At 41.1% G+C, this 144,179-nt stretch overlaps 1 protein-coding gene across 2 annotated transcripts; it reads left to right on the plus strand.

Annotated features, from left to right (window-relative positions):
• Window positions 1-35,689: 35,689 nt before the first annotated feature.
• On the plus strand, window positions 35,690-112,525 carry LOC148015852 (holliday junction resolvase). 2 transcript variants are annotated; one of them, XM_087663755.1, is made up of 7 exons: window positions 35,690-35,960; window positions 36,117-36,209; window positions 50,962-51,102; window positions 51,239-51,325; window positions 67,722-67,871; window positions 109,929-111,523; window positions 111,607-112,525. In XM_087663755.1, exons 1-7 carry the CDS (start codon window positions 35,898-35,900, stop codon window positions 112,523-112,525), a joined length of 3,048 nt encoding a protein of 1,015 aa, XP_087519881.1. In that variant the 5' UTR covers window positions 35,690-35,897. The 2 variants fall into 2 exon arrangements, with proteins under 2 accessions (XP_087519881.1, XP_087519882.1); XM_087663756.1 differs by lacking the exons at window positions 36,117-36,209; window positions 50,962-51,102.
• The last annotated feature ends 31,654 nt before the right edge of the window (window positions 112,526-144,179 follow it).

Raw genomic sequence — 144,179 nt, forward strand, 5'->3', positions numbered from 1 at the left:
GAAGATCTCGAAGGAAGATGCATGATAGAAGAAAGAAATATGAGAAAGTAAGGTTCAACTTGCTAGAATCCAAGATAACCCAAGATATTAGCCCAAATTCCAAAGAGTTTGATCCTAATTTTGATCCAAGGAGGCTCCCTTTTCAAAGTTATAGAGAAAGATATTCAAGTGGTGGATAGAGATCAAAAGAAGTGAAATGTTACATATGCAGAGAGAAGGATTGCATCTCCCAAATAATCAAAACCCTAGAAGATCCATGGATTATGAGCCCCTCTATAGTAGTCAATGTAAAGAAGAAGACCGCACTGTTAAATACTATCCCAATTCAAGGCCAATGCCACTAATAGCCAGCAGAAGGCTCAAGAGCTTGCCTCCAATCTAGTAGAATTGAAAGTGGCTACAAGTACACATGCTAAGAGAAGAGAACCAACATTTCCCAAAGAAAGTATTCCATCTATAAAAGCTGTAAAATTTAAGCTCCCAATAGAGTCATAGAGCAGTATAGTACAAGACAGTACAATCAATAGTAGTAAATCTGTTGGCCATGAGCTCCGCTCTCCTCAATGATCATTCTAAGTGTTAGTATGTGATCCAATGTAGAGAAGCCTCTCCTAAAGTTAGCTTGTCCTTGTACTATTACCTCACATCTCTGCCCACTTGTTCAAATCCTACTCAATAATGAAGGCATAGAACTTGGCCAATGTATGTGCAACCATAATAATGGTTGGACATAAAACTTAGCCAATGTATGTCCAACCATAATAATGGAGGCATAGAACTTAACCAATGTATGTCCAAACATAATAGTTTGAGAGTCATTGGGTAGAGCGGTATAACAAACGAATACTAAGATAGTCCAAGACACATGATCAGATGTCCAAGAGATGGAAGAGGTGGATGTACCTCCAGTGATAGAAGTAGTAGCAACCACTACTTAAAGAAAGAGGAAAAATTAAAGTGGATATTGCCCCATTCCCTAACTGTTTGGAGAAGCGAGTGGATCCCATAAAAGAGTATGATTTGGTGAAAGATATAAATACCTTCCATCCTAATTTAACATTTTTACAACCATTGATGCTATCTCCTAGTTGTAAAAATGGGTTGAAAAGCATTCTCATGTGAGTAGGAAAGCCGAAAGCCAAATTTCACAAATTAAAATCTAGCTGTGGAATTATCAAATCATATCCAAAAGACTAAAAATTATAGAAAAGTCTTCAAAAAAGAACACGAACCAATAATTCATATACGTCATATTTCAGAATCAAGAAAGACCAAAAAGATAATGCTTCCTAGCAAAGGACACAAAATAAGACCACTAAGATGGAATTTTGCTAGTAATGTCATTTCAGTTATCCATTCAATCCTTCCCCCATCTCTCTATCTTCCATATACATGAAGACATGGCCTAAGGATTCCCAACCCTCCAACTACTACCAAGACTAATAAAGGCTTAGAGCCTATGAAAGAAGTAGATGTGGCCAACATCTTTCTAGACCGTGCTACCTAGAGATTGGTGTCTAGATAGAAGGTTGCTTCATTGCAAGTGCATTGATAGATAAAGGCTCTTTAATAAATATAATGACTGATGTAAAGATAAAAGATTTGGACTTGCAAGGCATGCAGCCAACTCAATGGCTTATCAAACAAGCAAACCAAAGGAGAATCAAGCTCTTAGGCATCCTCTCACATGTCAAGACGATAGTTTCAAGATGAGATTACTGATGGTTGACATATCTGGTACTGAAGCTAAACTCTTATGAAACCTCTTACCCATTGTTACTGGGAAGACCATGGTTGTTTGAAGCACGAGTAAAGACTAATTGGTTCAAAGGAACCTAAACCCTAGGTAGGGGACTCAACAAAGTGGTATTGAAGCTTAATGGTTTGCAAAGAGGACATGTGCCTAACAAAGCACTAGATGGAACATGAGTTGAAGAAGATATGATCAAGAAAATTTTCCTAAAGAAATCTGAGGCATAGTCCCTAATCCCAAAAGAAACAAAGTCATTGTCAATGGGTGAATATCTCTTGCCTGAACCAAGAACAACTTCTAAAATTAGTTTTTATTGTGAGATCAAGGCATGGATGTATTGTTCTCCCTATTAAATGGCCATAGTAGAGCTAGAGACAAAAGCAAAAGAGGTAACCAAGAGCATGTTCTTCTCATACATAGCTCCTATAGAAGTTGAAATAGATCCTAAAGAGGAAATTATGAAATTGAAGATCAAGAAGTGACTAGGAAGAATCAATCTTATCAAAAGTGAATACAAAATAAAGATCAAGTTCCAAAGGCCTCAGAAGTTGAAGATCCCATGCCATTGGATGGAATGACAATGGTACCCTCTGGGTTGATTAATGGTCTATGAAGCATACAAAAGATATATAGAAAAGGGATTATGCAAAAGAAGATTTCCTTTACTAGTGGCTATTGTTGCCCTAATCCACCATTTCCACGAAAGGATGATGATGATACACCTTGCCAATAAGTGCTAGTGCTACAACAATAGAATAGCAAACCAGAGGAGTCCTTATTATGTGACATTCTTGGATGCATCCTTAGAAGATGAGTCCTCAAGTCAAGAAGTGAGTATCTTATGAACCAAATCAAAAACATTCCTCATACCATTTCAGTATCCGGAAGGATCCAAAGAGTTACACTTAAAGAAAGAAAAAGCTAGTTCTAGTGGATCATCAACCAAGGAAGCTACTCTAGTAAAGAAGTCACACCTATATCCAAAAACTATCCATGGGACTTTTATCCAAGAAGTGAAAGTGAAAAGCAATTGATCTTTGTCTATGTAGAAGGCACTAAACATCATTTGAAGGTGGATAGGAGTCTACCTAACATAGAGTTGTCGATCTTTGTGACCTACTAAAGAAGAACTTGGATGTGTTTGCATAGTCTTATAAAGATTTGAAGGGTATTGATCCCAATGTGTGTTAACAACCACTGAGTGATGTGAGCTATCATCCTAACCAAATAGGGATGTGAATATGGGCTACCCTCTATATTTATCAATTGTGTGTAAGACAAATGATGGGATGAGTGACCAATCTTTTTCAATGATAGGTGAGGTGTGTAAATGGAGTGTTATTGGGCTTCTATTATTACACGGGTTGGGCCTCTCAATGGCCTTCCTTCTTGTACCATATATCGATACATGGTGGGATGCACTACTGTACCGTAAATTCACAAGGCATACAACATTTGCACAAGTGACATGAGGATTCCATCAATGAGTTTCAGGAATTGGGTTGCCCTCCTATATCTCTATCAATAGAGCATGAGACTATGGGGGTCAGGGGAAGGGGAGATGTTGAGCATGAGTGATTTTTCCTTCCATCAATTGAGAGATGTGGATTGAGTTATGTTATGACAAGTATGACATGTATGTTCTCATTTCTCTATCCATACATGGGTTGGGCCTTTGTGACCACAATATGATAGGTCACTCTATTCTATACACTACATTATAAAGCTCCCCAGCCTTTTTTCTTGCATCTATGCCAAATGATTGGGATACACATTTGCACCATCAATTGTGCACGTTAGCATACTCCCCCTAAGCCTGCCTCTTTGTTTTCTTCTAAATTGGGTGTAAGCTATGGGTTCTCTTCCATTCTTTGAACAACATGAGTAAACAAGGTAAGTGACTAATCTATCTTCCACAAATTGAGTGACTGGAGAGCTTGAATGTTGTGTGATTTGTCAATGATAACTTGTCGGTCCTCAACAACAATGGTACCTCCCTAGGAGCTATTGCACATTCCTTGCTATATTGATGCATGTTGTGGTGAGATTAGGAACCTCTTGCTTTTAACTCTGACATATAGCATGTCAATGCCCATCCACAACCAACTATTGAATGGGCCAAGTATATCTAACCCTTATCTTTGCGATTTGATCATTGTGTGTCATGTTATAAGTGTGGGGATGCAAGGCTTGGGTCATTTTTAGTGTCTAGGCTGCTATTGATCTAACATAACTAGTCCTTTCAAGGTCTTAAGTTTGGGTATGCATCTCTATGCATCCGTTCTGTACACAACCATGCGAATGCTCTACCCAATCTTTACTCGATGCACTTCCTTTTTTACCACCCTTCATTCTAATGCATAGATTGGTTGTTATTAATTTTTTCATCTTTTTTAGTCTTTATATTATGTCTTTTTGCTCCTTTTCTATGCGAACCTACTCATGTGACATTGGAACTTTGTTCTAAATGCACAACTTTGTTTAGGATCTTTCCACAAACTTCTTTTCTTTTCCCACAATCCATTTCAAAGAACCAATTTCTTATTATTAATTTTTTATTACATTTGTAGACACCTTTTTTTCCCATTTTTCATGTGAATGTACCTTTTCGGTTTCAAAGCTGATATTTGCAATTTCCCTCTTGTTTCCCCCATCAGATTGCCCATTTTTCCTTTTTTCCACACTCGCATCGACCTTTTGGATTTTTAGTCATGAATTTTTAAATATGATTTATGTGACCATCTGCATTTTTGTCCCAAGTTATTATTCGGTGCTTTTCACGCCCCTTGTTATTACTGAGGCATCCTCCACTCTATTTTTGCCTCTATCGTTGCAATTTTTTTTACACCCAAGTTTTTGGGACATGAAAAAATGAGGGAGGGGACAGACACAACTTTCTTTTTTTTCATTTATTAAATTTTAAAAACACACTTTCAAAAAATAATAAAAGTAAATCAATATTTTTTTAATAAATTTAAAAATCCCTCCTCTTCCCTCCCCCATGTAACCACCCACCACCCCCTCTCTCATCTCTCTTCTTCTTCTTCTCTTTGTTCTTATTTTTCTTCTTTCTCTCACGTCCCCCTCTCTCTCTCCCTGACGCCCCTCTCTCCCTCCAACTCCCTCTTTCTCTCCCTTCCTCCCCTCTCCCTACGTGCTCCTGCCACCCCCCTCTCTTCAATCCTCCCCCTTCTCCTTCTCCCTATAGTCCTTCCTTCTACCCTCCTCCTCCTCCTTCCTTCCCTCCCTCCTCCCCATTGAGAAGCCCATGCCATCCACACGAGGACCCACCATTGCTAACAAAGTCTCCTATTGTGCTGATGTCTTGAGTCATATCATCGCCACTGGCTCATGCCGATGTTGGACTTGCCTGCTTCACCCTATAAGTTGTCGCCACCCTTTGAACTACTTCCCTTCCTAGTCACCCAGGTGCCTCCCACCCACGGTGCGCTCTTCTCCATCCCCTTCTTCTACCACCTCCCTCCTCTTCTCCTCCCCTCCTCCCCACACTGCCACCACCAAATCACCTCCTTCCCCTAACAAATCACCTTCCCTAAAAGCCCTCCCCCAAAACCACCCCCTCTATCCAAGCCCCCCTTCCCACACTCCCCACAAGAAAAAACCAAGACAAAGAAGCATGCAAAACCTGAATCCCTACCGATGCACCATCCCACAAGTCCCTAGGTCCCACTTCCTAATATCAACACACTAAAACCCACACCTACCTTAAGACTCCCTAGGCCCCTATTCACACACAGGCTACCTCAATTGCATATTTTTTTAATGTTCGTGTGCTGATCTTCCTTGTCCGCATACGCATGATTGACAAGATGATATTCACGTGTAGGGAAACACGTGTAATTTTTTCCATGCGAGAAAACTCGTGTTCATGCACTACATCTAGAGAATAGCCACCATTTACCCTTTTTTAAATTTAAAAATTGAAAAGAAAATGCAAAAAAATGTTGTAAAAAATCTAAAAATTTCCAAAAAAAGAAAGACAATATAAAAAAAATCTCAAAAATAACTACACACTTTAAATTTTTTTAACCAAAAAATTTAAAAACCTTTAAAATGTTAGAAATTTAGTAAAATATGTTTAAAACATTATGAAAATTGAATTACATATTTTAAAAAAATTATAAAAAATCCTAACATTTCCTTTTTGGCCCTCTTTACAAATTTCAGCATTTAATTGTTAAAAAAAGAAATTAAAAAAAAAACTAACAAACATAAGATAATTCACATACAAAATAAATGAATAAAAACCAAACAAAACTCCTACAAATTTTCTTTGTTTGTCTTAAACAACAAATCATAAAAATTAAAAGAAAAGAATAAAACATTTTTTAAAAAAAACACACAAACACACCCAAAACAACAACTATACATCCCATTATGGTTTCTTTTGGTATTTGTATTAGCCGTTGTTTTGTTTTGGATTACCATCTAGGAGAATGACTAGTCGCTAGTCACCCAATATATCCTTTCTATGGACTTTTGGACGATGTGTGTTTGTGGGATTTGTGTCTCCTTTACCGCCATGCTGTCAAACCACCTTGTGGGTGTCCCACGCACTGCCAAGTTCCTTTTATTTCCTTCCTCCACATGCATTGTAACATATTTTTTAATTTTGATTAAAAATATCCCAATCATTACACCACTAAATTGACAGAATGCACTCTCTAATTTTTAATTAAAATAAATGAATTTTTAATCTATAAAAGGAACCCCTTTGGTTGCATGAGCACAATACATCATAATCCACCTTATTTCTATTAAATTAAAACGGGCCCATGTTGTTCACATATGCACGTGAACACATGCTACAAACACACTAGTTTGTCAATAAAATTCAGCCCTACTATCATGCATGCATGCACTTTGCATTATATATCGTCTAAATTGTGATAATGAATTGCATTTAGAGACCCTTTGTCGAGTTCGAGTATGGGCTATGATAATAATGGGTTAATTTAAAATAAATTGATGGATACTTTTTACTTTATTATATGAATTCGGTTAGCTTCACCAATCCACTCCACCACACTATAGGCTTATGAACTATGCATATGAGGATGGGATTATCAATCAATTTGGTCTTATAAGTCATTGTCCACCCCTATCTTTCAATTAGTGGTCTTGGTACGAGTCCATTTTGATCTCTATGGTCTATTTGGGGTGTGATCTGCCTGCTAGTTTATTTTATTTTGAGTGTTTAAATATAGGGTTCAAGGTGCTTTTTTATTTGCACAACACAAAGCGTCGGTCGCATATGTGCATAGATCATGTCAAAATTTTTGCATAGGCTATGGATTGCTTGGGAATTTGTGGTCTAATCCTATTTTTTTTTATCATTTCCACATTTTTGTTTCAGTGTGGTGGTCTATGCTTTTGTAAGATTTCTCCTATTCTTCCTTATTTTTGTGTGTGTATGCGGCTTACCTATGTAGTCTGAATGGCACCCCCACCACCAATAGTGGTTCAGCATGTCCCACTAACTATCCACAATTATTCTCTCCTTCTAAAGGCCTAATTGTATCCATCACGTGGAGTTGCATGATTTTGTTGCTCTTAAGTTTACGCTAGTAGATGCGAGACTTTGCTATTCTATTCTAATTTCTTACAAGTGCCATTGAGGATTAGTGTATGGCTGCAATTTTCATATCTCCTCTGCTAATCTCAATGAGGCATTGTCTCTGCCCCACTCTACTCCACTTGTTCCTAGTAGTGCTAGTCAATTGTCAAATGAGCAAATTGTGGAGGTCTTACAAAAGGAAACCCCTACACTATTGATGCCAAGCAAGGTCATTAACTATTCAAGTATATCAGTGGCTATTATTTCTTCCCCTTTATGAAATCATCTCTACCAATTCTTGCAAGACCATTTTGTGTCTAACCAACACCCAAATTCCTATCAAAAGAGTTGTTCACTACTTCTATCAAAATTCTCATTGGAGCCAAGTTTAATTGGGCAATGTTTCCTTTTAGTAAGATAGACCAACATTTTTAGAAGGCCTAGAAAGGCCAACTAATTAATATATATTATGAAAAACTCACCTTAACAATAAGAAATGGTTTAGTTACTATGGGCACATCACTTGACATAATACATGACAAACACAATATAAAAGGATGTGTTGCATACCTCTTCCTCATTCTCATACATATTTCCACACTCCACTAGTAAGATCAAGGTTTTGTAATGAGCAAAATTTGCCTTTTTTGCATGCTTTGCAACAATGGAAAAATGGCATGCGATGATGCATATCAGAAACCATCCCTCATCTACAACATATAAACTTCCAAATGAGGAAATAGCCACCAAGATACCTACAACTCTTCTATAAGACCCTCAATGTCTATAATAGATACTCCCAATACAATTCCTTATGAATATATGTGAGCATCCTCTTGTTGCCACCAAAATTAGCTTGAATTTTTCTAGTAATCAACATGTGTTAAATCTCATTTTTCCTATAGCCATCAAAGAATTAGTTTTATTCCTAAGGCTACTACTATGGAAATAATAATCATGAATCACTAAACAACGTATCTTTCATGATTGAGCCTACACATTGCCATTGGATTTAGGATTGTAAGAATGCAAGTATGTAGCTTGGAGAAGAAGTAGTTTGAGAGAGCACAACTCAAAGTGTATTGAGAGGTAGCAATTGAGAAGAGTTACAAGGCTAAGTATGCCTTAAAATTGAATAGGCATATATAAAAGGTCAAGGGAAGAAAATCTCTTCAAGAGGGAGAAAAGCACCCTAGTAGTCCTAGGTGTGCTCACACACATCACTACCAAAAGTGATGCAGTGAACAAGAGGAAGCACTCATGTATAGGGAATTGCTATGCCCAATGGACTAGATGAATCCACAAAGGGGAGTAAGCCCAAAGCTTTGCAAAATCTTTGAACTTCTCACAAGGCAAAGCCTTTGTGAAAAGATTTGCAAGGTTGTTCTATGTTGAGAATCTCAAAGATGAGTAGGTTTACACATAGCACATGTACTAAGCATTGGCAAGCAGTGAAGTGGTTATTTCAATACTTAAATCATGTACTCAGTTGGGTTGTTTTATCCCAAGGCCAACTTTACATGCTTTTTCAGATTTTGATTGGGTCGGGTTGTTATGACACTTGTGTATCCACCGGTGATTTTTTTTTCATGCTTGCTAGCTCTTGGCCCACTCATGCATATTGTGGTTGAGCAAGAACCAATATATTGTAGCCACTTTTAGTTGTGAAGCTCAATGTAGGGTAGCTTTCACAACTACAATTCAATGTGTTTTGCTTAGACAATGCTTATGTAAGATATTTGATATCAATTAATGGAATACTTTGTGCATGTGGCTATTGTCTACTTTTATTGAGGAGAGAAACATAATAATTGACATATTTGTTGGATGTGGTGAGGTTGGTTTACAATGTAAGGAGCTTGGTGAACATCACTTAGTAGGTATATAAAATAACAATCATGTTGCTTTTCATGCCTTACAGGATATTTTAGAGTCACATAGTTTTCTAAACTCTATTCATGGTAGGTATTGAATATGACTTATTGCCCTCATTTATAATCATATTTGTCACAGTTTATAGTTATATACTATTATAGTGTCTTGGAAATTATGGATAAAAGAAAAGTGTGTCAAATTTGCATGAAAGCATGTAACATAAATTTATAAACAAATATGTTATCTTATTGTAGTGGATCTAACTACTTTATGTTTATAGCCTTGGATGGCTCACAATGGATTCAAAAGGCTCACATTTTGTATTTCATGGCTCAAAATCTCAAATGCACTCAATGGCCTATAGCCGATCGAGCACCCCTTGTATATGCACACAATGTACAATCATATATAAGTGAAGGTAATAAAGAATAAGATACCATTCATTTTTGTACCCAACCCTCTTGTACTCATCTTCTATCTCACATCCTATCATTGCTTTCCTCTCACTCTAATATTTCTCTCATTCCAACTTATATACTCTTTCTCTATCTTCCCTTCGCATGCACGTGCGTGCACACGCACACACACACACACACACACACACACTCTCTCTCTCTCTCTCTCTCTCTCTCTCTCTCTCTCTCTCTCTCTCTCTCTCTCTCTCTCTCTCTCTCTCTCTCTCTCTCTCTCATATCATTCACACACACTCTCTTTCTCCTCTCTATCTTCTCACTCCACTCTCTCTTTCCCTCTCTCTTCTCTCCACTCTTTCTCTCTTCTTCATACTCTACTTTTTTCTAATACCTCTCTCTACATACATACATACATACATACATACATACATATATATATAATTTGCTTCAACTGGTGAAGAAGAGCTTGCTTCAAGCCTTCATGGCAGCCCACCCTTTATTCTTCCAAGGTATACACTAGGTCTGAACTTGTCAAAACTTGCTTCAAGCTCTCATATGGCAACCCACCCTTCATCCTTCCAAGATATGCACTATGTCTCAGCTTACTCTACACTTGTTAGAGCTTATTCTAGGGCTTCATGGAGGTTGGTTGAGCATTGGTTAAGGCCCTATTGTGTTCTATAGTTGTTGCATAAGCCCAGAAGGTTGTTGGCACAATTTACACTACCAAGATAGCACCATGTCTTGGCTAGAAACAACCTCTAGTGGCTCGTCTTGCTTATGACACTTGGCAAACCTCTTGGCACTACTCCCCGGTATCCAAGACTTGGTCTCGATCATCAGTTGGAGTGGCATTGCTCAGCCATTAACCTACTATTTGAAATAGTTTGTTATATACTATGGTGGACAATACCTAGTGGACTCCATATTGCTTATGATGATGTCTTTGGGATGTTATTTTGATGTTAAAATGTTATATTAATGCTTTGAGGTGCCATTTGGATTAGATAGAGCTTATTTAGCTTAGTTTTAGTAAGGTTTATCGCTGTAATACAGTTTATATAGCAAGCATACAATAGCAAAGCTTTATGCTTTGAAGGCCTATATGCTATTTTGGGGATATTGCAATAGTGGAGCAAGCATACAATAGTGGAGCTTCATGCTTTGAATGCCTACAAGCTACTTTGGGAATACTACATTATACATGGATGCTTGTCTTTAATGTATGTACTCAGATATGCCTATGATGTGCTTTGAGCCCTGTTGGATGTATTTGGGTGTTAGCGATTTCCTTATGTGATTCTTCACTTGTGGATTGAAGATTTATTGAATGTATATGCTCCCAGATGTATCATTGATGCACTTGGGCTTCCTTATGTGCTTGATGCATTGAATCTTATTGTGCTCTTGAACATTTTTGATTGGCTTCTAGTGGGAGACATTTGTACTTATATTGGCTCTTTGTGTTAGTAGGAGACTCTTTATGCTCTTTCAATTTATGCTACATTGTTCATTACAGAGATTCATGACTATGGGCTGATTTGCTTTCAGCTTTGGATACCTTATGCGTATCATTGTTAGTGGGTTGTCAATGGGTGGATACATGCTTGATATGCATTATTGTATGCATCTATTTATATGCACCCTGTATATTTGTAATGCTTCCTCAGAAAAGGAAATATGCAACAGAAGTTATACAACTAGAAAAACACGAGCAAGCAAGATATCTTTCAATTGATTTAGTATTAAGTTTTTTATAACATTCATAGTCATACAATGTACCGTGACCAATGCCTTTCTTTGCTTGTAGCATGGTCTCATATGGAAACCCACCATGTGAGAGTACAATGTCAATTCCTTAAGGTTACAAAGAAGAGGAAAGGAAAAGTTATTAATAGCACTACAGGCTCAAAATGAGTAAGTCTAAGTCCACCTTTGTAGAGTGCTATCCTTCATGTAGTTTTATATTTTCTCAAGTCTTTTCTTATGTGCAGTCATGTGTTCTAAGTTCCATTGTTATAAGATAGCATGGACCAATTTTACCCCAACACTTTCATAGGAGATATTCTATTCTCAAAAGTTTGGGCTAGCTAACAAGACTTCAATGATGAGAAACTTGGGTGATGATATGTCTAAATGGGTAGAATGTGATATAGCTATAGAAAGTCAAATATGTGCTTCATAATACAATACCTCAACCATGTTGTTGGGATAGCTTGTATGAAAGAGAAATGAGGCTCATGTTGCTTACTTGCATAAGTAGTTAGAAAGTGAACATATGGATGAAGATGACCCATGGAGAGTTTTTTGACAAAGATCAAAGATCTTAAGAAGCAATCGATTGCTGCAAATGAGAATATGCAAGACAATTCACTCATGCAAATTATTCTCAATGGCCTTTCTAATTTTCATCAAATTTTTGTATCTACTCTTTGCTTGATAATGAAAGGCAATATGAATGTGTTTTCATTTGATGAGTTGGCATGTTTTGTTACAAAAAGAACTGTATAGACAAAATAGGTCCATCATGTGTGTTGTAGACCAAGCTTTTGTGGCTAGTCAAAAAGGTTAAGGAAAAGCTTCCTTTTCCACTAGTAAGTAGAAATATGCAAATGATATTCAAACAAAGAAGGTTGATAAGGATGAGAAGAAAAATGATATTCTGATGTTTTGCAAGCACTGCAAGATAAAAGATAATGTCATTAAGGACTATCCTAAATTGGCTACAAAAGAGATTAAGAAGGAAGAGGCTTGTATGGATGTTGCTGACATCTCTCCTTCTAAGTCAAAATATATAAATGTTGTGTAAGATATAGAGCGGGCATTTAGGGCACAATGCAATTATGACCCTTCTTAACATGATTCATGCATGTTTATTATGGATTTCAATGTATGATACTTTGACACTAGTGCCACGAAGCATATTGCTTCTTTATGCAATGTGATCACTTCTCTTTAGTATGCTACTAAGGGTGGTATTGTGTCATGTGCCAATAAATCCTCTTATCCTATAAAGAAGTTGGAAAAAATGTATTGAATGCTGTAAATGGTAATACTTTCACACTTATGGATGCTTTGTATATGCTAGAGATAAAAAAGAATTTGATGCCAATTTTTGCACATACCAAGTTTGGCTTGATCATGAAGTTTGTTTTGATAACTAATGTATTGTTGACGATCTCTCTTATGGTAATATAATTATTGCATTTAGTTCACTACATTGTTAGCTCTACAAGCTCAATCATTATGATAAATGTATGGAAGATGTGGCATACACAATTGCAAATTCGCAAGTTATTTCAAATGTAAAACTTTGGCATATATGTTTTGGTCATCTAAACTTTGCTAGTTTGCTACATCTACATAAATTTGATATGGTACCTTCATTTTCTATTCATATTCTTGAGTCACTTGGAAAATACATTTATGAAGGTTGCATATTGGGTAAAATGCAATGTTTTTCATTTCTAAAAGATGGTTTAGTGAGAGTTGTTTGCAAACTACAACTTGTATATATTGATGTTTGTGGTCCAATGTGTACTTTGTGACATTTATTGATGACTATTATAAGCATTTATGGGTGTTTGGTTTGAAATCTAAGTCGAAAGTATTTTTTTCCTTTAAATAGTTTGTCAACATGGGTGAAAATTTATCGAGATATCAAGTAGATATTACTCTCCATTCAGATCAAGGGGAGAATATATTTCTAAGGATTTTAATACATATCTTGCTAAACGTGGGACAAAACACTAGTGTCTAGTGTCATATACACCACAACAAACTGATGTAGTTGAGAGGAAAAATAGATCACTCGTAGAGATGGCATGATGCATAATTAAGAGTCAAGCTTTCGCACATAGTTTGGCCTAATGTTGTTTTATGCGCAGCATATGTACTTAACAAGTGTCGCACCAAGACTTTGTAGTATATTACTCCGTATGAGGCTTGGCATGGTAAAAACCATATGTGGTTCACTTGCATGTTTTTGGTTGCTTGCATTATGCTTTTGTTTCTGGTGTAACAATGCAAGAAGTTAGATGACAACATTGTAAAATGTATTTTTGTTGGGTATAGTAATGAAAGTAATGGTTATAAGTCATACTATCCAAAAAATAAGCATATATTGCTCAATTGTGATATTTTATTTGTGAAAGATGTTGTTCATTCTTTATTATCATATACGAAAGAGAAAAATCTACAGTCACAAGATATCTTGACACTTCCTTGCCCCTTTTTGGTGGTACACAATCACATACAAAGCTAAATTAGGTAAATATTTAGCCTATGTAGGTTTCTCATAATAAATGTAGATCAATATATTTCTGATGTAGACATGAATGATGCACTTATTAATGAGAAAGTAAAGATTGAACCATCTAGGACTATGCCAAAATGGTTGGTGCAAACATTATGTGACAGTAAGGTGGATACACCATTGGCTAGTCATACTCATTCGGGCTCTCATAATGGCTCTTATGCATCAATTTGTTTTGGATTTGATATTTCTAATTTGTGTGATGAGGATGAGCCTATGACTTTTGAAGAGGTACAATGTTCAGAAAATTGGATGGTTGCTATGCAATTGAAGTATGATGCTATTATCAAAAATAGTACTTGATTCTTATGTGACTTGTCTCCTAGCAAAAAGGCCATTGGTATCAAGTGAATTTACAAGTTAAAGCATAAGATAGATAGCAATGTTGATTGCTATAAAGCTATACTTCTAGCAAAGTGTTATGCTCAATATAAGGGAACTAATTTTGATGAGAGCTTTGCTTCCACTTAATGTATGACAACTATTTGTAGCATTTATGTATTAGTAGCTCATAATGGTTGGAACATCGCTTGAACATCAAAACTCCATTTCTAAATGGTGATTTATACAAGGAAGTGTATGTTTTTCAACCTCTTAGTTCTCAAAATAGTCCAACTGAGAGCACTTTATATATCAGACATGAGTGTGATATGCATCTAATCATCATCATTTATGTTGATGACATGCTACTTACTAGTCTTAATGAGACACATACTACTGAATTTAAGGCTAAGTTGAATTTTGCTTTTGACATGTTAGATTTGGGCCTATTATATCATTATTTGGGAATTTAGTTGAAGTTGCATCATGGATCTATTCCTTTGTATCAAACAATGTATACTAAGACATTATCTACAAATATTTGGTCTTAAAGACTACAAGCCTATCACTACACCTATGGAGATAGATTTTAAGTTGAGCCTTTATGATGACAAATATAGTTTTGATATCTTCCTATCAACAAGCTCTTGGATGTTTGATTTGTGTATATATTACAAGGCTTAACATTCAATTTTCCATAGTGGTCAAATGCACTAAGGTCACCTCAACCTTAACATCACTGTCATGAACTAACAAAAGCTCCCTGTCGTGTAGGATTGACTTCTACATTGACTATTGAAAGGTAGGGCCCGAGTGGACCCGAGTGGACTCGAGTGGAAGCACACAAGTAGAAGCAACATCAAAGCAAGGGCTATGACTAATGGAGCAAGAGACCAAGAGAAAGAGACACTATATGTGGGAATTCAAACAGTCATAATGTATGACTAGCCTTCCCTTATTCAAATATTATTAAAAGAATAAAGAATGAAGTGATAGTGATGGACACCCACCACCTGTGCAGTGTATATGAGTGTGGATACTATCAGTGTAATGAATACATGAGGGATTAGGCACATACTCATTTACCCCCAACAACCTCCCACTTAAAGGTGAATGTGTGTCTAGTGAGGAGAGAATGAGAAAAAAATAGCAAAGTACAAATGTGCATAAAGTATAATAGGATAAGGAATAGATGTCATTTGATCCTATGCTCATCATCTTCCTAAGAAATGCAAAATATTCTATTGAGAGACTTTTAGTGACCAGCTTTGTAAGATTCTCATCAATCAAGATCTTTACAAGCTTAACAAACTTGTCCTCTGATACCAAGGTTTATGACCAGACAGCCTAACCAAAGAGCCTCCTTGCAAGTCTCAGTGGGTGGCTACAACATAATCTGCCTCTATAGTAGAAAGGGATGTGCATATCTACACCCTGGACATCCAAGAAACAATATCTCTAGCAAAGGTGAAGACATAGCTAGAGATGGACTTCCTATTGTCTACATGTTCTACATAATCAAAGTCAATGTACCCCATAACTCCTGTATCCTGTTCACTATAACATATGTATATATCTACAATGCCCTTATGGTATCTCATGATGCACTTCATAACATCCCAATGCCACTTACCACGTGTAGCCATATAGTGCGCTACAACTCCCACTGTAAATGCTATGTTAAGACGAGTGTCTATCATAGCACACATCAAACTTCCCACTAAAAATACATAAGGGATCTTAGCTATCTCAGTCTTCTACTCATGAGATTGCAAACAATCGACCTGACTAACCTTCACATGAGAATATAAAGGACAACCAATAGGCTTAACATTCTGTATATGAAGCCGCGAAAGGACCTTTTGGATATACTTCTTCTGTGATAAATAAAGAAGCCCCTTAGAGCAATTACACATGATACACATCCCAAGAATATATCAGGCTTATCCCATGTTCTTCATCTCAAAGATCTTTTTGAGATGACCTTTTAAGGTATCCAACTCACCATGAGCACTCCAAGCAATCAATATATCATCCACATAGAGTACCAAAATCATAAGACTGCCATCATCAACCTACTTTTGTATAAACATGGATCCATATCACTACTGTATATATCCTTGTGAATGCATGAAGGTATCAAACTTATGGTACCATTCCCTAGCCTACTTAAGGCCATAAAGGCTTTTTCTCAACTTACACACTAGGTGTTCCATACCTTTTTTGTCAAAATCCTTAGCTTGCTGCATATAAATATCATAATACAAGTCCCCATGTAAGAAAGCTATCTTAATATCCATTTTGATAGAGGTCCAGATCAAGCTTTGCAACCAAAGCCAAAACCAAGTGTAGGGTAGTCATCTTGAGGATAGGAGAGAAGACTTAATCGAAGTCAATAGCACGCTCCTACTTAAAACCCTTAGCAACCAATTTGGCCTTATAGGCTGGCTTGGGGCATCCAAGGGTACTCTTCAACTTGTACACCGACTTGCATGGCAATGCACATTTTCCACTAGATAAAGGAACCAAATCCTACGATGATTTTTCTACAGTGAGGTATACTCTAGCTGCATGGATATCTCCCAAGAGTGACTATCACCTTTGTGCATGAACTCATCATAGGTAAGAGACTCACAAGCATCTATCACCATAACATAATCCATATAAGGTGCAAACCAATTAGGCTGATGTCTATCTCTAGTAGACTGCCGTAAAATAGATTGTGGGACCTATACATGCTATCTAACATCAGGGTCTTCGTCCATTAGAGTATCAACTACTATAGGTTGTCTAGTCAGATATACAATAACAGGAGGTTCCTCTTGAAATATTACCCTCCATACCTCAATAACTTGCTTAGGCTACTTATACATTTTCTCTTCATAGAAAAGAACATCATGGCAATGGATGATGTTCCGAGCAGCTTGCCAATCTCATAGGTGATAGCCCATCTCACCTACATCCCCATAATCAAGAAAGATGCATTTCATAGACTTAGGATCCAGCTTATTGCGCTAATCCTTGGGAACATAGCAAAAAGCCTCACAATGAAAGACACATAAATGAGCATAAGACGGTAGACCATACCTCCTCTGTAACTTGATAGTCAAGAGTAGTATATGGGCATTGATTAATCAAATGTACAATATTAATTTTAATTGCCTTAGCCCGAAAGTGCTATGGTAAGGCTACCTAGCTAAGCATATTATGAATTCACTCCTGAATTGTCCTATTTATGCACTCAACCATACCTTTCTAGGATGGGGTGTATAGGGTGATTAATTGATGCTCAATACCCCTCTCATCACAAAATTACTCAAAGGATTTAGATACGTACTCTCCCCAATTATTAAATCATAGGTATTTCAACCTATTATACTTAGACCGGTTCTCAACAAAAGCAGGCCAATGCTGACTTTCAATTTTTGCTTTATGGGGTATACCTAAACCTTGTGTGAGTAATCATCAATGAAAGTAATGAAATATTTCATGTCATCTAATGACTTACAGGGCATAGGTCCACAAACATCAGAATGAACAAGAGCCAAAGGCTCACCCATGTGCATGATGTCAAACTTCTTACGAGAGTTATGAGTCTTTCTGCCTACCAAGAAGACAATGATCACAAGAATGAAATGAAGCCCTTGAATGAGGGGTAACATGAAACGAGGGGTAACATGAAATGAAGCCCCTGAATAAATTAGCCAATACTAAGCATAGGTGGACGAGGCATCAACCAACTACGAAACATCAAGAGAAGAAGCTACAAGTATGTAATCATCATCAAAATCAATTTGCACGACATTAATCTCCTCAATCTTCACACTAGACTTATTAGGGACTTCTTGTACTTTATCCTTTCCCTTTCCTTTACACTTGTCATCATGAATTTTATGGCACTATAGCCAAATATGACCTTGCTTCCCACATTAGTAACAATTCAATCTGGAGTGATAGCCACAAGACTTACTGTGAGATTATCCACATGACTAAGAATGGGACTATTAAGAGTGTCTTCCATGGTGGTGATTACCGCTCCTACCATTATTGCCTCTCATTGTCAAAGCATGAGTGGTGCAAGAAGCATCTATATTCTTTTTGTTAACCTCTTCATTCAAGAACGCACCCTTTATATCCTGCAATTTCATCCCATCAGCAATAGGTATGTTTGCACATATAGCAATACAGAATGTATCCCTTGACTCAAGCAATGTAACCAGTAAGAATAAGAGAGGAAGATTGTCCTTAAATTCAATCCTCTACAAAGACAAGTGGCTGAAAATAGAATGAAACTCCTTTAAGTGGCCAGGCATGGAAGTCCCCTCCTTCATACAAAGATCCATGAGTTGCTTCAACCAATACATCTGAGAGGCAGGGATCTACTTTTATCATAGACATTGTGAATCTTGTCCCATAATTGCCAAGTAGTATACTCATTAGAGAAAAAATTATAGTAGACTTCCTTAGAGAGTGACAAAATGATTGTAACTAGTAAGAATAAGAGAGGAAGATTGTCCTTAAACTCAATCCTCTACAAAGACAAGTGGCTGAAAATAGAATGAAACTCCTTTAAGTCGGCAGGCATGGAAGTCCCCTCCTTCATACAAAGATCCATGAGTTGCTTCAACCAATACATCTGAGAGGCAGGGATCTACTTTTATCATAGACAATGCGAAATCTTGTCCCATAATTGCCAAGTAGTATACTCATTAGAGAAAAAAATATAGTAGACTTGCTTAGAGAGTGACAAAATGATTGTAGATTTATATAACTCATCTAGTTCAACCCAATCCTCTGTATCAAAGCCTTTGGGCTTTACACCCTCATGTCTCAATGGCTTAATCTACAATTTCTGCACTAGAACCTACTAGATTTGTACCTTCCAATAGATGCAATTTGTGTCATCCAACTTTTCAATGTTAAAGATAGCCTATCATTCAATCCACCATCCATAATATAAGAGATGAAAGCACAATCCAAGACAAACAAGCTATAGTAAATGATGGCAAAATAGCCCTAAAATCACAGCCAAATCAAGGGATAAGCAACAAGAGAAATTGCCATGAGAATAAGCTATCCATTAACTGTAATCAAGCGACTGTGAAATCCAATTGACTACCCTTAGATAGAATACATAAGACTAAAATGACAAGTTGTTGTAATAAACTGCAGTAATATGCCAACAACGATGTGTGAGCAACTAAGAAAGAAAGACTAGGAACGATTGGCACTGAATGCTATCACAACTGTAATATGTCAGTAACCATACATGTGGTAGACATAAATATCATGCCCATATGAGATCTCAAGCTAAAGAGAGAAGAGCTACGAAATGCATAACCCATTGAGCAAAGCTCAATACATAACCTTGAAGCATATAAATATCACTGACTATCAGTGTCAAGTCTAAAGTAAGTGATCAAGTCAATCCACTATAGGGTAACTGCATTCAATACATATCAAGAGAGCATGTACATGAAGTAAGTATCCCATAGTCTCAATGAAAGTAAGCTCAAGCTCAACTATATAAATCCAAAGCTCTATGTAACATCCAAAGTAGTGCATGTAACTCCCAATGAGACAAAATCAAATGCCAAATGAGCAATGCAAGCTTTTAAAAAAAAGTACATGACATCGGAGTATCCAATATATATAAAGCATAAGCCAAGACATAAAACCCAATAGACTCTTCAAGCCTATAATTCTGTAAGCCACTAAAGTAACCAAGGTATATAACTACAGCCAAGATCAATTTAACGAAGCCCAAATCTCAATTCAAAAGCATATCATAGCATATCAAGAAGTATATATAACAATTGAAGTAGAGGTGGTACATTCACTAGGTATTCTGTAAAGCATTAATGAGCATTAGACAAAGCTATTTCAAGCTCAAATCAGTCCTAGAAACATAACCATACCATCTAGGCACCAAAGAGGCATCCCCAAAGCATCAAACATGCATTATGGAATTTATTATTTGCTATCCAAACCAAAACTATTATATTCTATATGAAAAAAATAGTAGAGAACTACATAGAATCAACTCTATGAGTATCTAGATATGTAGCTCTTATTGTATTCTTTATTTCTAGCTATAGAACGCCTAAATCCAATACCATGTGCAAAAGTTATGGTCAAAATACAATAGTGCTGTCAAGTTGCCATAACTGTCCACAACTTTTACAACATACTCTGTATCCACTAAAAATAGATAAAATGGCTACTCCTTGGCTCAATAAGCATTCAATAAGGCTTAGTTAAGCCTTGGGAAGCTCCTCAACAAGCACGAAGCAAGCTAGAATGAGCTGGAAGAAGAAAGACTCAATGCATACCTTGAGAGGAAGAAACAATGGCCACCATGAAACCTTGAGTTTAATATCCCAAGTGAATGTCCCCTCTGAGATCGCTTGGTCTCTGCACCACTGTTTCCACCAAAGTCTCACTTTGCCTGTTAGCTTAAGTTTAGTGAGCATGGCTTGGTTAGCAGGTGCAGTTCATGCTGCCTCAAAATAATCCTCCATGGACAAGCTCGGCGTTGGCTTAAATAGTCCTTCCCTTGCCATCAAACTCGGGTGGCTTAATTTGTTTGAGAAGGAATTTCTTCTCTTGAGCCGCAGCTGGACTTGATGTAGGAGTTGGATTTGGAACTTGCGCTTGGGGTTGCGTTTGAACAATAAGATTCTTTAAGTTAACATCTTATCATACGTTCTCATATTACGTTAATATGACTAGCACAGCTTTTTACTAAGAGATTTAATCACTTAACACCTTAGTTAACATTTATGATCAAGATAGACAATTGTAAAAAGTCTTATTTATTAATGAAAGCATAACCCTTTGAGTACATTTATTTTGGATAAGTACGACAGACTGATTGATACATCAGTTTGGGAAAAATAGGTGGGAAAAATAGGATTGTGTTACAATCGGCTATAGGGACGGAATAATAATATGGAGTGGGGTCATGGATTTTCAAGAAACTGTGTGTGTGTGTGTGTGTGTGTGTGTGTGTGTGTGTGTGTGTGTGTGTGTGTGTGTGTGTGTGTGTGTGTGTGTGTGTGTGTGTGTGTGTGTCCATCCTTTGTTGCTTTGCATCATAATATTATAAATATTATTAGCTTAGAATTTCTATTTCTGTTATAGAATTTAAGCATCCTCAAGTGTGAATGGCGTGCAGATACATGTGATAACATCATGCAAAAGATAATGTAAACATGAAATAAACAAATAGACTAAGAATACTCCTTAATTATTGTGATTATGGTAAGTAAGAAGTTAAGGTACAATTGGATGTTGTCAAAATTTAGCATATATTTGCACAAATGGATAGTAGTCTTTATAGTGTTGCTAGTAAGTTGGTGATAATGAAGTCCAAACTTTCATCAATGAGAACATCAGTGGCCTATGTCTTAGGCAAATTAATTGAAATATTGATTGAGAGTTTTTTGTGGAGTCATGGAGAGTGTAAGAAAAATGGCATGGAATACCATATGTTTAGGTAGTAGTTTCAAAAATAACTTGTCCTCGATATTGAGGAATTGTAGGACAATGCTTCAAGACTTTCAGTAAATTAGCTACAAAGAAATTCAAGGAATCCTTGGTCAATCATTTCTCAAGAATGAATTCCTTTTATTGTATTAGATAATGTTGCACTATGAAGATGAGTTGTTTTTTCGTTCTTTCAAATTGAAGACCACGTGATCTAAAGTGACTTATAATATGGTAGACTCTTAGAGAGAGTATTGAAAAAAGGTACATTGGGCCAATAATGTAAATGGAGAGGGAATATCTCTTATGCAAGTCATTTTGGTTATGAGAAGAAGGTTTTGAAGGTGAGTTTGTTCCCTTTACTATATGAAGTGATAGATCATGCTAGATTAAAGAGGATGAAATTTAACCAAGCACATAACTTAAACTATGTATCAATATAGAATTAGTTGGACCCCTAAATTCAAGCTTGAGAGCTTTCCTTGAACCACGGTCATCTTTATATAGCTTTTGGAAAGTCATTCTCTCCCTTGGATTATTGGTGTTGTCACTTATGGCCTTTAGGTAAAAGCCGCTTTGGTGAGCAAGTGCTTTGCATGCAAGATTACCATTGCATGGCAAAATAGCAATAAACTGAGAGCTAAATAAAGCCTTCGAATTGGGGTGGCTGATCTGGGAGGGTGCCCATTAACACCCTTGTTGTTTTCCATAGCCACGGATGGTCTTGATTTTTGTTGGAGGATTAATTTCACTTAAAAAATTTACATAATCAAACTCCCAAATACTAACAGGGACATGCTTCTTAACTTGTTTGCAAATGATACAATAGTGACAATGAAGAATAAAGAGAAATACATCAAGACTTTCTAAGATTGCTACACATGTTACGCCTTGCATCAAGATCGATGGTTTATCACAAGAAGACACACATAAAAACTTTTCTCAGATAAGGACATTAGTGGCTACTTGATTGTGGATTGGCAAACAAGAGAATGGCAATGTTTCCACCTTCCTAGTATCCTAGTGGGATTTGGAGCGACTTTACAACAACAACATGGGAAATAAGTAATGGGAAAACTCAAGATCAAATTGGACAAATAGCATGGATTGCAACAAAATCTACAGAGTTGATGAATCATCTTTAAAGATATGGTAATTTCCACTATCATATCCTTCCTAGCATGTTCGAGACCCTTCCAATCTAGTCTTTGACAATTTGATACACTTTGTAGGAATTTTCTTTGGGAGGGATATCAACAAATACAAAATTCCCAAGGTTTCTTAGCACCACTATAGCCTCCCCAAAAATTAGGGTCAACTTGGAATCACAAATAATCAAGCACTAGCTAATAGGCTAGCAGCTAAAGGGATTGTACAAAGTCAACTAAAGAAAGAAGAATTCTAGGCAATATTACTCAGTTACAACATCAACAACGTGATAGTTGAAAAGTATCTAAGATAGAGAGACATTCCTCTACATCATACTTTTAAAAAATATTGAGGAAAAGTTCAAGGAAGCTAGCTCTAGCTAAGCAATGTAAAATGAAGCCATGTTTAGGTAGAATTTGATTTTTTTAATGTTTGCATGAATTGAAGAGCAATAGTATAAGAGTGTGGCTAGACTTCATAAATAGTGTTGGAAAACATGGAGCAAGATTTGTGACTTCAACAACACATATAAGTGGAATAGGATGATGATCTTGAAAGGGAAGATAATCTTAATGGACATGACATTGGTCTTATCAACTGAAGGAAGAATGCTTGACATGCTAGTAACCACTTTTCATCTAGATTAATATGCAAATGAGCGTAAAAGACTTTGGATGGTTGGCCAAGAAGGAATTCTACTAGTAATTGGAAAGGAAAAGGACATGATGGAGCTATAAAAAGTGTGACAAAAGATAAGGACGTTTAATGGATTGTCAAGAAATGGTGCTTTAGATTCAAATGCATATGATCAAAATCTATCCCCCCCTAGAATCTCATGTTTGTTATGAATTATACTGCATAAACCTCTTTGAACAAAAGAAAGAGCTAGCAAAATTATGTTAGCGAATGGCTATTGCCCAAGATGTACAAAAGAATTATAGAATATCCTAGACATGTTCATATGTTGCCTAAGCAATAGGCATATAATCAAAGCATTGTACATAATTATTTTCCCCTTCACCCATGAGAGCTTATTTGGAAATAATTTCTTCTTGGAAGGCTAATATAATACTCATTGTGCTCTCAAATAAGATAAGAAGTATCTAGTTATGTGGACAAATATAAATGGATTGGTTTTCAATGGTAAAATCACAAATCATGCCATTAGATTGGGACTTGGCTTTTTGTCTTGCATATTGGAGTAAGAAGATACTATCGTCTACAAGGAGGAAGCAAGAAATCCTCACAAATAAAAGTTTATCTATTGAAGAAGAAGAAGAAGAAGAAGAAAGCATATTTGGCAACCAAGGCGGTAGTGGTTGTGCAAATCTGGTTAGCACTCAAGGAAAAAGTGTGATTTACTATCCCCACAAGTGGTCAAAATGTCTCCATCAATACTTAAAAAACATGCCCTATGCCCTATGATGTATCTAAATACTCCCAACATGATATACCCAAGCCAAAGGACAAAGCATTGTTTGCATATATTTCATTTTCCTCATTAATGTATATTGTCAATGAAAAGAAAACAAGATTGCATACCAAAGGTTGTTGGGCATCGGAGAGAGGTTGCTACAAATAATAAATAACAATAACTTTACATGCATGAAAGTTAAGGTGTGCATTCTCCATTCGCATACCACATCATGTCCATCCATGCACCTGATTGCATGGGAGAGAGCATTGTTGGACAAAGAGAGTGAGAGTAGCAATAATGCTGCCACAAGTGACAGTGGAGAACAATGGCACTTTGACAACAAGCACATGTTCATCAACATAGGCTCATAAGAGGAAATGAATTTCATAGGCTTCCTTGCATCATTAGGCTGATGACATCACATGGATGGAGCTCGCGAGTTTATAGTATCTTGGACAAGTGCAAGAGTAGGAGTTGCTTGCTCTTTGTTTGGGCTTTGGATCTTGTCATGGTTGATATGATGTTGACAGTTGGTTACAACAATCACTTAGGATGCTAACACTAATACAGAGAAAGCAACAATGAGTTCAGGCACTGGTTAGAATTGGCTAGGGTCTCGTGGCAATTGCTAAGAGGCTGGCTCCAAGTTTCTGGATTGGGACAGGTGCGACACAACTGAGGATTGCTTTTGCTCTAGTGGGTGTGAACGTAATATGCTTTGCTCCAGCCAAGGTAGCTGGGGCACAAGTGCACAGGCGCAAGGCAAGAAGTTTCTTTTCTTTGAAGTGTAGCCATATTAAATCAGGTGGCATGGGAGGCAGCTGATAGGGAGTGATGACCTTGCACTAGGATATCATGCCAATGGCACTCAGACAGTTGGAAGGTTGGGCAGTCAATGGATTCTATAAAAGTTCAATTCACCTCTTGCGAAGGAGCACTATGGAACTCAAACCTTTGCCCTTGCAGCTTCTTCTAGGTGAGTGCTTACTTGGAGAGCTGGATTGCATGAGGGAAAAGGGTGTGTAAGAAAAAAAGGGGACACGAGGGGGGTGAAACACGGGGTTTGAAAAAAAATCGAATAGAAAATGGTTGTATTTTATTTGAGGAAAATTCAAAGATAAGGATATTTATAAACAGGCCTTGTCAATAAATCCTAGACAACCTCGTCGCTCTAACTTGGTTGTTCAACTGCTTTCTTGGCAATGTGGAAGCCCCAACATGACTGGGAGTGTGTTTTGAAACGTAGCTGAAACACACACTCTAACCTCAAACACACCCAAGAGAGGAGAAGCACCTACCTTGTGGCTTTGATCGATGCAAGCTACAAGCCTCTGGCTCTTCACAGTCGACTCACTGAAGCAGCAAGTGCTGGTGATGGTGTTAGGAAAAGGCCGAGATAGAGGCCTAGGAGGGAAAACGTAGGGTGTGAATTTGATAACATTAATTTGATAACATTACCTTCTCTGTATCATCTATCTGCTATTGTAATAGTGTCAATTTGGGTCAACAAGGTATAAACCCTAACCCAAGGAAAGAGAGTAAACAAGCAACTCAGCTTACGAAACCCTTGGGATCCTGCCAAGTCACGATTGATCTAGGATCGAATGCTGGAAGCATTCGGGGAGAAGGAATCACACCTTAGCAGTTGGCTGTACAAACAACCACCGGAATGCTCGTGATTGTACACTTAGGTGCATTGTTTTGTACTTCTTTGCTCAAGGAAATAATTCAGGAAAAACAACTAATGCTTCAGGTCAAAATCCTGGAAGGAGAGGCAGTACCAGTTACCTCCGACTGTCTGCCTGACCTATCCAAGGGGGTTGTTAGCTGCGTCGGGTACGTGGACCGAACCTGCTGCGAGAGTTCTCTCCATGGGTGCTACTTGGAGCAGAAGGACACTTGGGTACCAGGGGAGGCTCTGGCTGTAAATCCCTTACCTTCAGATCCCGAACAAGAGGCCGACGTGACTCGAGATGGGATCTCGAGGCCCGCATACTAGTCAACGAGCGGGACTTGGAATAGGGATCCTCCCTGAGGATTGCTGGAATAGCCTTCGGGCAGGTTATTTGATGTTTTCCAAAGACTGATAATAAAGATCAAATGTTGAAAAATGAACTTTCTTGACATTGTTTTTGTGTGTTAGTGCTTAAGTTACCTGAAGGAACCAGTGATTAATTGGTTAATTAAGGAAGATGTTTTTGCGTGTCAAACTAAATGTGGTAGGTAATTAGATAATTAAAGCAACCCGAGGAAAGTGCAGTGGACGTGACTCTGGGTCCGTCCTACGGAAGGGTTGTCCCGGTTGGCCGAATACTTTTCCCAAAGGAAATTGACAGCAAGGTAACAATGACCTAGAATCTATAGAGCTAGAGTCCCGATTTATGCTATTTTAGGGGAACGGAATGGGACTATGCAACATGAAGAGAACTAGATAAGGGAAGCCTATCCAGTAGAACTTGCACACTCATTGAGTCAGTCATTTGCTTTATAAGAGGGATATGCTTAACTTGGAGACTATAGACACTGCTTTGTCCACCATCTAGTATGTATCCCTTGCTACCATCTTCTAGTCTCATCAATGGCATGGTCGTGTACACACCCGGCTGGCTTGTTGCATGCTGCACTTCCACATCAATATCATCACCAATCTCAAAGTGACTCTTAAGCTCTTCCAATGCCACCTCACAGAAACATGAGTCATACCTTATTGACAAGGTACTGAAACTACCATATTTGATTTGCACAGTGTTTGGCATTGTTGCTAAATAGGTAAATAGTCCTGTCTATGTGAATGTCTTCTTAAGAAGCCAATAGACACAGTTAGAACCTCAATAGAGTTGAAGAACAATCTATGCAAAGGGAACAAGAGAAGAGTTGTTCTTCAAGTAACTGTAATAAGATGTCGATATGAAAATAGATCTCAATATGAAAATAGTAATTGTCAAGGTTAAACAGCTTGTGGAGAATACCTTTAGCTCATAGTTTTAATGGCAGCATGGCTCAACTTGGAGAGGCATTAGTGAGTATATTTATCCTTCTTGGTAATCAAAGGCTAGTTGAGGCTTGTTCCAAGCCTTCTTCTTGACACATTCAACATTGGTTTGGGACCCTATTGTGAATAGTAAGGTAGGCAATAGGACTAGCAAATCATCATGATTTGCACCAATTTGTTGGCTTGAATCCCTACTCAGCTTGGTCACTCCTCCAGCTCCCGTATGGTCATTGGGCACTTGAGCAATCATCTCCGACACTACTCGACACCTTTGACATGATTTTGGGCATTAGTTGGGGCTCTTGGTTTATGATAGTTTGTTGTATTATAGTTTTGGATAGCTCTTTACTCATTGTCTGGAGGTCACTTATACTTCCCGAGACGTCTATTTGATGTCGGATCATCTGGGGATGTTGTGCCAATGTATTGGAATGCTATGGGATTGATTTGAGCACTCTTTTGCTTAGTTTTACAGAGGTTTTTTACTATTGTAATAAGTAGGGTAGAACCTTATTTTATCAATGAAAGCATATGTTTATTGCTCTTAGGTGCTTAGCAACTACTTGGGTTAGTACCCCTTGTTATATATATAGTGAACCCCTTGAGATTAGTACCCCTTGTTTTCAGCTTGTTTTAGTACTAGCTTTAGGGGTATTTGTAGTAATTATAACATCCTACTTTGATAGTTTGTGCACTTGTTTGCCTTCATTATGGCTAGTGGCTCGAGTGATAGTGCTACCTTTAATATTAGCATATGGATAGCACCAACTATAGCTACTGGAAGGCCCAAATCTGATAAGTTTTAGTACAAAAAATGCAAATTAGGCCTTTGAAACATAAGGATATCAAGTTTGAATCTATTGATCCAGAGGATTGGGTTGAATTAGATAAGATATGTAAGTCCACCATCATATTGTCCCTCTCTATACATGTGTTCTATAATGTTGTCTCTAATGAGCAGTCCGCATGGGACTTATGTGAAAAGATTCGCAATGTTTATGACTAGCAAAGTCTCGCTTCTTAGATGAATGGCTAAAGCAACTCATGGACATTTGCACGAAGGAGGACACATCTATGTCAGCTTACTTAAATGAGTTTCGTTCCATTATCAGTCTTTTGTCTTCGCAGGGGATTGAATTCAAGGGTACTCCACTCCCTTTGTTCCTCTTAGTTACACTGCCTAAATCATGGGATACATTTCGTACTGCTATGTGTACCAACATGGATGTAGAGGGTCACTCTTGACTAAGGTTAACAAAAAGAATGTCGATGCTTCCTATACCTCTCATGATTTGATAGTTAGAGGCAATAATGGTAGGGGTAGTAATGCCCACCATGGGAGAGACTCTTAATAGTCTCACTCTCAGTCACGTGGATAGTCTCGCAGTAAGCTCATGGCCATCAGTTCTCATTGACTTGTCATTATTGTGCGAAAGCAAAACATATTCAATCGCAATGCCATAAAATGTGCAAAGATAGCACAAGGAAAGGGCAAGGGCAAAGTACATGACAACAATGATAATCACAACATTTACCCTAGCTAGTCAAGCGTTGAGATTGAAGAGATTAATGTTATACATACTGATTTTGATGATGATTTTATACTTGAAACTTCTTCTCTTTATACTTTATAGTTGGCTAATGCTTTGTCTACGCATACTCAATGTTGATTGATAAATTCAAGGGCTTCCTTTCATATGACTCCTCGCATAGAGTGGTTTCACTCATATCATAGTATGACTAGATCTATCCATTTGGGTAAGGACCTGGCATTACAAATAGTTGGTATTGGTGATGTCGAGTTGCAGTTTGGTTTAGGTTGCATGTTTACTCTTCATGATGTACGTCATGTGCTGGCTCTCACAAAGAGCCTTATCTCTATTGGCACTTTGGATGATGTAGGTTATGTGGTTTCTTTTGGTGATTCCTTGTGGAAGATTATTCGTGGAAATCTTATCATTGTGCATGGTGCTAAGTCCAATACTCTCTATCCCTTGCTTGTATATGGGTCAATTGACCATATTTTGGCCATGGGTGCAGTTCCACATGTATCTCTATGGCATCGTCACCTTGGGCACATGTCCTTGAAAGGAATGAAAATGCTTACCATTTGCAGTATCTTCCATCCCTTGACTATAAGTGCTTCGAGTCTTGTGATCATTGTTTATATGGCATGCAAACATGAAATAGACATAAAGAGTCTAGTATAACGTGCATGGGTGAGCCATTGACTCTTGTTCATTTGGATGTATGTGGTCCCATACCCTGGAAGTCATTAGGTGGTGCAAAGTATTTTGTTTCTTTCATTGATGACTATTAGTATAAGGTCTAGGCATATCCTATTAAGCAAAAATTAAAAATCTATGTGATATTTTAGGAGGAGCCTCTTGCTATTGTACAGGTAGCTAGACAGCCTACAACAGTGGGGTTGATGCTCCAATGGCCTAGGTCTCTGATAATCCATAGGATGTACAAGCCCCGCAACCAGCTTTGAGGTGGTCTACTAGAGATAGACAATAGCCCGTGTAGTTTGAGTCCTTTATGGATTATGTTATGGTGATAGATACTGGTGAGCCTCTTACCTTATGATGAGGCCATGCACATAGATGATAGTTACTCGTGAGAGAGGGCCACACAGTCAAAGTACTACTCACTATAGAAAAATCATACGTGGGATTTGGTTTCTTTGCCCAGTGGCAAGTGTGCTTTGCCATGTAAGTGGGTGTACAAGTTGAAAAGCACCCCTGGATGTCCCAAGCTGGGATCTAAGGCTAGATTGGTTACTAAGGGCATCAAGTAGGAATATGGTGTGGACTTTGATGAAGTCTTTTCTCATGTTGTGAAGATGACTACCCTACGCTTAGTACTAGTTTTGGTTGCTTAGTTTGACTTGGATCTTTATTAGATGGATGTTAAGACAACTTTTCTTCATGGGAACTTGCATGATGAGATTTACATGGAGCAACTAAGGGCTTTGCCGAATCTAGTAGGGACCACCTAGTATGCAAATTGAGAAAGAGCCTTTATGGCCTTAAGGAGGCACCTAGGGAATGGTACCGCAAGTTTGATGCTTTTATGCATTCACAGGGATATTCCTATAGTGATATGGATCCGTGTTTATATAGAAGAAGGCTTGTGATGGTAGCCTTCTGTGCTTCCACTTTAGGGCTCACTCCCTTCATTGTTTATTGCATAAATAGATGTAGACAAGCCTTGGGGCAAAGAAGGGGACCACTTCAACTCATGGTTTAGAGATTAAGAAGTGCTTGAAGAAAGTGATAAAGGGTTCAAGAAATTGGTTGGTGCAAATTCACTCAACAATAATGGGGCAAGAATAGATTAAGCTCGCCACATTCAACGCCTTTACTTTTGAAAATTGCACATGCTTTGCAATAGGGCTACCATGGGTGGAATCAAGATGTATCATAGTAGTGAAGACATGTAGAAAGCCTAAGTTGAAATTTAGTCCCCAAGATTGCAGAGTGCTGTAGGTCTCATTTGATTAGGATGGCTAAAATATTGATGTAATCAATATTTATGGTTACAATGAAGCTAAACAGAGAAGAAGAGGGCAATGACATGTTGGGGAAAATCACATAAGACAAATGTCTACTGAGAGGTGATTTTAACATGGTTTTGAAAGATGGTGATGCATCCACTATAACATCCAAGGTTTAAGGAGATGAATTGGAGCAAGCAACTAATACTACCATAAGATCCAAGATACACTCTCGACCTTCTTATATACTTAAAATATATATGGTAAATATTATGCTGGCGTAGAGAGAGAACAGATGAGAGAAAACAAGGATGAAGAGAGAGAGAGAGAGAGAGAGAGAGAGAGAGAGAGAGAGAGAGATTGACAACACACCAGGGATTGGAAGATGGGCCAATCCCCACTTGTGGAGTTATATCATTGACAAGGAGCAAGCTCCTCCATTACACATAAACCAATTCTTAACTTGTAGATCTTGGGAACAAGATCACAGTTCCTTACACGGTATACGACCGGCTAACACTTGCACAACTTGGAAGTTGGCACCTTTTGATCCTTCTTGAGTCTCTCCTTCTCTCCTATACACAATATGTGTAGGGATCTCCTCTTGGAGCTTGATTTCAGCAGAGCTTCCACAACACTTGCACCTTCTCTCCTACATAATGTGTATAGGGATCTCCTCTTGGAGCTCGATTTTAGTAGAGCTTCCGCAGCACTTTGTGATACTCGAACCGCCTTCTCTCCTCCTTTTGCATACATGCAAAGTGATGCTTCCTTCCTCTCTTCTGTACCCAATGAAAGCCTCCCTTTTATAGGCTCCAAGAGCTTCTCTTCTTGGAGAGAGAGACTTGAGTGCCAAGATTGGAAAGGTTGATCTTCATGCAAGATGTGGCTGTTCGAGGACCTGCTCTGCAACACCAGTTTTGGAAAATCTCTCTGTGCGTTGCTTGGATGGAAAAACATCCAACATAAAAGTTGTAGATCTTGCCGTTTCTAATAACCTACACTGGCTGTTTTTAGAGATCTACTTTCTATCGCGAGATATTTTAAAGATGGATTCACCATGTCTATTTTAAGAAAAGCAGCTTTTTAAACTCTATTCTTAACTTATGGTCCATGCAACCACCTTGAGCCATAGATAAGGAGAGTTCATTAGATTACCTTGGGCCTCAACCTTAAGATTGACTTCCACACAAAAGCTTGTGTCATCTTAGACCTTAGAAAGAGAAAATCACTTCTCTCCTCACTTCCAAAGGATCACATCTCTTGTCTTTTTTAGTGAGAGAATTACATCTCTCGTCTTTCTTAGTGAAAGAATTACTTCTCTCCTTAATTCATTAAGAGAGAAAATACCTTAAACCTTGACTTGTAAGGGAGAGGATGACCCCAAATGAGTGCAATGCTCATTCAGGTAAACGTTTCCAGGCGTCCCCGGATGCACACATAAATACATACACACAATGCTAATGCACTTCCTCTTCTTAGAACTCAATCCATCTTCATTTATGTGTAAGTCCTTGGTTCTTATGTACACTCTTACACTTGGCAGACACTTCCTTCCCCCTTCATAACTTGTAGTGCTGTACCAGATATCCCCATCACAATGCTTTGATCACCCCATTAAGTGATGTACTAGGAATATTGGTCTCTAAATGGTCTCATGGCCATGCTAGATCATCATCAACACAAAAGTGAGTCATTAATTTATTGACATAAATTTGCTAAATGGAGAATGCGTAATAAGTAATCAATTTAGTAACAAATACTTTGGGGCTTAATGACATTTGTGATCATTTGTTAATTACCAATCCTCCTCTTATCTACGATTCCTTGAGCCACACTAAATATTTAGCAAGGCTGCATTGCAAGTATAGCATGGATGGAGACTTCTGACTACCATTAGTAAGTCATTTAAAAATAGAATTTGATTGCCTTCTCTTAGATCATTCCCCAATGCTACTTACTTTGTGTTATTTTGAGGTCAATAGAATAGAATGCAATCATAAGCCAATGATAGATAGTCCAAGGCCTTACAACCAACTCGAGCTCAATTATTTGATAGAGGGCTCAATCATAGGACTTTAGGAGAATATAAAGAGAGGAACATGCAACCCTTAGGAGAAGTTTACCTTCCAAGCATAACAATACATTTAAACTCCAAGTTGTTTATCTCTGTAACAATTTGCACAAGAGATTGGCACTGGTGGAGCAAACCATCAACCATTTGGCAAAAGTAGCAAGGGGAAGTAGATTCAAAGTCACTAAAACAAAAATTTAATGGCAAGCATTGGAGATAAGGCAAATAGGATTACCGATAGAAGAGCAAAATATCAACTTACTATTCAATCAATGAGACATATTAGACTGAACTGCATTCCTCTTGAATTTATTAAGGGACTCAAAATGAAGAGGATGAAAGCAAGCTTGGTGGTTTTGGAAAAATGGGACAATTGGCCACAGGTATAAGGGAGATCTCTTTACTACATGGGGATTTTTATAGGAACATGTATGGAGTACATGGCACCTGTGGGCAATGTGCATCAAGTATACTTTTGTAGCAAGTTTGTGAAGTAATAAAGGAGGAGGAAAATGTGGCATTATGCAAGGAATTCAGTAAGGAGAACTTTGGGAAGGGCTTAAGGGGTTGGGGACTAAAAACTCTATAGGGTTTGATGGCATGATAGTTGAGTTTTTCAATTATATTATGGCATGTGATCGAGAAACACATAACTAGTTTAAGGATCATTGCTAGCCTCCTAGGAGAAAAACATTATTACCTTGTTGCCTAAACAAAAAACAATGCATGGATTTTAGGGCGTTGGAGACCAATATCCTTAATGGGTACCACATAAAGTCTTTACCTGCAAAGTTTTCACCCATTCTTCAAAAACACATCAATTGGCACCATTACGTCTTCATAAAAGGCAAGAGTATGATGGATAATGTGCATAATGTGATGATGGTTGTGGAATGGGCCAAGCCTTTGATTAGAAGTTTGTATTTCCCAAACTAGATGTGGAGAAGGTGTCTAATAAAGTGAGTTAGGATCATTTAAGGTTGGCACTTAGGAAGATGGGGTTTTATGACAAGGTAGCCAACGTAGCATACATGCTAGGAGCTAATGCAAAAGCATTCAAGTCCATGGACCACTATTGGACCCCATTAAAATAAAAAAGGGGTGAGTCCTATGCTCTTTGTTGCTTGTGGCCACATAATTTGTGTTTTGCTTAGTGGATAGGCTTACATTGGATGGAACTTTGAAAGGGTCATGTACCAAATATAAGCACTTGGTTGGACAAGGCTTTGCAAATGATTTACTACTCGTGTTGAAAGCCAAAAGAGAATACTTGGATATGGATCTAAAGGTTTAGAATGGCAAGAAGAGGCATTAAGCTTTAGATTCAACATATGGAAGCCATCTCTCATCAGTGTATCAAAGGACGACTTGTTAAAATTGGGCTAGAAAGGGAAGGTCATTAATAGAGGAAATGTCTTTAGGTACTTAGGCCACCATATTGGTCTAAGACTAAGTGAGGTTGCCATATCAAGATGGGTGCTTGATGATATGAGGGTAAAACTAAATAGTTGGAATTCCATAGCCTAGCCTTTGCATGCAGGGCTTTAAATTTTGTCACTCATTGTCTTTCCTACTATGAGGTATTACTTACCACATTTGATGTGGAGCAATGAATTGTAGAAAACATGGGATTTAATGATGGGATGATTTCTATTTGGCAAACCAAGGAAAGATAGATATTGGGCATCCTTTTCTTTGAGCAATATTAACAAGGATTGGCATGTAGGAGAATTGAAACTCATAGATCTCAAAGATGAAGCCTTGAAAGCTAGAGCTAAGCTCTTAAAAATATGCAAATGCAAATAGGAAGTTTTGCTCTATCTAGGAACTTGACAACAAGGGGTTGTTAACCAACAAAGACATGAAAAAATCTAAAACTACTAGATTAGGAGCCAATATTATCCAAGATCGGCTTAAAATACATGACAAAATTTGAATGGGATCTCAAAAAAATCCCTATCTAGGTAAGGAAACCATTCATTGGACATGGGCCTTCCAACTTTCAATCACACACAAGTTAGGAAGAAGAGGTATGAATCTTGCCAACATAGGGGCATTCAAGGTGGAGAATTGGATTTCAGCTAAAATATTTCTATCTTTTGAAGAGTTATAGGGAAGAAATGTGGAATCTAAGTCTCTAGAGTTATCTTTGGTATTTTGTATGATTTAGATGAAACAAGGAAAATGGGCCTCGATGCAATTTGCATCATGGCCGTGCAAGCAAATTGGGAAGCTGGAAATAAGAGGCTTTTTGAAGGAACAAGACATGATTGTCTTTTGGTATTCAATTATCCAAAGACCTAGACCTTTCTAGAAATCATATTGCATGCTTGGCAAGGTTTTTTAGAAAAGTGATGCACTTGAAATATATATTATCAACAAATATGTAGATCATGGTGAACATGCACAAGCCAAAAAGCTTTAGCTGTTGAGCAAGCTAAAGTAAGCTACCTTAAACACATGGTCTTTTTTCTTTAAAATCCAAAGTAGAACAAGCACTTCTTGTTTACAAAAAGTCCCTAAATTGTACCCAATATCCTTTTACTTTTTTTGTGCCCTTCTAGATATGTCGCCAATCCATTTCATATGGAAGTTATACGTTGTGGCCTTAGCACCTTCCATTTCATATGGAAGTTATACGTTGTTGCCTTAGCACCTTAAAGTGACTTAATGCATTGGTTTTGAGGAAAGCATAAGTTTATCTTCTAGTTCCACTGCACATGTAATATTCTATTTACTAATACAAAAGAACAAACTATAAATTTAGAAATACCTTTTGTCTTCATCATATCAGGTTACCTGATGACATCGGTAGGACATTCAAAAGCACTCACAATCGGTAGCTGGCTTGGGGCCTGAGGTGGACATCCCCTTAGAAGGATTCGAGGAGTTCGTGTGATAAGTAGGCGAATGCAACACACATTTGAACCTTTATCCGGTTCTCGGACTGAAATTTCCCGCCACGGTGCCACTGTGACACCGAGGAAACCCTGCATAAGTCCTTCGCCATCAAATTCTCCAGAATGACATCTTTGCGAGCTTGCGATACTGTCAGCACGTCCCTGCAGAAGCTGAAAGACTCGCAGGCAAGCTTCTGCATTTTTAGAACATCCGTTGCGGACTCTCCGTGGTTCATGCCATCCCTTTTGTACTGAGCTTGCATTTTAGTCGATTTTTGCACAACCGCAATGCTTAACCACGTTGGATGGAGGAGGTAATGATTACCGATTTGAAGGTTTCAGGATATCGAGGAATGTGCCGAGCTCTTAGAACAGCTTGCAGAGTGTTCCCCGCTTGATAGTTCAGAAGCTCTGCAGATCACCCAGGCTCTCGCAGTATCCTTCTTTATTCCCGACCCGTTGCAAACGGGGCGCTTTTGGGTCATTTCATGTATTCCGCATGGGATAAGCTTGCATAGTTCAAAGTTTTGTAGTCCACGGCATACTGTGATCAGGTAGGAAGTGCTCTATACAACATCGTTTTAATGCATGGCCTTAGCAAATAGCTTGATACTAGCTATTTGCTGGAATTCAACTTGCATCTGACAAGCATAATGGCATGATGCATGATAAAGTGTCATATTCCCCCCTTTATGTCATTTGGTTGCCACACATATCTACTGCTATAGTGCAGAACTTTGTAGCACAAATATGGCCAATACAATTCAATGGTGCTTATTTTGTATCAAGCCATCTCCAACTAAGTTAAGTAATTTTAACTCAAGTAGATAATGTTTTTCGTATGAGCCAGATGGTGCTACTTCTCATTCGTGAAAATGAAGTCTGTCTTGGAGGTCACCTATTGTTTTAATTTTATCATGCCAATTTTCTGGGTTCTTTCCACTTCTCTGCAATCATCTCTAGTGATCCAAACCTTTTTCACTAAAAGACTTCTTAGATGATGGCACAAGTACGAGTTTATTGGCTTGGGCAAAGTAGTTTCTAGATAACAAGATGGTCCTAGTTTTTGGCCAATCAACTGCACACTCAAGTGTCTTGGTTAGGCAATCATGTACTTGCTTATGATGGTTTCAGATATGTATTCGATAGATTTTGTAAGTTGTGCAGCTGAGAATGATTGCATTTTCATTGGAAAGAGCATCATGCATTTGTGACGAGCCAGCAAAAGGTAGGTAGTATGAGGATGATGTGCAATTTCAGCTGGGGAGAGCATAGTGCACCCATGACATGGTAATATTTTACAAGAAGATGGATAGTTTCAAGCTCCAAAATGAACAACAACGTTGCCGTAAATGCTGAAGGACCAAAAGTATTTACTGGACTAAAGTTTTGGTTTTTAGTTTTTATTCTGGAAATTATGAATTACAATGGGAAGATGCCGAAGCTGCAAGAAATTGGAGGATTAGGCTGAGAACTTGAAATCCCTTGAAGTTCTTTCAACTGAAAGTCCCCCAAATCCCAACAAATCAAGGCAGTCCTTGACAATTTTGGAACTCTTTGCTGTCTACAGCAATCAGCAGCACAAATCCTCAAATTGCCTCTTGATCTTGAATGCTTGGGTAGTGAAATTGAGTCTCCGAGAGTTGCATGCAATCAACCCTTGCTGTAGACAAATAATTGTCTTAAAATCTGCTGGAAAGTCACCGTTTTATAGCACCAAACCTTCATGCATATCTGAATTCTTCATGCACGCATCCCAAGATGGCTACACAGACCTAATCCTTTCTGTTTGCAGGCCTATACTCAGCAAGTTCAATGTGGAAATGCTTTAGATCCACGGTAGAGGCTTCAATTGACGAGAGAGAGAGAGAGAGAGAGAGAGAGAGAGAGAGAGAGAGAGAGAGAGAGAGAGAGAGAGAGAGAGAGAGAGAGAGAGAGAGAGAGAGAGAGAGAGAGAGAGAGAGAGAGAGAGATAAGTGATGGTTGATCGAGAAGCGTGCCCGCCGCCTATCTGATCCTTGTGGCCCTGGGTCGCTAGGGTCTTGTGCCCGTCGCGTGCCCTCGCCTTGACCTGCGCCGCGGGGCCCTGTGTCCGTCGCGTGCCATTGTCGCTGTCGCGTGGACATGCGCACGTCTTGTCGAAACGGAACTTCCCTTCTGCGAACACCCATTGGTTTCGACCGCCATGCTGGCTTGTTGCCCTACTGATCGTATTCGTCTTGCCCAGCTTAGGCACCGCACAGTAGACTGCTCTGATTTAACCGTTTTTTTGCCAGCAATGAGAAGTGGCCTGTCACACCCAGGTTGCCACACAACGAGCGCGAGAGCGTGAGCAAGCAAGGGAATGAGGCCTCTTGTTTCCTTCCTATGGACGTGTCCTCTCTGCCAAGCGGGCGCCTGTTCCTGCTCGCGCACTCCCTAAGCCCCTTTGTTAGTCTAGTGTAGGGTCCATTCTGCCCCCTAGAGAGGCTTGCGCCATTTTTGCCTCCCATGAGCTCTTGGCTCGGTCTCTGACCGGCATACGTAGTGATACAACATGGATGGTTTGGATATGGCTTTTATAGACCAAACGGTGGCAGGTCTTGGTTCGGATTCTGATACAGAGGAACCTTAGGATATGGTTCTGTGCACAGAGGAGATGCCCCTTGGTCTTGACTTCCAGCCTGCGGGCAAACGCACCAAGCATACTTCGGAAGAGACAATGGATCATCAGGATCGTTCCTATGCTCAGGTTGCTTTTGATTCAGTGGATTCTCAGGATGTTGACTGGGAGCATTTGTTGGAGTTTGCCAACACTCTACTTGGCGATTATGTTTAACATAATCAATAAGTTTTTTTTGACTCTGGAATTGAAGATGTTTTGGAAGCCATTTTGAACACGAAAAATGTCTTGTGCTCATTTTCAGTGTTTTATGAACGTGCTGTTATACTCTTTTTTACTGGTAGGATCCCAGTGCTTTCCCGTATTCGCCAGTGGCTGCACAGTTTGCTACAAGGAGAGTGTGTTGAAGAGATTTTTGTTGGGCCCCGAGGCTTTTTTGAGGTGCTGTTGAAATCTGAGAAGCATTGTGCTGATCTCCTCTTTAAACTACCATTGTTCTTTGATCGTTGTTTGGTCTATGTTGTGCCATGGCGCCCTATGGCAGATTTTTAGCGCTTGCTTCAACGTGAATGCCCGGTGTGGGTTGAGGTGGAAAATAGCATGGCTGTCTATTGGCCACTGTTAAAGGACGCCATGGCCGTGGTGGGCATTGTTTTAGTCCCCCCGAGCCTCAGAGCCATGAATCGTAACCGTTTGTGTATGTTATGGGACACTGCTATGAAAAGGCCTGCTTGGTTACGGCTTAATTGCTCTGGCATGCATTCTTTGCACTTTCGTTTGAAATGGGGCAACTTTGCAGGGCATTGCTTTTTGTGTGGAAAATTGGGGCATTTTATAGCCGAATGGCCAGAGAAGCAACCGACTTCAGATGTTGAGCATGTTGTGTTGCCCATGGAAGATATGGTGCTTGATGCTCTGTCGCAGGATGCAACCCAGCCACCTAAAGTTTGGGATAAAGGTAAACAATAGGTTTTGGGTTTGGATTCCCGTGGCAATGACTGGGTAGATGTACGTGTAAAAAAAGGTAACAGGTTTGATGCCGGCATGGCGGATATTGTGCCTGCTGCGTCACAAGATTCTATGCGCACTTATATGCGCAGGAAAGAAATGTTGTTTTCAGAGCACACTGCTCTTGCTATGGTTTCCTTTGCTCCCTATCATCAGCCTACTAGGAAAGTGTATACGGATGGTCCAAAGGGTCTACCTGCTAAGCTGGCTTTTGATACTAGAGGGAACGTTATTACCCCATGGGATCGTCGTTATCCTTGTTCCATCCCCAAGACAGTGGATATGCTGTATACTTCCAAATCTGGCCGTCAGAAATCTTTTGTCGTGTTAGCTGATTTTTTGGATGAGGGAGTCTTGGAGATTTTAGCAAAAAAGGTCAAATCGAGGCAAGCTGTGCCTCGTACTTGATTTTCTTTTTGAATACACATGAAGATAGCCATGTGGAATGTGCGAGGCATTTGTTCTTGCCATAAGCAATATGCCATGTGGATTGTATTGCATGAAAATCAGTGGGATGTCTTGTGTGCTGTTGAGCACAAGAGTCACGGTGAAGCAGGAAAAGTTGTGGATTGCCATGGGTTTCGTTTGTTCTATGCAGGGACACATGCCATGCATTATTCTGGTGTGCTCATGATTGTACATGAAAAATATTAGCCTGTTCTTATTAAAAATGATGTACATGGCCGCTTTGTGGTGATTGAAGTTTTATTTGAAGGAGAGATCTTATGGTTACTTGGCCTCTATGCTCCGAATGATCCTTTATCTCACCGGGATCTTTGGAATACTTTGCAGACTTCCTTGTCACTTGGCAGACGGGGTTTTTTGATGGGGGATTTTAATATGTGTGTTGATTCTTCACAGTCCACATTAGAGCATTCGGTAATGGACGCTCCGGAAAGTCGTGTGTGGCATGCGTTGGCTCTTGCTGTTCTTAAGCAAGATCTTCGGTCTTGGCTACACCCTTCTTCTACAGGGTTTACTTTCCATTCTGCGCAATATGCAACTACATGGTCGCGGTTGGATCGCATATATATCATGTAGAATGATGATTTTCTTCCTGAGATACTCGAAATGAAAGTGTTGCAGCAATATGCCTTGTCGGACCATTTCCCTCTACAGCTTGAGATGCTTGCACAATCCATTGGACCTTTTAAGCAATTTCTGGATAGACTCCCTTTGCATTTCAACTCGTCTTATTTGAAGCATTCAATCTTTCAAGGCTATATGCAGCAATTGATTGATAGATTCTTATTGGACTTCTCCTCTCAGGGCATTGCTTCGTTTGAACGATTGCTCTCTAATGTGCAGCGGGTTGTTCGATTGCCATGTGATTTGCCATGAATATTGTGGATCTAGAGTCAACCACTCTCTAAACGAAAAGGGATAAATGCTATGCAATGGTTCCACTTGGATAGTGCCCTTGCAAGGGAATTGCTCACTTGTCCAAGTACCCTTTTACAATCATAATTATATGGACAATGGTACAAAGTGCAATAATAATGTCCATGAAGCAAAAGTAATCAAAATTTTATTAACTCCAAGAGAAGAAAGCCATACTCTCTCACCATTGGATGGTGGAAGGGAAAGCTAGAGGGAACCCCGTCTCCCCATCAGGTTGAAGTAGAAGGGAAGGGAGCATCATGCCGATCCTAGGTAGTAAGTGCTGAAAAATTGAGTGATTGACTAGCTTGGTTAATATATCTGCAAAATTATTCAATGATGGTATAAACTCTAGTTGGATAGTGCTTAGCTCAACGTGCTCTTTGATGAAATGGTAGTGCACTCCTACATGCTTTGTCCTTTGACTGATGATGGGGTTACCAACTAGTGCTATGACACACTAGTTGTCATAGAAGATGATGGTCAAAATGTCACAATGGGAATTGAAGTGCTACTAGTAAGCTCCTCAAGTAGATAGCCTTTATGGTGCCGTCTTTGAGAGCCCTATACTCCACATCAGCAATGAAGTTAATCACTGTCTCCTATTTGCAAATGGACTAAACAATGAGCCGTTCTCCTATTTACAAATGGACTAAACAATGAGCTGTACACAGGGAGAAAATATAGCCACCATGGGAATGGTGGGTGTTGGGATCTCCTACTCAATTGGAATCTGTGTATCCACGGCCATATGCCAGTCCATAAGAATAGGTACACCGAAGTTAATATATCTCAATACATGCATAAAAGCAATCCAATGTGACATTTTAGGTGCATTGAAATATTGGCCAAACGAACACATTGAGTACGATAAGTTTGGTCGAGTGTAAATCAACTAGAGGAGTTTTTCTACCATAGATATATAGGTATGCTCATATGACCTTGGCGGGCTTTGTTAGTTTCACAGTAGGATCAAGATGCGTGGCATAGGCCGCGTCTGTGCAATACTACTCAATCAACCGAAGGGCTTATTTTGGTTGAGATACAAATATTTCATTTTTAGATCGAACTATCTCCATGCCCAAAAAACAGGACAACTGACTTAGGCTAGTCATCTCAAATGTGGTGCAAATTTGGGGCTTTATATTTGCAATGGTAGTAGAAACTCAGCATGTAAGAATTTAATGATCAATGTACAAAAGAATATGGTTGACACCCTTTGAAGTAGTTTAGACATACAAATTTGGGTCATATGGGATAGAATTATAGCCATGAGTTCTGAGGAACTCATCCATCCAAACCATGAATGCGTTTCTTGCTTCATGCCATAAATAGCTTTTTACAAGTGAAAGACCTTATCCTTAATGAATTGAATGAGAAAACTTGAGATATTGCTCCACATAGACTTCCTCATCCAAATATCTATTCAACAAGGCACTTTTGACATCCAGATGATAAGAGTGGCCTACCATGGTGAGCAGCTAGGGCAACTAATAAGCAAAATGATGTCAACCATGCAATTGAAGTAAAGGTCTCTTCATAGTCAACATTGTGCTTTTGTAAAAACCCTTGTACTTCTCCAAAGTCCACTCAGCTTTCAGTTTAGTCCTAAAGATTCACTTAGTCCCAATGATCTTCTTGTGGCATGGAGGATGTGTCAGAGTGCAGCGATGCGGAAGCGTGGGACCAAGACTGAGAGAGAGTGAGCACGGAGAGGAGAGAGAGAGAGGAGATAGTGAAACGCAGAAAATCTGTAGTGAAGAATGCTATATAGGAATGCAGAAATATACACAGGGGCAGAGAGAATATCTGCGTATGTCTTCGTCTTGAGGACCTCGATCTCCGTCAGCCCGTGTGCTGTCTGTCACCAACAGGCTGTCTCTGTCATATACAAGTGACTAGAGTGTGCTGGAAGATTGCTAATAGCAGAAAAAATACCACGAAAAAATAGCCAAATCAGGTCGGCTGCATTTAATGCAGCCGACTGCATAAACTATCCGACTGCTGATGTGGCAATTGTCCGCCGACTGTTGACGTGGCTGCGATTGCACTGTCCGTGCTGCTTGCTGCAACTTTGCTGTTTAGGAAATGACTCTCTAACACCCCCTCTCAGATCTTGGACAGGTTAGAAGATTGAGGGATCTAGCATGCCGCCGAAGATCTTGGGGAAGCACTTTCGTGAACAAATCTGCAAGATTATCCTCTGTCTTGCAGTACTGCACATCAATGGTCCCATCTAGAAGCTTCTCCCAAATGAAGTGATATTGGATCTCAATGTGCTTCGTCCGGGCATGGAATACAGGATTCTGTACCAAGGCAATGCAACTCTCATTGTTGCACGGCAGAAGAGTAGGACGAGTCTGGGGGTAGCCAAGCTCCTCCAACAATCTCCGAAGCCACACAACCTCACATGTGGTGGAAGATGTGGCCTGATACTCCGCCTCAGTAGAAGAAAGGGCTACCATGGGTTGCTTCTTACTACTCCATGAGATAACACTTGTACCCAAGGTAAAACAATAGCCTGTAGTAGACCGTCGAAGGTCCACATCGCCAGCCCAATCCGAGTCGCTCCAACCTACAAGAACAAGATTTGAAGCATATGTACTTGTTGCTGGATAAGAAATCCCTAAGTCAGAGTTTCCCCTCAAATATCGAAGAATCCTCAGGGCAGCTTGCCAATGCACCTGTTTGGGTTCGCTCATGAACCTCACCAAAAGATCCACAACAAAACAAAGATCAACACGAGTGTTGAGTAGCCAAATCAAGGAGCCAATTAGTTGATGGTAGCGGGAAGCATCCGTCAAGGGAGAAGTTGAGTGTGAAGTGGCCTTCCAGTTTGGATCCATAGGAGTAGAAACGGTCCGACAAGTCCATCTCAAAAGTCACCAAGAGTGTTCCATGCACGCGGAGCCTGCTTGAGGCTATACAAGGCCTTCTTCAACTTGTAAACTTTCTCGTTCGAGGATCCAAAGCCAAGGGGCTACTCTACATAGATCTCCTCTTGCAAGTCACCATTGAGAAAGGCTGACTTCATACCAATTGATAGACAGGCCATCTTCTATGGCCAGCCAAGGCAAGAACAACTCGAATAGTCGCCATACGAGCAGTGGGGGCAAAAGTATCATGGAAGTCAATGCTTAGGCGCTAAGCAAAACCTTTAGCAACAAGGCGAGCCTTGTGCTTGTCCAAAGAACCATCGCTAAGGTACTTGGTCTTGAAGATCCACTTGATGCCAATCACCTTTTTGTGAGAGGGACGAGACACAAGGTACCAAGTGCCATTCCTCTCAATAGCCTTCAACTCAGCTTCCATAGCTTTCTGCCAATGGTTAAACTGTAAAGCCTCCTTCACTGCAGTGGGCTCTCGATCATGCATAACAGAGGTCATCAAACAAGGTACCAAGTGCCATTCTTTGTGAGAGGGACGAGACACAAGGTACCAAGTGCCATTCCTCTCAATAGCCTCCAACTCAGCTTCCATAGCTTTCTGCCAATGGTCAAACTGTAAAGCCTCCTTCACGGCAGCTGGCTCTCGATCATGCATAACAGGGGTCATCAAACAATAGTTAGAGCAAACAAGCTCCGTAGAATGTGCATGATTCCTCCGTGACCTCCGCGGTCCATCTTGCGGTTCCCACTCCTCAGGGACTCCCTTGATCATTGAATCTCGGAGGGTGTCACGGGCCCAACAAGGAGGAGGCCGGATCTCTCTCTGTTGCTCTCCATTTGTTGAAGACTTGAGTATATCCATCGGCAAAAGCTCCACTGGGGTGGCCGGTGGAAGGAAAGACTCTGAATCAGAAGAAGAATCTCCATCAAGAGGCGTTGTCTCCAAAGGAATTGTCTCAGGAGCCTAACCCTTCCTTGGATCTCCAAGGACGGATGCTTCTCACCCCCTTTTGTGGCCGGAACTTCCATGAATTGCACATCTCGGCTCGTGTAGGCATCTCGCTTGATGAGATCAAACAGACGATAACCTTGAGACTAGGAGCTGTAGCCAATAAAAACCTGTCGTCAGGAAGCCGCCCCAAACTTGTCATGCTGCGTCTTTGGGATGTGCACATAGGCATCACACCCAAAGATCTTGAAATAAGAGACATCAGGCTTAGTCCCAAAGTAAGCCTCAAGGTGTCATCTTGTCAATGACTGAAGTGGGAGATCGATTGAGGATGTGGATTGTGGTAGCCACTGCCTCGGCCCACAGAAATTGAGGTGTTTGTCGGTGCTCCATCATGGTGGGCGCCATCTCGATCACACTTCGGTTCTTCCGCTCCAAAATGCCATTATCTTAAAGAGTGTTGGTATTAGCAAACTCTTGGTGAATGCCCCTATTTGCAGAAAAACGAGCAAACACATTAGACTCAAATTCACTGCCCTTGTTTGAGCACAAGGATTTCAGTCACCGGCTAGATCGGTTCTCCTCAAAGAGAAGCCAATCCTTGAAGTGGGAGAAAGCCTCCGACTTCAGCGTCAAGAAATAGGCCCATGTCATTCTCTTGTAGTCATTTATGATCAACATGAAATACAAGCTCCCCTTCAGGGACTCGGTCCTCATCGGGCCACAAAGATCCATAGATACAAGCTCCATAGGTGAAGTAGACCGCCGCGAAGCTTTGTTGGGAATCGCATCGTGATGTAGTTTCCCACGAATGCAGGAGACACATGGCTGTTGGCTCACCACTATGTCCGGCAAGCCTTGGACAAATGATCCTCGCGATGCCTTCCGAAGGTACTCATAGTTCAGGTGGCCAAATTGAGCATGCCATAGCTCGGATTATGTTTGAGAGGTAAGAGCTGTAGAGGACTTTAATTTGTAGATGCCGTTCTCCTCATACCTTGAAGAGAGAACCTTCCTTGATCCACGATCAAGAACTCGAACATCACTGCCAAACTCCACCAAGAGGCCAAGATAACAAATCTTATGGACTGAAAGCAAATGATACCCTAAACTTGGCACATGCAACACCTCGGAAGTGTGGGTACCACCACGTCCATTTGGAATTAGCTGCATCTCACCCCGCGTAGCAATAGACACAAAAGAGCTGTCTCCAATGAGAATCTTCCCATGCGAAGGTCACAAATGGGCAATACCAACGGGAGAAGGAGTCATGTGCCATGAGGCACCACTGTCCACGATCCACTCTCGAGCCTGGGGAACTGTCATCACAGCATCAAAAGTCTTCAGTGTAGGGTCCTCAATGACTACTAAATGTAGAAAAGCAGCTGATAAGGGTGCAGCTACTGCTCCAGAATCTTTGGGTCCTTCTTCTTGGTGTTCTTGTCTTTGTTGGGGCAATCCTTCTTCCAATGACCGGTCTTACCACAAATATGGCAGTTCGATTTCTTCTCCTTGTCCTTCTCGGATTTGTTGTCCTCCTTCTTCTTGTTTTGGTCCTTTCCCTTCTTTTGAGAGACTTGGCCAACCAAAGTCTCCGATTTGGAAGCATTCTGTCTCTTCAATTGTTCCTCTTGGTCCAAGACCATAGGAACTAGCTCTTCCCACCAAAGAGTCGACTCCCGCCCTGATGCAATAAGAGCGGAATAAAAGGTACCAAATCGTGGTAGCAATTGGGACAATAAAGTGATTGTCATGTCTTCAGAGGAAATAGGCTTCCCCGCATTTTGAACCTGCATCTGAAGCTACCAAGGCTTGTTGATGTGTTCCCGAAGCGAAAAAGACTTATTCACAGACAAGGTCCGCATCTGCACCTCCAAAGAAACCCTCTTCATCAAGGTCATCCGGTTATACATCCGGTCGAGTTCCAACCATATCTCTCGAGCCATCGTTAAGTGCTCGATGTGAGCTATCACGGTTGTAGTACAAGACAGAAAAAGAAAAGAACAAACCCTCACATTGGAAATGTCTTTTTTGTGGCTAACAAAGTAAGGGCCCATTTCTTGAGAGGGCCAGGCCATCATGTGCTCTTTTGTGAGAATGTTAGCCAAGAGAAGTAGTTTCTTCAGCAAAAGGCTGTTGAGCAAGATACCATTTCAGCATGGAGGAGAGCATCACAGCTGGTGGCAGTTGATCCGCACTCATTTGGCCTTGCTACTACTACTGCTATTGCTTCTAGCAGACCAGGTTCAGCTAGGGCATCATCCACTACAGCTCACACCACTAGCAACATTGGTGGTGGTACTTTTGAGATGCTTGGCTCTATAGCTCTTGCAACACCTATTGTGAGACATATTAGGCAAACCACTCTTATGCACATATGGATGCCAGAAAAAAGGAGGATGCAAATATGGCAATTGCAAGATTCTTCTATCATGATCACATTGCATTTAATGCAGCCAAGTCAGAGTACTTCAAGAACATGTGTAAAAAGGTTGGAGAAGTTGGACCCTCCTATGTTTCACCATCTTCCATGTCTTTGCACATGACTCTTTTATAGAAGGAGAGATGTGCAATGGAGATTGCAACTGAAAACACAAGAAGTTTATGGCAATCAAATGGGGTGACTTTGATTGCAGATGGGTGGTCAAACACTTGAAGATGATCTATTCATGATATGGTTGCATTTTCACTTGGTGAGATGTATTTCATAAACTCTTGTGATGCCAATGAAATTGGCAAGTCAGTGGATGTACTCGCAACTAAGTGGATGAGTAGCATTGAGATGGTTGGCCCTGATTTATTCATAGGGCTTGTTGTGGATAGAGAGCCCGCAAATAGGCTATAGGTGATATTGTGCAACAAGCATATCCACACATTACAATGTTGTTTTGCATGGCACATTGTTTGAATAATCTGCTAAAAAACATTGGCAAGTTGGGCTGGATTGAGCTTGTGATTGAGAAAGAAAATGCTATGGTGATCTTTGTGTTGAACCACGAGTTCATGTGTGCTAAGTTTCACAAGAGGTCCAAGAAGGTTCTCTTGAAGTACTTGTAAACACAGTTTGCCTATTAATTTTTTGATGCGCTTGGTCGCCTAAGCACATGTAGTGTTGCTTTGCGATAGATCTTCATTAGTGAGCAGTATTGTGCACATGCATTGTCCTCCATTGCTGCAGGGATAAGATGTGTTGAATGTGCAGAAGATGCCTTGTTTTGGGATGATGTGCATTGGATTGATGCCATGGTGCAGCCAGTGATGCATTTCTGAGACTTGTGGACAGTATGCAGCTATGCATTGGAAAAGACTACATAGCTATGGATAGAATGATTGAGAAGCTGCGTTCTTTCTTTCCTTTTGATGATGATGACGAGGATTGTGAGATGGCACAGAGATATGAGGAGTTACGCATATTATGCGTCACACGGTGGAACAATTATTATTCTCCTTTGCATGTAGCTGCATTTGTGTTGGATCCTGAGTTTTAGGAGAGTTGCCAGAATAGGGATAATGAGATTGTTGTTGGTTGGATGATAGTCTTGAGGAAGATGGTGCTTGACTCCGACGAGAGACGCAAATTAGAGACACTCTGGTAAGGTACATATCTCGTTGTGGCATAGATGGTAGCAAGGATGCATGGGATGATAGGTGAAGAGTTGGGGTTGCCTTATGGTGGGAGGATTATGGGGCCGAGGGGCTTGAGTTGCAGGCATTGGCTATTTGTATATTGAGTTCTGCTATGAGCTCCTCTTATTTGGAGCAACTATGAAGCTCCTATTCACATATTGCTTTAAAAAAGTGAAATAGTGTAGGTGTGCAGAAGGCAAATGACTTGGTGTTTGTGAGTGTCAAATTGCGCATGTTGGAAAAGAGTGCGATTGCATTTGTAGATCCATTTGTTGTATGGGAGAAGCAATAGGATGACGAGCAAGAGCAACAAGCAGAGCATGCCTAGCAGGGAGATCCCAGGAGGATGATTATGTCATACATGAGATTGAGCATTCTCCTTCCAGTTGATAATTAGGCTCTAGATTCGCAATTCTTAGTTTCTAGTCATTTGAGTCTTTATTTATCAGTTGTATTGTTTTAACTTTCTTGTAGTCTTCATTGACTACTGTGAGTAGCGAGTACTTATCTATGGAGTGTCACTTCTAGTCTTCTACTCATTATTGTTTCTTGTATTTATTTTGAGTACCAACTTCTCATGCTAAAGTCACCATTTGGCATTGTCATGTATACTCTTCAATTTGAGTATTGATTGTTCATTTAGTAACTATTAAGTTTCAACTTTGAAATTTCAGCTTTCAAGAGTTTTATGTGACATTTATGATTTTAAGGAGGTTTCTAGTTAAGGTACCATATTTGTCTAGTTTCATTATAAAGTGTCTCAATTATATCTAGAACATATATAATTATTAGGTCCCCGTCTTGGCCACGGTCCCCCGTCCCCTATTTTCCCGCGTCCGTCCTTGGTGACTATGGTTGGAGTGCAAGAGAGAAATAGGAATGATTGAATGCGTGCATTTAGTTTGTCCCAATGTGCCTCTACCTTCACTAACTCAGCTTTCTCATTAGTAGAAAGCTTGGAGACATCATGGGTTGTAGGACGGTCTTTGGCCTTGGTCACGAGCTTCGCCAGAGCTTTTGATCGAAAGGAAGGCCCAGTAACATACCTAATGGTCCTAGGGCTTCATTTGCTCGTCCCGGACCCATTTCAACCGTTGGAGGTGACGAAAACTCAAAATTTGCACCACTGAAAACATAGCCTTTTATCCCTCATGAATAGCCGAAACTTGCAAAAAGAGCAACTTTGCTCCTTTCTTGTGCTTCACCTATTCGCCTCAGCCTTGTGTCGATGCGTAGGCTTCTTGCTCACCCTTGAATGTTGAAAACACAAACTTTTGTCATGCTGAAATTTCCCTTTCAGGTCTCCCCATGATCAATCAGCCCTTCAACATTGCTCTGATACCATGTTGAGTGCAGCAAATGTGGAAAATTGAAAGAAAATGAACATAGAAAAGAGGGAGAGAGAAAGAGATAGTAGAATGTAGAAATCTGTAGTGAATGAATGCTTAAATGAAGAAGGCAAATTGTGTACAAGGGCTGTCGAGTGTATCTCCACGAGATGATCTTTCTCTCCACGTAAAAAACAAGTGAGAATGACCGGAGGCTGGCCAGCCTATAAATAGGCAATAAAAAAGATCAGATCAGCCAGCCTATAAATAGGCAATAAATATAAATAATCAAGAAAATGATCAGGTCAGCCAGTAGTTAAAACTGGCTGACTGCTGCAAACAGCAATTGCAGCAATAAAATACAAATAAAATGCTGCACAATAAATGCCTGTGCATGTGGCATCCTACACAGTATGCATGGCCTGCCTGACTGCCCGGAAGTGCTGGAAAACACTTGTGGACTGCATGAAATTGTCCGACCTTTATCCAGGAAATGCGTAACTTTCCCCAAGAGTGCTAACTATGCAACGGAATACTGCCAGTGCCCGTCGAGGGGATGACTAAATCTCTAATACATACTTCCCAAAAAAATGTCACACAGACTCTCCAAACTCTTGGTGTGATGATGTACATTGCTGCACACACTGCAACATCTGCATCAGAAAAGGCTACAGAGAAGTTCATGAGGGTTATGGGTTGTTGAGGTTACCTGATAGAAGTCTGTGTACCAGGAAAGAATCACGAAACTGCTGCAAATCCCCATCAAGGCACCAATGCTACTGATAAGCGGCTCAATTCCTCTCAAAAGAGTAGAGGTTGGAATGCAAGTGTATGCTGAAGTTTCTGACTTCAGGTGGCTTCTGACCCAACTAGATGCAAGGCAACTCATTTGCATTATGTGTCCATGTATTATTGAAGCAAATAGCAAGGATTGTTTTGGAGGTTGTGCTATGTTGATGTTTGTGTTTGGGGATCACATCAGACTTTGTTTTACTAGCTTCACTTAGATTCATCTATATGACTCCATCGGTCGGTGTAGCACGTTCACTCACTGAGGTTTTTTTGGTGCCCAGGTTTGTGTTAGCTATGACAGGATTTTAGAACTATTGTTGTGTTAACTTATGTTCTTCATATTTGGAACTCCTGCTGTGTTATTTTCTGTTCCTCATTCCTTCAAAGTATAGGTTGTGTTTTTAATACTTGCACTTGCCTGTGAACGACAGCTTTATTTTTCTGGTTTGTGTTTCATGGTGTAAAAAATGTGACAAATGTTGCCTACATTTCATTCATTTGATTATTTCACAATTGTTTCCATCACGGCAAATTTCTAGATGACTTTAATTATTTGTGATGTGAATGGAATTTCCATGTTGTTCATTCACTTTTTCCTTAAACCATTTGAAAGGATCTGTGGACAAAGTATGGATGGTTAGACACACATGCTTGTACTTGGAGATGTTTGTTGTTCAAAGTCTTAAGACGGCATATATTACAATTTCAAACCTACAACAGAGTTTTTAGGTCGCTACTTATTCTTTCCGCTGAGGTACTGTAATCAGAACATATTGCCATGATTTGTTTTTTGTACGCACTAATATACTCAGCCGATTTTTAATCAGGATGAACATGGGGTTTAATCTGAGAAGCATATTTTTATTTTTGTCATTATTCTTTGATTGCAGATATTCAGATGGTGCAAGGAGGCTGTTTCAACCATAGAGGAACAAGGGCTGAAGCCTCAATGTGAAGTCAATTCTGGAACTGATCATGTACAAGCATCTTTTCTGTGCAGATACAAAGTCCAGAGTCTTGAGCTGCAAACTTTAAGCTGAATATTGTTCTTATCTAGCTAATAATTCTCTGATAAGTCATGTGCTTTCAACGAAAACCATGATGAAAATGTTGAAGAGGTTGTTTTTGTCTACTTGACATCGAGTCTTACCTCCTCTCAAAATAATTTTACACAGGATAAAGAACTATTGGTTCTTGTTTTTAAAGAACAAGCTTCTCAACATCTCTGTGGAGTTACTGCAGTAGGTGCTCAAAATAATATGAAAGCTTGATGGCTGATGTGCTCTCTGCCCGAGTAGTTCTGTACTACTCAATCACATCTCTGCACCTCACTTTTCAGGTGCTATGCTATTATGCTGTTGAACGATCTCCCATCTGTATGTAGTCTAGTCTACCTTGCCAGTAACTCAATTGAAGTCCACTAACTCTAGTACTAACTCTAAATATGGTGAGACAACTTATTAACTTAGTTGTGCTCACATTGCAAACTAATTGGCTAGAACATTGGGCATTGCCCATAGAATTGGACATTTCTAACACTAAAAAGGTGCATTATGTATTTAAACCTTCATTAGCTCTTTAAGGCAGCCCCAAAAGTAAAAAATAACCAAAGTTCTTGTATTACATAAGAAAACACCCAAACTTTGGGAGGATCCACATCTATCAATAGGAGGTTGTCTGACCACTTGTTCCTATCCTTGTTTTGCAAGTTCTACTACTATTGGCATCCTATTCCCATGGGGCCTGCTGTCCACATGCCTGATGGAGAATATCTCAGCTCATGGTGCTGTCTACCAGCTAGACAACCTGTTCAGCCTTTTCTCTATAGTTGCATTTGCAGATTTCAACCATCTATTGCCTGTTCGGAGCTGTTCTCCACGTGGCAACTACTAATCAGCCTCTGTTTCTGCACAGCCTTGTCCGTACCTGCTGATGTCATCCTCTCAGTTGCCTAGCCTCTAGTAGCCTGCGCTTGCTGTCTGCATCTGCCACTTTGATCATTCACTACCTCCGAGAGTTGTCTATTGTGTTGCTACACACTTCACTGTAAGGAAATACCCTAACACAAAAACACAAACAAAAACCGTACGACAAAGCACAGACTGATAAAAGAACACAGTTAGGGTTAGGGTAACTCAAAGTTAATGAACACAAAAAATAAATGAAGTGATATGACTGCTGAATATACAATGCTCATGTAGCAAACAAGCAAACACACTATGCAGTGAATGAATATTGAATCTCGAACTCCTATATCTCAAGGATCAGGGTAGGGGTAATGAGTTGGAGAGTGTGTCGTACTTTGAATGGATCCCAAATCGCAGCGAGGCAGCCTCTGGATGTTGAACAACAATAAATGCAGCTTATGTATGGTTGGACTTGAAGTAGACGACAGTCTAGGGAGAGTGTACAGTAAACGCAAGTTGTAGAGAGAGAAAAACAGCAGACATATATTGTGGAGAGAGAAAATCAGCTGAACATAGGTGGAGGAGAGAATCTACAAACGCAGGCTGTGGAGAGAGAAAATCTGCTGTGATAGGCTGAGGAGAGAGAAAAATAGCAGCAACAGCAGGGAGGAGAGAGAAAATTGAATAGGCGGCAGCTAGAGAGTGATCAGTAACAGTCACTCTGCTGTAAACAGCTGCAAACTGTGGGTGGAAGGCTGGAAATAGGCGCTAGACTGTAGGTGACAGCAAGGGATAACTGAGAGTGCGATGTCCCTCACGAAAGGGGTGTGGGCAGCAAGCTGAAAACACCCAAAACTTGCAAAAACGAGATTTATAGTTGAATGGAGGGCATCATACCTATTTATAGATAGTTTGGGCCCTCCAACGTGGGTTTGTGCTTATGGGACATAGACACTCTCTAGGAATGCATTTCTTTTAAATAAACAAGGTTACTTTATTAATTAAGCATGTTTTGGGACTGTTTAAGTGAAGCTAATGCATTTTTAGCTCAACGTTCATGGGATCAGTCTCAATTAGTTTCAGCCTCGTGTTTTTGGAATAGAGTATCATGTGTGAAGAAATGCTCTAAATGCAAAAAATACAAAACTAATTGTATGACAAAACACAAATTGATAAACATAGAACACAATTAGGGTTAGGGCAACTCAAAGGCAGACAATGAATAATGAAGTGAATGACTATTGAATATACGATGCGTATGCAACAAACACATTGTAATGAATATTGAACCTCGAACTCTGGTATCTTTGGGATCAAGACAAAGATTATGAGTTGGAGAGTATGTCGTACTCCTAACAGATCCCGAAATGCAACAAGGTAGTCTTCATTTGTCGAACAATAGCAAGGGTAGTCAGAGAGATTGGATCTGATGTAGACAAGTAGTGAGGAGAGAGAAATACTAAAAACGCAGATATCTAAGGAGAAAATTTAGGTAACAGTTGTAGGAGGCAAATGTAGCAAAGAGAGGAGAGAGAAAGTGAGAGCAACAACCACAAATAGTAAACACAGCCTGGGGAGGAGAGAGAATGCCACGGTGGCAGATCCATATTGTAAACGCAGCCTCTAGAAGGGTGTATGTAATTGGGCGACATAAGAAATTAGCAAAATGCCAGTATAGGGTAGTTGCCAACAATGAAAGAGCCTCTGGATGTAGTCGCTAGCAAGCATGAAGGAGATGGAGGTTGGAATCAAGTGTTAGACGGTAGTAGACATCAATTGGAAGCTTCGCGAACGGGGTGTGGGAAGTAAAGTTATGGCTCCTGAAACCTGCAAAAATAAGATTATTGAAGTGGTGAGCTACATGTCTATTTATAGAAAATCTGAGGCACCCAAATTAAGGTTTTGCATGTGGGACACAATAACTCTCTAGGACCGTGTTTTTTTAAAAATAAGAAGTTTCTTTATTAATTAAGCGTGTTTTGGGGCTGTTTAAGTAAGACTAATTTAATTTTAGCTTAACATCCCCTCTCAGACTCAAAACTGAGCGAGGAGAAATAAGCCCTTTGGTATATTTTTCTTTTATCCCAAGGCGTCTCATCCTAAAACAGCTAAGGCATTGAGGCAAAGGGTGCACATTGACTATTAGTGACCTACCAAGACTATAGAGATGATGGTTATCTTACCAAGGGAGTTCGAGTGATCACCCTAGAGAGGTCAGGGTAGTGGACTAAGGATACTCGTTGGCTGCCCAGGGGCCTGTAAAGTCCTGCCAAGGTGGATGGAATCAACAATGGACATTTTTTTTTGGAGAGCTTTGTTTTAAATGGTCATAAGATTCAGCATTAAGAGAGGGTTTCAAATCAATGTTTGTTCCATTGAGTCACTATGCCCCGAAGTACGGTAAAGAAGGATGGATAGCTCCACTATTTTCAAAAGCCAAGCAAAACAATCCCACACACTACTAGGATAAGTGCTTAGGGATTTCTAAGGATGTGTGTGTGTGTGTGAATCATATGGAGAATATGTGGAGAGACATGCTCTACGATGGAGGAGCAAGCAAGACAAGCAAAGCTTGTATGCAAGCATACATTAAAAAAATTGCCATTGGAGATTGCCATGTGTAACGCCACGAGTATGGTGGATCCGGAGTCGACAACTCCAAGAGTTCCTTGGATAGATGGCCTTTGTAGTAGTATCAAAGAGAGCCCAACACTCTACCTAAGCCATGGAAGCCACCACTGCTTGTTGCTTATGACAAGCCCAAGAGATGGGTGATGTGCTCAAGGTGTAGAGGTAGCCGCACGCTGGGCATTAGGATCTCCTGTCCACTCAGAATCAATGTAGCCTTGCAAGCATAAACCATGACCATAAGTTAGTCCATAATTAAAGGTACATCTTAAATATCTTAGTACACGAAGACAAGTAATCGAATGAGACATTCTAGGTGCATTAAAATGCTAACTAAGCAAACTAACTGAGAATGTAAGATTTGACCTAGTTTAAGTTAACTAAAGTTCTACAACAGAATGATAGGTGTGAGCACCAAAAAATTGACCTGAGGTATCCTTATGTAGATGGACAATGGGATCAAGAGGTGTGGCCACTGGCCGTTTTGATCAATGTAATACTGTTTCTCCAATTGTAGGGCGTATTTTTATTGTGATAGAAAGATAGTTTCCTCGGTTCTAACAATCTCTTTTCCCAAGAAATAAGACAATATAAATAAGAGTCTCTTGCCAACTACTGTCCTGCTCAGAATGTGCAATGTAATCAGTTGTAAACAACGATGAATATGAAGCCTGAGAAGCAAACTGAGCAGACCTTCTAGGGCCCTTTGGAGTGGAATCTAGTGGAAGGATCCTTGAATCTCGCATAGTCTATTGGTACCAATGAGGTAACGGGTCTTGCAGAGGAGGCTTGGGGACTGAAGTATCTGCAAGAAAGTCAGGAGTAGGCAGTAGACCTGGCTTAGAAGGCACGATCTCAAATGATGTGAGCGGAGGTGAGAATGGAGAGTTTGATGTAGAAGATTTGCCCGATGTCCCTCTTATCAAAGACGACATCCCTCCTAACGATCACCTTGTTTGTTAGAGGATTGGACAAACGGTAGGCTTTTGCTTTGGAAGAATAGCCCACAAAGATCAAGAGGTCAACTTGAGGGGTGAGCTTTCTATATTGTCATAAGAAGTATGCATATAAGCACGATTATTGAAGACTTAAAAGTGAGAAACGATAGGCCGAGGGCCAAAAATGCCTCGTACGGAGTCTTTTTAGGGACTGCCATAGTTGGACATCGGTTAAGGATGTACACTAAAGTGTTAACAGCTTCAACCCAAAGGCACTCAAGGAGCTTTGTTGCAAACAACATAGAGTGTGCCATATTCATGATTGTGCGGTTCGTATGCTCTACAACTCCTTTTTGTGTAGGGGAATTGGTAGAGGTGAGCTAGCACGCAATGCCTTGCTCTTGTAGAAACTCAAAAAACTCGTGTGAGGTAAACTCACCACTAGAATAATTCCGTATAATATCCACATGACGACTAATTTAGTTATGAACCAAGAGCACCCAAGCACTAAAATAAGTGAAGGCATCTGATTTGTGCTTTAGGAAGTACACTCATATGTATGTAGAGAAATCATCCACTATTGAAAAGAAGTACAGTGAGCCATTTAAGGCGGCAGTGGATGGTAGACCACAAAGATATATATGAATGAGCCTAAAGGTTTTCTCAGCACAGGTGGTAGACCGATGAGGAAAGGGTGTATGATGTTGCTTACCTAGTTGACATGCTTTACATGTAGTGACGGGTGTGTAGTGGAGATGTGATGTTCAATGATGGCAATGGTGGAGAGAGAGAGAAAGAGTGAGTAGTAGTAGAGAGTGAGAGTAAGAGAGATGCACGATGTGTGGGTACAATGAGTTGTACCTCTTTTAGGATTTTGTGATAGTTATATGTAAAGCATGAGTGCTCACCGTTCACACCCGAGCACGTATAAAAGGCACGGTGGCCCTTTATTCCCAACAACCTCCCATCTAAAGGCAACGTGCCTTAAGGTTGAGAAAGGAATCAACTAAGTCTAAGTTGTACAAAGCTGAAATACATATACTATCCAACAAACCGCTCTGTTGGAAGATCCGTCATGAGAAGATCTGCATGATTATCATTTGTATAAACCTTTACAAGGTCAATGCTTTTATTGTCAAGTACATCCTTGATAAAGTTATACTTTACTTGTATGTGCTTCGTTTTTGCATGAAAGATGGGATTCCATGCTAGCATGATAGCACTTTGGCTATCGCAATGGAGGATAGGGGTCTCAGTAATACCAAGATCTCCCACCAGATGTGAAAGCCATAAAGTCTCTTTGCGTGCCTCAGTGGCAGCCACATACTTTGCCTCTATAGTAGACAATGCAACACACTTCCATAACTTGGAGATTAGGAAACTGCTCATCGTGTGAAGGTGAAAACATACCTTGAAGTAGCCTTCTTGCAGTGAGTATGACTAGCATAGTCTGCATTTGTAAAGCCAACGACAGATGTCTTCTGCTTTCCAAAGCAAATGCATAAATCCTTTGTGCTCTTAAGATATCTCATGATATCTTTCACTGCTTCCCAATGCTTTCTACCAGGATGTGCCATGTACTTACTAACCACTCCCACCGTAAATGCTATGTTAGGACATGTAGCAACCATAGTATACATCAAGCTACCCCTAGCTGAAGCATATAGAATCTTGGCCATTTCAGCCTTTTCATCATCAGATGTAGGTTTGTTCTTTGCGCTAAGTTTCACATATAGAGGCAATGGTACACCGATTGCTTTCCCTCCCTCCATATTAAAATGCTGCAAAATCTTGGATACATATTCTTGCTGTGATAGAGAAAGAAGACCTTTCGATTTGTCCTTGAGTATACACATGCCAAGAATGTGATTTGTCTCACCAAGATCCTTCATGTCAAAAACTACTGTGTAGATTCTGCTTCAATGTGTCCAATGTGTGAACATCCCTACCACCAATCAACATGTCATCCACATACAAAATCAATATAATAAAGCTGCCATTTGTTGCCTTCTTGGTATATAAGTAGTGATCCACTTGACTTCTTTTAAATCCTTGAGATTGCATGAATGTATCAAACTTATGATACCATTCATGCGGTGCCTCTTTCAGCCTCTACAAGCTTTTGTTGTGGTTATATACCATCTTTTTTTGCCTCTTGGCCACAAAATCTTCTGGCTATTGCATATATATGTCCTTATGCAAATCACCATGTAAGAAAGCAGTCTTGACATTCATCTGTATGAGTTCCATATCCTCACATGCAATCAAGCCCAATATGGTTTGCAAAGTAGTCATCTTGACTATAGGAGAAAAGATCTCATCAAAGTCAATCCCATGTTTTTGCTTATGTCTTTTTGCAACAAGTCGTGCTTTGTACTTTGGTGAAGAACTAGAAGCAACCTTCATCTTGTAAACCCATTTGCATGGTAGGACTTTCTGTTCCTTGGGCAAATGCACAAAATCCCAAGTACCATTCTTCTTTAGAGATTCCATCTTTGACAGGATAGCTTTATGCAATTTCTTACTGTCCTGTTTGTCCATTGCTTCCTTCAAGCATGATGGTTCACCCCAATCTGTCAACATGACATAATCAACATTATAATTGGCACCAGGAACAAACCTATTTGGTTGTTTGGTATTTCTGGTTGATCGATAGACCCAATGATTAGTGTTTATTGGTTGTTTGGCTTGCAAATCTCCATTAATAGCTTGCCATTCAAATGGTTCAGCATCTTGTCCTGTTTGTTCCGGTTGTTCTAATGGCATATTTTCTTGTTGAAATTGTGGTATATCATGGGCAACTTCTTGTCGATCAATTTAGCTTCATTCCTTACATTTATAGGGTCATTTACATCATGTATTTGCTGTTGTGCAATGGGCAGTCTTTGATGTCTTATATGTATTTCTTCTCCGAACACAACCCTTCTAACTTTCTCAATCTTTCCAGGTTGTTTGTGCATGCGGTCTTTTCGAAAGATAACATCATTGCTGCGTACAATTTTCCTTTTCTTGGGATCCCATAATTTATACCCCATTTTACCCTCGTCACCATATCCTAGAAAAATGCATTAACAAGACTTTGGCTCCAATTTGCTGTGTTGTTCTTGGCCTATGTGCACAAATGCCTTGTAGCCAAACACTCTCAAGTGTGCATACGAAGGTGGCTTGTCCGACCACGCTTCTTGACAGACTTTCCCTTCCCCTATTTAGTGACCGATTTTTCAAGTGTACGATTGCCATAACCGCCTCCACCCAAAATCCATGAGATAATGCAGCATGAGATAGTATGGTATAGACCTTCTCTTGAATAGTCCTATTCATACACTCTGCAACACCGTTTTGGGGCAGATTATAAGGGCTAGTGAGCTCCCTCTTTATCCCTTTGCTGTCGCAAAAGGCTTGAAAGGCTTCAGACACATATTCCCCACCATTGTTAGAGTGAAGATACTAATATCTTGCTAGTCATGTTTTCAGTAAGTGCTAGGAATTTTTAAAACTTATTCAATGCCTCATACTTTGTGCGTGGCATTATCAACAAATGTGATAAAATATTTATTACCCCTAGAGACAACCTTGGTATCTCATACACATTGGAATGTATCAACACTAAAGGTGAAGATTTTAATTAAAGAGACTTTTTATGTGATGTTTGAGCATGCTTGCCAAATATACAATGATCACAATGCTCAAATCAACATATCTCAAGCACGACAAATAACCCAAACAAGAAAGCACTTTCATTCTAGTTTGACTCATGTTCCCTAACTGGCTATGACACAAAGACACACTTGGTTGCTCGGTTATAGCGACAACATGATCACACACACTAGATACATATAATGGATACAACGTGTCACTCTTAGAGCCTTTAGCAACAATTCTAGATTCCTTACATATCTTCCATTTGCTATCCCCAAAAGTGGTGTGATAGCCTTCACCATCTAGTTGCCTTGCGCTTATCAAACTCTTTTTGAGCTAAGGTACATGCCTGACATTATGCAAAGTGAACACTAAACTATACTGAAATGTCAATTGCACACTATCAGTCCCTACAATGTCACATGTATAGTTGTCCCTCAAGTGGATAACACCATGTCTATCACCATTGTAGTCAGAAAACCACTCACATGGTGTGGTGTTACATGGAATGAAGCACTTGAATCAAGAATCCAAGTGTGCATGTCATCATCAGAATCTGCAATCAATGATTGTGCACGAAAAGAAGAAGCAAAGAGTATATCATTACCACTGTCACTCTTGTGATTGACTACATTGACTTTCTCTATCTTTACATTGCTTTTCTCTACATGTTGGCTGTCCTTTTTCTCGTCTTTGTTATTAATATATCAATTTTATGAGAGAGCCCCAAAATTTAGTTGCAATTTTTGCTCCAAAGGCATCCACGGGAACAAATTTGACTCACACAATCAAAAGCCCCAAAATTTCTCTGCTCAAACAGCTCAAATGACATTAAACATAACTCTCGAGAAGATTGTATAAGCTGAATTTGCCAAAATTTCACAAATTTTGCAAAAGTCCCAAATATGTTCGATGTCCAATGTGTTCAATTTGCATAGAAATTGCATTGCAAGTATATGCCGAGACCAAATTTGACCCAAATGTTGCAAATTTTGCAAAAGCCCCAAATTGTGCAGGGTCCAATGTGTCAAAATTTTAGGAAATTGTACCTGTCCCATTGCAATTTCCACAATTACATGAAAAACATAAATTTTTGAGACCCAAGAGTGTGTAAATTCCACAAATTTTACTCAGCCAAGTAAAATCTTCAAGCATACACCAAAAGCCCTAATTTTCGGAAGTAAATGCATGTCCAATGTTTTAGATTTGTTGAATTGTGCTTGTACACGTGTAACAACTCACAGAACTTTAACCGAGGATGAACCCTTGAAGAAGGAATGCGATTTCTTTTAAAAAGAAAGAAAAAGGGGATTGTCGACAGGTCGTTGGCTGCACACAACCTTTGCTGATGTGGCTCTTGTGCCAAACTACCTCGTAACTTGTGCTGAACTGTCGAGACTTGTCGCCTGATTGCCCCGTAGCTTGCATGCGACCTGTGCTGGTTGTGAGTGACTGGAAGGATTGTCGCTTGTCTGCCGAACAACTCCTTGTGACTTGTGACTTGTGCTCGACTCAAATTGACTATGTGCTGATGGCACAACTTGGATTTGCTTTGAGAAGCACGGTTGGGATAACCTTCAGCTCTAATACCAGTTTGTAGTGACGGGTGCATAGTGGAGATGCAATGCTCAGCAATGGCGATGGCAGAGAGAGAGAGAGAGAAAGAGTGAGTAACAGTAGACAGTGAGAGTAAGAGAGATGCATGATGTGTGGGTACAATGAGTTTTACATCTTTTAGGTTTTTGTGATAGTTATATGTAAAGTACAAGTGCTAAGGGTGTGTTCACACTCGAGCATGTATAAAAGGCACAGTGGCCCTTTATTCCCAACATTACAGACCTCTCAAAAAAGTTTTAGGCCTAGAAGATCCTCAACTATCCCTTTGGTGTAACAGCTCATAAAGAGTCATAGCCATGATGTCCTAAGTAAAAATGCCAAAAATGCTCAGAGTCCGTGGTCTCCTGTGTGGTGACTAAGGCTTGGGAGTGATGGAACTCTGAATCATCGGTAGTCGGCTCGGTAAGAAAATGGGTCATGTGGTAAAGGCTATTAGGCTGTGCCTTGTTGTGAGCAATCATCAAACCAATGTGAGAGTCTAGGACCTTGATTGTGGTTGCTGTGAAGAAAATTGCTCATGCCAATTGTCAAAGCTATTGAACGGACAACAAGTTGACCCCAAGTTGGGAGGCATGATAGACATTATCTAGTGAAGCGAGATCTAGACCCTGGTCAGTGGGAAAACTGATGCAACCTTGGGCCTCAATCTTGATTGAGGAGTTGTTTTCTACACGGACTCTCTTGGTTGCAAGGGCTCAGAAAATGAAAGTGTCCTTTATAGGAGTCATGTGATGGGTGGCTCCACTGTCCACAAGCCAAACAAGTGTTGATGTGCTCAGTTGTGACGAGTGGCCCTCTCCAGTCACCTCATTGGGAGGCAACTCATAGATGTGAACGAGACTTGTATCTGATGTCTCTAAGGAGACAATGTGGGCCTTTCCAAACTAGTTAGACAAATCCTTTGGAGTTGAGTAGTTTGTTGACTGTGATGGTTGACCGGTGGCAGTGTGGGTTTGGCCTCGCTACTGACCTTGCTGGGGGTTGTCGCCACCTTGCTTCCCTTGTAGGGGTTTATCGGATTAGGATGTGAGGGTTTGATTCTTTGATTTTGGTTATTTGCCTCTTGCCATAGATTGATACTCGTTGTCATAATGGCCAGCCTTTTGACAACGTTGACAATACAGATTTTTCTTAGATACATTCTGCCATCTAGGTTTAAGAGTAGATTGGGTGGTTCTGTGGGATTCACTATCCTTGTTTTGATTTTGATTTTGATTTGAGTTTTGTTTGCCCTTGCCCTGTTGCCCTTTCTGAGAAGATGCAACAAGAGCCCCTTCTATCGAGGACGTGTCATGAAATTGATCAAACAACCATGCATAACACAACAAATGATATTCGAACTCATAAAATGTGGGCATATGAGGTTGTGAAATCACCTGTTGCACAAAATGGAAATATTTTCTTGGCAGTTTGTTAAGGAATAGAGTAACTTGATTGTTAGAGGACTTGGGAGCCCCTGTGGGTCGATAACTTAGCAAGAAGACGTTGATACTTAGTCAACTTGATTTTCAAGTCATCCTTGTTAGTGATTTTAAAATTTTGGAGCTCATGATCCAAATTGATACAACGTGTTTGGGAGTCTAAAACATGTCTCATGAGATTCGACCAAGTGTTGTAGCTTGACCCGTTGAAATGAGTCTTGTCATTAAAAGCATGCTTGGTGGATTAGAAGTTGGAACCATGAAGTATCTATGAAGATATATAGGTGGGATAGGGTAGAGGATAAAATGGTGGTAGTGGTGGGGAATAGGAAGGAGGAGGGGGTAATTGTGGATAGGTAGAAATAGGTTACTAATGTCCAATGAGTGCCGATTGCTGCGGAGGTACCGAAATGAACATAGATCCATATGATACTGTAGGTGGAGTGAGAGGCATTGGGACATGATAGCCCTATCCAAATGTCAGCTTTGGCATAACATAATGACCGGGTGGTCCACTAGGTAATGCCATAGAGGTAAACTGCGGTACCAAACGATCTACACACGAGTATGTTTGGGATGCACTCCAAGAGGGATAACCCGAAAGTGTGTATGGGAGGTCGAGCCTCGGTCATAGGTACACCACTCGGAAATGGGTATGTAGAGGCCCTAAAGGTTGTGCCTAAATGTACGGAATCCCCTAGTATAGTATGTGCTGGATAATGCGGTGCATTTAATTGAAGTGGAAAGTAAGGTGCAACGGAAGATGAGGGAAGGATCAGTGTGAGCCCAAACGGATTAGTAATTGATGTTGTTGTGGGAAACATGGTTGGTTCCTTTTGTGGTGGTGGGGGATAGGAAGAAGGAGGGGGTAATTGTGGATGGGTAGAAATAGGTTCCTGATGTCCAGTGAGTGCTGATTGCTCTGGAGGTATCGAAATGGACATAGGTCCATATGATATTGTAGGTGGAGGTGGAGGCACTGGGACACAATAGCCCTGTCCAAATGTTGGCTTTGGCATAACATAATGACGAGGTGGTCCACTAGGTGATGCCATAGAGGTAAATTGCGGTACCAAATGATTGGCACTTGAGTATGTTTGGGATGCACTCCAAGAGGAATAACCTGAAAGTGTGTGTGACCCCCTAGTATAGTATATGGTGGATAATGCAGTGCATTTAATGGAAGTGGAAAGGAAGGTGCAACGGAAGATGAGGGAGGGATGGGTACGAGCCCAAATGAATTAGTAATTGATGTTGTTGTAGGAAACATGGTTGGCTCCTTTTGTCCATTAAATGCATTGGATGAAGATACACCTATTTCAAATCGACCATGAGAAATAATATCATTTGAAGAAAAAGGAAGTGACAGAATACTTACAAGTTCTTCATTCAGCTTCTTACCTAGTTTTGAGTTCATAAAGAAATACTTGTCTTTCTCATTACTTAGAAACCAACGGTTGTTTTGAAGAGTCTTAGGATCTTGGATATCCCCCTTTGAAACACTAGGAGCCAGGAAGTCCACAGTTGCATTACCAATATTGTTCCCTTTTGAAGGAACCATTAGAGGAGAGGGTGAGGGATGGGATGGAACCTGTGGGATAGATGGTGCACAAGAAGGCATAGGTGCAACAATAGAGAATTGCCTCGGAGGACCCTACATAAGAGAAGAAGAGTGGGATCTATATACTGGGCTCCCTCTCCTCCCAACTTATCTCTTAAATAGCTCTTAAAGAAGAATTCTCAATAAAGACCACCTACTCAGTAAAGTCAACCCGGGTATTGAGTCTAGTAAGGCCACAAACTAAGAGGAGTGGAAAGCTCAAGTCTAGAACATGTAGGACTTTTGAAATAGAGCTCAAGGAATGGGCGGGCAATAACGACAAAATGCCAACACCACTAATAGGCACCAAACAAATGTCACCAATAGTGACAAGACCCTTAGATGGACGAAGATCCTGTAGCAATTCGTGGAGTCATATGACTCAAAGCACGATTGTCAATAAGCTGTAGCTCTTCTTTCCCGTATTAAGCTCAAATAATTTTTGAAAATTTGCAATCTGATCATCGATCATGAAACTGTTTCTGAAAAATGGATTGAAAATCAACCCATGTCATTGTCTTGGGGTGTAACCCCATCCTCCAAGCATACGCCTTCTCTTGTAATATGATTTGTATCTTCTTGATGCACTGAGAATCACCAAATTGATACAAGTCAAAATACGCTGTCCATTTGGCCATCCATGAATTGATGTTCATCTCATCACATCCCTTCTTTTCCCCTTTAAAGGAATCAGGTTGAAATTGAAGAGACAATATCCTGATGGTTGCGGGCCCAAATGGAAAATGGGAAGTGCGCAGCTCGGCCAATTGAAAGTGTATTTCTTTGACTTGAGCTTGGAGAATTGCCACAAGAGCAAAATCTCCATTGGATTTGAAAGAAGAAAAAGCTTCGGGATGTTGCTTGTGCATGTGTTCAAATTTGGGAGAAGCCAGACGGATATTCTCCATGTTTGAGGTGTGTTTGAGGTTTAGTGGGAATGGGCAGATCAAAGGGAGACATCTTGTGAGAAGACATGGTATGGGGTAGAGAAAGGAGGAGAGAGAAGAAAATAAGTTTTGGAGAGATGATAATTTGAAGATCAAGGAGTGCAAGAGAGGAGAGAGGCAGTCTGCAAAACTAAAAAACAATCTGCATTTAATGTAGAGTTGAAACTCTTTTTTTTTTTGGTTGGGACAAGCAAGGGGGCAGCTTAAGGGACTCTGTTGCTTTAACAAAAGCACCTCAGATTGATATGAATGAGCAAAATATTGGTGACTAAGAAGTAAAATATTGTCGAGTGAACGATGATATGTAAGTCTCCATGCTAGCCTCTCAAAGGACATGTCCATCACCCGAAAGGTTTGATCAGTCAACTGAGCATTACATAGTTGGGTGAAATGCCATGTGCTTCCCACTCGAGAGGATCAACAAGCCATGGAGTCCTTCAATCTATTGAACAGTTTGTCAAACCTTCATGGATTGTTCGTTCATCTGCCCAGCTTTACTTCACACCCTCCCCAGGCAATCAACTGCCTCTTTCTCTCTCTCCAACCATCACATCACTTGCCTTGATTGTCACTTCAGTAGAGAGATGCTTCTCTCTCTCATTGTCATGACATTTCTCTCTCCTCGACTACTCCTTAATATTTCTCTCTCCTTGACTCTTGTTTTCAATACAGTCTGCCTCTTTCCCTCTCCACGACTTCACCATACATTAACAGTAAAGTTTACTTCAACAACAATCATAATGTTAACATTATAAGTAATGATAACACTAATGTAAACATTAAATGTTAAAGCAAATATTAAAAGTAATGATAACATTAACAATAAATATTAAATTGATAGAAATTACTGTTATCCAAAATTTAGATGCTTATCTGGGCCACAAGGTTTCAGCTTCGGATGTCAGTTTGCCAAAGCCTTGGGGTGGCAGTCTCCAAATTCTGATCATCATACCCATCCAAAATCCTTGCGCACAAGCATTGCCTCAATACAAAACTCGAGCACGAATACAAAACAAGAAACATACCTTGCTTTAGTACCTACCATCTGCAACAAACGTCCCTTGTGCATGCTCCTTCCGCTAGCAGTGTCTAGTACCACCCTTAACGAGATAAAGGCATACTTGTCAAGTGTGAATCGTCATGGTTCCATGAGCAAAAGTGGTTTTGTGCATGTCATTGGATCTCGTGTCCAATTGCAAGTTGACGCTCTAATACCAATGAAACGTCCCCCCAGGATCCAACTTGCACATGAGACACCATGCAATCCATACTTGCAATGAAAGGGACCAGACGCTAGACTCACCTCCTTGCCATAGGCCAAACGGGCTTAGTCACATGGAATGGCCATTTTTGGGTCCTCCATTCCCGTTCCCCATTCCCATTCCTTGTTTCATGCCTATTGCATGTGACTATATAGCTACAAGGAATGGCAATTCGTGGCCGCTCCCTTTCCCATTCCCGTTTCCATTCCCTATTCCCATTTTCCATTCCATGTGACTATACCCTCGAGCCTAGGAGCTAGCAACACTTTAGGTCACGATCACATCCCAAGGGTTGGCATCCCGTACCACTAGCCCATACCATCTCCGTATATGGATATGTTAGCCAATGGACCAAGAGTCCAAGAGTGGTGATCACATAATGAATTTGCACAATAGGGCCTTGCAATGACCAATGCTACTAGCGCCCATCCAGATGTCCAAGAACGTAACACCTTGGGTAGGGGTAGCTGGGCTTGTCTTTCCTCAATCTCCCTTGGATGAGGATTTTGAGTTGTAAGGTTGTAAGGGCAGTCGTGGAAGCTTGACCCTTGCCTCAGTTGGTGGGACATCCAAGAGTGGTGGCTATGGATTATGGAGGGCTGAGCCTTGGATAAGCTACAAAGGGAACCCAAGACTGGAGTCGGCATGCTTTTTCAGCATCCTTGGAGACGCCAAAGCACTGTTCGTGGACATGTGAGTTAGACTAGCTGGTGTGAAGAGGAGCTTACAAGATCCTCCATGATGCAATCTTCATTATCGAGATTTGTTCGTGCAGTGGTGGATTTAAAGGCATTGCCTGGCCTACATGTACTCGAGCCTTCAGCTTCACAATCGAAGTGTGGGAGGGTTGCTGCAAGCTAACATTCTTTCAGACAGAGCCTTTTTGTATATGTGACTTTGGCGGAGGTTTGGTCATCCTTTATCCACTTCCTCCAAGACCCCATCTCTGTCCACTCACTTGGTTTGGGAAGAATCATGCATATACACAATTTCCATCCAGGCACTTGGATGCAATCACTGAGCCTGCTTTGTTCCTCCTTGACTTGCTTGAGCTGCTCTATTGACCTACGAGCACCTCTTGGGTAGAAGCTTCTGTATTGTCTTGCCAGTGCTGTTTATTGTGTCCGGATAGATTTCCTCTCAAGTTCCTCTACAAGGATGCTGTCTGGCATGTCAGTGTTAGTACTGTCTGTATTGTCCTGCCAGTGCAATTTATTGTGTCCGGTTAGATTTCCTCTCAAGTTCCTCTACAAGTATGCTCTCTGGCATTGTCGTGCATGTAAGTGTTAGTATCATTATAATGTATGCACTTATCTCTTACTGTACTTAAGATAGTTTGGGAAGGGGGGTTTCAACATGTAGATTGCTGTGTAAATCAAATTGCAAACTCGGAATGCTTATTTTGATATTTCAGGTGTTTCCTGAGGCTTTACTACTGGGCATTTCGTTGTACAAAGCTCTGGAGGATTGCTTATTTGTGACAGAGAAGGGATTTATAGGTGGGGTTGAAACATACACCTGGCAGTCTCTGAATTTTCTCAAATTCTTCTGTCTGTACAAGCAGGTGCAGTGGCCTTCAAACTTTTGTTGTACTGTATGAATGTTTCATAATCCTGGTTATGCTGATCGAATTGATCTCATGCATAGCTGCAATATATACTTAACCTAGGATGTGCAGTCAACTTCATACTAACATGCATCAAAAGGTAAAATGTCTAGAAATAATAGAAATATACACTTTTACAGGCCTTGAGCTTAACCTGTAGATTTTACTAATTCCTCCTTTCTTACTTGGAAAAATGTTAACTTAACTGGCTTTTTACTTAGCCCATGTATTAGACTTTCTTCAGTGTTTGGATGTCTCTATTGAAGTCCTATACAATGCTCTTATCGTAACTTTACCTCGGGTTCATTTTCTGAGGTGTTAATCAGTATAGAATTTTCTTTTGCAAAAGAAAGCTTGAATTAGCATATTGATGTCAGTGTTATCATTATGAGGACTTATTTTGTACACTTGTTAAAACCAAGCAAGTTTCATTTCTTTTATGAAAGGAAAAAGGGTGTATGGCTTGCTATATTAGTCAGAAGAAAAATACAATAAAGTGCAAATGCTCAATCTGCTAGCTGGACCAGTCTACAAATCAAAATAATATATACAAGCCTCCCAGGGTGGTCTAGGATGAGGGGGGATAGAAGTCATGGTGGATGGATTTAGCACCATTGGGGGTGGCCATCTTGCAAAGTGAAGAACAAGCCATGATCACACCAATCATGAAGAAACTACTGATGAAGCTCCCATTGGTGTGAGTCTCCTAGTAGCTGTTCCTAGCGGTCTTGAACGGAGTGGATGATAGAGGACTAGAGCTTTGTCACGGTGGCATACATTGAGAGGTTCTCATTGCTAAAATAGAACAAAGTATTAATGCTCAATAGGCTAGTTGAAGCGGTTTGCAAATCAAAATCATGTATACAAGCCTCTCAATGTGGTCTAGGGGGGGTGGGGGATAGAAGCTTGGTGGAGGAGTATAGCACTGCCAAGAGTGGCCATCCTATGAAGTGAAAATTGCCATAGCTAACCCAAGTGTGACGAAATTGCTAACGAAGCTCCCATTGGTGTATCAAATTTTCCTGTAGCTGCTTTCAATGGCCTTAGAGAGTGGATGATGCTGCCAAAGTGGCATACACGAAAAGATTCTCATTGCTAAAAATCATTTGGCAACGTGCCTTCCAAATGCGCGGACTTGTGAGAGACTCAATGAGCTTCCATATCTTTGATTGTGATGTAGTAGGCTCCAATATTTGGCAGCTAGGCAAGGCCTCCATGCCCACTACAACTGACAAGATGGCAGCTAGGCAAGGCCTCCACGCCCACTACAATTGACAAAATAGCCTCAATGAAGATTGTGTTGTGCGGCCTTGTGAGCAAAAGGCCCCCATAAAATATACCCTAGGCTAGGCATTGCTCTATAGAGCAGATAACAAGCACCTCTCTGCATCAATTGCGCATTCTCCCATGACCGTAGGCGATGCTTCCGAGGCTCCAAGCATTGTATGGGCAATGCATGCTCCATCTTACTGCATTTGGGTCAGCCAACCACCAATTGCTAGACTCTTGTGTGCCACAAGCAATAGGAAGTAGGAGACTCTGTGGTCACCAACTATCCCAAAGGCATCTCAAGGTCTCGTGGAATGCATCCATGATGCTATGCTTTGCCCAACGTTTGTTGTGATGGAGCTCATTCCATGTCATCGTGTTTCAAGTTGTATTTGCCAATTCGAGGTGTGTAAGCAAAGAAGCTCATTGGCTTTTGGGTGGTTGCTGAAGTAGGCTAGGACCACTCTCTTGGATCCTAGTCTAGCTTCAGATCCAGTGGCCACTCCCATATGTTTGACTATACAAGTATAGGACAAGCCAAGAAAAAGATAGGGAAGAGGAAAAAGTTGGAGTCGTCTTCCAGCTCTAATACAAATTTTGTGGGGAAGCGTTGAGGATATCCCATGTGTCCTCATGGTGGGAAGACCTCATGCACTAAGGAGAAGTGCTAGAGGAAATACCCTCACCTTCGTCCAAGAGAGAAGGGTGCATCTACATTGAAGCCTTTGTCTATCTCTACTTCGTCACCCGCCATAACCACCAAATCCGTGTTTCTACACATTTATCACATGGAGGAGCCTTCTTTAGCTGGCTCGCCTTGTGAGCAAACTTGGCTCTTTGATAGTGGTGCATTGAGTCCTATGACTCCCTGAGGTGATTTGTTGCAGGATCTCCGTCCATCAAAGGGTATCATCACTGTTGGTGACATCTCTTCGGTGCCTATTAGTAGTATTGGCACCTTGCCTCTATTGTTTGTCCATCCATCAAGCTCCGTTTCTAAGGCCCTACATATTCTGGACTTGGGTTTCCTTCTCCTCTCAATTTATGACCTTCATAGACTCCAGATCCGGGTTGTATTCATCAAACCAACCATTTCTATTGAGGATTCTTTTATAGAAGCCCCTTTTGTGACAAGTTGGCAAGAGGGGGGACTATCATAGTTACCAGGAACATGGAACGGGAACGGGAACGAGAACGAGACCCCTTGGAATAGGGGGAAACACCCAAAGTGAGGGAACGGTACACACACACACACACACACACACACACACACACACACAGAGTCAACACTTGTCTTAGAATCTAGAGAGAGAGAGATCATATCAACCACAATTCATGAAATTAGACTCTAGAGACATAATAATCAAGTTTCAACAATAATAAAGATTCAAAACATTGTAACCAGCAATGGATTGTCACATTCATAATTCAACATTGTAATCAACAATGTTGCATAAGTCCAACTCGCAACAAGTGTGGATTGCAAAAACACAAAATATGCACTAAACTTTAAAGCCTAAATAGTAAAGATCCAAGTTACAAGAGCTCCAATTTCCAAGTCAATACTCTAAAGTTCCAAAAGGCTAGCTACTAAGTGCTCTGATTCATGAAAGATGGCTCCACTGTGCCTGAATGCTCATCCTGCTGAATAACATCATGCCCATCACCATCATCATCATCGTCATCTTTTTCCCAACATATAAAAGAATCAGCCTTTGCAACTGATGTACGAGCTAGCAAGCGAAGATTGGAGCTCACATAAACTAGGTCATTCGTCTTCATTGTACCAAGACGATTTCTCTTCTTTGAGTGAATATGATTGAATGAGCTCCATAGTTGCTCTAAACAAGAAGAGCTAATTGTTTGGCTAAGAATACGAATAGCCAAACTCTGTAACTCTAGAGCTTCTGCCCCGTAGTCCTCGCACCATAAAGCAGCCTCAATATTTGTCGTGTCCTCTAGTGCATCCTCTGTACCAAACATTCCTAATGTTTATTGATATATAGAGAGCGGATTTTTAATTTTGCATTGCATTTCACGGCTAGGATAAAGCCTTGCAAGCAATGTGTTCCAAGCCTTGACCACCTCAAGGTCTCTTTCTTGCATCTTTCCTTGAAACTCAGGATCAAGTACATATGCTGCAGCATGCATAGGAGAGTCGTACTCATTCCATCTGCTGACGCATAACTCCTTGATCTGCTCATACCTATCTGCATTTGGTTCCAAACTCTCCAACCTCTCAATCATGCGATCCATACCTTCATAGATCTTCCCAATGTATGGATCCATGCCATTTGCAAGCCTCAACATGTGCATAATAGGATCAACCTTTTGGTTGGTGCGATTGACCTCATCCCAAAAATCTCTATCAGAAACATATGCATTCCATAACACAGCAGTAGCAGTGGCAGCCCCAATCCAATTTTCATACTCATCACTAGCAAATAGCTCCCTAATTGCATCTTTGCAATAGTGCAATCGACCAAGCATAAGAAAGTTATATGCAAATCGTGTATCCGAGTATTTAAGAAGTTCTTTGTCACTTCTCTTGCGAAAGTCATTATGCAAGTACTGATGATTACATATAAATGTGATAATCTTGTTGCCTTTCGCAACAAGAGATGCAATCCATGGCAAGTCCCCAATATCCTTCAACAAGTTATTCAAGCAATGCGCCATGCATGGACTAAAGGTGATATGTGGATACATTGCCATTAAAATGTTTCCTGTTGCCCTATTTGTAGGTTCACCATCTGCCACAAACTGCACTACATTTTCTGCCCCAACAGCCTGCACTGCCTCGCACCACTCGGATGCCAATACATCTGTACTCTTTCCAGTCTGTGAAGCATCATGACTACCAATGAAGTATACATCTCCACGAGAATATGCAACAACACCATGTATGGACCTATGGCGTGTGTCACTCCATCCATTTGCTATCAATGTCACTCCATTTCTTGTGCATTGATTGCAAATCTTTGCTGTTGCAATCTCTATGGCTACTTTCTTATTTTGAAGCAATGTAGTCCTGATAGTTTCTGATGAAGGGGGCTTATGTGTGGGTCCATACTCTGCAATCTTTGTCACCATATTTAAAAAATAAGGTGACCTGGTTGATTTGAATACAATATGGTCATGGTAAAAAAAACGTGCCACTACTGCGTATGTTTCCTCTTTTTTCTTTGGTTCCCATGAAGTGTGCAATGAACTCTGTTTAACACCACGACATGTTGCCATTGATGGCCCACGAGAAGGCTGCATAGCCACTAATCCTGGTGGTCTTCTGCATGAAGCACCATGCCCTGTTGGCCTTGGAGTCCATGTTGTGGGATCCACTGCTATATTTGGCGTCCTCCTGGCATGTGAATTCCCCATAGAAGTGGCTATGCAGTTAAGTAACTCTTGCCTTTTCTCAATTGATACATTGGTGTAAAAACGCACCTCTTTCCCCTCCTCATGTAGAAGATGGGCTCTCACTTTATCAGCCCCACTAGTGCGAGCATAAGAGCAAAGTTTGCATTTCCAAGGGCAAGCCCCTCCACCTCTCAATGGCACCCCTGCATCTACCTCATCCTACCATGACCAAGTAGTGCTTCGACTTCGTCCAGTTGTTGACGAAGTACCTGCTGAGGATGATGAAGATCCCATAGATGTCAATGCTGCCATCTATATAGAAGTGACAAATAATCAGTAAACTTCAATGAAATTACAGAAATTTGCAGCGAACATTTCAACATCCATGTGTCAAAGTTCAAGGAAATTGCAGAAATTTCAACCAAAGTTGAAAGTCCAATGAAATTGCAAAAATTTCGGCCACAATTTCAACATGAGCATCAAGAATGAAGATTCCTCAGACCTCACCTAATCGCTGGCGGGAGTCAGGCCAAGCAAGCAATAGAGGTGGGCCGCACACGACGTAGGCGGGAGAGCCAGGTGGGCAGAAGTAGGCACGGCCTTGGCGAGGTAGGTGTGGCAGGTGGAGCAGGTGAGTGAAGCGGGAGCAGGCGGAGTAGTGAGTGACAGGCGGGAGAAGGCGGGCAACAGGTGGAGCATTGGGCGACAGGCGGGAGAAGCTCGCGGGCGATAGGTGAGAGATGCAGGCGAGTCGCGACAGCCTACAGGTGGACGGGAGCAGGCATGGGAGTAGTGGGTGACAGGCGGGAGTAGCAGGCGACACAGTTTTTTTAAATTTAAAAATTATGTTGTTGGAACTGCCATTCCAAACAGGGAACGGGCGGGAACGGGCCAAGGAACGGGAAGAAACGTTTCGCCAACGTTTCTTGGGCTCGTACCTCCCGGAACACGTTAATCTGTTATTATGCGCCGGTACAGGCGTTCCCTGTCTCTATGCATAAGAGTCACCTATATCTTGCTGAAAAGAGGAAGAAAACTCATATGAAATCACATGACACTGTGTTCCAATCTTGGGCCTTCTCATCCTCAATTGTTAAAACTTTGTGCAAAAGTGGAAAAACATTGGTCAAATATGGCGTTAGCAAGGCTTGTTGGGCTAAATTACCATTAGCTTTAATTAAACAGTCCCAAAATTGAAGTTAATCAATGAATTTCAACCATTCTTTTAAGCTGGGAGTAGTTCAAGAGAGTTTCATATAAATAGACAACTATCCCAAATAGAAAGCCTGCCCTCCCATTCATTCGATCTCGTTTTTGTAGGTTTTAGGCAGTCTTGCTTCACTGCTCACACCCTGTTCACAGAGGACATCTCAGCCAAGGCTGCTCGATATTGTCTACATCCATCCGACACTTGTTTCTGGCCTCCATCACGCAGTCTATAGCATTTTTTGCAGCATTTATTGCATCTGCTGCATCGTCTACAGTTGGCGACTTGTTCTATTGTTGTGTTTGGGATTTGCCGCTGCTGTATAGATTGCCATGTCATCATACCTGCGTTTTTGGTGTTGTCAGCTTGCCATATCATCAAACTTGCATTTTTGCTGCCTCAGTCTGCCATGTCATCACCAACTTGCTGCATTTGCAGTTTTCTCTTTCTTTTGCCTGTTTGATATTGATCCGGCATCACCCTTGCTGTGTTTGCTGTTGTTTGACATCTTAGAGGTTGCCTTGATGTGTTTCAAGATCCGTTAGGAGCACGGTGCACTCTCTAGCTTATTATCTTTGCCTCTGTGCTCAAGACATGAGAGTTCAGGTTACAATATTCATTCACTGCATAGTGTTTTTGTTGTGTGAGCATTGTATTATTAAGATTTATTCATTCATGATCTACATTGTGTTCATTGTCTTTGAGTTACGCTAACCCTAACTGTGTTTTGTTGAGTTTATGCTTTGTCGTATGCTTTTACTTGTGTTTTTGTGTTAGGGTATTTCTTTACATGGTATCAGAGCTGGATCTCTTTGAGGAAACCTTGGCCTTTGATTTGAAAGCCCCTCCAAGAAGTACGAACAACAAGAGGGCAAGATGACTTGGAATGCAATATCACTACTTCAATCTTCGGAGTCAAATCCATTGAGAAACAAGTAGGGGTGGGCCTCATAGCTTGCATCTTCAACTTCGGACGTGGTTGGAGAGACTTCACTCTACTATGGAGTCTATAGGCCATATGAGATTTAAAGAGCCGAATAAATACAATCTCATCCAGTAGGTTTGAGGTAAATTTGAGTTTTCCCCTTTAGATTCGGTGCACCGATCTAATGATTTTGCAAGGAGGACGGAAGCTCCATAAAGGACTAGCTGTCTTGATGTGGAAACTAGCATGGAGCACAAACCCTTCATCTCTCTACTACCTTTATCTTTATCTCCACCTCTTTTATCTCTTCCATTTACATCTCCACCTTCGTTCACTCCTTTGTTAAGTACACAAAACAATACTTTCTGTTTTTGCAGCTCATGTTCCATTTTGCTTCATTCAAATTTTACTATTAGTGATGATTCTTGCAACTTTGATCCTTTTGATAATTTGTGAAGTCATTATTTCCTCCTTAGGTATATTCCACTTGCTACAAAACTTCTTGTTGTGGTACAAGATGTTGATCGTCATTTGAGACCAAGAGACCTCTTGGGCCTAGTGTCTTTTCAAGAGATTTGCTATAACCATAGTACCATTGGGTGCCATAAATTTTGGAAACAAAAAAGGTAGACAATAGAGTTTCAGCGAATTTTTGAAACGGTGGGAGGGAGTTTCAGTTTTTAGCATTAAATCCATACATTTAACGTATCAATGTACTCAAGACCATTCACTCAAATTTCACTGATTTTCTTGAATTCATCATCTGTTCAATCAGCTCTTCGAGTCAATGAACTTAGATACTGTCCAATTTGCAGCCACTCATCAATATAAAGTTCTTCAATAAAGGCTTCAACAGGAGATACATGACAATCATGAACAAGGACAGAAGCAGCAAACTCTGTCTCATCATCTTCTGCAAGCATTGACTCATCCTCATATCTCGCTCTAGATAGCATGTCAGCAACTGAATTATCTTTCCCTGCTATGTGTCGAATTTCTGGATTCAATGATCACATGTTGGTATCACATCATACACGATCATTTCAAGACTGAAGAACATAAAAAATTGAGTTAGAAACATGAGCATTAGCACTACGGATACATCATGGACTTGTTTTTGAAGTCGGAAGCTTGAAGGTTTTAAGGGGGGCAAAGAAGAGGAAGAAGAAGAAGAAGGAGTAGAAGGAAAAGATAAAAGGTGTTTTAAGGAAGATAAAAAATAAGAAGAAGAATAAGAAGGGGGAAGGAGGAGAGTTGCGATGTAGAGAGAGAGAGAGAGAGAGAGAGAGAGAGAGAGAGAGAGAGAGAGAGAGAGAGAGAGAGAGAGAGATTAACCTTGTACCTTTTTTTCGTAATTAATACAATTGCCCTTTACGAAAAAAAAAAGAGAGAGATTAACGTTTACATAAGGCCAATGTGGCCTATGAGACAAAATCTAGAGTACATCCATGTCTAATGTCATCTCATTAGTAAGGTAAAGATAACATTACAAATAAGTGGGTGGTCTATGAAACAATAATGAAAATAACTATACGATGGGACTATACTAGGGTTAAACCATGTGTAGTGTTGTTCCATCGATAGAAAAGAAAAAGGAAAGGAAAGGAGAACTAGATCTGATAGAACCATGTACAAAAGTGTGGTGGAGACTATGGGTTGTAGTTGATCTCAAGATTTGCACATGATCTCAGCTATGATGCGGTCCCTAGCTGCTTCACTGATATGCATGGTGGTGAGTCTTCGGTGTCTCGTGATAATGACTCTAATTCGACTGTGGTGTGGCCTCCTCGGACGTGGTCCTCGTAGATGGGGTTGTCGTGCTCGATGAAGGGAAACGACTCTATCCAATGTGACTCCACGGTGTGGCCTATAAGGTGTCTCGGGGGGTGGCTCTGTCTCTGCTAGGCTGGTAGTGTCAGTAGGGTCGGCTCTGTAGAAGTCTGTTACTGCTCTTTGTGTGTGTTCCTTTGGGGTGGGCTGGCCTCCTATCTCGTAGTAGTGTAGTTCGGCGCCTCTTGAACTCTAGGAGGAAAAGACGTGGACATCTCTGGTCCTTGTACTCCATGACGTGATGAAGGGGTCCAAATCCATTACAGAAGAGGCAGTGGTACCGTCCTCGTATGCCATAGTATACTGTGCATCTGTATATGTAGTGCTCCTCCGTCTCAGGTTGTCGACCACAAAGCTGGTAAGTCCTATCCTCTGCTAGGGTATTTGTCCATTTTCCTGTCTCCATCTAAAGCCTATGTGAGGAGGTGCGAATCTGTGCGATAGCAACCCGTACGCTACGGGAGAGATGCGTGTCCATATATGCTGGCCGAATAGTGAAACCATCGTGAGAGAGACACAAGAAATGACTCATGTAGAACTCCATCCTCGATCCTAGAGGGAGTGGTGGATGGATCCATGTCCTTGCTGTCTTAATCCTCAAGATATCAGCTTTGATCACTTGGTTGCAACTCTTATCGGCTGAGAGAAAGTGTAGGGAAGTCAAGGCTATATATAATCCAAAGATGGAAGATGATCAATATCCAAACCATGTAGGCTCATCCAAATAGCCATATGTGAAAACCAATAGTTCTTCTTGCCTCCTGTTGCTAGTTGTCTAGATGAGGTTAGTGCCAATCTAGAGTATCTATGGCGTGGAAGTTCCCATAGTTTGTGCTACAAGGTCACTACCCCGAAGAGTGCCTCCGTAACTATAGGTGTTGCCCCTAGCTATGCTCTGACAATTGGATGTGGGGTGGAGGGCTTACTTCTAATCATGCGTGCTATCATCATGATCAATGGCCTTTCCATGCTATCCCAAGCATCATAATAATCCCTCTCTACTCCAATTTGATCATTGAGTAGGCTAAGACGCCTGTGGTACAAGCTGCAACCCCATACCTCTGCTCCATATACTAATGTAGGTGTGACTAGGGTGCCAAACAACTAGAGTTTGGTGCGGGGCTCGAGCACATTGACTCTCGAGTGCCCCTAGTGCTGTGTATCCATGTGCCCGATGTGCCTTTGATGCCCCTCTCAATGAAAACATGGGCCAGAGAAGGTGACTCCCAAATAGACATATTTCCTTACATGCTCAAGTATGTCTCCCCCAAATGTGAACTGGTACATAGATCTAGTCACCCATGCTGCTGAAGTATTGAAAACCATGGTTTTGGTCTTTCCAAGGTTCACTGTGAGGTCTTTATCTCTACAGAAGATGTTCAAAGCATCTAGATGACACTATAATCCCTCCGGTGAATCTGAAATAAGAACAATATCATTTGCATACAGTAATATCGGTATTAGCAACTCTGTCAGGCTGGCTCCAGCTCTTCCTCCTCAGTCTATTTCATCAGACACTTCATCTATGCATAGATCAAACAATGTGGATGAAAGTGGACATCCTTGTTTCACTTCTATGGTACTGTCAATCCTCTTTGATAGCCCCCCAGGTGCTCGTACATGACTTGCCACTACCTCATATAATGCATAGACACCCCATCATATACCCTCTGGTACTCCAATGTCCCGCAATCTTTGCATGATGCGTGCACGAGCCAGTGTATCAAAAGCTTTGCGAAAGTCTACAAAGCAACAATAGATCCTCTTGTCTCGGGCTTGATCCTCCTCAATAATGGCTCTAAGTGTGAGAATATGGTCCAACGTGGTATATCCTCGTCTGAAACCTGAATGTCCTTGTGCTCTCTTGCCTTGCATTTCAGCCCACTCACTGAGTTCATGCTCCAATATAGATCCATATATCTTGGCCAAAGTATAACCGATCATGATAGTCCTGTAGTTGCTAGGAATCAGGGGATCACCACTTTTAAATAGCGGAATTATAGTATTGTTTGACCAACTCATAGGGAAACCTTCACATACTGCTCTATTGGACATATGAGCTAATATGGGTGCTAATATGTCACAAGCATGTGAGTAATGTTCTGCTACTAGTCCATCCTCATCCCGTGCCCTTCTTCCATTTTGTAATCTATAAATTGCATCCCTAACCATTTTTTATGTGAAGAAAGACCACTGTGTTGGCCTACAAGCTTGTGGGGGCTTCATAGGTGACTGTCCTGACGGGTCATACAACTGTCTCCCATAGTCAAGCCAAGCATCTAGTGATGTAATCTGTATGGGGGGCTGTCTTTCATGAAACATCTTCCATGCGCTCTTGCTATTCCGCCCTAAAAATAGCTGATATATCTCTGCTTCTGCTTTTGCTAAGTACTCTCGTTTCTTCTTCCGCACAAGGCGTTTCAAGAACGCCTTTGCTTGGTGATGTGTTTGAGTGTCTAGCTCCACTTCTCTTTGTAAGCGAGCTCGGGTGACTCTACACTCATCATCATACCAGCTATTTTGGGGAGCAGTAGTTCATGTGGGTCACATTGGGGCAAGGTGTGTGGGAATGCATACATGGATGATCCATGTATGGCCTCTGCTAAATCCCTTGCACATTCTTCCAATGATCTACTCAAGTCCAATGTATGTAAACTGGTTTGCAGAGAACCACTGTAGATGTGTGAGGTGTCTTCTGTCAAGTAGTATTTGGGATGTTTAGGGAGGCATGGTGTTTCATGTTTCATATGTACACAAGAGAGCATGAATGTCAAAATAGCATGATCTGTTGCTATGCCAATTGGTCTCTTAGATACCTTAAAGTTTTGGATATCTGGTATCAATGCTGGTGAGTCTATCAAGTAGTCCACAGTACTTGCCCCTTTGTGATTCCAACATGTCAAATTGTCAGATCGTGGCTATTGTGGCAGACTATTAAAGATGTCTAGTCTATGTGCAGTTCCCAAAGTCAATAGGTGTGTCCCATAGGTACTCACTTCTTTATCCTGGGCTCTCCTGTGTAGGCCTATTTCATCTATGTCGATCTCTTTGAACATGGCATTATCATGCATATAAAAGTCACTCTATCTATCTCTAGTGCGTGCATTGAAATCTCCTACTAATAATATGTCCCCAATGCTAGCATATCTCATGATATCCTCATAAAGTACATCAAAGGGAGATCCATCTCGTGTGGCATAGGTAGAATTTGCAGGAGGAAAGTAGCATATTGCGATGAATATATCCCGTAGTCTTCGTGCATATATCCTAATCCATAAATATCGTGCATCATCATCTCTTTTCATTACTTGCACTATCCCTTTGAGGTTTTCCCGGTATAGTATGGCCACACCTCCAGAATCTCTAGTGCTTCTTGGTTTTCTAGTTGGTGGATGAAATGCACTTTTCCACCTGTATCCCTACACGTTTGGTAGTCGGCTACCTTTACATTGGTGTGTTTCTGTGTACATTGCTATATCTATGTTTTGGAAGCTATCTTCAAAGTAACTAGCATCCAAGCGTAGGGCTCCATTACAATTTCATATTGACATCCGAAGTGTCTCATAGGCCTTGTACCGTCATGAAGTCCTTTTGTTTGATATATATATATATATATATATATATATAGAGAGAGAGAGAGAGAGAGAGAGAGAGAGAGAGAGAGAGAGAGAGAGAGAGAGAGAGAGAGAGAGAGAGAGAGAGAGAGAGGGAGGGAGGGAGGGAGAGAAAACTGACACGACGGAAGGCGATGGCGATTCCTGTCCGCACATTGACGTTCATGGTGCAGTCGCCTCCTGCGTTTCAGGTGTAACGTTCTTTTCGTCGTGATTGTTCCGTGGGCCCTCGTTTCATCCTGCTCCTGAGCGCCGCCTTGCTTCGCCCAATCGCTCTATCCCGCCCTGTCTTCTGCCCAACGGCCCTGTCTTTTGCCTAGTCGCCCTGCCCCGCCTTGTATTCTGCCCAGTCGTCCTGCCCCGCCCTGTCTTCTGCCCAGTCTCCCTGCCCCGCCTTGTCTTCTGCCCAATCGTGCTGCCCAATCGCCCTGTCTTCTGCCCATTCGTCTTGCCGGTCCTTTTTTGCCGAGGCGCCCAGCTACGGTAAACCCTAAGCCAGACAATTGACAGAGAGGCAGCGTCTCAGCCGGAGTGCCCATTGATCTGTACAAAGACAGAGAGCGAGAGAGCGAGAGTGTGAGCGCCAGTGAGAGAGCAAGAGAGTGAGAAACAGCGAGAGAGGACAGAAGTATGGCTGGGTTGGATATGGCTTTTATCGACCAGACGGTGGCAGCCCTTGGTTCGCATTCTGATATAGAGGTGCCGGAAGATATGGTTCCTTGCACGAAGGAGATGCCTTCTAGTTCTGACCTGCCACCTGCGGGCAAACGCTCCAAGCATACTTCCGACGAGACTATGGGTCCTCAGGAACGTTCCTATGCGCAGGTTGCCTCTGATTCTATGGATTCGTAGGAGATTGACTGGGAGCATTTGCTGGAATTTGCAAATACTCTGCTTGGCGATTATGTCCAGCATAATCATGAAGCTTTTTCTGACTCGGGAACTGATGAAGTGCTGGAAGCCACGGTGGACCCGAAAGTTGTCTTGCGATCTTTTTCGGTGTTTTATGACCGTGCGGTTATACTTTTTTTCATTGGCAGGATCCCAGTGCTTTCCCATATTCGTCAGTGGCTGCACCATTTATTACAAGGGGAGTGTGTTGAGGAGATCTTTCTTGGATCTCGCGGCTTTTATGAGGTGTTGCTTAAATCAGAGAAGCATCAGGCTGAGCTCCTGTCTAAATTGCCATTGTTCTTTGATCGTCGCTTGGTCCATGTTGTGCCATGGTGCCCTATGGCAGACTTTCAGCGCCTGCTTCAACGTGAATGCCCGGTGTGGGTTGAAGTGGAAAATTGTCCGGCGGTCTATTGGCCATTGTTAAAGGATGCGATGGCAGTTGTGGGAACGGTGCTGGTTCCCCCAAGCCTAAGGGCCATGAATCAAAACCGTTTATGTATGTTGTGAGACACGGCCAGGAAAAGGCCTGCGTGGCTTTGCATCAACTGCTCTGGCATGCATCCTTTGCACTTTCGCTTGAAATGGGGCAACTTTGCAGGACACTGCTTCTCGTGTGGAAAATTGGGGCATTTTATGGTTGAATGCCCAGAGCGGCAACCGTCTTCAGATGATGCGCATGTTGTGCTGCCTGTGGGTGACATGGTGCTTGATGCTCAGGCACAGGAGGCCCCCTAGCCACCTAATGTTTTGGATAAAGGTAAACAATAGGTCTTGGGTTTGGATTCCCGTAGCAATGACTGGCTAGAGGCACGTCCCAAAAAAGGTAAAAAGTTGGATGCAGGCATGGCGGATTCTGGGCCTAATGTTTCATAGGATTCCGTGCGCACCTATATGCGCAGGAAAGAAATGTTCTCTTCACAGCATGCTGCGCGTACTATGGTTCCTTCTGCCCCCCGTAATCAGTCTACAAGGAAAGTATATACAGAAGGTCCAAAGGGCCCACTTGCTAAGCTGGCCTTTGATACTAGAGGTAATGTGATTACACCCTGGGATCGTCGTTATCCCCGTTCCACTTCCAAGGCAGTGGATATTCCCTCTACCTCTAAAGCAGGCCGCCAGAATTCTTTTGCAGTGTTAGCTGATTTTTTGGATGGTGTCCTGGATGTTCTCGCGGAAAAGGTGAAATCGAGGCAACAAGTGCCTCGTTCTTGATTCTCTGATTCTCTTTTTTGAAGATATATGAAGATAGCCACGTGGAATGTGCGAGGCATTTGTTCTCGGCATAAGCAACATGCCATGTGGACTGTCTTGCATAAGAACCAGTGGGATGTCTTGTGTGCAGTTGAGCACAAGAGTCACAGTGAAGCAGGAAAAGTTGTGGATTGCCATGGGTTTCGCCTGTTTTATGCAGGGACACATGCTATGCACTATTCTGGCGTGCTTATGATTGTCCATGAGAAATATCAGTCCGTTCTTATTGAAAATGATGTGTAGGGCCGCTTTGTGGTAATCGAAGTTTTATTTGAAGGAGAGATCTTATGGTTGGTGGGCCTCTATGCTTCGAATGACCCTGCATCCCGATGGGATCTTTGGAAGACTTTGCAGAGCTCCATGTCACTTGGCAGAAGGGGTTTTTTGATGGGGGATTTCAATGTGTGGTGACTCTTCTCAGTCCACTTCAGGGCATTCGGTGATGGATGCTCCGGAAAGTCGGGTGTGGAATGCCTTTGCTCTTCAGGTACTTAAGCAAGATCTCTGGTCGTGGCTCCACCCTTCTTCTTCAGGGTTTACTTTTCATTCCGCACAATATGCAACTACCTGGTCGCAGTCGGACCGAATGTATATCATGCAAGGGGATGATTTTCTTTCCGAGATGCTGGAAATGAAAGTCTTACAGCAATATGCCTTGTCGAACCATTTCCCTCTCCAGCTTGAGATGCTTGCGCAACCTATTGCACCTTTTATGCAGTTGTTGGATAGACTCCCTTTACGTTTCAACTCGTCTTATTTGAAGCATCCAATCTTTCAGGGCTATATGCAGCAATTGATTGAGAGGTTTCTATTGGACTTCGCCTCTGAGGGCTTGGCTTCCTTTGCACGGTTGCTCTCTAATGTGCAGCGGGCTGCTCGGGAGTATGGGATCCATCATGCCTCTATTTGTCGGTGGCGTCGACATGCAGCGGAGGACTTACTGGCTTTGGTTCGTTCGCTGCTGGTGGATACCCCAGATGATGAATTTCTGTTGTCACTGGCGATGCGTTTGGTTGATCTTATTCAAGTATTTCAGTTGAAATCTTATCAGTAGGCCAAACTGCACAACTTGACTGACACATTGCAAGATAGTGCTTGTCAGACTCATAAGTTCTTTCACGCCTTGCATGCTTCTCTTGCTCGAGAAAATATGACTAGACTCCAGGATTCAGAAGGTCGCATGGTCACTGATCCACAGACCATTGTCAATATGTGTAGGAATTATTTTCTGGATTTTCTTGGTTCTTCTTCGTCGCCTTCTAACCAGGTTACGCATGCACGCTCAGTCTTCTATGATCTGGTCTGCTAGCAGGTTCCACTTGATATGCAAGCTACTTTGGAGGCAGATATTTGTGAGGAGGAGGTTATGGATGTTTTGTTACACCTGCCTAAGGATAAAAGCCGTGGTTGGGATGGTCTCACCAATGAATTCTTTGAGAGCTCAGCCACCCAACTAGTGAAGCCATTGGCGGCTATGTTTCAACAGGTTGGGAAATAGGAGTCATGCCTTCCTCATGGAAAGAAGGCCTTATTAAACTGCTTCCAAAGGTTCCTTCGCCGTCAATGTTGCAACACTGGAGACCAATTTCTTTGATGGGTTTGATGTATAAAATCTTTTCCAAAGTATTGGGGAATTGGCTTCACAAGCACCTTCCAGCTATTGTGCATCCTTTTCAGTATGGTTTCATTAAGGGCCGTAACATTCTGCATAATATCTTAAATGTGCAAATGGCTATTGACTATGCGAGGCACTCCAGTCAGGAAGTGGTATTGATTCAATTGGATCTGGAAAAGGCTTTTGACTATTTAGACTGGTCTTTCATTGCAGAACTTATGTCTGCTATGGGTTTTGGTACTCGGATGTCCCGATTGATCTATACCATTAGTGCTACGGCTTCTTTGCGCGTTATGCTCAATGGTGGGGTTACAGAGCCATTTGTCCTGGCACGTTCGGTGAGACAGGGTTGCCCTTTGAGTCTTCTCTTCTTTGCCCTGGTGACCCACCCGGTTCTTTCAATGTTAGCTTCAATGGCAGCTTCTGCTCAGCTGGCCGGATTGTCTCTTCCTTTGGGACAACACTTCATTAGCCAATCTCTGGCTGATGATAGCTTTATGATTTTGCGTGCGGACAAGGACAATATTCGCAAGGCATTAGATGTTTGGACGCTCTTTGTTCATGCTTTTGGTCTTCGCATCAATGCCTTCAAATCAGCCATTCTCAATTGCACGGAGTCTGATTTACAGTCGTTGGGCTGGCAGGGTCAGGTTGTTCCCCGTGGCTCCATTGTCAGGCATCTTGGATACCCACTGGGGGTTGATGTTCGGCCAAAGGAACTACAGGAGTGGATTTCACAGAAACTGGCAGCTAAGTTTATGTATTGGAAGTCGCAAGCGTGGCCATTCCATGTCCGTCTCAAAGTGGCTCAGACAATTATGCTGCCAATGCTCACTTATTTCTTGCCATTGTTGCCGTGGACTCCTACTACTTTGAAGGCTCTCACTCGCCCCATTCGTTTCATGTTATTGAAGAAGGATTCGTTGCACGCAGGTATTTCGTGGATTTCATGGTCATATACATGTACTCCCAAACGCCTGGGTGGTGGAGCTATTTTGGATGCTGAAACTCATATGTTGGCTCTTCGTTTGTCTCTTTTTCGCGCTATGTGTGTGGATCATCACACGTAGTCCATTATAGCCCGTTATTTTCTTGAGGACAGCGGGCTTCGGCATGGTAATACACGACTTCGGTGCTCCTGGTGGCATGTCCTTAATGCAGACGCTCGGTTTTCCAGTCCCTCCTCCTCTCTGTTACTGCATTTGGTCGGCTCTTGGAAAGTGGTGCTCCAAAAGGCGCGTTGGCATCCAGTGGGGGATCGGGTGCATACTAACTCTTTTCAACTGGAATTGTTGGCAGTCTCGAGATTACTTTCATGGGAAGACAAACATGAGCTCAGACCAAGATTTAACTACATGGCCCGTTTGGGTGTGACTTCAGTTGCGGATGCCACCCTTGCCAGTCGTAATGTCTTCGCATCGTTTCGTACTGCTAGGAGACTTTTTAGAATCCCGCTCGGATACCGTGATTTATGGGAACAGCTTTTGTCAGTGCTTTAGGGCAAGCAACCCTTTCCTGCCTTGGCTATGGATCGTCCTTGGCATGACTGGGACCTTGCAGGCCGCTTGAGTTTGGAAAAGGCCTCTGCTAATTAGGTGTATCATCTTCTGATTAAAGATCATCAATGGCTGGGTGTGAAAGCTAATACTGTATGGGGATTGCGGAAATCTCAGTCATGGTGGAAGGCAACTGTGATGGAGGGCTGGTTGAATAAGACACCTTTCAAATGTAAGGTCTTTCTTTGGCGGGTGATGATTGGTGGTCTTCCTCTTGCCTCGGCCCTTTCCAAGCGTCAAATCTCGAACGGCCATTGTTTCTTTTGTACCATTGCTGTGGAATCGGCCCGACATCGATTTATTTCTTGCCCGCTCGCTAGGAATATCTGGTGGCTTTTGTCACAGGTTTGGCGCGCAGTGGTGGGGTCCTCACTGACCCCTTTTGATTGGGTTTTTGTGCGCCCAAAATACCCCACACTGCCATAGTTGCATATGAAGATCTTATTCCACTTTTTCAGATACTTGGGATGCTGGCACATTTGGACCACTCGGAATGCCTTTCTTTTTGATTCGGCCTCTAATGTACCGAGGCACATTGCCTGGTTTAAAGGTCTCTTGCATTGGTAGATAGATCTCATTCGGCACTCGGACTTGCTCCCTCGGGAGGACTTGCTTCCTTGGCATATGGCAATTTCCTCTAGGTCTTTGCCATGACTTGTGTAACCTTTTCATGGCCTAGTATTGGGATTTTACACACATTGGCTTAGGGCCCTCGTGTATCTTGTAATCATGTAAACTTGTACCTTTTTTTTGTAATTAATACAATTACCTTTTACGAAAAAGAGAGAGAGAGAGAGAGAGAGCAATATTTATCATCTCTTGCAAGATCAAAGATTGTGTATGATTGATCACTAGAGCCAATTCTCTTTGGGGATTGTGTAAATGTAAAGCCTAGTGGAAATTGACAATAATGGAGGAATAGATCAATAAGACGTCATTCAAATGCAAGGCATTCATTTGGAGAATGTTGGTGGGGTCCTGCCCCTTGCATCAACCCTTCATTGTAGAGGTATTTCTAATGGGAATTGTTTCTTCTATACCACTTTGGTTGAGTCTTCTCGTTATAGATTCATTTGCTGCCCTTTTGCTCGGAAGATTTGGGCCCTTCTCTCCGACATTTGGCTTGTGGTGGTGGGCACAAGGATGCGTCTGTTTGATTGGGTTTTTGGTAAAGCTAAATACCATGGTTTGCCACAACCTTATATGATTATCCCGTTTGACTTTTTCAGATTTTGGGGTCATTGGCATATTTGGGTCACTTGCAATGCATTATTCTTTTATGCCACCTTGGGTCAACGTCATGTTGTGAAGTTTGAGGGGCTTCTCCAGTGGCAGCTTGACCTTCTATACCATGCTATCTTAGTTAGAGATGATTTAGTTCCTTGGCATATGGCAATCTTCTCTGTTCCTTTGCTGTGACTTAGTATCTTCTATGCACAATGGACTAGAGTGATCTTGCATCTTGTACTTGTACTTTTTCATAATTACTACAATTACCCATTACAAAAAAAAAAGAGATGTAGGCAGCCTGGCTGAGAAAAAGCAACATGGGCAATAGGCATTTGTAGGTAAAAAGCTCTCTAGTAAATTGGGATGTCTTGTAGGATGAACCAGCCAAAACAGTATTTCAGAGTTTCTGTTTTTGTCTGAAACAGCAGTGCCATTTTAGGCAGGCTGAAATAGTGTTTCAAGATACTATGGCTCTAGTGTATTGCTCTCTTCTTGTACATTCATGAGCAGTAGATCCGCCATGGTCTACTTTTTTGATGCTTTTCATAGCTATAGAGGCAAGATATCTAGCTTTGTTGCACTTCCCCCATAAAAATTTCTCTATGATAGTGTCCCATTCTCTTTCTAGGCTAGGGTTTTGGTAGATCAAGGGAATGCTAAGGATTTTTAATTTGATATGAATGGGCCAACAATTTGACTCTAGCTCCTTGACATGTATGACGATTGGGAATCCGAGATACCTAGATACTTGATCTCTTCTAGTGACCTTTCCTTTCCATGCAAAATTCCTAAAATTCTCCTTTGTCACACTAATCAGAATAGGTTTTCATTGCCCTCTTTCCAATATCTATTAGCTATAATGTCTTGCCAAAAGTGCAACATCCATCCCACAATGAGCTCATCCATTCCATAGAAAGGTTGTTCAACATGAGAAGAAAAGGTGAGTATGGCATGTTGAAAGGGAGAGTAACTTGATTTGAGAGGGGGACAATTGTTGAAGTTTGTTGTCAAGGAGGGAGAGAAGAGCTGGAGGTGGTGCGTTGGGCAAGTTGTGTAGGAGGCATGGTTAGGTGTTGGGTGGTAGTTTTGGGAGCCAAGAGTAGTATGGCTTGTTGACATGACAAGATTCTTTGAGGTAGAGGTAGTGGCGTGCGACTAAGGTGACGACCTATTGGTCCAATGCCTAGGAGACTTCTAGGCGGACTCATGCAGGGTGGCTCCCACAGGTTAAGTGATCTCTACTTCATGTGGCCTTTTGCACGTTGGCCATCTTGATGTGTGGCATGACAGCCATGAAGTGTGTCATTATGGGGGGGAGGGGAGCGATCAAAAATTAGTCTTTTTTAAGGTATGAAGAAAATGCCCATTCATCATTCTAAGGTGCTCTATTTTTTAGGCCTAGACAACTCCTCACTATTGCCCAACCCCAAAAAGATATTCTCTAAGATGCTTTAATTTTTAGGACTATGTAGCATGTCACTAGTGTCCATCAACCCCTTTTCCCTCCCTCCCTGTTGGCCCATGTGTGAAGTAATTGCATGATTAATTGATAGAGAATGAAAGATAATGAATGAATTAATCTATGCACAATAACTCAATCACAAAATGAGAGGCGATATATTAATGAGTGAGAGAGAATACAACACCCAAGGCATCCACCTCCCTTTTTCTCTCCCTATCCCTATCCACAATGCCGAAGCCTCTTCATGAAGCTTTTGATCTCTACACCACAAATCTTGTGAAGGCCTTGGGCAACGCAAATTGCTACCGTTGGAATTGCAAGCTTTGTGGAAAGACGATGACTAGTAGTGTGATGAGGTTCATCATCCACTTGATTGAGGTGGGTGGTCAATGTGGCCCATGTCCTTCCATCCCTCAATCTGTAGCGGATGGGATCATAAAAAAGTACTCTCCCTCTCACGTTAAAGTGGCCATGCGTTATCGAGCATGGCAAAGTTCAAGAGGAGGTGGTTTCCTCCGACATGGAAGTGGATGCTTTTGAGACACCTTCTTCTACACCTACTCCTACACCTTCTTCTAGCCCATGCGGTTCAACGACCTTGGGCTCCACCATCAGCGTTGGAAGCAAAAGGCTGTGTAGGCAAGCCTCACTATAAGAAGCCATAGTTGGTGTTTCCGGTCCTTTGTCTTTTCTCAAAGAGAGGCAAGGAATGTGGAGATAGAGAAGGTTCGTGCGAGGGTTGGCATGATGTTAGCTACAATGACATGCAGACCAAGAAGCTCGATGAGGAGAAAGAGAGAATCAATGAATCTCTCGAGCAATTGTGTGCAGGATGGGCAAAGTATGGTTGTGCCATACTTTTCGATGGATGGAGCAATCAAAAGAAAGGAGGCATCATCAGCATCCTTGTTTCTTCACCTCTTGGCACATTCTTTTTTGCAGGCCGTGGATGCGGGGCAAAGAGGACAAAGAACTACGTGTACATTCATATACTCACATTTTCGCCAAGCTATCATTAAGGTAAATTTTTTTTGTTTATGATTTAGTGATTCGTTACTCATTTTATGTTTCTATATTCATAAATCATAGTTCATTTTATCTCTTCATAAACCTCTACCTCTTCATTCTACCTCTTCATTCTCCATCATGATTCATGAATCTCTATCTCCATGATCCATGACTCCGTCATAACTCAAACCTATCCCATCTTTCACTTGTGTCATGTAGGTTGGTGTAACCAATGTGGCGCGAGTGGTCACCGACAATGCTTCCAATTGTCGAAGGATGGGCCGCTTGCTTGAAGAGGAGTTTCCACTGTCCATTGTATGGAGCTCATGTGTCACCCATTGCATTGATCTCCTCATGGAAGACATCGAGTCATTGGAATGGGTGAGGAAGATTGTTGAGGATGCTTGTCTCATAGTAGATTTGATCACCAAGAAGGTAAAGGTCTTGGCTATCTATTGCGCCTATAGTGATCTAAAGTTAAAGAAGCCCTCCAAGACTCGTTTTGCCACCATGTGGTGCTTTTAGAGCAACTATATGATGTGTAAAACAAAATTCAGCAAGCCATGGTCTCGGAGTAGTTCAAAGTATAGCTATAGGAGGAGCCACTCTCAAGCATGAAAGAGGGGAACGCCATTCAGAGGCTTTGCTTGAGAGAGGCATTTTGGAATGATGTACGAGTGCTAGTCATTGCTATTATTCCCTTATATAGGGTTCTACACATGACTAACATGGAGGGCGCTACCTTGGGGCTTCTCATGCACTTCATGAGGGAGGCTATTGAGGAGATCAAGGCATACAAAGTACTAGATGCGAACGACCCAAGGTAACTACACTTGTTTTTGCATAAGTTAATTAAGTTTTAAGTAAAGATTTTCAATTTTCACATTCTTCGTGACTAAATTAAATGTTAAAAAAAAATCAAGGCGTGCAAAGTACTAGATATGGAGGACCCAAGGTAACTACACTTGTTTTTGCATAAGTTAATTAAGTTTTAAGTAGAGATTGTCAATTTTCACATTCTTCTTGACTAAATTAAATGTTCTTTTTAAAAAAATGTAGTGTTGACATATTGGATGCCATGCCAAGGTGTAATGATATCCTTTACTTAGTGGAGAAAAGATGGAAGTGGATGAGAAGATCCATCCACGGATTGACTGTCCTCTTACCTAAAGCTCCACCCCTTTTCATGGATCAAGAGTTGGTAGCAGCCAATAGAGATGTCTACCTCTCGAAGGTATTGGATAAAGACCAACATGCGGCATTCTTACAAGAAATCATCAATTATAGTGACCAAAGAGGAACTGCTTTTGCCATCACTCTATGTTGGAAGAGGGTCTCTTTGGTCAAGCCTCTTTTTTGGTGGGAATCTTTTGGATATTAGATACCCATTGTCCAAAAGATTGCCCTTAGAGTGCTTGCACTGGTAAGTTGTAAGTACCCACTTGTAAGTTGTCATCTAAAGCTGAATTGTTTTGTGATCATTGAATTTGAATTTTGAAATAATTTGAATTTTTTGTCTAATGTAGAATTATTTGGCCGGTGTGTGTGAGAGAAACTGGTTAAGCATATTCTCTTATTCACACCAAGATCCTAAACAAGTTGAGCACACGGCAATTAGAGCGACTAATTTATTGTTGCTCTAACTTGTTTATGCTTGGAACTATGGATGAGATGCCCATGGCTAGATAGATAAAATTAGAACTTGGAAGTAACAAGTTATGTTTCACTTATTATGTATTCTAAATAATGAGTTAGATTCTAAATATGCAATTTATTTTTTTATTTCAATTGGGTGAATGTTGATGAGATCAAGTTAAGTAGGGCTACCTTGAATAGTGTCAACAAGGAGTAAAATGAGGAGTAGGAGGCTATCTTCAAGGATCTCTATATGGAGTTGGAGGAGATCGACCGTCGAGTCTCATGTATGAGTAGGGACCGTCGAGTTATTGCTCGAGTTGGGAGCACTAGGACCGGCCCTACACTAGCCATTAGGACCTATGTGAGGCGAGGCTTTGGGAGTTTCTCTACTGCACTTGCAGTTGTTGTAGAGGATGCTTTAACTAGGGAGCCCAAGTACGATGATGATGGAAATGTTGTAAGTGATGGCGATTTTGGTTAGCCATTTGAGGCCTCTTCTAGTGAGGGCCACTCTCCACCTTTCGATGTGTTTGAGCGTGATGATGAGGAGTCCTCATGAGTCTAGACATTTTGTACTTAGTCGATTTGTCATTATACTTTCGAGTCCTTTTATGGGCATTCGCAATTGATGTATCTTTTTGGAGCACTCAATACATGAATCTAGTTTCAACTCTTTAGGCCGCAATTGTTTTCTAATCTCTAGTCTCTAATTCATGAAACTTTGTGATGATTTATCTATCTTTAAGTTGCACATTTTGTATGAATTATTATATCAAATGGAAGGCCACCAAAAGGCAAAGGAAATGAAGAGGTCTTGAACAGATTACTTGTGAAAACTCCAATTGGGTATGAGTGAGTCAAGCCTGCCCAACTATGAGATGAAAGTGAGAAACTAGTGAAGGTGCCATAAGTTGCATAGAAATAACAGGGACCAAGGCCAAGTGGTAGGGGGATGTGACTCGATGACGAAGAAAAGAGGTTGCCACAAAAAGGAAAGGCCCAAAGTAGAGTGGAAACCTTGAAGAAACACCTCATGATCTTGGGAAGCCCCCTCTAAAACACAAAGGGATAGGGAATCCACAATCGCATCATTGATATCGTCCCTCTCTGAAAGGGGTGGAAGATACGAGGGAACCACTGGAGGAGATGGTTGGGGTTGGGATGGAACCTGTGGAATAAATGACGCACAATCGAGAACAAGTCCAGCAATAGAAAGCTGCCTTGGAGGGCCCTGCACAATGGAAGGGGAATGGAGTATAGATAGTCCCCATAGAGACAGGGAACGCCCATTCCGGCGCATAGGAACGGATTAACGCGTTCCGGGAGGTACGAGCCCAGGAAACACTGGCGAAACGTTTCCTCTCGTTTCCTGACTTGTTCCCGCCGTTCCTTGGCCGTTTCCTGTTTGGAACGGCCATTCCAGCAACATAATTTTTAAATTAAAAAAAAAACGTGTCGCCCGCTACTCCCGCCTGTCGCCCGCTGTAATCGGCCTGTTCACTGGGAAGGGCGGTAGTGTACAACCAAAATATATAAATGCTTTCACCCAATTCAGTGTCTCCCACTTTACCTGAACTTAAAGACAAAGAGTCAAGAAGACATACAGGAAGCTAGAATGTTCCTGTTGTGAAATAGATACCCTGTTGGCCCCTAAGTTAGGCGCCCCTTGCTGTATTTCTTTATTTTTAAAAAGAGGGAAAATACAATGGGCTGACTTTCACCTATTCTGGGTGAAATTTGGCAGCATAACAGTACAATTACTGACCCAAAACAAGTTGGCCAGGAGGGAAAACTCTGCCCAAGTCTGAATCTTCTGGTTGGAGTGCAGAATTGACCATTTCAGCCTGCTGTAATTACTGGTTCAGACCTGTTCTGAAACCTGTTTTCAACTCATACTGTTCCATGTACTGTTTAGCCCACTGTGATTACTGGTTCAGACCTGTTCTGAAACCTGTTTTCAGTTCATACTGTTCCCTGCACTGTCCTGCATCACCTGGGCCAAGTGCCCCTTGATTTTGACATCATTTGGGCTCTGAATTAACCTCTGAACAGTCCAAAATCTGTACTGATTTAGTGCTGTTTCAGACACCTGCTTGGTGAGATTACCACCCTCACCTATTCCTGCTTGTGGGCAGCAAACAATTGCTCCTGTTCTTGGAGAAAAGAGGCTCTTGCCTCATGCAAAAACAGCATATTCCACACAATTGTACCTGAATCAGAAGAAAGGCCCTTGATTCTGCAGCATAACCATACTGTCAGGGAGAGAGAGAGAGAGTAGGAAGCAAGCCCAGCCCTCTGTGCATCATGGATAAGGTAGACCAGCTCTCAAGAGCTCTCCATTTGCAGTTGTCCTTCTCAAATGAGCCCCTTTTAGCCCAAAAACTGCACGCCAGCCCTCTTTAAAGAGGTAAGTGCACACATTTGTGCCAAGTGGCAGCACTGTAAGATATTTCCCGTTCTAGCCTTCCGGTCTAAAAATCTCCATGCTCGGTGCAGAATTTGACCTTGGCACAGACCAAAGGATTGATCCTCGAGCAAAAACGAAGATAATGATGCGAACAGATTCTGGGGTCCAAAAATAGTAACTCCCTAAATTTTAGGAGTTGCTTTCATTGCATCCCCACTAGTCTTCTGACCATCTTTGCAGACTATGGCTACATCCAAATCTGTAATGTAGCTCAACTGAAAGTGAATTTCCACTGATGACCCCACATGGACTAATCTCTTGAAGATTTGTCCATCTTCACTTTGAACTAGTCTCTTCCAGGCTAGTTCTTCAACACACTTGTCCATATACACTTTCACAAGTCTCTTCCAGGCTTGTCAATCTACAGTGCCATCAGTCTCTTCCAGGCTTGTCAATCTACAGTGCCATCAATCTCTTCCAGACTTGTACTGGACCTTAACTGTCCAGTCTTGACTCACTAGACATTCCTGTCCGATTCACATACTGGCCATGCAACTAAGGCGTTTAAATTTCAAGAGGGATCCTTCCAAAAAGAAAAACCAAATAAAATATGTAATAAAGAAATCAACAAAAAGGTAATAGCTGTCATAGTCTTGTGACACCCGCTACTCCCGTGCCTGCTCCCATCCACCTGTAGGCTATCGCGACTCGCCTGCATCTTCCGCCTGTCGCCCGCCTTCTCCCGCCTGTCGCTCGCTGCTCCATGTGCTCCCGCTTCACTCACCTGCTCCGCCTGCCACACCTATCTCGCCAAGGCCGTGCCTACTTCTGCCCACCTAGCTCTCCCGCCTACGTTGCGTGCGGCGCGCCTCTTGCTTGCTTGGCCTAACTCCCGTCCGCGATTAGGTGAGGTCGGAGGAATTTGATTCTCGATGCTCATGTTGAAAATTTGGCCGAATTTTCTGCAATTTCATTGGACTTTCAACTTTGGTTGAAATTTCTGCAATTTCATTGAACTTTGGCACACGGATGTTGAAATGTTGGCTGCAAATTTCTATAATTTCATTGAAGTTTACTGATTATTTCTCACTTCTATATAGATGGCAGCATTGACATCTATGGGATCTTCATCATCCTAAGCAGGTACTTCGTCAAGAACTGGACGAAGTCGAAGCACTACTTGGTCATGGTGGGATGAGGTAGATGCAAGGGTGCCATTGAGAGGTGGAGGGGCTCGCCCTTGGAAATGCAAACTTTGCTCTTATGCTCGTATTAGTGGGGCTGATAAAGTGAGAGCCCATCTTCTACATGAGGAGGGGAAAGAGCTGCGTTTTTGCACCAATGTATCAATTGAGAAAAGGTAGGAGTTACTTGACCGTATAGCCACTTCTATGGGGAATTCACATGTCAGGAGGACATCAAATATAGCAATGGATCCAACAACCTGGACTCCAAGGCCAACAAGGCATGGTGCTTCATGCAGAAGACCACTAGGATTAGTGGGTATGCAGCCTTCTCGTGGGCCATCAATGGCAACAGGTCGTGGTGCTAAACAGAGTTCATTGCATTCTTCATGGGAACCAAAGAAAAAAGAGGAAACAGATGCAGTAGTGGCACGCTTTTTTTGCCATGACCATATTGCATTCAAATCGGCCAGGTCACCTTATTTTTTAAATATGGTGACAAGGATTGCAAAGTATGGACCCAGATATAAGCCCCCTTCATCAGAAACTATCAGGACTACATTGCTTCAAAAGGAGAAAGTAGCCATAGAGATTGCAACAACAAATATTCGCAATCAATGGGCAAGAAATGGAGTGACATTGATAGCAGATGGAAGGAGTGACACACGCCATAGGTCCATACATGGTGTTGTTGCATATTCTCGTGGAGATGTATACTTCATTGGTACTCATGATGCTTCAAAGACTCGAAAGAGTGCAGATGTATTGGCATCCAAGTGGTGCGAGGCAGTGCAGACTGTTGGGGCAGAAAATGTAGTGCAGTTTGTGGCAGATGGTGAACCTACAAACAGGGCCGCAGGAAACATTTTAATGGCAATGTATCCACATATCACCTTTAGTCCATGCATGACGCATTGCTTGAATGACTTGTTGAAGGATATTGGGGACTTGCCATGGATTGCATCTCTTGTTGCGAAAGGCAACAAGATTATCACGTTATATGTAATCATCAATACTTGCAAGCTGAGTTTCGCAAGAGAAGTGACAAAGAACTCCTTAAATACTCGGATACACGATTTGCATATAACTTTCTTATGCTTGGTCGATTGCACTATTGCAAAGATGCAATTAGGGAGCTATTTGCTAGTGATGAGTATGAAAATTGGACTAGGGCTGCCACTGCTACTGCTGTGTTATGTAATGCATATGTTTCTGATAGAGATTTTTGGGATGAGGTTAATTGCACCAACCAAATGGTTGATCCTATTATGCACATGTTGAGGCTTGCAGATGGCATGGATCCATACATTGGGAAGATCTATGAAGGTGTGGATGGCATGATTGAGAGGTTGGAGAGTTTGGAACCAAATGCAGATTGAGCAGATCAAGGAGTTATGCATCAGTAGATGGAATGAGTACGACTCTCCTATGCATGCTGCAGCATATGTGCTTGATCTTGAGTTTCAAGGAAAGATGCAAGAAAGAGACCTTAAGGTGGTCAAGGCTTGGAACACATTGCTTGCAAGGCTTTATCCTAGCCGTGAAATGCAACGCAAAATTAAAAATCAGCTCTCTGTATATCGGCAAACATTAGGGATGGTTGGTACAGAGGATGCACTAGAGGACAGGACAAATATTGGGGCTGCTTTATGGTGCGAGGACTACCGGGCACAAGCTCCAGAGTTGCAGAGTTTGACTATTCGTATTCTTAGCCAAATAATTAGCTCTTGTTTAGAGCAACTATGGAGCTCATTCAATCATATTCACTCAAAGAAGAGAAATCGTCTTGATACAATGAAGACGAATGACGTAGTTTATGTGAGCTCCAATCTTCGCTTGCTAGCTCGTACATCAGTTGCAAAGGCTGATTCTTTTATATGTTGGGAAAAAGATGACGATGATTATGATGGTGATGGTGATGGTGATGGGCGGGATGTTGTTCAGCAGGATGAGCATTCAGGCACAGTGGAGCCATCTTCCATGCATCAGAGCACTTAGTAGCTAGCCTTTTGGAACTTTAGAGTATTGACTTGGAAATTGGAGCTCTTGTAACTTGGATCTTTACTATTTAGGCTTTAAAGTTTAGTGCATATTTTGTGTTTTTGCAATGCACACTTGTTGCCAGTTGGACTTATGCAACATTGTTGATTACAATGTTGAATTATGAATGCGACAATCCATTGCTGGTTACAATGTTTTGAATCTTTATTATTGTTGAAACTTGATTATTATGTCTCTAGAGTCTAATTTCATGAATTGTGGTTGATATGATCTCTCTCTCTAGATTCTAAGACAAGTGTTGACTCTCTCTTTCTCTCTCTCTTTATATATATATATATATATATATATATACACACACACACACACACCGTTCCCTCCGTTCCCATTCTCTCACTTTGGGTGTTTCCCCCCGTTCCAAGGGGTCTCGTCCCCGTTCCCGTTCCCTGTTCCTGGTAACTATGATAGTCCTCCCTCTTGCCAACTTGTCACAAAAGGGGCTTCTATAAAAGAATCCTCAATAGAAATGGTTGGCTTGATGAATACAACCCGGATTTGGAGTCTATGAAGGTCATAAATTGAGAGGAGAAGGAAGCCCAAGTCCAGAATATGTAGGGCCTTAGAAACGGAGCTTGATGGATGGACAAACAATAGAGGCAAGGTGCCAATACTACTAATAGGCACCGAAGAGATGTCACCAACAGTGATGATACCCTTTGATGGACGGAGATCCTGCAACAAATCACCTCATGGAGTCATAGGACTCAATGCACCACTGTCGAAGAGCCAAGGTTGTTCACAAGGCGAGCCAGCTGAAGAAGGCTCCTCCACGTGATAAATGTGTAGAAACACGGATTTGGTGGTTATGGCGGGTGACGAAGTAGAGATAGACAAAGGCTTCGATGTAGATGCACCCTTCTCTCGTGGACGAAGGTGAGGGTATTTCCTCTAGCACTTCTCCTTAGTGCATGAGGTCTTCCCACCATGAGGACACATGGGATATCCTCAACGCTTCCCCACAAAATTTGTATTAGAGTTGGAAGATGACTCCAACTTTTTCCTCTTCCCTATCTTTTTCTTGGGTTGTCCTATACTTGTAGATAAAGCCTTATAAGCATGATTATGTGCACGGGCTATGTAAGAATTTTGCTCATTGTGATGCATATCTTGTTCAAGCACTAGTGGGACTAGCTCCTATCAAGTGAGTCCCTCGGCTACAAGAAGTGAGAAGATTGGTGTACAACTCATTATATGTTAGTGACAGAAGATGTGATAGAAGTGTCACAGCTAGGTTTTTTGAAGAAATGTCTGTACCAAGGGATACAAGCTAATCTTGAAGCTCCTCTATCTTGTGGATGTGATCCCTCATCGTAGGGCAATAGCTTCAACTCAAGAGATAATCGACGCCCAAATGTTTGGATTTGGAAGAGAGATGCCAATCTCCTCCAAAGTTCAGCAATGGTGCAGATATATCTAACATGTATGAGTACAGAATCTGTACAACTCAAAAGGAGAAAATAGCGGGCTTTGGCATTCAACCGATTCCGTGAAGTTATTGAATCCACGGTCACACCATCATGAGGATCCATGGTAGGTCAGGGTATAGGGATAGTAACAAAATCCCAAAGGACATAGTCGTCGAGGAGACACTCTAGGCGGCACAACCACAGAGGGTAGTTCGTCCCATGTAGCTTGTCGAATGCAGGAAGAGAGGGTAGGAATGGCACCTACTCAGGAGATGCAATGAATGCCAATCACGGATTGGAAACCTCTGAAGAATATAGCGGGAAAGAGAGATAGGATGGTGGCTGGTTTGAATCGTCCCAAACCACACGATCTCCCAAAGCATACGTGTCAGCCATAGACATTCTTCAATAAAGTGCTTGCAAGAAAATAAAAAAGATGGTGCAATTGGGATATTCTCCAACTGTATGCGGTTTGTTGGTGTGGTGATCAGAAAGGATGGATGGATAGCACTGTAGACGAGGAGTATCCGAGGTGAGAGAGGCGACTCAACGTGGAGCAGGAGGGAGCAGTAAACACAGATGAATATAGGTCTTCAACCTGTAAATGCAGCCAATCCAGGGGCTGGTATCATACTAGGAGTGGCTGGAAGTACAATGCCTGCAATAAACGCAGATCTGCCCCACGTCAAGCCTGACAAGGAGGCTGCCCAACACCGAAAAGAAGTTGCCCTGGGCAGAAAAGACCAGCCAGTGTGAAATGCAGCTGAAAGATGAGTCTGTCCGCTTTTGTAAACAGGCCAGCCAGCCTGCAAAGGTGCCGCTTAGGAGGATTGATGACCTGCCTGCACAAAACACAGAAATACTGGGGCTGCTTGCGCGCAGATCTGAACTTGCAAAATGGTGCCACCAAGCCAGCAGAATGGCCGCCCAGGTGCAGATTGAAGCTGCCCAGTCTGCAAATGTGGCACCCAGCCTATATAAGGTCTCCCAGGTGCAAAATGCAAATCTTCCTTGATAGATGCAATGTAAAAGAGCTGGAAACAGGCCACCCTTCCCTATTTGAGTCCAAATGCATGGTTTGCAGCACGTGGATGACACATGGCAAGTTTTATTGCGGACAGCACGCTCCTCTTTAATATCTCTGGCTCCCACGCATGGCTATGATACCATGTGAGAGTGCGCAACCGAAAGAGGAAAGTGAACACAGAGGAGACAAAGAGAGAATGCAGGAGAGAGAAGGAACAATGCAATGCGATTGCAATGGCTGAAGGTACAAGGCTGCAACGGTCAGCACCAACATGCAGCTCTGTGTGTTAATGTGGGCGTGAGACGGTAGCAGGGGGATGAGAGAATGAGGAGGGTTGGCTGATCACAAAGGATCAATGTCCCATATATAGGAAAAAAGTGGCAAATTCCTAAATAGGGTCAAATCCCTAAAAATGGCAAGAAGTGCCTAAAAAGAAATGCACTAATGTGGCCTCCATCTAAAGTGTCTAAAACACATAAAACGATAGATAAATACAATGTCAGAGCTTATGTATTAAGACAATAAATTCTTGATGTGAGAGCATTGGTCAATACAATGGAAGGTTCTTGATCATCATAAACCGCACACCTAGGGCTATCAAAGGAAACACAAAAGCCCGAAGTAGCAATGGTTAAGATGGAAAGAAGGTTATTCTTAATGTGTGGCACATAAGAGGAGATTTTGTAACATCATGGAAGTGCCAGAAATAGTATTAACTTGCATAGTACCAATGTCTTCAATTACATAAGAGGCATTTTTTGCACGCATGATTATGTCCCCCTTAGGTATATGAGAAATGGATGAGAATAATTCTCGACAAGAAGTGATGTGCTTAGAAGCACCACTATCGAAATACCAAGTAGAAGTTGCATCAGTGATAAAAGAATAAGCATCATGAATAGAAGGGTTATACTAACATTGGATATACTACCAAGTAGAAGGGTTTTGCTACCACTCAATGAAATTGAATAATATGAAGAATAATAATTTTCTCTTGCTGTTTTCTTACTGAGGAGAGAGAAAAAATATGCTAAAAATAATAATTTTCAGAAATAAAATATTACCTGAACAAGGTGGCAATCAGCAATGTGCTGAAATCAGAGATTAGTACCTAAGATGCTCCAATAATATGGAGAGCAGCAGAATTTGAGAGAATTTTCTCAATAAATGCATCAAAATAAGAGAATTTATCTTCAATGTCAGGAGAAAACAAGACTACTTAATAATGTGATTCTTGAGCAGCTGGGGCCGAAGAAAATGACAAAAGGCCCAAATTTGGAGTGCCTTTGAAGTGAAATTGAGCAAAAGTTGCAAAATTTACCCAAAAATTGAAGAGAAATTGAAGAAATTGGATAAAATTATTACCCTATTGATATCAAATGCCATGCCTCATGGTGGATTGAGTCTTGATTTTGATGAAATTTGATAAATTTCAAAAAAGGCCCAAATGTTTTGAAGAGATTTGGGTGAAATTGAGCCCGAATGACAACAAACCCTAAATTTTATTAGGAAATTGAAGAGAAATTCAAAGGATTTTTGTGAAAATTTTTACCACATGTTGCGGAATGTTGTGTTTGATGAATTGAGCCTCAATGTTGATGAAGAATGCCAAATTTTTATAAAGCCCTTGATTTTTAGGTGAAATTTCGGAAAATTTTGTCAAATTGATGAAAAGGTCCAAATTTGATGAAGATCGCATCTCAAATTCTGCAATTCATTGATGAATTTGGAGTAATAAATGAAAAACCCCAAAATTTTATTGAAATTGGAGACAAATTGGATGATTTTTGTGGAAATCTCCAAATGTTCCCCAAATTGTGCTTGGGTGGGGGATTAAGCAAGAACATGAGCTTGCTATTAAAAGGATTAATAATATAGTTAATAATCAATAATCAGTTAACAAAAATAATATGTTGGCTTGATAGGTGACAGATCTACGTGGCAAGGAGTAGCTCGACAATAAATGTTGCAAATAGACGCGATGGTGAATGATGCGGCGGCTGCAAGCTTGTGCTGATGTAGTAGTGTATGTTGGTAGGATAGGCGGTGTCCATGCGCATTGGTTGGTAGAAAGAGCGGCAACATGTCATGGCAAACGAATTATCGGCAGTTGGTTGCGACAATAAGGGGGTGCTCCAAGAGCAACAAGTAGGTGGTATTGGTCCAAAGGGAGTGAGATTGAAAATGGGAGTAGCAGGTTGGCACACCCTAGGGTGGCCAAAGCTTGAGGTAGTCAGTTGGGCAAGGCAGCCCCTTTTGCAGTAGAAGAGGCAATAGAAACAACAAAGTAGTGGCTGAATATGGAAGCCTCTAATAGTAAGTGACACCAATGAATAAAATGATTTGTGGCCATTAGAGGAGAGCAAAGGAATATGGTGGCATGAGGTGCAATCGCCAAGAGGACAAAGGAGCCGACGCGAGGGGGCTCATGGGGCAGCCAATTGAGTGGGAGAAGCTCAATGGCAATGGTTGGTGGCCATGTTGTGAGCGATGGCGAAGAAGGCAGGTGGCTCTGATACCATTGTTAGCCTAGATGTGAAGTAATTGTACGATTAATTGATAGAGAATGAAAGCTAATGAATGAATTAATCGACGCACAATAACTCAATCACAAAATGAGAGGCGATGTATCAATGAGTGAGAGAGAATAAAACACCAAAGGCGATCACGATGAATGGTGCCATAGTTATGTGCTAATGATGTATGAAGTGTTATTTTATAATGAAATGAAACCCTAACGACTTAACTTTCAAAACCCTAACCCTAGTGTCACTTAGTGCCTAGTTTTATGTGATCAAGGGTTATCCAATTTTGTATGACATCAACTTGGAATTCAACAAGTGTGTGTATGATCTAGATATTATATATATGTGTTTTATAGAAAAAGTTCAATTGACAGCATTGTAATGTAATTTTTTTTCTTTTAGTAATAATGTTAACAACAACTTTCATGTTAGTAAGTATGTGGGTGCATGACTGCATGAATTTGTTGATATCTTTCGTTCTAATTACCCGACGGACTTCCATTGTCTTGTCGTACATTAGATCACAAGAGATAGAGGTGTTGCCTAATAGCCATCCCATCTTTAAACAATCATATAGGTTTAGTTTGAAAGAGAACAAGGAGAACTAGGCAACTATATGACTATTTTATGAAAGGCTTTATTGAATCTAGTAAATCTCTATGGGATGTGCTCATTCTTCTTGCAAAAAAGGGATGGCATGGTGTATTTGTTATCTCGAATGGATGATCTCATTGATTGACTCAGTGATTCCTGTTATTTCACTAGCCTAAATCTTAGGTTAGGATATCATTAGATATGCATAGCTTCTAAGGATGTCTCAAAAATTGTGTTCATACGTGGTATAGACACTATTAATGTTTTGACTTTTCTTTTGGGTTAACAAATGCTGCCACCACTTTTCCACAAATGATGAATGATTTATTTTGTCAATATCTTAGAAAGTGGATAGTTATTTTCCTTGATGATATACTCATGTATATTAAGTTGTTTTCACAAATCATTTATACATTATCTTATGTCTCTTAAGGCAAGAGTGTTTATTTACAAGATTATCAAAGTGCAAAATTTTTTGTATGGAGGTTTTATATCTTGGAAATGTCATCTTAGTTGTGACTATTTGAATCGATTCCAAAAAGGTACAAGTAATGCTTGATTAGGCTATTCCAAGGACCATTGGATAAGTGAAATCTAGGTTTCATTTGGCTTTTTTAGAGGTTCAGTAAGGACTATGCTAAAATTGCTGAATCCATGACATGCTTGCATAAGGGTATCCGAGGCAAGAAAAAGCACATTAGTCTACGTGTCATTTGAATTAGTGAGCTTGATCAATGTTTTCAAACATTGAATGACCATTTACTATTGTAGCAATATTAGAGATTATTGATCCAAATCATGGAAACCATGAAGTACATCTTAGAGTGAGATGTAAAACACGTTTCACCTTTCACTAGTGAACTGTTTCACTACGCAATATTTCGTGTCTCCATTTCACTTCAAGAAAAAATTAACGATTCTTTTAAAACACTATTGAATATTTGTATTCTAAATGTCAAAATTGGTGTCATAATTTGTATGCTACTTATTTTATTATCTAGACTAACCACCATTTATTGAAGTACCTCTGCAGTCAGCTTGATCTTCATGGCTGAAAGGTGAGATGGGCAAAGCTTATACACGAGTTTGACTTTAAATCTGTTACCGAAAGGGTGCAACTAATATGATTGTTGTGCACAGAACGGGGCGGTTCCGCCCTCTGCCTCACGCACGAAAGACCTTCCCAATCGATTTGCTCCGATGCCTCCATCCTATGCTGCACATTCATACCACTAGCATTCGTTGCTCCCTCCATTTGTAGCAACATTTCCCCCGGTATAACAACAGTTAGATTGGTAGTCCCCTAGAAGTGACATGCAATGGAAACCTTTGGTCATACGCTGGAGCATTCTGTGAGTGCCCCCTAGTCAAACACCTTGCCCGTCGTCCTCTCTGAGGAATAACTCCTTTCTGTCTGTGCCACAGAACTGGAACTGAAAGAAACATCAACATTCGTTGCTCCCTCCGTTTGTAGCAACATTCCCCCTGGTATAACAACAACTAGATTGGTAGCCCCTAGCAGTGACATGCAATGGAAACCTCTGGTCAGACGTTGGAGCATTCTACGAGTGCTCCCTAGTCAAACACCTTGCGCGTCGTCCTCTCTGAGGAACAACTCCTTTCTGTCTGTGCCACAGAACTAGAACTGAAAGAAACATCAATCTATGGATAGGTCGTAGGACACTCTCCATCCAGGGCCCACAGCTTCGGGTTTGGTTTCACTCCACACTACGCATTGGCACAACGCAGATTGCGGAGGCAGTTCTCATGGGTCAAGGGATCTTCATGGTTCGACTCACCTTCGTGGATGCAGCCTGCGAGCTAGTGGATAGCTCACCTTATGCCTCAATGAAGGGGGTCATTTACATTGTTCCCTAGTATAGTGGCTTCACAGTGGAGGAGTTCACACTCCACAACAGGTTTCCTTGATACTCGGTCACCCTTCTATTTCCCGGACTAGCAGTAGAGTATCGTTAGTTAGTGGACTTTGGATGGGTTTTCGGCACAGTTCTTCCTCCCTCCTTCGCGGATGCAGTGACAACCGTAGGAGTCCTGAAGGTACAGGTGGTAGTAAAAGATACAAAGAACATATCCAAGTTTCTTGAGATTGAGGCAGGCAAACACTCTTTCACGCAACAGGTTATTGTGACAGGGTAGCCTGGCCAGTGCTTGCAATGCAATGACTTTGGGCGTCAGGCAGTAGGCTGTACACGTTTCGGAGCCAAGGCGGCTCAGTCGACAGAGCCACAGGTGGATGTTGACGGTTTCACACGGGTCCAATGACCCTATCCCACAGCCCCCATGTGTCCCTCCCCCTTTTTCCCTCATGGATCCCTCCTCGATCCTATCCCACAGCCTCCCCCTTCCGGGGCCACTTGCCTCCCCTCACACCCACCTCATACGTTTGATCACCCACCACCTCTTACTCCTTCTCTTTTCCACCTTCTCTCCCGCCGATCAGCCCCCCGATCTTCACCTAGTATATGTGTTTCTGCCCCCCTGCCCCCCCCTTCCCACAGGAGGTGACGAGCCTCACATGCCCATATCCTCTACTCACCAGCAGCCCAGTCCCCCCCTTCCCACACAACCACTAGCTCATTTGGTCCAGCCACCCATCACACCTTTCCTCGATAGGTGCAATTGCTCCCCTAGGAGTTTTCCCGCAGTGGTCCGTGGTCTTATTTGAGAGTTGCGGAGCGTGGAGAGTTTCCACTACCTTTGGAGGTGGGGATCTTCGTGGTCCGCAAGTCAAGGAGCGGCAAGGTCCATTTACTAGCACCACTCGATGGACCAAACTATGCTTTCTTCTTTTAGACCTCTCATTCAGGAGATTGGACGATGACAGATAGAGGAGGTGAGGGGCCACATCTCCTAGTGGATGGGAGGAGGACTAGCACTTTTTTCCTAGCAGTGGTGAGGGTGCATGGACATTAACTAGTGGGTTGGAGTTGAGGTTCCACATCTAAGTATTATTTTTCGAGTCTCTCCACAGTGGAGTTCATTGATGGATGTGATTGAGTGTCCCCTCGCAAAGGTTGCCTGCTTCTACTAGTGTACAGAGTTACGCCTCTTAGTCTGGTTGATAGACGCCCCGGTGGTACCACCTGGTGCATCTATCATCCCCATGGTCCGCCTGGGGGAATGGAGTTCACCCTCCAAGCCTGTGGCTGAGTACATTTGCATGCCCCATAGCTCTTCCTCTTCATCAACAGCTTCCACACCGAACAAATACTTGTTTCACCAGTCACAGGTTTCCCCATGAGTCTACACCTAGCATCCTGGAACGTGAACAACCTCCACTACAGTGGGGCATGTGGTTCTAGGAAATTGATTGTTCAACAGGAGCTGCAATCTACTCTTGCCGGATGGATCAACATCTTACTTCTTCAGGAGCACAAGCTCACCCCCTCCCACGTCTATCGGGTAGGGAAGGTACTTCCAGGCAGCTCACACACCTAGGAGTACTCCATTGGTGCCCACGACAGGAGTGGAGGCGTATGCATCTCTATTGGCCCGAGCCTCACCGCCCGTGTATGAGAGCACGAGACTATTGTGGCAGGGAGGGTCCTATGGATCAGACTAGATATAGGGGATTCGTGCCCTGGAGTCCTCAATGTTTATGCTCCTATTGAGGTTAGGACATGCAACAGGTTTCGGGTGGAGATTGTTGGAGGGGACTTCAACAACCTGGAGGCCTTAGAGGACCAGCAGGGCAGAGATTACCAAGGTATGGCAGGGGAGGAGTAGGAGGAGGTTTTCCTTGCAGTAGGAGCACGTGATGCTTGGCGAGACCCAGCTTTCCACTGGAGGGAGAGGTCATCGGATTTCTCTTGGGGATACAGGTGATTGGATGGAGCTCTTCTGGAGTGACTAGATAGGTTCTATGTGGGAGAGTGGGGGTGCTCGTGGAGGCCAGGTAGGGCAGTTGGCCGGTACCACTTTGTCTGCACAATTCTCCTCACTCTTGATGCTCTCACTTTAGCCCATGGCACGCGATCTACAGGAAGGAGAAGGTGAGGAGGCAGATTGAGCAGCTCTGGACTAGGGAGTGGACCAAGGGGAACCAGATCGCAGAGGAGGCTGCAGAGGGCTTAGCCGACGAGTCGAGTAGGATCTGTTAGGAGGTAGCCCTACAGGCCAAGCAGTAGAGTTGGGAGGAGGAGAGAGCACTCTGGTGGGACCTAGTTGCCATGCTGCAGAGACTACTCCAGAAGGCACCAAGGGATCCCACTCTCCACACACAAGAGGTGTGCGCACGGGCAGCCCTCGCTAGCCTTGAGGACAGGGGCTCTGAATTCTCCTTCTGTACCTCAGCAGCTTTTTGGGCGCGGAAGGGAGACACGATGTGGAGGGAATTTTTTCAGATGCATCAGTCTCGCACCTCAGAAGACTAGATTCGCAACCTCCGTGATCAGTACGGGAGGATTCGCTCTAGCCTAAATGAGGTGTTGGAGATTGCCACTAACTTCTACAGACAACTTTTTCAGCAGGAGGTAGCCTCAGCTAGAGTATAGTGATGTAGATAGCAGGTCTGGGATTGCATTCCGCCCCTGGTCACAGAGGAGATGGGACGCTCACTTCTAGACCCCTTCACAGAGAAGGAGCTAGTTGAGGCCTTCAATGCACAGGATGGGTAGAAATGCTCGGGAGAGGATGGTCTTTCTAAGGCCTTCTTCACTACCTACTGGAAGGTGGTGAAGGACTCCCTACTACTGGCCTTTTAGGAGATTTTTGGCTCAGGGCAGATGCCAAGGAGTTTATCGGCAGGGTCTTGTTAGTGTCCTCTCCAAAGGGGCAGATCGGTTGGAGCTATCTCAGTGGAGACCGATCACCTTGTTGTCAGTGGCCTATAAGGCCTTGGCCAAGTTGATCGGGAGTCGACTCCGCCCCGTGCTTCCAGACGTCATTTATGACACCCAGACAGGTTTTGTCCAGGATAGAAGCATCCTAGACAATGTCTTCACTTTTTTCAAGGGGATGGAGTGGGCTCAGCACAGTGGTTAGGGATTGGCAGTACTCCTCCTGGACTTCGAGAAGGCCTATGACAGGGTTGATTGGGACTTCTTAGAGGGCACCGTGGCGAGGCTGGGTTTTCCCCAAGCATGGATCTGTGGGGTTTCGTCACTTTGCAGATCGGCTACTAGTGGGGTTCTCATTGGTGGCAAGAGGGGGGAGGAGTTTTGGCTAGAGAGATCTGTCCGGCAAGGTTGCCCTCTTTCCCCCTTATCTGTTCCTACTCTTTGTGGAGGCGATGTCCTATTTCCTTCGCTCACGAGTGAGCAGGCTACGTGGTGTGGGACTTCCAGTGAGGGAGGAGACTGAGCTGTTGGACTCAGAGTATGCAGATGATACTGCTCTTTATGTAGAGGATAATGAGCTGATGTTGGAGAGAGCGAGACTAGCTCTGGAGGTATTTTGCACTACAGCTGGAGCGAAAATCAACTGGCGAAAGTCGGTTGGGTTTCTTACAGATCCGGACTCCAGCATGGAGTGGGGTGTCCACGTGGGGTTTAGATGGGTGTACAGGGGCTAGACATCACTCCTGCCTAGCAGTTTCTTCCAGTTCTTGACTCTATTAGGCGGAAGTTGACCTATTGGAGCACTGTCCGCCTTTCTTTAGTGGGCCGAGCCCTGGTGGTCAACCAGGTCCTCCTAGCGATGGCTTGGTACATCACCTCTTGTTGGTGTTTCTCCTCGTCTTCTTTGGTTTAGCTTCGCCGCCTAGTGTGGAATTTTCTTCGGGCTAGCTTAGATGGTTCTAGGGACTCCCAAGCCAAGGTGGCATGGGCAACCATCATCTGGCATCGGTCTAAGGGAGAGCTGGGAATCATTGATCTAGAGTTCTAGAGCTTGGTCCTTTTGGGCCAGCTAGTGGTTTGTGGTCTCACACTAGGCGGGTAGACCTGGAAGGTCCTTTTGTAGGAGGGTCTCCAGGAGTGCAGATCGAGGCCATCCTTGAGATGGATCTTCATGAATACCCAGATCCGCCACCCAGATCTTCCTTTCTTCGCAGTTTACTTCGAGTGTGGCAAGGCCTTTGCAAGGCCCTAGTTCAAAGGATGCCAGAAGGAGATAGACCGCCAGCTGATGGTTTGGAATCCCAGGTCAGAGATCGGGATGAGATACAGATAGGTGAGCGCTTCCACATCTAGTGGGCTAGCTGTGCTTGTACTATCAGGACATGGAGGGAGGTATACAGGATAGCAGATCAGGAGGTGTTGTAGCGGGCATCAGGATGTCAACGAGAAGTTGAGTTGAGGAGGAGGGAGATTGACTCAGTGATCCCACAGGAGTGGCTAGATCCCCCCATCCGAGAGCTGGTGGGGCTTGGGGAGGTGTGGGCTGCTAGAATCTCACTGGCAGGTATCCCCTTGCAGGTGGCAGGTAGAGTGGGTGGTGCACCCTGTGGGAATTTCTTTACCATGCAGGATAGGATGAGGAGATTGTTGTCCTTTCCTGGAGGAGGATTCGTGTGGTCGGGACTCCAGGGGAAGATCTAGCGACTGGACCCTTATGTGCCCTTGGAGGAGTTTTGGGAGTGGTGCCTTTGGATATGGGAGAGCAGGCCACTTGATGAGTTGGAGTGGGATCTTGGAGAGTAGCTATGGCCGGCCATTGCGGTCGCCAAGAAGCCTCTGAGGTTCTTGGAGTACACAACTAGGATTGGTAGACATGTACTGATGCAGGAAGACATGGATTGGGCGCCTTCGCGTAGCAGATACTGGGCGTAGCATAGCATCATGGATGCCTTTTGTCAGACATTCTGACATTGCTTGTGGGACAGCTGGAGGCCAAGGAGGGTGTCATATTTCCTTTGGCTTTGGCACATGGGGGTTTGGCTGTTGGGAGGATGTCGGCCCAAATGTAGTAGGAGGGAGGTTGTAAGTGCGGCCCACAACAGCATCTAGAAACTCCAAAGCACTACCTTTGGTCTTGCGAGGCATCACAGCTCGTGTGGATAGAAGGTTGCCGTATTCTCCACCGTGTGGCACCCAGCCTTGGATGTATCTCGTGGGAGGCTTTTTGCTAGCAGACAGTCAGCTAGGGCCATCACCTTTTGTATGAGGCCGGGATACAGGACATGATTTTCTCATCAAGGTTGGGTCATGTGCAGTGGTTGGCTTGGAGGCTTTACCCATCCGCCAAGTATTGGAACCCACAGCAGAATGCTCAAAGGTATGGGAGATCATAGGAAGTCTTACAAGATGGCACATTTGGAAGGCACGCTGTTAGGTGGTTTTTGGCGGAGAGGGCCTTTGGCCTTGGTTACTCGATATTTCTACTGGTTGCACAGGAGTTCTTTGTACAAGTCTTATGCGTGTGTGTGCCCACAATGTTAGCTTAATAAAGTTGAATGACACAAACAAGCAGAGATGTTATATCCTTTATGAATTCCGAATAAAAAGTAGAATATGATCTCCATGGACTTTGTAGTAGGATTACCCAACACAAATTGAGGTCATGATGTAATTTGGGATTGATCGATTGATGAAAATGGCTCAATTCATTCCAACAAAGATGACCATTAAATGCCAGGAATTGACTAGTATCAGTATTTTTTGTAATACTCTATATTACTCCATGCAACACATGAACGTGTTCACACATTCTTGTAGAACCACTGTTTTATTATATAAAAATACAATAGAAAAAGCCATCTATGAGAGGGATCATTTGTGATAAAAAGCAATCAGAAACAGTAGAAAACAACTTAACTCGCTGTTGATCAATCCATAGTGGAGGAAAGTTTTCAATGGTTTCTCAAAATGTCAATGATTCACCTTAAGTTTTTACATGACAAAATTTGAAACAGTTCATTAAATTTTGGCTTTGTATAATCTGGTGTAAAGCACAAAGGAATTATGAAGGTGTGCACATGCGGTTTCCATTACATGCCTGAAAACATTTTTGGATGGAACTTAGGAAGATAACGTTCCTTTTGTCCCCACTTGCAGAAAGATCAATTACATGATGATTGTCAGAGGGCTGTGCAAGAGCTTATGGGTACAGCTCTTAGAGCTCTATTGAAATTTTGTGCATTTACAGTCTCTGCTGATGGAGTTAAAATCCAGTGCCCACAGGAATCTTGTCTTCAGCTTGCTCAGGCTGTCAGTCATGGGGTGAATGCATTCATGGATCTTGGAAAATTTGCTGCAGAAAATGGAAGGAGTTGGGTTGGGATCATGAATGTGGCATGGAAGGGTGTCACTGCCCTGCTGCAAACTCCTCTAGGAAAGGAGATGGTCTGTAATTTGGTAGACATTTCTCATATAATTGCAGAAACAATGATTTGCACGATGCAAGCTCTGAAGAATGTTGCTGAACCATGGATATTACTGCTTGATAAAGGAAATGAAGCAATTAAGACTGTTGACTTTAAAAGACTTTGCATTCCAGCTAAATTCTTCTTGATAAATGCTGTCCGTATATCTTCCAACTATCCCCTCCAGGCAGTGCATTCGTTGAGACACATAGCATCATGTGCACTGGAAGTAAGTGCTTTACATTCCACACTAGCTCAGCACACTCAATTAAGGCATGCAGCTGAGGCATTGGTTGAGACTGTGGAGCCAAGTTTGTTTCTCCTTTTTCAGGCACTGTTTAAGACACAGGAATTGGAACTAGACTGCAAATTAACAGTACTGGGACATTTGCTTGGAGAAAATGATGTTGAACTTACCAGATTGCAGGAGGATGCACATAATAGTTTGGATGTTGGAGGGAAGTTGCATGCACTCGTTTTTGGGAAAGCAGGAGGTTCACACCTTGGTAGACTTGCCTTACTTCTGAACCTTCTGCCTTCATGTCATACTTTTGGTAAGGACATAACTGTTGCATTGGCTAGGAAGCTTGATTATTTTTTGACAGCGATATCAGATGCCAGAATATATGCTGAAATCTTTCGTATCCATGTTAAGCCAACATATCATCAAGAATCAAATTGCAAAGCAACTTGGCAGTGTTTATATATCACAATTTTGGAGGCACTAGAAGCCTTTGTTCTGTGTGTTGCTGATATGGATGCTTGGGCTGAAGTGGAGGAATTCCTTTTCAGAAATATTCTCCATCCCCATGCAATATGTCGTGAACTTCTTTTGGAACTCTGGTGTTTCATTGCACGACATTGTGAACTCAATGTGATTGAGGATCATGTTCATGCACTATTGATGATTTTAAATGACCTGGCAAATTCCCCCATTGTAAAAGGTTCAAATTACTCCATAAGCATACTTTCAAGGTTAACTTGTGCAGTGATCAGAGCTACTCCTGATGCGTCATGCTTACAAGCCCATCAGCTTGTGTTCGACCAAGACCCCTTTACTTCTTCATCCAGAGCAATAGTTGCAGCAGCTTTGTTGAAAGAACATTTTCCAACCAATATTCTCCCAGAGAACTTGAGGTCTTCTTTTGTTTCTTCAGTTAAGCATGCATTCACCAAAATCAGCATGCATATATCTGATGCTGCAAATAAGAATGAAGTGCAGCAGCTTCCACAGTCCCTTCTTGTTGAGGAGGTTTTGTGCTGCTTTTTGGAGCTATTGATTCAAGAGTAAGTCCTTTGTAAATCATGTTTGCAACCCTTTTTTGTACTGAGCCAGAACTGATTCTTACGGTGTGATAAATGACTTGCAGGACTGTTGACGCAAAAGAAGAAACAAGTGCAGTAATCAAAATGGCTAGCGCTATTTTGAAACTCTCGTCAAACTGTGGAGAGCTGCGAAATTATTATGCCACTTTGGTCAGTCTGTATCTGAAGATTTTTTCTAGAATTTGGGGAAAGATGCAGCTGAACGAAATCAAAGATGTTCTGATCCCACTACATGACTTCTTAAGGGACAGAGTAAATGGTGATGAGGAGAAGGAAATCAGGCCTGTGCTTGCAGAGGCACTTGCAGGATTGAGCGAGGTTCCTATTCCTGAGGATGAAACAAGTCCACTTAGCTGTGCTGTATGGGAACTGTACCATCTTGCATTGAGGGAGCGGCATTGGGCACTGGCTCACTTTGCTCTTGCTTCTTTTGGCTATTTTGCAGCACACACAACTTGCAATGAGTTATGGCGTTTTGTACCACCTGATGCTACTCTTGCTTTTGACCAGAATACAGGAATAGAGACCGATGAAGAATTGTTTATGTCCTGTCTGCGTTCTTTTCTGGAGAAAGAAGCTGCTATAACAACCTTAACAGGTGAAGATGCCACCAAATATTTGCATCTGGAAGGTGAAGTGCAGCACAAGGCCTTGCAATCGTGTTGGCCTGCCAACGATTTGGAAGTGGATCAAGGTCCCATGGATGCGGATTCAGACATCCCAACTGACTATACAGAGAGTTCATTAGTTCTTGAAATTAATCAGGCATTAACGATGTTGCAGGAAGGGCTGTCTTTGTTAAGGGAAAAGCTACCATTGTGGCTGAAAGAGTCAGTATGCAACATAGAACAGCGAAATCAAATGGATGAGCAACTTTCCTTACTTGAAGACGTGATAGGACAATTCAATGTAATTCAAATAGATCGATCATGGAATCAGGGAGAGCGTACTAATGATTGTTAGCGATTGATTTTTGAGGTTCTGATGTGGAAGGGATATAGCTTCTTAGAAAAATTCCAGCAACCAGCTGCAAGATTGATGTGGCTGGTTTATATGCGCGGCACAAGCCGACTGCAGAGTGACTTGTGGGTGCAGTGTGATCTGGTTGGCTTGTAGCTCTTCTCTGCCAGATGAAATTGTAACGTAGCTTAGTATCGTTTGGCTCTACCAAACATCTGCTAAAGATCTGATCTGCTGGACGTCATTTTCCCTGTTTGAGATAAAATGCTTGTGGAGAAGCTACGTCAACTAAGTCGTATCAGTTCAGAGCACTCGATAATGGAGCTAGTGCTACAATCGGTATAAATGACATGAAGCCAGGGGGTGCTAGATGCCTGCCGATATCTTCATTGTGATTACAAAGCAGATCTGCTTGGATATGCTGGAGCATTCAAAATTCTTCAAGTATGTTAATCAAGGTAAGTTGCTTTTGCCCCTGCTCAGGTTAACTATATTATCCAGCCGAAAACCGCAAAATACAATGCACGCCCCACGCTCCCAGCCCGCCGCCCCCTGCCCCCCCAAAAAATCCCCTTGGACCGAGCCTTTGATTTTTGCTTCAAAGGTTTCACCAGCATTCTGTTTTATACAGCCAATCTCGCAGGATTCCACAAATTTTTACAGCAAGGATCCACTCTTTCACAAGGTTAGGTCAGGACAGATTCTGTAATCCTTGTGTACTTGCGCTATTTGGCAGTCCTATGTCAAAGTATTAACAAGGTGTTGTAATCACAAGGGCATCCCACGGTAAGAGTAGAGTTTGTATTCAAAGGCTTTGATCTAGGTTAGGTTCATTTCGCAGTCAAGTAAAACCTAGGTTGATACATGCAGCCACAAGGTCGATTTTGAATGTTTTGGAGAATGATGCTTAAGTTTTTGTTTCTAAGAAATGGAAGGTGAACATTAAAAATTTGTTTTTGATTTGTGAATTGTTGTAAAGAACAACATAAAATTATGGTAAGGTATTCTATTCATGGATATTGAAAAAATATCAATTTTGTTGGAAGTTGTTGAATATTTGATTGGAGTTCAAGGAGCAATGAATGTACTTAGAAAAAAAAATAAAGATTGAAAGACAAGGATGAAGTACAAAGTGGGATAATTATTCTTATTTAGTGTGGAGAGGCATGGAATAGATCCTATGCAACTTATTGCTATGATAAATCAAGTTTCTTCTTTTCAAAAAGCGATGCTTTTTACATCTTGTTGGGTATCCATATAGATTGTTATAGCTTGTAGATGAAATGCTTTTGGATTTATTGATAGGTATTGCTTGGAGTTGGTGGTACTATTTGTAGTGGTTGAGGTTGATATTATGGTGTCGTTAGAAGTTCGATTTCTTGTTGGTTTACTAGACTCTGCTCTTCCACAAGGAATATTGTTGGTTTACTGGACTCTGCTCTTCTACATGTTATTAGAGTTGGTTTTTTTGTTTTGGGTTAACCAAATTGCGAGATATAAAAAACCTATGTTTTGAGTACTTACTTGTAAGAGGTATATGATAGCACTGAATGGATCACTTTGGATGTCATGAATAAGATTGTAGATGTCTTCATTGAGTAAGTATGTGACCTTTTTGATAGCCATGACATACTTCTCATGATCATGAGTGTATTAGTTTTTTGCCATATATTTTTTCAGTGGTGTCAAGTCTTTCTTTTTAACTGCTACGAGAGCCTTGAGTGAGATGTTGAATCTGTGATGCAAGATTTCGATTGTGTATGTGGACATGTTTCTTCTGGTATCTAGTAAGACTTGGGCAAAGATAGTTCGTACTATACTTTGAATTTGTCAAGTATGTGTTTTAGAAGTCTTGCGTATGAGGTGTTTTGTGTTAGTAGGCCTAGATTGTAAGAAAAAAGAAAGTATTGAAGATGATGGCAGAGAGTTTGTATAGCTTGTGATTTCGTCATGTTTCCCAAGTGGGTTTTTGTTGAGTATACACTTGGATGTGCCCATCAAGTTTTGGAGATCGGTGGAGCTCGTAAAGCTGTCGATAGTCTATGGCTAGTGATGTTCATCATTCTCATCTGGTTTGTCATTAAACACTTGTGCCATTGTGTCAGACGGTGCTTGATTTGTTGTTGGGTGTAACATTTGCATGTATAGTTTGATGTGGATAGATGTATTTATATTGTTGGTTTTCTATAGATTCTCTAAGTGGTCTGTTTGTATTGTGTGTACTTGATCCGAAGTCATATTTGCATTTGTGAATGTTTATTTGTAAAGAAGAGTGAAAAGTAATCCTATTAGTATATGTGAAAGGATTCTAATACAAGTGATAAAACTTTGGATAAGGAATAACAAAATTGTTTGTTTTTTGTACTTGTAAGAAGTACAGGCAATGTTTTTGGATTGTGTCGTGTTGTAGTAGTGTATGCTGAATTTTGTTGAGATGTATTGCTTTTGTGTGTCAGTTATTGTATTATGTATAGTATTGGTGCAAAGGCATATGGATTTGGGAGTTTAATTATGAATAAAATTTTCCTTAGACTAGTTTAGGCATGAACATGCTTCTTATGTGTGGAGCATTTTTTAGGTGGCTCAAGCTCATGAGATTTGTTAATCAGTGATCACATACACAAGTGTTAGTGAGAATATCGATTTGTAGTACCACTTGTTGTTTAGTGCTTGTTCGCAATATTAGATCGAATGGGGATTTTTAAGGTTGCAATTTTAGAATCCTTTCAGTTGATTGCTTACTAAGGATGCAAAGATTTGTCTTTGGATGTGTATGTTTTGTTATTATGATGTATTTTTAGATAATTGGATAATGCATAACATTAAATGCGATTACATTTGTGATGCTAGATGTTACAAGTTTGGTGGATGGATGAGCAAGTAGCGTATCATATCCAACAAACCAAAGGATTGTCAAGAATCGATCGTCGATCTAATATTTCATTTACATGCCATTGTTGTTTTGGAGACTAACATGAAGATGTCAATAATGGTTGAAAGCTGTAGTTGTAATAGTTCAATATGCATATCTATCATGTGTATTTGACATGCAAGAATCAAGATAGTGCTTAGTAAAGTTGTCTACACTTGCATTTGTTTTGTATATCTATTACTTGTTTGAGAGGCAGCAGTTTGATGATTCGTTGTGACTATTGCAAGTTGAATGTATTGTTAGTGTGTGAATAATGCTTGCACATTCTAACATCCAAGATAATTCAATTATATATGGATATCATATCAACTTATAGCATATGGTTTTAGTGTTTTTCAGAAGATAGTTTTTCTTGGCGTAGAAGATCGTAATGAGACCCTACGATTTGGTATTTGCATGTAGTTTATTACTAGTGTATCTTATTAACATAAAAACGTGTATTTGTGCGTTAGAATAATGCAATTCCACGATTGAATAGACTCTTGTATCTTAATTCGTATTTTTGAAGACACCAAAAAATATCTTCAAGTATAACTAAGCAAACTGAAACATGCCTTTTAAAGTATGCACCACATGAATAATATTTATGAGTTTTTGGAGCTAATTAGATTTCATTAGAAATTGGTCGTATAGCTTGGCACATTCAGTTGATCAAGAGCACCTTGCAAAATAGAGAACAAAAATAAAAAATTTGCTAGATCAAAGTTTGAGGTGTGTTTTTTATCTTTGTTTTTTTTAAAAACACGATTTGTTTGGGAATGAACTTATAACTTTGTAAAACCAATGTAGTAACAAAAAAAAAACATACACAAGTATGCTATACGAGTAGCATATCGAAAAGTTAGCACAATTCTCTACGTCATTAAATAAATATGGTGGGAGATTCCATTTTTTAGTCTTTTGAAAAGGTATAGACTTTTCTTTGCTTTTCTTTTTTTCCTTTACTGTTGATAATAAAAAGAGATTTATTATGGTAAAATTGTAAAAAGGTAGATTTTAACATTGTGAAAGATTGAATGTATGAAGATTATAACTACCTTTGTTGAATATTGTCTTTGCTAAAGTAAACTATACAATAATGAGACAATTGAATTGGTAAACTATTGACTTTTAGTACAATAAATATATGTTTGATGTTAAAAAATAGTAACTAATGTTAAATAATTTGACCACAAGAACTAAGTTATCAAATAACTATATATATCATTAAGATCATTCGTCGCGCACATACACGCACTAATTTGATTAACTAATGATGAGTACTAACTTTAATAAGTATTAAATTATAAAATAATCAATTTTATTAAATTAATAAATTTGAAATAATTAATTACTAATTATAATTAAATAATTATATTAATACTAAAAGGTAATTAAATACTTTGATTAAATAATTATAGTAAGTTATAAATATTATTATTATAATACATAATTACTAAAAATAATAACTTATTATGTAAATTAATTAAACTATTCTTACTAAATCACAAGTCACACAACTAATTTTTAAATTAGTACTAATTACTCAATAATATAAACTAAACTAACTATTTAACTTATTAAGCAAACTAGTTAATTAACTTATATACCAACTAAACTATCTAAATAACTTAACTAACTACTCAACTTATACTAACTAAACTATTTAAATAACTTAACTAACTAAACTACATGACTAATTAAACCAACTAACTAAATTACAACTAAACTACATAACTAACTTATGTCAACTAAACTACTTAGATAACTTAACTAACTAACTAAACTACCTAACTAACTCAACCAGGTAAATTACTTAATTAACTTGGCTAACTGATTAATTAGCTAAACTTATACTAACTAAAGTGACAAAAGAATGCGACTAACTAAAATACCTAATTAACTACAATAACTAAACTACACTAACTAAAGTGATAGTAAGATGCAATACTACATTAATCATACAACGATGATACACATACTAACGGTAGGATTTTAATTGTTATGGTGGTAAGTTATCATTACTCGTGTTTACTTCAATCAAGACGAGCAATCATTACCAATCGTCTTGGCCTCTAATGGAAACCTAATGGGAAGCCTAAAATCCAATAAATAAAGTGAATGAATAGTAAATGTCAATATAATATTAAGTAATTATGTGCCATGTCCAAACTTTGAATAAAACAAGAAGTGTAATCATTAGCAATTGTTTCATCTATTAGCTAGTCTTGGCCTCTAATGGGAAGCCAAACTTTGAATAAGACCCAATAAATAAAGTGAATGAATAGGTAATGTCAATATAATGTTAAGTAGCTATGTGCCATGTACAAACTTTCTCATGGAATAGGATTAATTGAGGATAGTCATATACATTTAGTAAATTTGGTTGCACACAATATATTATTGTTGAACATTTTACTTTTTATACAACACAACTCAACATTGTAGTACCTTATACTAGTAAGTATGTTCCATTCTAGTGGTGGATAGGGGTAAATTTAGGAAAAAAAGCTTTCATTAGGGTTAAATTTGTACATCTCAGGTTGCAAAAGATGAATTTGTATGGGTGATCATATAGTTAGTGCCTATAATAAAGTTAGGAGTTAAAATTTCATAGTCATCTTCAATCAAAGGTGGGTGGTCATAGATAGGATAGATAGGAAGAAAAGAAGGCTAATGTGGAATGTATTATAAAATTTCCATTGTGTAGGTAAGTCTAGTTTAAAAGCATTGGCATTGATACAATGAAGAATTTTATATGGTCCATATAATCTAGGAGCAAGTTTCACATTAGGATTCTTTTCCACACTATATAATCTTTGTTTCTCAATGCATAACCATACATAATCACCTTCTTTAAAAGTCATGGCTTAATGTGTCTTATTAGCTTGCTTGACATAAGATTGATGGGCCTTAGTAATCAATTGCTTAACCTAGTAAGAAATAGTGGAATGATTATGTATTTAATCATTAGCTATCTACGTGAAGTGAAAAGTTGGTGTTGGTATTTTTTTCGACCACAAATAATTTCAAAAGGTGCCTTCTGTTTGGTAGAATGAGGTTTATTATTATAAATTTTTTTAGTAAATGTAAATGTTGATCCCATATGCTTAGGGAAGAGATAGTAAATGCATGAATTAAATGAAGAATGGTACTATTGGTAGATTCAATTTCTCTATTAGTTTCAAGATGGAAGGTTGAACTTAAATTGATTTTAGTAACAAGATTATAAAACAAAGTCACCCAAAAGTGATTACAAAAATGGGGATCACGATAAGAGACAATGACTTTACGAAGACCATGGTGCACAAATATGTGTTTAAGAAAAAGATTGGCAGCTTGTGAAGTAGTGAGAGTTTTCTTGAATGCAATAGAATATGCTTGTTTACTAAAATGATCAATGATAGTCCAAAGCCTATTATTTTGAGATTAAAGGGTTAGTAAACTAGTTATAAAATCCATGGAAATTTGCTCCTAGGAATAGTTAGGGATAGGTAAAGGCATAAAGAGTCCATATTGTTTACCATGATGTCTTTTAATTTGTTGGTAGATAAGACACTCAGAGACAAAAGAAGAAACATCATGATTCATACATGGGCAATAAAAGACTTGTTAAAGAAGAGTAGAAATTATACAATGGTGACCCATGTAAGGTGGATTATGGATTTCTTGAAGGATAAAATTGTGAAAAGGTTGAGTAAAACATAAATGTTTTTCATAGAAAAGAAATTCATCAAAGAGAGAAAAATTATTGAAAGGAATCCCTTAGTTTTGTGATAAATGCATCCAAGCATCATGAAAATAAGGATAAATGTAAATAAGTATTTTTCATAGGGGCTAAAGAAGATATTGAAAGCAGAGAAATGTTATTCACAAAAGGTTTATATCTTAAAGCATCAACTACATTTTCTTTTTTAGATTGATATTGAATTAAAGGATGAAAAGATTGAATAAAAGAGGCCCATCGAGAATGTCTGTAAAAAATTTGTGGTTGTGATAGAAAATGTTTTATGTTTTGTTGACCTGTTTTGATCAAGAATTCAGAACCCATTAATTAATGTTTCCATATTTTTTATGCATGTACAACAGTCAAAAGTTCTTTATTGTAGGTATTGTACTTTTATTCAAAGGGTTTTAATTTACAAATGGAATATGCAATTGGATGATCATCTTGCATTGACACGACACCAATATGCTGGATCCACTAGCATTAGTAACAACTAAGAAAAATGGCCTATTGAAATCATGAAGTTATAAGACACGTGCATGCATTAGTGTATGTTTTAACAAAGCAAAAGAACATTGTCAACTTTCATCCCAATGAAAAACAAGTCCTTTCTTTAGCACCAAAGCTAGAGGTAAAAAAATTAATGAAAAACTACAAACAGACTTGTGGTAGAAACTTGCTAAACCTAAAAATGATCTAACTTCATGCACATTTCTTGGTTTAGGCCATGTATTGATGGCTTTAATTTTTCTTGGATCGACTTGTATATCCTTTGCATAGACAATGTATCCCAAATATTCAATCTCAGACTGGAAAATTGCACTCTTTTTCGGATTAGCATATGAATGATTTTGTTTCAGCAAATGAAAAACTAACACAACTCTTTTTCACTTTTATTGAACATAAGTATATCATTAAAGAATTCAATAATGCAATGTTGAAAATTTTAAAAGTTATGTTTATCATTCTACTAAAAGTTGCGGGGGCATTAGTAAGGTCGAAAGGCATTACTAAAAACTCATAGTGATTGAATTGGGTTTTGAAAAGCAGTTTTATAAATGTCAGCAGGGGCATTAGTAAGGCCGAAAGGCATTACTAAAAACTCATAGTGACTGAATTGGGTTTGAAAAGCAGTTTTATAAATGTCAGCTGGGGCCATGCAAACCTGGTGATAGCCATATTTAATATCAATTTTACTAAAGACAATGGCACCTTAAAGTTTGTCTAAAGATAATCTATACATAATATTGGGTATTGATTCTTGATAGTGATCTTATTTAAAGTTGATAATCAATACACATATGATAAGTTTGGTTCTTTTTCTTGACTAGGAGAATAGTGGCTCCAAAAGGAGAGCTAATAGGTCTGATTAAATTTCGGTTTAGTATTTCCTCTACTTATTTTTGAATTTCTTTTTGCTCTATTTGGTTGTGACAATAAGGAGCTTTATATGGAGGTTGACTACCAGGTACAAGATCTATTTAGTGACCCTTGGGTCGTGACGGTGGTAGTTGAAGAGACAAGTCAGAGGAAAAACAATAAGAAAATTTATGAAGAAAATTTTGTTGTTGTATAGTTAAATCAGACTTACCAGCTTTTATTTCACTGATCATCATAAGAAATGCTTTTGACTGCTTATAGAGAGTACATTTAACTTGTGTATGACTAATTAATGGAAATAATTTAGTTTCAATCAATCCTTCTAGAAAAGAGATTGACCCCCATATTGGATATGCATAGAGTGAGTATTATAGTCTATATCAGGATTAATTTGATGCCTCCATGGTATGCCTAAGATCACATTTTCAGATTGTAAAGGTGCAATAAAAAATTTACGCTTTTCATGATATGGCCCAATGTTAATTTTAAGTCCATGCACTTCTTTTGTTCCATTATAGTATACCCCTAAAAATGCAACTTTGATTTTATATGTAGATGGAACATTAGTGTTTAATTTCCTAACTACTTTGTCAGAAATAAAGTCATGAGTGCTACCATCGTTGTGTAAAACAATCATTTTATAAATATTACATTCCATTTTTAAAAAAACATGAATGGAAATTTTTCCAAAAATATCATATACTTGGATTTTTGCTTATGAGTGTTGCTTCATCAAAGTTGAGTATAGCTTTCCATGTCATCAATGGTGTCATTTGTTCCAAGATAGCTGAGATGGGCTCTACATTTCCTCCACTCTTGAGTATTGCCCATAGGACGACTTGTGAAATGGCCAGGATGATTGCATTTATAATATATTACATTTTTAGAATTTGTGTTGGATATAACCAAATTGGAATTTTTGACTTTAGAAGGTTTTGGAGGATTGTAAAGCTTGGGATTTAAATTTGAAATAGAGTGGTTGAAATTATTGTTAAAATTCTTCATCCAGGGTTGGCGATTGTTGCGATTCTTGCCAATTTGAAAATTGAAAGTATGATTGGGATTGAAAGAATTGAAATGGAAATTATTGTTACCCATCGAAGCTTGAAGTTAATATTGATCCTTGTTTTGCTTCTTCTCGGCATCATGTGCCAAAGAAATTGTTTCGTCCAAAGTGTTGGGCTTAAACATATTCACTTCATCTTGAAAAAATGGAAGGAGACCAGACATATACTTCCGTTTAAAGGTTGAGTTAGGTATGGGTTCCACCATTTGTGGTTGAAGTAGAGTACTCCAAAATCTTTTAGTGTATTGTGGAATAGTTTCTCACTCACACTACATGAATACATCCCATTGTTGTTGAATACGAAGTTCAAATTGAGTAGGCAAAAATTTGTTAAGGACCTTCCAGAATGCTTTCCACAAAAGACGGTGGTCGGCACTTGGGATTAGCATCCCACCAAAGTGAAGCTTTGTCGATGAGATAATGAGAAGCACAATTAATTTTATCACTTTTGGAATAATTTTCACTATCAAAATAAGATTCAAATTGAGTGAATAATACCACCGTAAGTACTAAATTTGAAAGTATGCTTACTCATCTTTGCTTCCTTTGAGAGAGATTGGGCCTTAAGTGTGGCGTTGATGGTTTGAATCATGGAATTGTTATCGGTAAAAGAAATTTGTAAGGTAGGATGCTTGAGGGATAAGATTTTTTGCTCAAGATGTGCTTGGTGTCGAAGATCCATGCGTTGCTCTGTAGTCGGCTCGGGAAGCGATGAAGTTGAGTCAAAATTTGTTTTGGCCGATGGTCCCTCTTGAGTCATCTTGGTTGCCCATGGCTAGTTTGATAAAACCCGATCAAGACAAACTTATTGACGTTGAGCGGAAGAATGAAGAGTCACCTTGCCTATGGATACAAAATTTTGGTGTTTAAGCACCGATCAAGTAGCTTCGTGGAAAAATATGGATGCATAATGTTAAAAATTACAAGACTTTTTGATGGGGTGGCGACGGAATTTTGAAGTCCTATATACAGCAAGTCAATAGGAACAATGACTTGTGTAGACCAAGGAAATGTGTGTGGAGGGTTTAGCTTGAGAAGTAAGAGAGTAATTAGCTAAGGCTAAGAGCCTCTTAGAGAGAAAAAAATTGATGTTTTGGATAAAGGAGTATGTTGTGTCCTTGAAATTGATGGAAAGCTTAAGCCTAAATAGGTAAGCTTAACTAAGCTCTCTTTCGGCTTGGAAGCTCTAGGATGAAGGTGCCATGAAGTAGGAAGGGGAGATTCCAACTTGAGATGCCATGTAGAGCCCGATTGCTCTCTAGAGAGCTCAAGCGCATTCGTATAAGAGGGTAGGTGTGATGGGAAGCCCTAGAGGTAAGCTAGCTCTGATACCAATTTTGTGCAGATCGGATGCGAGATGCACACATAGCAAATGACAAAAGCTCTCCCTCACACTCTTTTGTCATAGCAAATGTACAAGCCAAAATTAGATTAAAGAAGACAAAAGAAAAAGTAAATTAGAATGAAGCGACGCACTATTGGGTATGATTTTCCCCCCATACATGGAGTGGACTGCTTCTCCATGTATGTATTTGTAATATTTTTATTGAATCTTGCTTTGCCTAAAGTAGGCAATATACATTACTCTTTGGATAAAAGAGTCCGAGTTCACTAAATCAGAGGTTGCTACTAGTTGCATATCCCTTTGGTATTGAGAGCCCTCCATTATTTATAAAATATCTTCATAAATCTCAAATAAATTAGTCATATCAATAAAGAATTACAAATGATTGTGTGCATGCTATAGGCTAATCAGACAGAGTGTCTTATTAAATAAATACTAAATAAGGAATTATTCTTCGGATGAAATTGTGCATGCTATGCATATCCAATTTTCATATCTACCCTACACATTCGCTATTACAAATACAAAAAATTATTGTTAGTAAAATAAGTAACCAAATTAAAATAGCTAGCCATAAATCATCCATGATTGGATGTAATGTAGGAATTTTAAGGCTTGCTAGGGTTACCTATAAATAGGGGAGCAACCACTAAATTTAAAAAACATGCTATTTTGGAACAAGAAGTTTGGTTTGTTTCTTCCCTTGTAACCATTTCATTTCATAGTTGATAACAGTTCTAGCTATGGTTTCTTGCCAATTTCTTGTCAATTTCTTGTTAATTTCATGTTTATAGGCTAGAATTAGGCTAAATCAATTTAGGTTAAGAATCCTTCATTACATTGGTATCAGAGCCTTGCTTTGATCCAAGGCATACTTTAATTCCATCATTCTCATGATTATGACCGTGCTAGGGAGGTCATTGTCCATGTACAATTTGGCTACAACATGTACAATTTGATTACAATATGGTTTGGTTTGGTTAGAACCATGGATTTCTGTGTCTAGTTGATTGGGGGTGACTTGCACAGTAAACCATGGTTAGAATTGAAGTAACTGTTATTAATCTTGGTCAAGAAGGTGGTTCTTGGAATGATCTTGGTCAAGATGGAGGTTCTTGGCATGAAACAGTGGATAATGGCGGACTCCAGCTAACTTTGTCAGGTCGTGGTCCATTTTGAGGCCTTTTTGGAGGTCTTTTGGCAAAAAGAAGGCTACAGGCATTCGGAAAAGGGTAAAACCTTCACCACCTTTTGAACAGACATGTTCCTTTCTCTCTCTTCAAGCTTCCATTGAAGCTCTTGTGCAAGAAATCTTATTCCATCTCACTACCTTGGGTCCTCGCTTGGCTCCAATGGTTTCCATGGTACCTTGCGCTTGAATCTATAGCTTATAAGCTCTCTACGGAGCCCCATTTTAACCATGATTGATCTCGTTTTTCTTCAGCAGTAAGGCAAGCTGATTCCGTGTTGTTTGCGCCTGAAGATCCCTTCTCCCTTCTGCTAGGGTTTCTTCTCGGACAGCAGGAGCAGATCTCGGCCGTGCTCTCTGCCAAGGCTCGCCTCTTTCCCAAGGTTGCTTGTAATAGTGAAAAATGGGTGATCCTGATGATGTGCAACCTCTTGTATGTGATAATGGATCGGGTACAGTTAAGGCTGGTTTTGCGGGAGATGATGCACCTCGAGCAGTAATTTCCAAGCATTATTGGTCGGCCTCGAGATATTGGTGTAATGGTTGGGATGGGATAGAAAGATGCGTATGTTGGTGATGAGGCTTAGTCAAAGCGATAGAAGACTGTGGACAGCATATGCATTGATAAGTGCTTCAATGTCAGGGTTCTTCTTCAGTTATTGAAGTCATTTGCACTATTGGAAGGCTTTACAACATCTCTTCTTGATCTACATCAAGATTGACGACCACATTGTATCACCTACAACAAGCTCTAAGCATTGAAGACCATTGAAGCTTCATGGAGTTATGATCACTCGTGGATCTTGAAGGATCTTCAAGATTAGAGTCCAGGCCTGTCGCTGAAGGCACCAGGAGTCTGAACGACACACTTCAACTTGCGCAGTTTGGAAAACACATTCAAGATGCCATTGGTATTGATATCAAAGCACACATTGATCTGTGGGGCTGGAGGGATGTCTGACAGCTCGAATTTGTTAAGGAGATTGTTATCTCTTGTCCTGGTCCTCTCACCTTCATACACTTGAATCAAAACACCGGGCTGGTTACCAGAATAGATCATCATGCCTCTAACGGTCTCTAGTCCGAGAGATAGGGGTGTGACATTTATGGCAGGAGATCTTGAATCTTCTCATTTTCTGCACCAAAAATCCTTTACATTCATTGCTGGTACCAGACACTGTCTCATTTGGACTGACAGAAAGTTGTGCACATGCAAGCCCCAACCTCTGAGGCCTCCTTTTGGACCAGTATGCTGTGATGAAATTGGCAAATGGCATTTGTCGTAGCTTTGTCTCACTCACTGATGATTCAAAAATTAGTAGAAAAGGGGCATCAACAAGCTTTCTGGCCTACATTTGCGCATCATCGACAGGAGAGCTCTGTCTCGAACGAAGGTCCTGTGGAGAATTCCAAGAAAGTCCACCAACTCTTCACCTAGATCAGCTAATTCTTCCCATAGGCTCTTTGGCTTTCCTGAAGTTGCTACCTTCTGAAGATTGGCTTGTGGCTAGTTAGAGATGAATTAAAGGGTAAAATTGTCAATGTAAAAGGATTCTGTGACTAAGAGGACAGTTACGGGTGCAAAAAGGAAACAACAAAACGACTACACCAGTGGTACCTAAAGAGGCTCCATCCAAGCAAAATAGAGAGAAGGATTCAAGACTATTACTCTAAGAAAGGTTCCATTGCAGACCGCACAATCTCTACACAACTCTCTTGAATGAGAGCAGGTGGAAAGGTTTTACTCTGAGGAATACTACAAGCCATAGTGTGGGAGCCTTCGCTCAACTGCCAAGACCCACGGATTGCTTATTGTTTCAAGCGTTCCAAGCGAGCTCTGATGGCTACCTCTCACATAGCCGATGCGTCGTCGATCCTACGAGTGTAGCGAGCTTACCTTGATGCCGATATGAGTTGCCTTCTCTCTCGCACACTCCGGTAGCTCCACGATCCTAGATGCTAGCTCAAGCATCCTCAAGCCTTCTCCATCTCCAAGCTCCATCCACCATAGCCGTGCGCGCAAGAGAAGAGAAGAGAAGAAGAGAAGAGGAGATGGTGGAGAGCTTTACCCTCTTGATCCCTCTCTCTCACGATCCTAGATGCTAGCTCAAGCATCCTCAAGCCTCCTCCATCTCCAAGCTCCATCCACCATAGCCGCGCGCGCAAGAGAAGAGAAGAGAAGAGAAGAAGAGAAGAGGAGATGGTGGAGAGCTTTACCCTCTTGATCTCTCTCTCTCATGATCCTAGATGCTAGCTCAAGCATCATCAAGCCTTCTACATCTCCAAGCTCCATCCACCATAGCCGCATGCACAAGAGAAGAGAAGAGAAGAGAAGAAGAGAAGAGGAGATGGTGGAGAGCTTTACCCTCTTGATCCCTCTCTCTCACACACTCACTCCTTCACACTCTCACACTCCCTCTCTCAAGAGCACACACAAGCAAGAAGAGGAGAAGAAGAGAAGAAGAGAAGAGCTCTTGTTAGCTATACACCAAAGAATGAGCTTCCATTTACTTTTTGAACTTTATATATATAAACCCTAAAACCCCATGGGTGCCAATCTCTTTTTACATGACCGGCCATTGTGGCAAGGTCCCTTTTCCTAATTCCCTCTTCTTGCTTCATGCCCTAAGCCTATACTCGTCTATTCTTTTACAAGTGGCTCAGGAGGGAGCCTGACGCTCTTTTACAAGAGTTTTAAGAGTTTTTGAGGCGTCTTTCATTTAAAATTACGCTTTTGGCCCCGGCTTAGCTTTAGAGGCTGCATGTGTATCTTTGCTCATTTTTCATCTTCTTCCCGCTTTTTCATTCATTGTTCTGCCTTCTCGGCTTGGGGTTAACATTACCCCCCTCTGAGACGGGTGCCAGTTTCATGGCACACTTGTCGACTGTTGGCGTTGAAGAGGCAGTTGGTGAAGTAGTCGTGTAAGGGCAGGGCCTCGTGTAAACTCGGGTGCTTGTGGAAGCTTGGTAATAAGGTTTGTTGGAGAAGTGAAACGGATAGCAAGTGGTTGAGGGGGGCCTCCGAAGTCGATGGTTGGTCACCTTTGTGATGCTTGAAAGGAAAGTGTGCGGTGCTCTACCTAAGGGGGGGTGTCTACCTTATTATGTAGTACATTGTGCCCGTGCTGGTGGAATGGGGAGTTGGGTCTAACCACAGTCTAGCCTGGGTGATATCCCATGCGTGGGGACCCCATTCGTGTAAAGGGAGGTGCAGTGCAAGTAGCTTAGGGTGACAGGTCTAACCATCGATGAGTGTTACGTCCCTAGGTATGTCCTGCCCTTGATAGGCCCTAAGCGTGAAGTGGGGGAGCAAAAAGGGCTAGGGGGTTAGGAGCAGAGCCAGTCAACCGAAGCCACTGGGCATGCCTAACTTGAGGACCTCTAGGTGCAGTGATCGTGCTTTATGTGGTGCTAAGTGCTTTTGTAAGTGAGTTGTTTTGTCCATTCCATGCGTAATGTTCCGCTTGCTCTTCCTTGGATGCTCTTTTTTTTTTTTGGCCTAGTATGACACTAGTAGAACGACAGCCTGTACCTAATCTTCCTCGTCTGATTTAGGTGGAAAAGGAGGTCGGATGGATTTGCTAAAAAATTGATGGCTTTGCATGTATCCTTTGAGGTTCATGCGGACATGGAGGGAGATGGTGGAGAGGAAGGGATGGTTGCACCTACTGAACTGGCTGTCATTCATATCCTCTAGGAGGGCTAGATAAAAGGAAGAGAGAAGGCTGGCTCTCATCATTAAATGCGCCATGGCACAACTGTCAATGGCGTTAAGGTCAAAAAAGAGGGGAGACAGGCTACACTCTTGTGGGGTCAGGTCCTGCTTGAGTAGTAACTTAAGTAACCTAAGATAATTATAGGTAAATATAAAGGCTGGATCGCGGCATGAAGAGAAGTCCGTGAGAAAATGCGTCATGGAATCATTTAGGCTTCCCGAGTTGAAAAGGAGGGCATGTTCGAAGGAGGCGGCATTGGAGTTGAAGATGATGGAAAAATCATGATGCCCATGGAGGGTGGCAACAAAATCCACACCTACCCTACGAGGATACGCCATGAATGTGGAGTCGTTCCTTTCATAGGGCACGGTATTACAAAAAGCCATCCAGGTGAGCATGCTAATGTCGCACACTCGCCTCCTCCATAGGGGTTGCAGTTGTAGCCCTGTACAGTATGTGGTATTTCGAACACCTTGTTTTGCCAAAACTTTGCTTCTTTCCTTCCCCACAGGGTGGGGGTCCTCTCCCTTTCTTCCAACCATTTCTGTCCCAGTCGGCCGCCAGTCACGATCACCTTCTCCATCACCTTTATCGGTAGGACCCTCCGCAGACTGTTAGGCATGAGGAAGCTGATGGTGAATGGGTCTTTTTTTTCTTGCCATTCCCAAATCACCAGCTCCACGTCGAATCCAGCAGGGAGGTCATCGGGGTATGGTGGGAGGGGTGCGGACGGCTGCACGACCGGTTTGGCTCTTAATTGCTTCCCAGTTTCTTCAACTAATTTTCTCAGTCTCTCCCTTAGTGCGGCTTGTCTTTCCGCGGATGGATCAATCTGTTGCTGTTCTTGGACATGCGGCGAGGGGGGTTGTGGGATTACCTCTTCTCTGATTCTCCCCATAATGAATTCAAGGTCAGCCTCCTCCCCCTGCCGATCTTCTAGTTGCGCTCCTTTTTCAAAGCCCAGTGCATCCAATTCCTGGGGGGTTAGGCCGGCCAGCAGTAGATACTTCCGTTGCTCTTTTAGGCTCAGCCTAACCTTCGCAGGTTGGGATGGCATCTGTAGCCCTGCATGCAGGGCTCTGCGTGCGATGCTTAGTTTTTTCTGCACCACCTCCAATGACTCCTTTCCCTCTGGGCGGGTCGTGTCCAGTAGTGCATTGAAGGCTGTCTCGGAGGTGTCTGCTTTACTTTCTGCAAGGATTTTTTCTTTCTCCACCAAAGCGAGGCGCCGTGCCAGTGTCTTTACCCGTTTTTTGTTCTGCACTGCCTATTCCTCTACTCTTTTGTTCATTCCTTCCATGCTTTCCCCCTGCTTCTGTGCTAGGGTTACGAGCTTCTGCTCCTGGGCTTTGAGTTCCCTGCTCATATTCTCGTGCTCTTTTCTTCCCAAGTGTAGTTGATCGGTCATAGACTCGATCTCCTTTTGCTGCTGCTCCCTCTCCTGCTTTCTCTCCTTCTCTTTCGCATTCAATTCCTCCATCATTTGCTCGATGTTAGCGTTTTTCGCCTCCAATTCCCTATGTTGCATTAGGAGGAGTTTATATTCTCGCTGCATCTGCACCAGTTCTTGATTCTCATCCTCGAGCCGTTGCTTGTAGCTTTCTTCCATGTCCCCCTTGGCCTTTAATTTCTGCTTGAGGTCAAAGATCTGTCATTGTTGCATGGCTATTGTGCGGGTTTTTTCAAGCTAGAAAGCGGCTACTAACTCCTTTTCTTCCACCAACTCAGCCCCCACAGACATCCTCTTTTCCTCCTTCGCCCTCTCCAATTGGGAGAGCAACTCACCGACGTACTCATCGTAATTGGTTGGTAGCATCATTGTTGTGTGGATTGGGGTGGTCGAGGCTTCCTCTCTCGGAAGCTTCTGGTCCTATCTCGACTCAGCATCTGCGGCTGGTCTCTTTTGCCCTGTGGCCGTGGTCTTCGTGCTCTTTCCCTAGGCCATTTCTTTATTGATAAAATATTGCATCCAGGCCTCGAAGTTGGAGACCTCCATGCTGGTGGGGATGCTAGGGGTGAGGGTGGTTGGTTCGGTGGAGGGCACCATGAGGGTGGAGATAGGATGGAGGAGGGCCGTGCCTTTGCCTTCAAAGACAGCGGGCGGCATGACTTCTGGTACATGCATGCTAGAGCTAGGCCCTTCTTCCCTCAGCGGGCTCCAAGCTTCCGGATCATCAGCCTTGCACTGCTGCTCAATGGACCGTTGTGTGGCTTTGGCTTCCTCCTCCTCCTTCTTCCTTCTTAGTTTCTCTTCTTTCTCAGCAGCTCTTCTTTGCCTTTCTTCTTCAGCTTTCTTGTACTGTTCCTCCAGTTTCTCTTTTTCTTCCTGTTCTTTCCTTTTCCTCTTCTCGGCCTCCTGTTTTGACACCTTTTTAGCCATGTTGACTTCTTCCTTTGTTTTTTTTCTTCTTGTTTCTTTTTCTTCTCCCTCTCCTCAGCCTCCTTGAGGGATTGTCTTTTTTCCTATTCCAAATCCTCTTTCTCCTTCTTGCTGCCTTCATCCGGCTTCTTTTTCTTTTGTATTGTCTTCTTCTTGGGTTTCTTGGCCTGCTTTTTGCCTAATTGTTCTTTTTGTCCCTGCCATTCCCTATCAGTCTCGGTCCTGTTGCTGGACCTCTCTTGGTCCTGGTGAGGGGGTGACTTGTTAGGCATTTCTCCTTCATTTTCTTCTACATCTTGTCTCTCTTTCACTCCTCCTGGATGAGCGCAGTCAAAATGCTTCCATAGGCAATAAACGAGGCCTTGGATGAGGCCTTCTTTCTTCCCGTGGCCTTGGAAGCTGGGGACTCTCCTCTTGCTGGTGTGCTTCCTAAAGCCAGTGCTTTAGCCACCTGGTCAATGGTTTTGCGCACATAACCGTTCCAGTCAACTTCATGTAGGGTGTGAGCCGCTACACTCTCCAGCACCATAGGCACGCTGATTCGATGCATTAAGGCGTTGTAGCACTGGCTGGAGAAGAACGCGCGTACTAGCTTTCCTTGCAATCTGGCTTCCGCATCAGGAATGCCCTGAATGCTGATGCCGTCGTTAGTTAGAATGTCCTCCTTTTTCATTTTCAGCATGGCGTACACATCCCTCTTCTGCTTCTTCTCTATCTTTGGCTCTAGTCCCAACGCCTTCTCCACCAAGGCAGGGGTTAAGTGAACCTGTACTTGTTTGGCGTTTTCTCCCCTTCCTACCGTGACGGTGCTGCACTCATTGTTAGGGTCGTAAGACTTGAGAAACTCCACACACTTTGTGTGGTCAGGTTCTTGTGCAAATTTTTCGAGGTACTTGGTGAAGTTGCATTGTTCAATGACTCTCTTGGCCGCTTCCTCCTTGGCCACCACACCCTCTACGTTGTGAATGGTTCAGAACTTAAGCTAGTTGTAGGCGCGACTCTCAAGAGTGATGCTGTATTATGCTCTTTCCTCTTCCGTGAACGGAAGTCGGTGGGCGCGGTCTTGCTGCGACATCTTTTGTTCATGTCATAATCCCAAGTTTCCATTAGTGCTTCCACATTAACAATTCGCAAGAAAAGTCATAGTTTAAAAAGAAAGACTCTATATGTTTATTGAATGAAAGTATGAAAATCCCATCCAATGTAGAATCTTCCCTTCCGGCTTTAACTTTTTGCCCTTTATTTCAAAGTTCTCTTGACATTTTCCTACCTCGCTTGTTGTTCACGTGTTTATGCATTTTGCTTGATTGATTTTCATTGGTTTTTAATTTGATTCACCCCACTCCCCTTCCCCTCCCAGCTCGAGAAGAATCCTTCCTAGGATTGAAGGTTTTGGAGGTTGAGGACATTTTGCAATGGGCCTAGGAGTTACCGACATAGAAACCAAGTGTAGAAATCGAGGTTATACTCTAACTGACCTGTGTGGTTGAGATCAAAAGGTCGAGTGCCGACGTGTGCAATGTAAGTGAGAACATCTGTTAGAAAGTCACTCGAGGCAACGCAGCTAGCAATATGTAGCTCTTCCTCAGTCAGTAGGAGATCGAGGTAAGGGTGTCCCTTGATATGCTCTTCCACGGGGCGGTTGCGAAGAGTGGTTAACACTCTATATGAGGTTGGTACAACATAAGTGGGGTCGTACTCCATTGTTTTGATTGCGCAGCGCTGCTCAGCGTTTGTCATGACTCGACACCCTTCTACTTCCCATTGCAACCTAAGAGTGTACCAGTTCCGCAAGAATGGGGATTTAGTCTCAGCAAGTTTGGATAATTCTGCAATTTCTTGGTCGGTGATGGCAGAAGTGGTTCGCTGATCGTATGATGTGATGAGGCGCTGGTTGAGGGCTTTCTCTTCAGAGATCTCGTTGTTGAGCAATACAGTAGCAGAGTTTGCTGCCTTTGCGAAGGCAAGTTCAAACGTCTCCCAAGAACAAGGCATCGTACGAACTTCGGTTGCAAAATGCTCAGGCAACAAGCCTAAGTCCAAGTGGTCGTAGCTCAGAGCTAGCTCTCTAAAGGTGGTATCGAGCCGTCTAATGTAATCAGCCACATCATCCCCTATATCTTCGGCTAGATCTGAGGCCAGTGTCAAAAATGATTTCTGCTCACAGGAGGGTTTAAGACGTGCTGGTGGTTGGGGTTTGATAGCAGTAGAGCCTTTGTCAATGGATAGTTGTGGTTGCGGGTGTTTTTGAGGTTGCGATTGGGCTTCCTAGCTTAGGGATGGGGAAGTAGCAGCTACTTCTGATGGACTGCTACCTCCAGAGTGGATCATTGTAGTGGGATGGGCTCTAGCGGATGATGGCTTATGTGACGATGTCTGTGGTTTGGGCCGATAGGTTTGTTCGACTCTCTTGGGCATATGTGTGGACGAGCTTGTTGGATGTGGGCCTGGGGAGCACTGCGGTTTATGGTTTTGAGGTTCTATGGAGCTGGGGGTGATCAGGCTTGGGGGTAGCGTACGAGTGGTGCCCTTGGCCGTGTGAGCTTTAGGGATCCATATCCAGGCATTCCCCTCATAGTAGCCTTGCAAGTGCAAGAGGGCTTTAGGGACCCACCTTTGCTTGATTATGCGCCGATTTCTGTAACTGCACCTTGGTGTTCTAGGTTTAGAGCTTCGGGTCTTATGAGGTTGTGTGCGACGACTTCTAGGAGGCAGTTGCGGCTGTTTAGGCCTCCATTGAAAACTAGGCTGTGGAGCCTTAGCTTTTGCTACCACGAGCAGCGGTTCTTGAGAGGTGATGGGTGGTGGTCGAGCACTACCCTTCTCCTTAGATTTGACTGCTAATAGTTCTACCGGTGGCCGTGCGGACTGTTCTATCGCCTAGCCCTTGCTAAAAGCTGTATCAATGCGGATGTTGCCTATGGTGAGGTGAATGCGTTGCAACTCATAATCAACGTTGCAACGAGTTTGCCTCTTGAAGGGTTGCCCTAGCAGCGTCTCCGTGCTTGCGTCCTTGGCGTGTGGCAGCACGTGGAAGATTATTGGCACAGTCTCAGACTCGATATAAATGGCGGCCCTACACTTGCCGAGAAGTGTGTATAAGCGGTCCCCATATGGCTTAATTTGATGCTAGTGGGTTATAGTGGTGGTTTGCCAAGTTGGGTCCAATGCTCGTGAGTCAAGACGTTGAAGTCCGTTCCCTCGTCAATGAAGGCATTGAAGATGCATGTTTGCTTGGCAGCGACTGTGATGTGCAGGTATGCAGGCTCCACGGTTTCCTCATCCTCGTCATCGATTTCGGTGATGATGGCTACTCGTACCTTGACAGGCAGTTCCAACATTGGTGGCTCATGCAAAGGATGCGTGGGAGGATAGTATTTCTTGACACGACTACAATTGAAGAAGCCTATTCCCTCACCGTCTAGAGTCTTGAGCTCGAGTTGCCCATTTGGCTGATTGCGTAGACTTTGAAAGGTCCAAGACCCCTAAACTTCATTTTTTGCTTATGTCCCTTAAATGAGTATAGGAGCACTAAGTCGCCTTGTTCGAAGTCGTGTTGCTTGACATGCTTGTCAAACTAGCTCTTGCGTCGTGCCTTCTCACATATGAGTGCATGAGTGGCTAGAAGGCGAGTCTCTAAGAGACGTTCGAGCTCAACCGGGCGTTGTGTCCATGCCTCCTTTCCTTCCCATCGCTCCTGAAGTGCAATTCGCAGGCTAGGCACAAAGAGTTCTACGGGGAGAATTGCTTCGGTTCCGTAGGTCAATCTAAAGGGGGTCTGTCCGACAGCCGTTTTATAAGCTGTGCGATAAGCCCACAAGGTTACCATCAGCTTGTTATCCCAGTCTCTGCGTGAGGTAGAGACTACCTTGGTTAGGATGTTGACAAGAATCTTATTTGTGGATTCTGCCTAGTTGTTTGCTTGAGGGTAGTATGGAGAGGATTTCCGATGAATAATTAGGAAGGTGGATAGGAGATGTGCTATCACTTCATTGATGAAGTGTGTCCCCTGGTCATTCACTAGTTCGATGGGGCATCCGAATCGTGAGATCACCTACTCCCACAAGAACTTGGCAGTTGTTTGAGCATCGTTCTTTCGTGTTACTCTCGCCTCTGCCCACTTCGTTAGGTAGTTTGTGGCCACAATGATGTATTTGGCCTGCAAATACTGTGCAGCGGGGCTGATGGGTCCTATGAAGTCAATTCTCCATTTTTCGAAGGGTTGTCGTGCAATGATTGGAGTCAACTCCATTTAATCCTTGCAAATCGGGACTTTCGTTCGTTGACACTCGTCACAATGCTTAACAAATCGCGCGGCATCACGAAACAACGTTTGCCACCATAGTTGAGACTGCAACACCTTGCAAGCCGTCGTGTCTCCGCCAAAGTGTCCACCAACAATTCCACTGTGTACTTCTGAGAGTCCATCGTGCATCTCACGCTCACACACACATCTACGCAGCAATCCATCTTGCCTAAGTGATATAGCTGACCTGCTATCAACTGGTAGGGTTGGATTTTGAGAATAAGTCACCTCAGCCTTGCCTTCTCTATCGATCATTCAAGAAGTCCGTGCTCAAGCACTTGGACTATGTCATCTACCCAATACGGCGTTAGATCGGCCTTGGATAAATCTCTATTGCTGGAGAGGTTAAAGAGGTGGGTGTCTCTGGCAATTCATCGGTAATGCCTTCTCGAGCGGCTTCTCTGTGGAGATGCGTAACATATGATCATCCATGTAGTGCTGTTTTCCCTTCTGTACAACCGCGGAGAAGTCAAACTCCAAAAGCAGAAGGGGCCACCAAGCTATGCGTCCTGTAGCACAAAGTTTATTCACTAGGTATAGCAAGGCTTGATGGTCCACAAAGAAGGTAAAGGGTATAGCCAATAGATAATGCTGGAACTTCTTTACAGCAAATACCATGGCCAAGCCCTCTCTTTCTATCATCGAGTAATTCATTTTCATCTCAAGGAGTCATCTGCTAGCAAATCTCACTAGATAGTCCAGGTTGTGCTCACCAGGTTGGCACAACACTGCCCCCACAGCAAATTTAGAAGCATCGATATGCACGTGGAAGGTTATGGTCCAATCTGGGGCTCGTAGAATTGTTGCTGTGGTTAGAGTCTTCTTCAACTCTTCATATGCTCGTTGGCATGCTTCAGTCCATTCAAAGACAATTAGCAGCTTGTATAAAGGTCTGGCTATCAATGCGTAATTCAGCACAAACCGCCGATAGTATCTCGTATGGCCTAAGAAGCATTGAACTCCCTTGTAGTTGGTTGGGGGTGGAAGGTCGACAATAACCCTGACTTTCGAGAAGTCAGTGGCAATGCTGTTCTTCAACACCACGTTGATAGGAAATGTGCATTACTATACAAGTGGGTATACAAGTTGAAAAGTATCCTTAGCCATCCTAAACCAACATATAAGGCTAGATTAAGAACTTAGCATGGAACTTAGTTTTTTTGCTTGATAGGAAATGTGAATTACTATACAAGTGGGTATACAAGTTGAAAAGTATCCCTAGCCATCCTAAGCCAACATATAAGGCTAGATTAGTTGCAAAGGTGTTGACTTCAATGAAGTCTCTTTTCTCATGTAATCAAGATAACTATCCCACACTCGGTCTTGGCTTTTATTGATCAGTTGGATTTAGATCTTTATTTGATGGATGTTAAAATAGATTTCTTATATGGAGACTCGCATGATGAGATTTATATGCAGTAGCCCAAAGGACTTTGCAAAAAAAGATAGAGAATCCCTAGTGTGTAAATTCAAAAAGAGCTTTTATGGGCTTAAGTAAGTACCCAGGGAGTGGTACCATAAGTTTAATGCTTTTATGCATTTGCAGGGGTATTCTCATAGTGAGATGGATCCATGTTTATGGACTTAAGAAAGTACCTAGGGAGTGGTACCATAAGTTTGATGCTTTTATACACTTGCAAGGGTATTCTTGTAGTGAGATGGATCCATGTTTATACACAAAAAAGTCCATTCATGGTAGCCTTATTATCTTGGTTCTTTATATTGATTATATGCTTATAGTTGGGAGTGCTTGTTTTGAGCTGGATGCTTTAAAGACTCATCTCAATAAGAGCTTTAAGATGAAGGAGATAGATTAGTCCTTACACATAGTTGATACATTTATCATGCAATCACTGGAAGGAACTTTTTATTTGTGTAGAATACATCTACATAGTACTTGAATGATTTCATACGTAGGATGGCAAGCTTATTAGCTATCCTTTACCTTCTCATGTGAAGGTTAGTTAAAACAATTGTCTATAGCATCCATAGTGGGTAGCTTGATGTATGCCATGATAGCCACTCGTCCTAACATAGTATTTCCAATGGGACTTATGGCATGTTATATGGCTATACTTGGTAGGTAACATTGGGATGTCTTGAAGCATATCATGAGGTATGTAAAAAGTATATTAGGTAGGTGCATTTGTTATGGCAGCCAAGATACAAGAGTCATAGGTTACAATGACTCATGTTATGCATGATATGCAAACAATAGGAAGTTCACCTCTGGATATGTCTTTACCTATGCTAGAGGTGCTATCTCTTTGATATCCAAGGTGTAGAAATACATGGCCTTCTCTACTAAGACTGAGTACATTGTAGTCATGGAGGCTTGCAAAGAGGCCCTACAGTTAGTCTGTCTAGTTACAAATCTTTATATGACTATGTTTCCTATATTACTCACAAATTTGATGTGAGTTTCATTCACTTGCATGGAATTCGGTCTTCCATGTGAAGAAAAAGCACGTTGAGGTGCACTATCACTTCATTAAGGAGGTGGTAGAGGACAAGTCCATTGATTTTGTCAAGATTCCTACGGATAAGAATCATATAGCTATGCTCACTAAAAGTCTCCCAATGGAATGATATGCCTTCCTTAGGAGGTTGATAGGTATAGGATAAGATGACATATTTCCTTATTCTTTTGTACTTTATGTACATGTTTTTTTTCTTTTTATTGTACTCCTCACTAAGACACATTCACTTTTAAGTAGGAGACTATTGGGGTTCAAGGCCACTTGTGCCTAGCCATCTATATTTATTTTATATAGATTTACTTTCCTATACATTGTATTTGGCAAGTACCATCACTTTCACTTTATTCTTTATTCTTTTAGTAACAAATAGAATAAGGGAATGTAGGTTACACATTGTGATTGTTGGGATTCCTACACACTAGTCTTTCTTCTTGTTACTTGAACCTCCATAGCTCTTATACTCTTCTTGCTTCCGCACTTGTTTCCACCTTCTGCTCATCTTTCAAATAAGAGAGAAAAGACTAGAAGAGAAGAGAGAAACACAATAGAGAATGAGAAGAAAGCCATGAAAGCTATAGACAAGGAGGTGAAAGATGAAAAAAGACTTGTTTATATTGAATGGTGAAGATAAAGTCTATGTATATATTTTATGCCAATGTGGTAGACATGTTTACGTGTTTTAAAAAAATATTAACTTTATCCTTACCCAAAGATTTTTACTCTAAAAAACAAAAGAAGGGTCTCCAGTAGTCGAGATGTTAGAGTACTACTCTATTTTTTAGCATTACAAGAAACTAAAAACCCTATAAAATCCTAAAGAAACAGATTGGATTGGGAGTCAAGGACCAATCATGTCATATGCATATATATTTGGGAGAAAAAAGGTAAAATATTGGCCATGAAAACTTCATAAATGGACTCATATAGACACTAGACAACATGATGTCTACTATAGACACTAATGTAGTAAAGTTGTAATAACTTTCAATGGATTGATCCAAATTGAGTACTCCCATATGTTTTTAAAAAAACCTTATTTTATGTGATTTTAGCTTGTATAATTTTATCTATGAGGGGATTTTGCAATAGAACAAGAACCAAATTTGACTATTCTTGAGTTAAAATAGCATCTCTTAGGCAAGAAAATTATTGCAAAATACTTGCTAGTCTCCAATAAGCTTGTTTAAGGTAAAATCCTCCATTTAATCAAATATTTCAAGATTGATTAAGGTCTAAGCTTCTTTTTACACTGTTCTATTATTCCCTTAAAAACATATTGAATCATTTCCTCTTTATCCATAGGTAGTAGCTCTTCTAAGTAATCCACTTAAGATTTGATAAAGGGTTTGAGCTAACTCACCTGAAGAATATTATAAAGCTTTGTGGAAGAAGGGACTTGCAAGCAATAAGCCAAATCACCCATATTCTTAAGGATCTTGTATGGCCCATAGTACTTGTGTGTGGGATTATTGCTAGAGATATATTTAAGAGTGGCAAACCTTGACTTAGGTACCTTTAGAAGTATGAAGTCTCTTTCTTGATATTCTAGGGATCTCCTCTCATCAACATAAAGCTTCATTTGATCTTGTACCTTCTTCGCATTCACTTTGAAATGCCATGGTAGGGGTTGCATAAGCTCCAAATCTTCCTTTCCTTCAGGGTTTTTTTCATTAAACACGATTGTTAGAAGGGTTACTTTATATTCATTCAAAGCCTTAAAGGGAGAAAATCCTATACTTGCATGTGTGGTATTAATATAAGTAAACTCAAACCAAATGAAGGTATTAATCCCATACATGTTGCATATTATAACAATAATGTCATAGGTATGTCTCAAGCCACTTATTAACACACTCCATTTTGCCAGTGATTTGGGGATAATATGCTATAGATGGAGCTAAATTTGTCCCCAAAAGAGCTAAAAACCACTTGCCAAAAATTTCTCATAAACTTGGTATATTGATCATGGACTATGACTTGAGGTAGCATGTGCAACTTAAATACATGTTCCATAAATTGGCTTGCTACTTGAGATTTTATAAATTAAGTCTTTTTGGGAATAAAATGAGCTACTTTAGTGAGTCTATCCACCACCACGTGAACTCTATTCTAGAGCCCTTCTTTGTTGTAGGTAAGCCGATGATGAAATTTTTGTAATATGTATCTATTTGCCCTTAGGAATGGGCAATGGTGGCTATAACAAACCATTGATATTTAGAGTACTATCCTTGCTTGGCTAGCATAGGATAACTTGAGATAAAATATTTGACATCCTTTCATAGGCCCTTCTAATGAAAAATCTTGGAGATTTTATAATATGTTTTGAATAAATCAAAATGACTAACTGTTGGCAAAGAATCATTATCTTCTTCATTATTTTTTGCTTGAAGTAAGAGCTATAAGAGAAGACAATCTTGCCATGATACCATATGTGCCCATTCTTGAGATAAAATTGGGAGTTCTTGTCTATTAACTTATGCTACAATTTATAAAGCACGTGGATGAATTCTTTGCCCAAAAGTTAAGCCTCTTAAAGCTCCTCAATCCAATCACTATGAGGCTCAATTATTGAAGAGACCTTGCATGCTCACATCATTGATCGTGAATCAACCGCCACATTGTCCTTGCCCCTAGTATGAGTGATGCCAAAATCAATATTTTGAAGTCCAACTATCCACCTTTGTTTCTTAAGAGTTAAAAGTGGATTGTGAAAGAAAGTTCTTGAGGACCATATGATAACTCTTCATGAAATGACATGCCATAAAGATAGTGATTCCACTCATTCTCTTGGAGTAGGACATCACCTATATGTCACTCACTAGCATCACACTAGATAGTGAACTCCTTCAAAACATTGAGGCAAACCAAAATAGTGGCTGAAATAAGTAGTTTTTTTAGTTGTTTTAAGTTTTGATTAGCTATTGCATCCCAAAAGAACACTTCTTATGTAGCCTATTGATTAAGGGTACTAAAATTGTCATATAGTACTTTATGAATCTTTGATAGAATGATGAAAGTCCATAAACCATCAAGAGAAGTTGTGTTGATCAGTGTTGGCCATTCATTCTTTGGCATGAATGATGAAAGTCCATAAAACCATCAAGAGAAGTTGTGTTGATCAATGTTTGCATGAATGTATAGTTTCTTTCCTTGGAAAACAATTTGTGCTCCCTCAATATGCCAAGCACCCTCTTTATATCTAATAAATGCTCCTTCAATGACACGACTATTAATGAGGATGTTTTTGGAAGAATTAAAGCACAAACTTGAAAGTAAATGGTGAATATTTTGTTTATTAAGCTTTGAAAGGTGAATATTGGCTTATCCAAATGGCATGATAAGAAAATGATAAAGGCCCCAATAAGTCCTAATGCTACCTTTACTTCATCACCCTCTCTCATCCTAATTTGATGGTAGTCTGCTATCTTAGTAAAGTGCTTTGCCCCCTTTAATTAATCTCAAAATTCATTAGTTATAGGAACGGGGCACCTTTTTTTAATAGCGATCTTGTTGATATCCATAATCAATGCACATTCTAAAGGTGTTGTCTTTCTTCTTGACCAAAACATCAACAAGATGTATGGCAAAGAAATTGGATCAATAGACCCAATTTCTAGCAAATCCTTGATTTTCTTGGCCACATCTTCCCTTTCACATTTAGAGAGCCTATAGGGTGGGCTTTGAGTCGGGTTCCAAGTCAATGGGATCACCAACTAATCTCTTATGTGGGAGGGCTAAAGGCATACAAAAATAGTATACAAAAATCTTTCCACATTCAAAGAAACCTATAGTTTTCATTGTCACTACTACAGACTCCTCATATTTTCCATTAGCTCAAGTTTCATATTCAGCCTTTGATAGTAGTATAAAATCTTTGTAGGGTGACAAACCCACAACCATCAAAACCCTTCCCTTCCTTTTCTTACAATTGAAAAACGTTACACATCAGATATACACCATCTACAACTCAAAACCACAATAGTTCTCCTACAAATTCCACTCATAGAAAGCAATACATTAGAACTCTACAATGACTAGTTTTTTGGAAGCAATAGAAAAGGAAAAGGGATGAAATTAGTCCCTCTTGATCACATACAAGAACTATAGTAGCAAACCCAAATTTGAGGCTTCATTTCCATAGAAACTACCATTGCCAACAAAAGCTTTTAGCCCATATACCTTTGCTTCTCTCCAAGTTCTAATATCTCAAAAAAGACCCTTGACCTCTTGATCCTCTCTTTGTCTCTCCTCCTCTCTTACCTACACATAAAAACCTTCAACCGCTCGAAATCTCTTTTCTTTCTAAGCTATGATATCTTCCATGTTTTTCCTCTTTTCTCTTCTTTACTATCCCCATTAACTCACTCTCTCAAGTGGCAAGCATGTTGTTGACCACTTAAATTTCCTCTCGTAGACACAAATCCCACCACATACGTGCACTTAAAAGCTAAGTAAACCATGTGGCAAGCATACAAGCTATCATGTTTTTAAACTCCATCCACTAATATGACTTCTACTATGGACCAACATTGAAAAGTCAAACAAATAACTTTTACTTTTCTTATCCAATTAGTCCACACTCAATGATATGCTTGAGATCAAGCATCTTTACATAACAACGCCAGCAAAAGATGCTTTTGTGGAGCTTGGCACCATTACTTATGGACTCTACATATATGGTCAAGTTCAAGAGCTGATTAATATACTCTCTAACCACCAAGAAATTCTTTTGCTCCAATTGGTACCATCTCCTTGCTCACTACTCTTTCTCTATGGATGATACAAAAACTTGGGCCACTTTTACTTTAAAATCATCTCAACCATAATCAATTTCCCTTTCGACTTATCACTATGAAGTATGGGCAAAACCTTTTAGATGGAGGGTGGTCAAGTGAATATTTCGGTCATTTGATCTCGAGTATATGTTAAAGTAAGATTTTGATTTAGCCATCCACTCCTCTAAATCATATGGTGACAATGAATGTTGACTATATTAGGTAAGGATTATAATATTTTGGAGCTCTCTTTTGTTGAATCCTTGCTATCTTCATTTTGTTGATCTATAAAGCTTCCATATTATTGGAAAAGCTCCTTATGAACAATGGCTAGAATCTTCTCTTAGTTGGTTGCCTCTTTATCCTTTGTGAGTTAGTACCATGTATACTCCAAGTTGGCTCTTCATTCCACTATGATGGCTCACCTACTTTAAGTATTAGGGCTTTCTTACCTACCAGTATTCCTTGCTGAGAATTTATCCTTAGAAGTTGAAATGGTTGCCTTAAATTATTGGTAGCTTGGGCCTTCTCTGTATTTTCTCTATCAACCATTTGAAGAGTAGCAAGTTGAGAAATTTAAGCAATGATTTTGCCTATGGCATCTCCAAGTTGATTATTAAATGAGACCATACCTGGTGTGTCTCATGATTACTAAAATGAGATTAGCCTAGAGTACATCAAAATAACAAGAAATTCAAGAAACAACAACTAAATCAAATGGCCATACCCATGCCATAGATGAAAATGCATTAAATCTACAGCATAATGAAGCCATAGCTAGATGATATCAAAGGTACAATGAGAATTATGGATGAGAGATTAGTGTAAGAAATTCACATTTTACTATGGTGGGCATTAAGTATTCACCCTTGATGTTGGTGAGAAAGGCAAGAACCCTCAAGCTCCTAGAAATGGAGAAGTTTATAAATGTGCTAAAAGATATTTATAATGGCACACTCTTACCTTCTATACTCTAGTCCCAATTCAACTAATTTTCCCTATGTTAGAGGGTACCAAAATTATTTTATTACAATCCATCCCTACCCAAAGGTTTTGTCCTAAAAACTTAAAGACAAAGAAGGTAAACAAATTGTAGAAATTAATAGAGAAGGCCCAATGTTGGAGTAGCCTTGGTAAAGTCTCATCAAGATCAATAAGTGAATTTCTAAAAATTTGTCTTAAATAGGGTAGTTGTAGAAAATAGCCCATAACTTTGGATAGACATATCAAATAGGTGCATATGAGGTATAGAAATGTACAGTAGTAGGTATCCATTCATGCCTCCAAAATTGAATTTTGACATCAATAGACCAATTATTTTGAATACAAAAATTTTATACAACAAGTTGTTGATTGTATAGTGAGCTAGTATCTTCGTGGAGAAGCCATGGAAATTGTTTCAAATATGAAGTATGTTTCTGAGAAGATTCTTTCATAGGCAATTCCTTTCATTTAATAAGAATAAGATATTCCATGATAATACAGTTCCTTAGAAACTTCTTTTGCTTGCCAACAATCCTCTCAGGTTCATAGATAATTAACCCATTCTCATCAAGGGGAGGTATGGAGCCCCAAGAAAAACACCAAGAAAACGGGAAAACTATTACAATAAAATCTATATTGTCATACCAATAACCATGTTTTTTAAACTTTAATTAACTACAAGAATAAAGGGAAGACTAAAAACCACAAATCTTCATGCAATATCATATAACAAATCTCTCACGGATTTATCACGACAAATCTTTAAAATATTCTTCATAGAAACTATCCAAGAACTAAAAGAACACAAAGAATTAGCTTTAAATAGAATTCCTAATATAGTATTTATACTTCATCATTTTCAGAGTCTTTATAGTCTTTCTCTCAATCTCTTTCATAGTCTCGCTAATAGATACATTGTTTTTCATAGAAAATTGGCTATCTCTCATACACTATCTCCCTTTGCATATGCTCTCTCTCAATAATACATTGGAATAATAAAAAATAACATTCAATAATTCTCTCTTGGTTGTGAATACCCCTCCCAAGAGATATATTTAATGTGAATGATCACTAGAGATAGTACAGTGATATTTGAAATCTCACTACTATCAGTATCACTTCAATCTTCACTTTAAGTCTCAAGACATCAACTACTTCTTCGAGCTTTAAATAGCTTTCATTCATCTCTTCCCAAGATTGTAAAGCATTCCCAAGCTAAAAATTTATCCAATAGAACACTCATAGAAGCAAATAAAACAAAATAAAAGATTCATAGAAGGTCAATAGAGGGCATGAAAACCATGTAGCTCAAACCAAAACCAATTTGACACATAAAAAACCATCCAACACAGTCGTAATCATTCCTCAAACCACTCTCATCTACAATCATAACCTCTC

The sequence above is a fragment of the Lygodium microphyllum genome, chromosome 23, assembly GCF_053477565.2.
Source record: "Lygodium microphyllum isolate KBCC chromosome 23, Lygodium_microphyllum_v1.1.10, whole genome shotgun sequence".
Taxonomy (NCBI): domain Eukaryota; kingdom Viridiplantae; phylum Streptophyta; class Polypodiopsida; order Schizaeales; family Lygodiaceae; genus Lygodium; species Lygodium microphyllum.

Bases quoted from the DNA above. Each gene is read 5' to 3' on its own strand.
- LOC148015852 (XM_087663755.1), top strand. From the start codon at position 35,898: ATGACATCTTTGCGAGCTTGCGATACTGTCAGCACGTCCCTGCAGAAG. The intron at 51,326-67,721 runs GTACAAGCATCT...TTGATATTTCAG, and splicing joins TCAATTCTGGAACTGATCAT to GTGTTTCCTGAGGCTTTACT. The intron at 67,872-109,928 runs GTGCAGTGGCCT...CCCCACTTGCAG, and splicing joins TCTTCTGTCTGTACAAGCAG to AAAGATCAATTACATGATGA.